General features: G+C 40.0%; 3 protein-coding genes, 1 long non-coding RNA gene and 1 pseudogene across 13 annotated transcripts in view; 2 read left to right on the forward strand and 3 right to left on the reverse strand.

The window, feature by feature from the left end:
- Nucleotides 1–8445: 8445 nt before the first annotated feature.
- On the reverse strand, nucleotides 8446–71674 carry hspa12a (heat shock protein family A (Hsp70) member 12A). 5 transcript variants are annotated; one of them, XM_086179985.1, is made up of 13 exons: nucleotides 71311–71674; nucleotides 39932–40008; nucleotides 38425–38549; nucleotides 35709–35895; nucleotides 35225–35329; nucleotides 34459–34575; nucleotides 26398–26569; nucleotides 26213–26227; nucleotides 20217–20303; nucleotides 18824–18928; nucleotides 18489–18747; nucleotides 14651–14754; nucleotides 8446–14102 (listed from the first exon to the last, which is right to left on the reverse strand). In XM_086179985.1, the coding sequence occupies exons 1-13, from the start codon at nucleotides 71351–71353 to the stop codon at nucleotides 13471–13473; spliced, it is 2028 nt and encodes a 675-aa protein (XP_086036111.1). In that variant the 5' UTR covers nucleotides 71354–71674; the 3' UTR covers nucleotides 8446–13470. The 5 variants fall into 5 exon arrangements, with proteins under 5 accessions (XP_086036111.1, XP_086036110.1, XP_086036113.1 ...); XM_086179984.1 differs by having other exon boundaries at nucleotides 38425–38552; XM_086179987.1 differs by lacking the exon at nucleotides 26213–26227.
- Nucleotides 71675–73056: 1382 nt separating this feature from the next.
- Nucleotides 73057–76779, reverse strand: LOC147247698 (uncharacterized). The gene is made up of 3 exons (XR_015109337.1): nucleotides 76551–76779; nucleotides 75209–75367; nucleotides 73057–73200 (listed from the first exon to the last, which is right to left on the reverse strand). It is a non-coding gene; the product is annotated as an uncharacterized LOC147247698 (long non-coding RNA).
- Nucleotides 76780–95829: 19050 nt separating this feature from the next.
- On the forward strand, nucleotides 95830–98762 carry LOC147247699 (uncharacterized; annotated as a pseudogene).
- A 7856-nt stretch (nucleotides 98763–106618) lies between these two features.
- Nucleotides 106619–136248, forward strand: eno4 (enolase 4). Of its 4 annotated transcripts, none has more exons than XM_086180838.1 (13): nucleotides 106619–106829; nucleotides 109112–109240; nucleotides 111738–111922; nucleotides 121921–122051; nucleotides 122478–122647; nucleotides 122741–122869; nucleotides 123003–123071; nucleotides 123639–123803; nucleotides 124014–124139; nucleotides 129453–129627; nucleotides 130605–130666; nucleotides 135065–135182; nucleotides 135686–136248. In XM_086180838.1, exons 1-13 carry the CDS (start codon nucleotides 106653–106655, stop codon nucleotides 135763–135765), a joined length of 1716 nt encoding a protein of 571 aa, XP_086036964.1. In that variant the 5' UTR covers nucleotides 106619–106652; the 3' UTR covers nucleotides 135766–136248. The 4 variants fall into 4 exon arrangements, with proteins under 4 accessions (XP_086036964.1, XP_086036963.1, XP_086036966.1 ...); XM_086180837.1 differs by having other exon boundaries at nucleotides 121918–122051; nucleotides 135686–136246; XM_086180840.1 differs by having other exon boundaries at nucleotides 121918–122051; nucleotides 123648–123803; nucleotides 135686–136246.
- Nucleotides 136249–137724: 1476 nt separating this feature from the next.
- Nucleotides 137725–144179, reverse strand: part of shtn1 (shootin 1) — a 40614-nt gene continuing 34159 nt past the window's right edge. For all 3 annotated transcript variants that reach the window (XM_086181024.1, XM_086181025.1, XM_086181023.1), the window contains 2 exons: nucleotides 141829–141949; nucleotides 137725–140748 (listed from right to left, as the gene is read on the reverse strand). In XM_086181024.1, coding sequence (XP_086037150.1) covers nucleotides 140723–140748; nucleotides 141829–141949 — 147 coding nt within the window. In that variant the 3' untranslated portion in view covers nucleotides 137725–140722. The remainder of the gene's footprint in view (nucleotides 140749–141828; nucleotides 141950–144179) is intronic.

Here is a 144179-nt window from a genome sequence, read left to right on the forward strand (position 1 = left end):
AAATGTATACACACACACGACATATATACTTTATACCTACATACACACTAACACCACGTCTCTCCCATTAACTTCAGAATCAGAATCAGAATACTTCATTGTTCTCCATGGGAAAATTAAGTCAGTTGCAGTTGCTCCCAGTGTAGTACAACAGAATAGAAAAAGAACTTTGTTAAAAAATGTAAAAATAGGGAATAAGGAATGTGTTCAAGAATGTAAAATATGTAAAAATATACTATACTAAATGAAAAATAGGAAATAAATGCAAGTGAAATATGTACACTATGCAACAATGTATATCAACCATAGTAAACAATTATGCAGTATGTAAATAAATATGTAGAGTATGCATTATTTTAAAATAAGTACATTCAACAGAATAAATAGACTAATAATAGGAGATTTAGGATGGAGTAATGAAAGTCATGTTGCAGCCCCTAACACCCGGTACTGGGATTCAGGAGCTGACTTGTGGAATGTTGTTGCCTGTGTAATAAATATATGCAGAATGAATAATATACATTAGACCATAACATTGCACAGCCCAATTTCTCATGGAGATTACAGGGATTAAAAAAAAATAATAATAAGTGAGTAAGTCCAGGGGTCCAGTCTATTGACTCAAAACAAGTCGCTTAACAAGTGACAACCTCTTTGAAACTGTCAGAAAATATGATGTTTTTTTTTAATGTCCATCCATTCATCCTGTTCTGCTTATTCCTATTTAGGGTCACAGGGGGCTGGAGCCTATCCCAGCAGCTACAGGCAAACTCCACACAGAATGATCCCGTGCCCTAGTAAGGACTCAAACCTGGAACCTTCTTGCTGTGAGGCGACAGCACTAACCACTGCGCCACCGTGACACCTATTTTTTTTAACATTGAATTGTAATAAGGCAAAAAGCACACATGTAATCAGAGAGTCAAAATGAACAACATACCTCTTTGTATTAGAGGACAAACTAAAACTAAAAGAAAATCAAGATTTTGTATGGCAGAGGCTTAGTGTGAAGTGGCATGACCAGGGAGGCTCCAGAGAGTTTTAAGAGAAGCTTATGTGAATTGAGGTGAAAGAAGGTTAACGGTAATTATCAAAGGACATCATTTAGAACAACTCAAATGTATGTGATTTGGTAAGAGGTCAATGTGGTTAAGATATACGGTAGTTCCGGAGGACTGTTGCTCTTTTTCCAACTTTTAGACTCTAAGGGTTTGAAACTAAAAAATGACTCAGAACTCAGTTCAAGTATTTGATGGTTTTTGAAGTTTGGTAAAACAGCAATATTAGGCTACCTTGGTTAAAAAGCTGACTATCTACGGTTTCAAATGACCAAAAATAATGATCATATATATACACCAAGAAGCTAAACTATAAATAATGTAAGGAGAGTTAAGGGAAGTACTTCTTGTCAAGGCATGTGTCAGAGAGGCCCACAAACTTAGACAATGAAACCCTTAATCTATACTATGGGCAAATATTAACTACCGCTAGTTATTTGCTCATCACACACACACACACACACACACACACACACACACACACACACACACACACACACACAAAACATTAAAGCAGGCAAGAAGTATACTGCCGTTTATAACACACAGTCTTGTAAATCATGCTGATTGTCACAGGAAAAAACCTAAACATTTGTTTTTGTGCACATAAAAATCTAAGAATTAAAATTTTGTCTATTGGACTGACTAATGATAATAGAGTGATTTCTTTTATTCCACTGATTGACACTGGGATAAACATCTTTTCAGCACTTCATTCGCTTTACATTTATTGGCTGTATTAATCCTATTCCTAGAAATATTTTTTAAGTAAAAACGCCCACTTTGTAATGTCCCCTGAAATAAACAACTATCCATACATTCTTTCCAGCATCTTTGGTCAAGAATTCCAAAACCGAAAGGAATTTGCTGCAAGTGAGTATATTAATCGTTGCGATGGTGATTTGGCTACGTTCAATGAACGTTTATGACACCTTTAATTCACCTCATGCAAACACAGTTATCCCATGTTAAATCAGTGAGATGGTAGGAAATCAGGGTGTAAATCTTATAAGAGCAGGCTGGCAAACACAAGCTATGTTGATGAGTTTTTTTAATATGCTGATATTTAACATAGAAACCAATAATGACACCATCTGCAGTGGTCACATTTCTGACACCAGTGTACTTCACACATCTATCTGTTAACATTCTCTGTCTTTCTCTTTACCAAGCTAACTGTTCCTCCCTGCCAAACCCTGTCAGGACAAGGAGAGGGTAAATATTACCATTATTAATGTTGAAAGACATCAGGCTCCATTTATGCAAACACAAATCAACAGTAAATTACATGCTGAGATCACTGCTTTCTCCTGCTCATTTGGATACAGAATGTGTCACATATATCTATAATTCCAAAAGGCCTTTGCATGTACGTGTGTGTCTGCAAAGTACTCATTAATCTGTCCATGGCCTTTCGCTGGTTTATGAAGTCCTGATTGTGAGTCATTGTTTTGGCTTCATTTATTTGAACACACACCCCATAATCACGCTTGCCAGAAAAATACAAGCTGCCATTTTCATCATGGCACTAACAAAGTGCATTTGAAATCACTCCGACTTCTCCTGAGCTGAGCCATCAGTGTTCACACAATACCAATCAGAGGATTGACTACATTAATCATATTAATAAAATAGCAAAGTGAATGTGTGGGCTAAGAGGTGGGGGGAGAAAGTGTCTTGAAATCCTCTAAAGACATCTGTCTTTGTCTCAGAGTCTTGTTTCTCTTTTCATTATTGGCTCACTGAAAGTGAAGGCTAATGACAAAATAGCAGGCTAATTCCTGTAATTATGTGTGTTTGTCAGAGGAAATTTCCGAATGACAGCGCGTCTTTTTCTGATCTTAAAGCCAGTAGCTTTGAGGGTGGCATCGTTACTTACAAAGCACTTATTGATGGGTCATTAGTGAGGTATACAGATGTATGTGGCAAGAGAAAAATAGCTCCCCTGGGGAATGCTTGCACAACAAACCTAACCCCTGGCAAGTAGCTACATTATATTGTCTTCAAAAAAACAATTCCAATTCAGAAGGGGGGGTAAAGAATGTGGAGGCCAGACAGATGCAGATGTCCAACAACTCCATATTTCACTATAAAAGGACCAGAGAGAAACTGACAAAGGATTTCAGCAGCACCTTTACCAAAGTTGTCACACGAAGAAAGGGTAAATCTATTTGACCCCCATAATAAAACTATTTGAATACCACAATATTTTTTGACCTTCATAATAAATTGATTCAGCTGTAATGTAAGACTGTACAAAGGAGCCTATCACAGTGAGCAGGAGGGAGGATGAATAGAAGCAGATGGTTCAGTCTGGGGGTCAGTAGAGTCTGTTTAAAACACATGCTGACCTTTTTGTGCTGAAGCTGGAGAGATATGCAGCATTTCCAGGGGACGAGTGCTGTGGCTTGCAGTGCCACAAAATATACTCACATTGTGATTCCCTAAAAAGTATATTTAGAGGGTAAATCTGAATATTATTCATTATTCAGATTATTATATTGTTACTACCTCAGTAATAAGCTATTACTTGTTCTAAGTGTTCTGAATGTTCTTGTGATGTTTTCAGCAGAAAATATTTTGGTCCCAGGTTTTTCTGAAAGGTAAAATTACATTCTCTAAAGATATATTCTAAAAATGTGCAGGTGATAACCTCATAAAATTGCTTAGCAATAACATTGTTAGACCATTATTATGAAGGATGAAGACTGAACTGTATAAGTACCTCCATATGTTTTGCACTATCACCAGGACTGTTCTGCCATGTTTGCACTGCAAATGCTATGTCACCTCAATCTGTTGATGGCACAGCCACCTTGAATCTGGTACTATAATGTGCCTGTGCACCTAGATGCACCGCAGCACCACTTAAAGCTGCTATCCACTCCCACATGTATCTACAGTGGGACTTGCACAAGCCTGTTTACAGTTGTACAGTCTATGTATATGTCTTATATGTATAAGTTTATGTCCTTATATCTTTGCAGAGTCTATGTACAGTTATGTCAGTATTAGTCCTATAGTAGGTATAGTAGTGTAAATATGTGTCTATGTATATTTTTCTATTTATATGTGCACATCCTAAGGAGCAGCGTTGCATCTCATTGTACCTGGTATAATGACAATAAAGGCATTCTATTCTATTATTATTTTGGGACATTTATTTTTTTCATTTAAGAGCAATAATAGAGTGAGACTTAGGGAGGGGATGAAATGCTGCAAGTGGTGCATCTGTGCTATGCAGTGATGGGAGCCAGTTTAACTGCTGATGATGTCATCATTCTGTAGCTATTATAACATTTTGCAATCACTTTCTACACAATGATACACAGCAAAAAGCTTGGCTTGCTTGTTTTTTATTCTTCATATCAGTTAGTTTTAGTGCAGCACTGGCTAATTTAGTCAACACCAGAATGAGTATGTATAGGTGAAAGTGTTAGTGTGTGTGCATGTTAAGTGTTCCAGCATACCTTTACACCTGAGCACTCAAGAAGGTTACACAAATATTCAATTCAAACAAACAAATTCTAATGAACTTACATTCTGTCTGTTGAAGCCTTAACAAGTGTGTCAAGCTCCCTGTTATGGTCCCATGATTTCATTGGTTAGCCATGTAGCTCTGAACCCTGCCACTAACTAGAAGAGAGTGTGTATGCACGAGGGCAGCTGAAGGACCACTTGGCGAGTTTGGGTCCCTCCAGATTGCCGTAGCAACGACTCTACTTCACAGCTATTTGAGGGAAATCGGCCACACCTATCCAACCTTTTCATCCTGTTTCTACAGTACCCTTCCCCTAATACAGACAGACACGCACACACACACACACACACACACACACACAAACATAGACAAACATACACACACTATCCAAGCTAAAACCAACCTTGCCCTGTGAGAGGTTGAGTGGCTCTCTACCTCCACTTCTCTAAGAATAATACACTCCCAGCATAAATGTATTCTGGTCACTGAATAAGTGCCTGTGTTTAGCTTCATATTCTACTGCATGAATCACTGGTGGAGGCTTTTGAGGGGGTATGGGGGAACTAAAAGAAAAAAAAAACCTGTATGTAATGTAAAATCTTCCCAGATGGAAGATGGGATGGAAGATGAACATACAAAGCAAAGCAGAGAACACAAGGTGAGATTTTTCCTAATTTAGTGGATTTGCAGTCAAGTTATACAACAACTGCTTCTGACACTATTATCCCATACTGATCCAATGGAGAAGTGGCTCTGTGAAAATGATGGCTACAACCAGCTGAAGGAAGGAGACTCAGAAGCCTACTAGTCAAAACATTGTCAGCAACAAGAGTGAAAGCATCAAATCTTTGAATGAACACCGATGAAATTATGTAGTGAACAAAGAAGTGTGAAATAACTCGAAACATCCATCCATCCATTCATTTTCTTCCACATAGCCTGTTAAGGGTGCAGGGGGGGGGGGCTGGAGCCTATCCCAGCGGCTTTCAGGTGAGAGGTGGGGTACACCCTGGACATCTGTCCATCGCAGGGCCAGCACATATAGACAGACAACCATTCACACACATGCCTCCGGTCAATTTAGTGTATTCATTTAGCTTAGTCCCTATTTGCATGTCTTTGGACTGTGGGAGGAAGCCTGAGGGCCCGGAGAGAACCCACGCAGGCACAGGGAGAACATGGAGACTCCACACAGAAAGACCCCGTGCCCGAGCCGGGACTCAAACCCCGAACCTCTTCGCTGTGAGGTGACAGTGCTAACTACTGCACCACCGGGCCGCCTAAGTGAAAACATGTTTCAGAGTTTAGAATCTTCAAAATAGCCGCCCACCCTGCATGCACTTGGTGTTCTCTCGATGAGCTTCATGAGGCTAATTCTAACCTGAAATGGTTTTCCAACAGTCTAGAAGGAGTTCCCAGAGATGCTTAGCACTTGTTGCCCCTTTTGCCTGATTGGGTTACTCGTACTTTCAGTACTACTTTTAGGCCAGGTCTTCTATGGCAGCACTTCATCACTCTCCTTCTGGGTCAAATAGCCCTCATACAACCTGGAGGTGTGTTTTGGGTCATTGTCCTGCTGAAAAAGAAATGAAGCTCCAACTCAATACAAACCAGATACCGTGTCACTGCAGGATGCTGTGTTAGCCATGCTGGTTCAGTGTGCTGTCAGTTTTGAATAAATCCCCAACAGTGTCACCAGTAAAGCGACCCCACACCATCACACCTCCTCCTCCATGCTTCACAGTGGGAACCATGCATGTAGAGGTCATCTGTTCACCTTTTCTGCATCGTATAAAGACACGGAAGGATGGAACCAAAGATCTCAAATTTGGACTCATCAGACCAAAGCACAGATTTCCACTGGTCTAATGTCCATTCCTGGTGTTTCTTGGCTCAAACAAATCTCTTCTGCTTGTTTTTTTTCCCTTAGTAATTGTTTCTTGGCAGCTATTTGACCATTAAGGTCTCCTCTGAACGGTTGATGTACAGATGCTATAGAACTCTGTGTGGCATTTATCTGGGCTCTTATCTGAGGTGCTGTTAACTTGTAATTTCTAAGGTTGGTGACTCAGATGAACTTATCCTCAGCAGCAGAGGAGACTCTTGGTCTTCTTTCCTGGGTGATCCTCATGTGAGCCAGTTTCATCATAGCGCTTGATGGTTTTTGCAACTGCACTTGGGGACACATTCAAAGATTTTGCAATTTTCCAGACTGACTGACCTTCAGTTCTTTAATTAATGCTGGACTGTTGTTTCTCTTTACTTAGCTGAATGGTTCTTGCAATATTTAAATTTTAACAGTTGTCATATAGGGCTGTCAGCTCTGTACCAACCTGACTTCTGCACAACACAACCGATGGCCCAATCCTGATTAAGACGACAAGAAATGAAGACAAATGAACCCAGACAAGGCAAACCTGTTAAGTGAAAACCATTTCAGGTGACTATTATTATTATTGAGAGAAGTCCAAGGGTTTGCGTTGCTGTCAACAAAGCAAAGGGTGGCTACTTTGAGGAATCTAAAATATAAAATGTATTTATATTTATACACAGTTATTTAACAATTTTTTTCTTTACTACATAATTCCATACATTATCTTGCTTCATATATTTGATATCTTCAGTATGTATCTACAATGTAGAGTCCAAACTTTTGGCTGGTAGTGTATTTTATAGGTATATGCATACATACGTATATCTATAAATATGCACACACACACACACACACACACACACACATATATGTATATATATATATATACATATATATATATATATATATATATATATATATATATATATATATATATATATATATATATATACTTACATTAAAATTACTAAAATTTGTATCTATGTTGTCAGAGAGTTAAGTGATGCTGGATCTCATGTTTTCATGAAAATAGAACCCTGCTCAAACCAACAAATCTCTAGATCAGGGATTCCCTATTGGACAAAATAACTTAAAATGTGAATTCATTGGTCATTAAGATTGTACTTCTTGAGGTTGACAGTTTGAGAGAGCTACTGCATTGTCAGTGACACACTGGTTGCTTGAAATTAACTGATACTTCTTATGGAATTCTAGAAAACATTTGTTGTCTGACAAAAAACAAAGAGCTGGATCACTTAACTCTGTCTAAGCTACAGGTCTACTGTGCAAGAGATGTTTAGCATCATGTTTTGGTAACTAATATAGTAATTTTGTATCCAACCATTTTGCAGCACATTTAAAACTTTTTTTGCTGACCAGTCTTACATGAGAGAGATTACTTTCGTCACAGGTGTTGAAAATGTAAAAAATATGGTTCTTGTAGAGAGAGAAACATCTGAATCCAATCCTACCATCATCCATTTGATGGCAGTATTGTCTCACAAAGTCTCACCTGCTGTTGTTAAAAAATCATCACAGATTCCTTCATAGATGGACCAATAATGTTCACAAAAGTAAACTGCAGCTGGAGAAAAAAAAAACGTTGGTTAACGTTGGCAAAAATTTCTCTGATGGTTTCTGGGGACTATCATATGATGAGATACATCATGAGGGTTGAGACCAGAGGAATTAAAGTAGGTAAATTCAAGACTGAATTCTGTGACTCTTTTTGCAGTTCACATTCAGAAAATATTAACATATACTCGTCTGTGCTATAGACAGTATTGAGGACACTTTTTGTTTTTGTTTTTTTGGATAGTTTAAGCATCTTTAAGTAACAGTACACTTTCACTCCCTCTGGAAGTACAAATACATAACTAACGGGTTCACTGTTATCTAGAATAATTATAGTATTCCTAGGAAAGCAATAGCCAATTCCCCTTTTTAAAATTTAGCTCATTAAAACTGAAATATGCTGGATAATTGGATGCATGCAAGAAAAGAGGGCTTTATGTTGAAAAACAGCACACAAATGACTGTTTGAAATATACATTTTATTGGTGCAAGTCTGACAATGAAAACCTGGCATTGAGCAAAATACACGTTTTACAGTGTAAATATCGCCAGAGAACAAGACAATGAAGCAACCCATGATAAAAAAAACAACAAAATCCCTTTGCATAATTGATAAAGAACTAAAAGAACAATAGTGATGAATACATAGTGATTTATTCCAGAGGAGATCATATAACTACAAGTTAAATAATTTTAGCTGTAACATTGTTTGAATTATATTATAGATAGTGTTAAGCAAATACTTCTATATGATGCAAGCTGGCTAAGTTACATCCACTGAACCACTTCAGACTGAACAGTTGACAATTGCTTGGCACTGAAATGCCTCAAATGCAGCTCACACATAGAAATTAGAAAGCTTACGTCAGCTAAACATCTTTATTTTATTTGATCATGGCTTTAGGTAAAAGCTGCTACATACAGGTATTCTGTGCTTGACAATCGTCAGTGTAGCACAAAATAGAGTGAAATGATCATATCAAGGAAAGATCAGAAACACATCAAACCCTTCCACTTGACATGTAACCTGGGTGAGTACACACACGGAGGAAAAAGAAAAGGTTTTTAGGATAGTCATCAGTATAGTATGAGAAGTGCAATGGTAGTTATGAGCTGCCATCAGTTATTTTCTTATTTTATTTGTTCATGAACATCAACAACAGCCAGCTTAGGGAGCACCAGGCTTTGCACACAGGCCAGCCTGTCTCCAACACTCCAACAAGACACTAGCATGACCAGTGGTACACCTTAATCTATGTGACACATGCTAAACATGCATCGTAGTAAAGAGTACTCAAAGAGGACAGCCAAAGACAGAGTGCAACTTTGTACAGTGACACCAAAAAGCAAGAAAAGCCTGGATTTCACTGTTTGACCGAAGAATCAAAAAACATTTTGAAACCTGCCTGTAAGATCAAGATCCTGGGAATAATGCAGTGCAATATTTACAACTTTAACTCTATGTTATTGTTAATCAATGCTAATAACTCAGCTGACTAAAGTTTATTGTTATTTAATTTATGCCATGGAGATCTTTTAATATATGTCATACATGTCAGTGAGCTAGCTGATGAGGGGTCATTCCAATGTTCCCCAACACAGGGTTAAGATTAGAACCCATAAATAGGACCTCGGCGTTTGGAGAACACAAAATGATCACCTATGAAAACCAGACAATGTCTATCGGAATGTGGGATGTTTTTGAGTGCGCAAATAAATAAGCTTATGGTGAAATGATATGTACTTGCTTTGAGCATACATAGGTTAATTTGTCGGTTAATATAAGTCATACTCATTAGCAGATTGATTGATTGCAAAGTCAAACAATATCTTTTTTACACTCAAAAATTTATTATTTTCATGTTGCTATTTTCAAATAGCTTACCAACACAGCCTGTGCACATGTCTGAAAGCAGAAAAGAGTGGGGTAGGGGGTAAAGTCCGATAAACAATATATGGCTCATTAAATTCTGACTTTTTGCCACATGTTAGAAATTAATTGTTTCTGCTGCAACAGCAATAGCACATGGGGGGGGGTACTTTCTATACAATGTAATAAATACTATTTGAGTGGAACTGGCATAATTAGTTAATTGACAGCACTAAATTACATTTGTGTAGTAATTAAAGTTACAACTTCTGCTTCAGAGAACTTATCCAACATTTTTTTAACATTCCAATTAGAAAATACAAAAATCACTAAGAAGTATATGGTTGACACAATGCACTTTTCATCAAGCACAATACCTTTGAGTTCAAGGAAAGACTGCCTGCTGGGACTATTGCCTTAAAGAGTACTTCAGTCATATTAATTCATGGGGATGAATTGGCAGTTTGAAAAATACTAGGGCCTTGACCTCTGACCTACACCAAAATGTCATTGACCTTTGAAGGCACAAATTCTTGGGTTAAAATGGCAGAAATCAAACTAAGTTACATCATCCATTTTTATATTAAGGATTTAGACTTAAGAAAGATGTAAATCAAACTGAGGCCAGTGTGACCTGGAACTCAGGATGTGCTAATCATTTTAACTGGGTCCCTTTCTGCTGTGACATGATAACAAAACAAAAAAATCAAAACAAAACAAAACAAAAAAGTCCTCCAATGTCAGCAGGATATGATTCAGACATTTCAGAGGAACATGTTGAACATCTAGATGTTATGCATTGACTAGTGTGATGTTCACTGATATAAACCTTTATGTAAACTGATCACTGTACACTCCATACTGATGGGGATTTAATCTTGACATCACAGTGGATAAATTCTAGGCACTCTTTAGACTTAAATTTTATCAACTTGGAAATGTGGTTATTGCAGACCATATTTCAGTCTTTATCACAGACACGTGAATTCGTACTTTTTCCACACCTAAACTTCACTGCATATTACCTCAACCACTGTATAATTTCTGTTATTTCTTTCTTAAACATCACAGATCTTGAACTGGAGAAAAGGTGTTTTCAGAATTGGACTGGGCACATTCAGGTGCTGCTAGCACTTAAAAAACTCACAGCTGACAGATATGCTCATTGAAAAGCTTTTAGTAAGGACAGAGGTATTCAAGTTTCTTTTGTGATTGCAAAAACAATGTAACAAGACAGTAACAGATGCCACATCCAATCTCAATTTGAAAGAACACAGCAATCAAACCTGCCTAAGCCTTTCAAGCCATGGACGATGAGAAATCTTTGTGTGTGTGTGTGTGTGTGTGACGTGAAAGCACACGTGAAAGCACACATTCTGTACATCAAAGAAACCACACACACACACACACCAACACACTAGCGGCTCTAAAGCTGCTGACATGATGCTAAAAATCTGTACAATATTTAAATACTGTATTTACAGAAATAAACATTATTCGCAGTTTGTATCTACTGGCCTGCATCTTTGTGTAGAATCACACCTGGATTTAAAATAATCATGGGGGCAAGTAGTATGTTATCCACATCTACTAACTGGAAGCATAAGCAAATAAAGGCAACCATTATATGCATTTGAAGACCTGCTTTTCAGATTGAGCTCGCAGCATGTTTCACATTCTTGGATTTAAATTCATCAGTGAATCATTTTTAAGGAAGATACTGATGGTTTTGCATGATTTGGCTGGTTACTAAAAAATTACTTTCCATTCTCCAAAGCACATACTCATTTTTGACTGAACTTCCAGGGTGCTGTTCTGGCTAAGAATGCATGAGCTTTATGGTACCTATGAAAATGCTTACTGTGCATTAAAAAATAAACAAACAAAAATTACAAATAGAACAAAAAAAAAAAAAAAAAAAAAAAAACAGACTTTCTAGGTACCTATGCAGGTTACCTGGTGGACTGACTGGAGCTTAAATTTATGAGGTTGGTCCTTCAATCATCTTCATCATTATATTGGTGAAATGAGGTGAAACTTGTGGGAGATGCAATCCATCTGTTGGAATAAGATACATCTGCAGAAATTTGATGTCTTTTACGGAGGGCTAAAATGGCCCAAATCATAATAAATACATCAAATGATAAAGACCAACAATATAATACACCAATAATAATAATAAAAAATAATTAAGAAATAAATATTTATGTTAATTTGAAAATGAATACATTGACACCAAATTATAAGGTAACTTAAGCAATATTTAGCAACTGATTTTTTAAAAATTCTTTTCTTTTTATTTCATGTTCAATTGATTTTTTTTAATTATAATTTCCAAATTGAAGTATTCCCTTTTTTTATGTACAGCGTATTTTTTCAACATACTTTTTCATCTCTTGTATCACACCTGAAACAGAGAGCAGTCATTTTCTGGTCTAATCCAAGATTTCAGGGTAAATATGGCATAAATCAACAGTGCTTTAGTGTGAGTTTGAATGCTAATATCAGAAAATTAAGACACTCCCCCTTTTTTGGCATATAGATGCTGAATTACAGGAATGGTTAAAAACTAAATTTGAAATAAAGATTAAAAAAATCAGGAATAAAGTAAGACAGAAATAAAAGTAAATACAAAACAATACATGGAAATGACACAGGAAAATAAATGAATGCAGACAATAATTTGTCAAAACATGATAATGTGCATTTACTTTTATTTTTCTGTGAATTTTTCTGTGCATTCAAATTGACCTATAAGTCAAAATTAACAGCTAGCATAAATGAGCTGCATATAACTGTTTCACCTTGTTAGCCACATAACAATCTTGCCGAGATCAATGCTTTTCCATGTTTTCATGATGCTCCCTCCTTGTAAATGCACTCCAAGTCTAAAATAATGCAGTGTCATGGAAAATGTTTGTACACACAGTTAATAGTTAAAAGGCTGAATCATGCAAACCCAGCAGTATGGACTCACACCCGCAGTGAACACTTCAATTTCAGGGGAACATAAACAGTGTGAAGGCTCGGCCACAAAGAAAGTAAGAGATTGCCTTATAAGCATCATTAATTTTCAGTAACTTGTTGCAGTCTGACAGAACACATGTACAGGTGTGAAAAATCTATGTATAGCCACAATGTTTGAGTTGAAATACTTCATTGTATTATGTCTATTCCTTTCCTTTGAGACATACAGAGGTTTGATATGAAAACTGTTTGGGTTTACATTATAGCTAATAAGTGAGTAAGTAATAAGTCATCAACAGCTTCTATCTTTGTCAACCGATTCAACAAAGCTACAGCCCCAGCAGGGGAGTACAGGTTTTTAAAGAATTTGTGGACACTGTAACTCCACAGCAAATCAACTGAGGCAGGGTTTAGTAATGAAACTAGGGCACAGAGCATTTATCCAGACTCCCCTTTCCTTGCTTCACTGTGACGTGTTGACAGGAGATTCATTAACTTTAGTCATTTTCCAGTTAATATCCCTAGCTTATTGTGTGTGTGTGTATGTGTGTGTGTGTGTGTGTGTGTGTGTGTATATGCGCACATGTAAGCTGTATATTTCCATTGCTTCCTGCAATTCTGTAAAGTTTGCTCTGTGAGTACCTACTTAATGACTCAGGAAATCGATGCTAGCTTTGACAGTACGACCAGTGGAGACATCCACTGCCATGGCTCGAATCTCTGTGTCACCAAACTGCATGAGCGTCTGGATCTCACGGCGCGGTGCTGTGCTTTCTGTTCCGCTCACATCCAAGCGAAGTGTCCCACACTTCCTGACGCTGGGCTCGCTGATGAAACCCACGCTCTCTTTCTCAGAGCAGTAGACATGGATGACAATTACCTGCTGGGAGGGCTTGGCTGGAGTGTAGCTCCGTTTTACCATTTCACCCAGTGCTACTGACTGGTCAGCAGCAATAAAGGTGTCAAAGACATCAGTGCACCAGCGTGTGCCGTCCTTCACCAGCAGCTTCTCCTGTGGGTGTTTCCCCTCCACGAAGCGATTGAGGACACCTACACCATATGTAAGAGGTGAGCGGCGGACCTTGATGATACTGGGGTCCAGGCCAAACAGCACAGCACCTTTCAGAATAGTGAGGCCAACGTCATGGGGGATGATGATGCGGCTGCGGCCCTGGAGCATATTCTGTACAGCCTGCTGTAGCAGAGGGGACTCCGCAAAACCTCCAACTAAAAAGAGGAACTTAATGTCGCTCACCTCTGGTTTCTCAAAGAGTTCAGCTGAAGGACAAAAAAAACCAAATGAACAAAAACAAATCAAAGAACTGTTACAAGAAAATGCACCTATGTTATGGTCCACCTAGAGATCAGATTGTAATCATGTTTGTTTCCTGATGTCACTTTGCTGTATTCTTGTAGCTGTTTGATTGTTTTGAACCAACAATAGTTGAGTGAGGTGCTTGACCTACTCTACTTGTAAAGTGTCACGAGACAACTTTTGCTGTGATTCAGCTATATACAAATAAAATAGACTTGACTTGACAATGTATTATATAGGTCATGTATTATATTAACTTGAAAGATGTTGCCCTTAACATCAGTTTCAAATTGTCAATTTTTTTTTTAAAGAAGAAGGTGTGCTTGCACAACAAAATATAACAATCTTAGCAAACACCCCAAAATGACTGCTTTGGACTCTTTAAGGATGGATACAGGATAGACCAGACCCAACACAATGCAGCTTCAGCTGGCATGCCACAAACATAATCTCATATCTCATGCCCAATGTGCTTTAAGTTATTGAAGAAAGGATGTAGGAAGTAGCTTACTGAGGTGCTGAATGATGTGGTCTATTGTGGGCTTGAAAAGGGAATTCATAGCATCAGGACTCATCCTCAGCATCCCCTGAGATGACCATTTGACAAAGTCCACACTGGAGAGAGGAGCAGAGCTAAGTTATATGCAGTGTCAATTAAATCAAATTTTTTCATTCATAAAGACTGAGATCACAAATCACAATTTGCCTCAGGGGGCTTTACAGTCTGCACATAATTCAACATCATAGACCCTCACTCTGGTAATTTCAATACATTTTAACTGAGGTTATCTAAAATTATTATTATGATATGATTAAAATCACATCAATGAAAGCTAATTTCACAGACCCCAATTTACCAATTCACTACACTACAACAGTAAACATAATACATACTGTATTTTCTGTTATGAAACCAAGGGGTCTATGCATGCATACTGTCACATTTATTGAGCTGAACAAGCATATGCCACATTCAGTCCCTCTGTTAAATCATAAATCCTCAAAAGTGAACCAAATAACTTTCAGACACCTATATATCAGGTGTGAAGGAGAAGACCATTGGTATCAAAGATGATTGAAAAACTCCAACAGACAAAAGCTTTGACACCTTCCTCAGGTAATTCTCACAAGAAACATGGATATGCCATCTGGAAATAGGTTGGGAGACCTACATGGACCAGTCAGGTCACAATACATGCTGATGTCACTCACTGAGTCAAGATACAATTATGCAATTACTTTTTTTTCATTTACAATACACATACAGAAATATATAATAACTTATGAACAATGTTAAAAGCACATACATAATAAGGCACAAGGACAATCAGTCAAAATACAACTATCGTGTGCCTTATGCATAGCTTAAGGACTAAAAAACGACTTTGCATTAAATCAACAACAACGACAAACAACCACATCAAAAATAGGACATCTAGCTGAAGTTTGAAATAAAAAACCAGTAATCTAGAATCTGTCCCTAAAGTAAATACATCCATCCATTGTCTTCCGCTTATTGCTATTAAGGGTCGCGGGGGGCTGTAGCCTATCCCAGTGTCAACGGGCGAGAGGGGGGGTACACCATGGACAGGTCGCCAGTCCATCGCAGGGCAAACATACACAGACAAACAACCATTCACACTCACATTCATAGAGACATTCAATTTAGAGTATTCAATTAGCCTAGTCCCCAACTGCATATCTTTGGATGATGGGATGAAGCCAGAGAACCCACGCAGGCACCACAAAGAACATGCAAACTCCACACAGAAAGATCCCGTGCCCGAGCCGAGACTCGAACCTGGAACCTTCTTGCTGTGAGGCGACAGTTCTAACCACAGCACCACCGTGCAGCCTTAAAGTAAATACAGATATAGAAAAAAATACAAAATAGAAAAACAGACTATGAAGAGGACACAACCAGCAAGAGGCTTTATCAAACAGTTCCATTTTGGACAAATATCTAGCTTGCTTAATAGTTTCTTAGAGAAAACAAGTAAATTCCCAGAACATCATATTAAGAAGTAAATTTTTATTGTGTAGACTTATGTTGTGCAAAAACCTAAACAAGGAGGTCTCTCAGGTTTTTACCTTCTTTGTTTATTAATGGAGGCTGAGGTTTTATGAGTGACCTAACATTCTTTACTGTTTTTTCACTTGTAGCCAGGCCCGGAGGGAGTGGCCCCTTCAACGTTTCAAGGGCTTACTGACTGAATCTATGAGTGAGTGACTCTACCCTGTTGAAACATGAATGTATGAGTGAAGTAGCAGAGCAATTCACACTCTGGAGCTGAATTTGGCACTAGCAAGCTGGATACTGATGTGCTGATGAATTAAGCCCTGCCCCTGCCCACTTAACAGGAATAAAGATCAGAAAAATTGTCTTATTTAATAAAAAAGATGTAGGCATAAAATCCTCAGTTGTCTCACTCATATAATTTTATAAAATGGCTTCTGGCAAGACCTAAATTAAGTGGGGTGAGGTGAAAACTGCTTTCCACAAAAAGGGAGTTTTTTTTAGTTTCCTTACAACATGAGCTTGATATGGTGCCGTTGTTTTTTGTGACAAACACATCCAGAAATGAACCTCATCACAGTAATTAATTGTGAATTCAGGTTGCTAGTCAAGCTATTCATACAGAAAACAAAATTCATGCAACTTTGAACTCAATGAGTGACATAACCATTTACATTTACCTGATTGGTTCATGTAGGGCAACCAACCTATTTCAAGATGGTCTCTCTGTGCCTTGTAAAAATCAACTGAGGACAGCATCACACCTGAAACTTTTTGAGACAAATATCTGCAAGTACAGAGACTCACCTTAAATAATTAATCTTGAAAGAACCCTGTATATCCACCTGTTGTAATCCCATATGTGTGATTCATGAAACTTATGTCCATATGTGAGAGAGTGTGTGTATGTAAAGTGTGTGGTGGTGTTCATGTTGGCCCCTCCTAATACATTTAACACAAAGAGATGGACTAAAGAGATAAGAGAGAAGAAATGAGTCCCTCCCTGTGAGGGAAATGCATTTTTGTAATAACCAGGAGTGGTAAAAGGCTCAGTAAAAATGGAGGAGGAAGATTGATTAAAAAGCAAATGACATTACAGTCATAAATTACAGAACTTGTGTTGAGCATTGAACCTTCGCAGCTGACCTGGACTCTGTGAAACTTTTGTTATATCCAAACTACTAACCTTAACCCTGGGCTTTCAGTGTCACAAAAGTGGTTCACTTTTCAGAAGGGTACATTGCCATGGTAATTTGTGCTGGTGCTTGTGCTCTGGAGAAGGTTATGCATTAAAGCAATGCCTACTGACAGATCAGTCCTCCTGGAAAATTACATCATCATTCCTGGAAAACACTGTTAACCTCACTGAATGAATATGTTGAACTTGCCATTTAGTTTAGAAGTCAGGAAGTGGTTTGAATACCACCACAGTGTAAAGACTGGCCACACTGGCTCTCTCTATCTAGAAAAAAAAAGAACTACCTAAACTGTAAAATTCACTCATCAGAAGTATTTCATTTCATTCATTGATTCATCATCAATACAATTAAAATATAACTTGGTAATATTTCCTGATTGCATTTTTTTATACTAAAATTGACTAGGCTCAAAACCGAACCCACTGGCATTCACTTGACATACATCTTCTTGTCTCAGTCTTAGAAAAATCAAGATAAAGACAAATAAAAGATCCAGCAATTACTCTTTTGTTTACATTACAGGTATGACAAAAATGTACGATGATCCACGATGCTTCATGGGCTTCCCAAAGTCTCTATTGTAACAGAAAAAAATCTTTATATCAAAGTAGAGTAGGGATGCACAATATGAAGTATTTTCAGCTGATACTAATAATAACCTGTTTATTATGGCTGATAAATTATAATATCACATTTTGTACAGTATAATAAATTCCACATACATACTTATGTTCAAGCACTGGCTGCGAGAGTTTTGTACTTCAATATGTATTTGTTGCGAGCAAGACCTTTCTGGTGTCTTATGCAAGTTGCTGTGTCAAAAATCTTAAGACTTTTTTTTCTCTTCACAGAAGGTTGCAGAACCTATTGTGCAAATGGCTATTGTGTTGTCTTGATCAGGAAGAAAGAAAAAAATCTGCAGCTGTCCTATCATGTCAGGCTCTGTGGACAAGATGTAGTCCAGGTCTAGTTCTTGAACCAACAGTGGCTTTGGCTTCACACTGTTCTACACCTAAACCATCTCCTCAAAGGAGACTGTTTGGGCTGGTTCTAGTGAACAGCAGAATGTTGAAAATATGAAAATAGAATAGACTCAGGTCATGGTTAATATCAAGATTTCTGAATGTACTTACTTGCTTTTGCGCAAGGCGTGTTCAACACTGTGGCCCCTATACTTCTTATAATAGTCGATGAAGGAGAAAGGTAGGTTAATATTAAGGGGGTTGGTCCTATCAGGGGCTGCTGCTCTCTTCCGTGACTCAAAAGCAATCATGAGGTCCACCCAAGCAGCTGGTCTCTTTATTTTGAACTGGTCAATGAAATCCTGGCCAAAGATCTTACAAAGCAGCTTCTCAAATTCATAGTCAATCCCCAGAGAACCGTAGGGACCACCTAGAAAAAGAGTGGATTGTAAATTTGTATGAAACATGGAGAAATGCTAAAGTGGAGACAAAAATTGTTACATTACCAGAAGCCTTGTAGAGCTCCTTAAGATGTCCCTCCGGAAGACGGATCTGATGTACAGTCAAGTCCACGGTTCCTCCACCACAGTCTACCACTACATAACGGTCACCTGTGCAAAGGTTTCATAAAAATGGCACATGGTTTTCAGTGAGCTTAGGAACATGGTAGCTACAGAAATATATCACACAACAGCATCCTTCCCATGACAATTCTACTGTTTCTAGGGCCATTATCAAGGGAGGTTAGCAGTGACACTTGGCTTCTTCAGCCAAGCCATAAAGTGTACTGCTGACCCAAATTTTCAATGGCTGTAGTATCAATGCTAGGCAAATAAATGTGACTCTGTATTGACACAATGATAGAGGAGACCAGAGTTGGATTTAGGATTGACTTCAATGAAAAATATATAGTAGAGGCTAAATGTAAGTTTAGGTTTCACTTCACCAGTGTCACATTTACAACAGGGGACAGTGACTCTACTAAAGACACTCAAAAAGAACCAATTAATTAAATTATTCCTTTAAATAAATTAACATCTTGACAAAGTGATTTTAAGTTTCCAGTCATTAATATAGGAAAAATTTGTCACTAAAACTGGCCACACAGGTCATATAGGTTTGATGCATTGTTTTGAGACATCTGTATAAGGCATTGCTGCTGCCACTCATTTGAAAAGAATAGAAATGTGTACTTTAGAGATAATTTAATTGCATTTGTTGGTATATGGTCCCAAACATTGAAAGTTAGACAATCCCACAGAAGGTTTAGAGGTCTATGAATTGAAAAACAATGACATAGGGGTAATTTATATCTTAGTAAGATTCACTGTAATCAGGCTGATTAATAGAAAATAACTCCTTGCTCTGCAGAAAAAAACTCAAGTGAGATGCCTTCAAAATTCCGCCAGAAGAGTTGGTTTTGAGGACAGTGTTGATGTTACCCCCTACTCAGAAATCTGTGTGACCACTATAGAGAAAAGATGGATGACTGAAACCCAGCAAAAACATACATATATACAAACACACACATGGAGTTTTGGGATCCATTTTGACAATATTTTTGAGAATTCACTGACCCCATTAATCGGCTCATTGGGATACCTTGACAAGCACAATGTAAATACAAACTAGTATTATTATTATTGCATAATGATGTCTTCACAGTGCTGTATATAGGCATTTTTTATACAAAGTGTAACCAGGATGACGTGTCCTAATGATATGAAGACATGGCTTTGCTTTCCATAGTAATGGTCCTGCTGGTGCACTGAAAGATGACCATCTCTGCCTCTACTCCACTCTAATTTGACAAACTGGCAGCCAAGGAAACAGCAAGAGCAGTTACTCTAGAGAAAAATGAAAGAAAGTGTGAAAGGTGGGTAAAAGAAGAGACTCTACCTTCTTCCAGCTCCGACCAAAGCTCCCCTATGACATTTTCCACCAAAAAGGTGCGACTCTGCCGGTTGCGCCGAACATGCTCCTTAGCTGGTTGTTAACAGAGAGAGAATGTTTTGTTGAGTGTGATAAAGCGCGAAGTGCTGCTCTGTGAAGCGGAGAGGCTCATAATAGTGTGTAAGCAAGCAGCAAGTAGAGATGCACATCTATCCACACTGTGAGCAATGTCATCATGGCTGATTCAAGTGCAGCTGAATTTTAATCCATTATAAATAAAAGCTTTCAGTCCTTCCAGGGAAATGCAGAGGGTTTTTTTTTTGTGATTGAAAATCCTTGATTATGCACGGTTTTTTTTTTTAATGCAATGGAATAGGCAGCATATTTATGCAAATTTATGCGATGAAATTGCGTGAATTTGCAAAAACTGCGAGAACTTGCAAAAACTGCGGTTTGATGAACGAGAGAAAAAAAATGATTCCCCAACCCTCTGTTCTCAATTGGCTACAACTTTAATGTAAAGAGTCATTTCTACTGACGTCGAATGATAAGCAGGCATACGTCACAAAAATTGCTGTCAAAAATGAAGTTCTCGTTTTGTTTTATTTCAGACCTAAATAAGCACACGGCTCAAACTTACAAGGCGTTGATGAGTCAAACAAGCTCATTTTTGTAGGCAAATGAGACTGATTTGTGGACTTCATCATGTCTTCTTCGCGGGGTTTGCAGCTTTCCAATGACGTCTCTTCACAACGTTACCAAGGCAACAGGAGGAAATGGGTGTGCTTGTGTGAATTTAACGCAATATTTTTCAACTATATGCAAAGATGTATGATTTTTTGCAACGAAAATGCAAGGATTATGAAATCATGCAGTCCCGCATATTTCACGTAGAAATCAGCAATTTATGCGGGGAAAGAGCACATCTTTGAAAAAATGTGGACCCCGCATAAATGTGCAGACTTTGGGTGATTATGCGTTGATTTATGCAATCGCATAATCGCGTTTTTCTGGAGGGATGGTGCTTTATCTGTTTAACACATCAACACACATATCTGTGGAGAGTGACCACCATTATGAAGATTTATCAAAAGGAAAATCTCTACCAATCATGATGCTCACAGTGTGAATTTACAAAATATATTCAGCATTAGTGTGCAAAGTCCAGGGTCAAATTAAATGTAGTGGTTTTGAATTTGTTCAGTTAAACTTCATCAACTCTACCCACATTGTGTCTTTAACATACAATCTGTTTACCACAGACTCCTGCAGTCTTCTGTGTACCAGGACACAATAATAGTTGAACAAATCAGGTGCAAGATTTGAATAAACGTGTACTTACTAAATGATAGAAATGTTCTACTATTTGACCAAATTTTATATTTAATATTTAGTTTCAATATTCCACCCTAAATCAATTAATTGTTGGGGCACAGATAATACTGATATTTTTCTTTTTTTAATAGAAGGTACCTGTAACATTAAGTGTTTGATAGAGAACATCACTAAATTACAAGATGTGTGATCTGACTACTTCTGAACTACTGAGACCTGATACAGTATGCTTTTTAAAATTTGTGGAGGTCTGAACTCTTTGAAGCACATTTACTAAAAAGAGACATACTGTAAACAAATATGTACATATCATGACTACCACTTCTAATATTAATTGATCTGTTGGTGGTGAGATAATTTGCAGCTTGAAAGTTAAGGAAAAGTTAGCATTGCCAGTGTGAAAATTATGTTTGCAGATATAATTTAATATTTGCCTTAATAGCCTCTTTAAACTGAATTGCAAAAAAAAAAGTGTGCTGAAGAAAGGAATGATGTCATTATATTTTCAATGTAAGTGCAATGCCTAATACTGAATATGTTGAATCCCTCCATCTGTTCAGTTTCAAAATGTTGCGTTTGGACTAACTCAATTTGGCTCAGGTCGGGTTGGTTTGGCCCTGTTTCCACTGGCCCCAGCACGGTACTAACCGTTACCATTTTGGTCCCTGCTCCACTGGGGGTCGAAGCGAGCCGAGTGGGAACTAAAATGTGTCATAAACACATGGCGGGGCACTGATTGGGTAACTTACCCACTTACGTTGTCTACTTCATATCATCTTAGCCTCGGCAGGCTACTGGTCGATTGCTTGGTAAAGTCTTTTACTACTTGTCTTGCGTGTTCTGTTTCGCCGCTTGAAGCAACAGGCATAACGCTGCCTCCATGTCTGCATTGTTGTTGTTGTTGTTGTTGTTGTTGTTGTGTCGCACAACAATCATGCAGGGGAACTCTTGACTGGTGGGTCCACCCATGCTGACATGGTGCCCAGTGCTAGTGGACATGTACCCATTCCAAACCATACTGACCCGACCCCACCTGACCCGGAGTGAGACCGAGGAAACACCTCCTTATAAAGATGCAAAAAAAGAAAAAACAAAGTGGAGTACTTCATTGCGACATACAATTCCTCAATATTCTGAATCATCTTTGAAATTTGAGGTATACACACTAACTAGTAACTCTGCCGAATAAATGGAAGAACTATTCAGTTAATTTGAATACAACATGTTCTAATGTTATTTCAGGTGTTAAGGTGAGGACAGTGTTATAATAGATTTGAAAATGGATGAAAATAGGTTGGTCATGGTGAATTCACTATATTTTGTTAGAAATACAAGAGCTGCATGGCTTGGAGGTGGGTGGAGTGGCCATCTAGCAACCGAAGGGTCACTGGTTCGATCCTCATTTCCCCCTGTGACCATGTCAAAACTGAGCCCCTAATATTGCTCCTGATAGCCCTGCAACAGCCTGGCGACCCCATCCCTTGCCCAATGTCAGCTGGGATAGGCTCTAGCCCCCCCCATGATCCTAAAGGAATAAGCGGTTTGAAAAATGGATGGATGGACAGACATCTGTACTAGTTCCCTTAAAAATATAACTGCAAATTTAAAACTACCATTTAATCAGACAATGAAAACACTGATATAATAATAAAAATCTTCACATTATCATTAATAATTTGTCCCTTGTTTGATTAAAATGGTGGGTGGTTTTGAACCAGACAGAGCTACAGAATAATGCCTGTAATCAAATTTTTGCATAATTTTAAAACATGTACTCAGTCTGTGAACGCACATGTAATATATTCACATAGAAATGCTATTCCAAGGTACTGCCTTTAAGGGCTTCCAAAAATGGAAACAGTTTTTTTCCCCAAGGAAGCAATACAGAGAATGAACAGATGAAATTATTTAGGAGAGTTTGTGTTTGTTCTACATGACTGGCTAGTACAGGGAAAGAGAAAGCTGAACAAAAACTGAAATAAACAAAAAAAAATGCATGCAAGTGAATGGAATATCGTGTGCAGGAAACTCATTTCACTACAAAAGATAGGGGGAAAAACTGTGAAAAATGACAAGTTGTGTGGGTATCTGCTGTTGCTGCTTCACTTGCTAGCAATCTTTGCTTTTTTCCTGTGATTTATGTTCTTACATTTCCAAAATATAAATATATTTTGTGTTTAAGAATCACATTGTTAGTGGCTGGAATTATAATAATTGTCCATAATTTAACAAATGGCAGCTTGTGCCTTGCCAATATAATGATTACCAAATATTAAAAGAAATGTAGTTTCAGAAGATTGATATTAAACACTGTTTTTGGTGCCAGAACCCATCCTAAAAAACATAGTTAGCCTATCTTGGCATGAAGATGGAATCACAGAGACAGAGAGCTAAAAATAGAATATATTTTAAAAGAAATATATATTTTAAATATATATATATATATATATTTGATGGTGGGTTATTCACTGAAAGCATTGTATCCAACTGCCCAATACTTAAATCCAGTTTATCTGTTAAGAGGCTAAACAAGTGAACCCAAGTTCAAAACACAGGGGCAGACAAAAGGCAGAGGTCTGACCCCCAGTGAAGTAATTCAAGAGCTTAGTCTTTACTCTAATTTTAAAAATTTAATTAAATTACTGTCAATGAAGCCTCCATCCACTCCAGTCTCGATGAATGCAGTTACGGGTGTAGACTGGGGGCGCCACTTGAGGGCAACATTGAGTTGTAGTCGAGAGAAATGTCCTAGTTGCTTGGCTTGTTAATATCCTTCCTACAACTAACGAGCCTTTGACAAGTGACAAGCTTGGCTGCAATATAACAGGACTTAAAAATTTTTGTGGCACGTTTTCTCCTCCCAAGTTAGAAAGGTCTGCCTTGTGAATCTCAGAACACCAAGAGCCAGACCCCAGTGGCTGCTGGAGTTACTACAGAAGGTGGTTGGGAAGCCCCTCTCCCTCAGGGCTATGAAGTGCTCCAGGTGCAAGGGTTCCTCTCAGGGGACTACTTCATCCATAATAATTTCATTCAGCACTTTCTTGTCCACTCCTTGAAGAACCTAATAATTACAGAAGCCTTTAACTGCCAATGTCTGAAATAATACTTCAAATTATGTCATATCCTGGGTTCCTCCCTTGCTGAAGGAGAGGAGAGAACTTCCAGCATTTTTACCTTCATCAGCTTGATTCGATTTATCTTTTGAATAAATTGTAAGAGAGGAGTAGGCAGATTGCTTGAACGACACATCAGGCCTTACGTCATGACGTATCCTCTCATTAATCTAATTAGATAACAGATTTGCAAGCAATATGCGGCATATGTCAGAGTCTGTTGCTTAAAATATCAGGAAGCACTGGACTGAATAGCACCACAGGAACCCTGGCTTCCACCACAGTACTCTGGTACACAGGAACAAAAGGCTCAAAGTGACTACTACGGGCTGAGCTAAAAACTGTTGGTGGAGGTAGGACTTGCTGGTTCAAATATCTTTGCGGTTGTTCATAATGGGCAATTTAGGAGACTGATGGCGTTATGTCTTGACTCAACAAGATGCACTGCATCTGCTGGGTTCATTTCTTTCGAGGCACATCATACTTTGGGCTAAACTAGCTAACCTAAGTGCAGCAGGTCTGAGGGTTTTCCAGGAATGGTGAGAGTTGAATGCTGGATTAACAGAAGGCAAACCAGTGGTTCCAAGGGCTGAGGACTCAAAGGTTAAGGCTGGATTTCTAGGAATTCTAGCCCACGCTGAATGCCCATAGGAAACAGGAGAGGAGAGCTAGAGTCTAGGAAGCCAGGGTGCAGACCCTGACTAGAGAGCAGGAAGCCCCAATTTGTTAATGAGCACTGTTATTGCTTATTACAGGAAAACTTTGCAGACTCACAGTGGGAAACAAGATTCGGGGTAGGTTCACAGTCATTGAATCCAACTGTTGTTAAAAAAAAGAGTATATACAGAGTAGGACTCCCCTTATCACAACAAACGTGACATTTCTGGTTCTGAAATTGTTTGAATAAATTAATTGAAACATGGTAATAAGTGAACTTAGTAAGTGTTGGTATATTGGTGGTTGGAACATTGCCATGCTCGCTACTTCTCCCTACTTCATGTATTCATACTAAAGAAGGTTAATTTTTGCATTACATCACATTGATGTATTAATCTTCCCATCTTTGTCTCTTCAAGACAAAAATATGCAATTTGTCTTTCTGCTAACATCTATTACTTATTGTAATAATAATAATTATTTTCCCTCTTGTGGAATTTTTGAAGCAAACGGGATTATTCAAACCATTTTATTAGATAAACAACTGCATGTTCTTAGCTGTATGTCATGTTGTTGGTGGCTGTGGTTCTGGCAGAGTAAAAGGTAATCAAACTGATTTCATTTCTCCCTTTTGAAACTCAATAAAGTTAAAAACATCCATGATAGCTGGAAGTTCATCAACTTGAGTCCACCAATAACATTAATCGTGAATAATTTGTTAATGAACTTGAAAATGTTTTTTTTTCATAGTACAGAATCATGAATACAAGTGCTTACTTAGGAAAAAAGCAGAAGCAAAATGTGACATGAGAAATAAAGAAAAGAAAAGAAAAGAAAAAAGGCATAGCACAGTTCAAACCCTCAGGCATTTTGTGTTTGAATTTAAGAAATGTTTACCATGACCCGGAGAAACTATGAAAGAAGCAATATTCAACAGGAGGAAAAAAAACAACACGCCATTAGACATTTTTAAGGACAAATGCAGACAACCATTGAAAACCCAGATTAATTTACTCATCAATGGAGTATAAATTTAGTGAAATGTGGAGCAATCCTTCTCCTTTGAAATCTTTGGGACTTACCTTGAGTCATTCCACTCCCTACATTTTCTGTAGGGCTAAAGCCATTCTGGTTGGTTTGGCTGCTCAGGTCCACCATCTGGTGGAGGCGGAGTTTACGGCAGTAGATTGATGCTGCCTCAGGTTCTAAGGCAATGATCAGCTGCTCTGGGTTTTCACGGGACACCAAACCAGACTAAACAGGGACAAAATAATGAGAGGGGAATACATTTCAAATTTACATTTCCCTCTTACGGGTTAGTCATATATATTACATTTTTAAATTGACCTCAATTCTGCAGCTATGAGGTTACTATAGCAGTAATAGTATTTGTATACATATTAATTGATATGCAATTGTGTAAAAAATATCTCTAAAATCTTCATAGAAAATCTGCCTTCAGATTTGCAGGTCCATTAAAACATAGAACCTTAATGGTAATGTTTTGATATGACATGTTTTGATGCTAGATGGTCACATCTGAACAGAACCTCAATAAGACTTGTGACTTCTGTCTGGTCTGCATGTTGCTATATGTGTCAACTATACTGGGATATGAAGGACAGATTGGACCCTCAGTAACCACATATTTCATGAAAGGTAGCCAGCAATTGAGTTGAGTAAAACGTTTTCAAGGTATAGGTTTTCTCCAAATTATCCAAAGTTACAGTTGGATCCTTCTAGGCAGGGGTGCTCTAAATTGTTTCCCTTGGCAAGGCTGCATTTAAACAAATTATTGAAACAGGACACAAATGTTGTGTTGTTAAAATTCATGTCTCTGCACCTCTGTTTCTGTGCTCCTCATTTTTCCCGAGTGCAAAACTACTGTCCTGCCACCTGATCAAATTATGATAACATTATTATTAGGAACATTTTATCTCACAAAAAGAAAACAACATTCAGAGTGATTAACAGTAAATGTTTTGAGACTATTTTCTTAAGTAGGCCCTATTATATTTTAATTTATTTAAAAAAACATAACCTTATGGCTGGCCAAATAGTGCCAGATATTTAATACTGCCCATGAGAAATGCAACTGAATTCCTTCTTTACTCAATTATTAGAAGTTGAGAAATGCTGTTCATTTTCCACTGTGCTAACTGATGAAATCCTAAACCTGTCCTTCAGATATACTTTGTGTAACATTGCATATTTTTTTAATTACATAATTTTTACAGAAGAATTATACGGTTTTCCAGAAGTGCGATGGTGCTGCTCAAAAGTCACTTTTGGAGGCCACTGTCCCCAGACACCGTCAGCACCTTGCAACTACCTCTTGAGTCCGAAAAGTGGCGTACATAGTGGCACTCAGTCATGAGCTTGTGAGTATCCCCACATCAGCCTAACACCTCACACCTTTGCTAACTCCAGTGTAGAATATTGTCCAACCTCTGCCCAGGAGTATAGTTCCAGAGCCAAGACTTTGTGTGGAGGTAAGTCTCACCAGATCTAACCAATAGCATTCAACCTCCACCACCAGCTCTGGCTCCCTCACCCCAAGAGAGGTGACATTCTGGGTACCCAGGGACAGCTCCTCCAGCCCGGCTGAGGTCTGTTGAACCCCCTTGCCTTCGCCGCCTTGGCAGTGCACCCAACCCCAGCAATTCTCCCTGTTGATGGTTGTTCTGCGGGGAAAGGTAGCTTCCAGAGAGCTTTTTTGGGCTGTGCCCAGCCAGGCTAAGTTGACAAGCCCTCTGTCTGGTTTTGGGTCCAGAAGGGGGCCCTGGGCTTTCCCTAGGCAGGGTCTTGAGTCTTTCTCCCTGTTTTCCCTTTCAATTTTCAATCATTCTTAGTCTTGCCTCTCACCAGTTGGCAAAGCGAAACCTTACTAGGGGCACAAAGCTTTATGATTGACACAAAGATTTATGAGAACATCACAAGCATTTTGAGACACGGCACACTTTTATGTGTAATGATGGCGTTGTCAGTGCGATGACTTACGAGAGAGAAAAACACAGGCACACAGCCCTCACAGCAGGAGCTCAGACCTGCGTCTGCTGGAAGCTTGAATGCGCCCAAATGCAGAGCAAACGCGGGTACAAAAATCCGCTTTGACACGTGTGCTTCAGTGTGAAAGGTGTACTGGATGCCTCCCTAGGGAGGTGTCCCAGGCATGTCCAGCTGGGAGAAGGCTGCAGGACATGGTCAATGCTGGTCATTGTGGCCAGGGAAAGGGAAGTTTGGGGTTCACTGCTGAAGCTGCGAGCCCTGCAACCTGATTTCAGAGAAGCAGCTGAAGATGTATGGATGGATGGATGGATGGATGGTGTTTAGCCTTAATGTCCCAGTGTCTTAGATGGCTCAAAAAAAGAGCAAATGGATGACAGATTGTCAAAGAGAGGGCTCTGGGTTATGTCATGGGCCCTGGAGAACCTATGATAATGTGATCAGGAGAGGGGGAAAGATGTTGTGGGATACCACGCCCTGCCCTCCATGCACAAGATTTCTGTCAATGGTCAGTCATAGACGCCCTGCTTCCCTTCTGTTCACTTTCTCTTTACCTCGGTGTTTTTAATCACCTCCTCCCTTTCAGCTACTCCATCCATGCCTGCCTCGAGGCACACTGCAGATATCAGCTATGAACTCTCCTCTTCCTTCCTCTGCTTCATCTATATTCCCCCTTCCTCACTGGCTCCTCCTTTATCACACACCAGGGATGGGATTAGGAAAAAAGGGTGACATCATTGCAAGACACCAGTCAAAGTGAAAGTTGAATTAGACAAGCTCTTGATCATGAAATAGGTCCCAAATGCAACTGTACTTCTAAAACACACACACACACACACAAACACACACGCACACACACACACACACACACACACACACACACACAAATGGTAAACATACCAATGTGCGACTGATTTGCTTCCCAAAATGCTTATCTATTCCTTCAAAATTATCTCTAATCAAACCATAGCCAATTAAAAGTTCATACGAAGCAATCATAGATGATAACAGATGAGCAGTAAAATGTCTGTATAAGGGTAGACAGGCTAGTCTCCCTTGCCATTTATTTCTGAGTTAATAAATGCTGCACTCAGATATCGGCCACACAATGCAGCAGCTAAGTGAAAGAAAGAGAAGAGCAAAAAATGTGAAGGGAGCTGGATGTGGCAACTGAAAGTCTGTCTTTCAAAATAGAAAAAGAAAATGATTTGTGCATTATTTTATGGATATAAAAATGCTAAATATCAGTGATATTTATATTGCTATGAACAAATGATTTTAATCATTTTGTCAGGGGACCACTGGGTACCCCACCCATAATATCCGGCCCTCTTTCTATTCTTTTTCTTCCCTCAGCCTCTTGCCTCATTACAGACAGCCACACCCAGGTGACCTCATACACTAATGACATGGAAAGACAAGTTCAAAATGCTCTACCAGTGAAACTGGCAAGGATAAATATAACAAGCAGCACATGGCAAAGCAGAGAAAGGCATCATTATTTCTGATGGCTATGCACTAGCTTTATGTACATGAGGATAAACATGCACTGTATGTACTGTGTGTCAAAATAATCAAACAAAGCGTCAAACTACTGTCTTCTGACTGCATTTGACCTCAAATCTAGATCAATGTATGTTGTCCTGTGTGTATTGTGTGTGAGATGCTCTCTAACTTAAGATCACACATTGCAAGCATTTCCATTGTTATGCAGTATGCAACATATACTGTAAGTACCAATAAGTCTGGTTATACTGTAGACAGTTGTACAGGATTTTCCAACCATCTACAGTGTAACCAGACTGACAGTTCAGCCACAGAGAGTGTGTTGCCTGAAGATCTGGCGAATGAACCTGAACTGGAAGCTTCACCTTCAAGTAAATTATCCCAGGACTTGAAGCAAACCTCTTAAATGGCTGAGGCAGTGGTCTAGGGCGGGTACACAGATAAATGAAATAAAGTATTTATTTAGGAAATCAGTGTCCCACCACACTACTGACTGAAGAACAGGTCTCCATTCATTAGCATGTTTCAGTTTTATCACCTCAGGCTCAACAGTTTGTAGGTCACTGCATATGTGTGTGGCTGTAATGTATGATTGGGAGTCTTGGTTATTTTGCTGAACAGCAGCAGCCCTGAGTATCCCTAATTATTTAGCTACAGATACATTTTACCATGAACGGATAACCATGGAAAAATGTTGATCGCATGGCAGTGTTTCCCATAGAGGTACCTACATGTTACTTGGGTAGGTACATTGAGACCCACCCAAGAAGATAAAATCTGAATTCCACTTGTTTTGTAAAATGTAATTTTAAAGCACAAAGACCAACAACCTTCCAACTGCATCCCCCTCATCATGCACACACACATGCACCAGGCAGCATGGATCAGCTCTGGAAATTTGGCCGATTTGATGCACCTACACTGTCAGACAGAGTACAGAGCGGCTGTTTTTAAGTCAAATTTTTGCCTTTAATTAAAAGCACCACAGTTAGTAGTTTCTGCATTGAATGCCTAAGATAACTTATTGCTGTGTTTAATGTTAATGCTATCTTAAAAGTTAGGGCTTATGAAAAAATAGAAAAAAATCCATTCCAGTCGACCCTGAGTTGAAAAATTGGATGACAGAGGATGTTAATTAATTCTGGAATGAGACATATAGTAAAAAAAAAAACAACCTGTGCCCGTAAAAATGAATATGAAACTGACAGCAAGTTCTGTGTAACTTAGTTGGCCTGATTAACGTTACTAGTACTGTTGTTTAGTGTAGCTAGCTTGGTGACTTTGTAGCTAGACCTGGCAACTATCCAGACCCCTTGGTGACTTAAACCGTCAAACTTGACAAGTGACAAAACAAATGATATTTTTTGGTCTTTACGAGAATATCTGTGTTGACATTTGCAACAAAGTGACATGGAAGCACATTACTTCAATTACCAGCTCCTGTCCTTAACAAGAAAAGGGGCTGTCACTAGCCTGTCCCCTGTCTCAAACCATTCTGATGGATGGTCTCACTGCATCACAGCCCAGCCACCCCAACTTCAGACAGGGCAGAGGAGACCCACAACACTCTGAACTCATGAAGTTATTTTGAAAAGTGAGACTGTCACACCGCGGTGAGGTGGTGGTTATTTGTCTTGTCACTTCCTGTCTTATTGGGAAATATTGACTCTCCTCTCGTTTCAGGTCACTTGCCCTTCCTCCTGTGCCAGTCTGATTGTCTGCTCCACCCTGATTGTTTCCACCTGTGTCCCCTTACCTTGTGTTTAAATAGTCTTTGTCTCCCCTTGTCTGCTACCAGTGTGTTTCGTTCTCGTACGTTCACCCAAGCCAGAGATTCAAAGCCCTTGCCACAGCCTTGATCAAGTTACGCAGCCGTTCCTTCTTGTTTTCTGTTTGCATCCCTCTGAGAGAGTTTTTGGTTGTAAGTTTTATACCTTAGTCCAGGGTTAGTAGTTTTGTTTACAGCCCTTTTTCTTTCCTCTGCTTGGAGTGATTTTTCATTGGTTAACTTTCATAGTCCTAGGCCTCCAGTTTTAAGGAGTGCTTTTGAGTTTCCTTTGTTCTGTCTTTTTTCCTCCACAGTTGGAGTGATTTTCATTTATTGATAATATTTGATAGCTTTTGTGTTTTCCTCCTTGATTGGAGTGATTTTCATTTTGTATCCGTTTCATAGCTCTGAGTAGATTAGATTAATTTTCAAAGCCCTTTGATTTCTCTGCTCAGAGCATCATACAATAAAATCTCTTGCTGTGAACCCTGCGTCTGTGTCCTGTATCTGAGCCTGGTCCTGTAAGAGATATTTCAGTTGTGAAATTCAAAGCAGCTGTTTGTTCAATTCTGCTTTGTGTCTCTAGTTCTTTTTATTCTCAACTCCTTTCACCAAATTGAAACCATCAAATAAAACAATCAACAGAAAAAAGTAAATTTGTAGGTCCAAACATATTTAGGTTATTTTTTATTCACTTTTTGTCTCTCTCCTGCTTTGTTGATTCTTTCTATTATATTGAATTATTTTTACATGCAAATTACATGTTAAGCAATTTAACTGATCTCATCATTTGGGGACTACTAGGACAGCCAGTGCTGCACGGTGGTGCAGTGGTTAGCACTGGCTGTCCTAGTAGTCACCCGGCTCGGGCGCGGGATCTTTCTGTGTGGAGTTTGCATGTTCTCCCCGTGCCTGCGTGGGTTCTCTCCAGGTACTCCGGCTTCCTCCCACAGTCCAAAGACATGCAGTTTGGGGACTAGGCTGATTGGATTCTCTAAATTAACCGTAGGTATGAATGTGAGTGTGAATGGTTGTTCGTCTTTGTGTGTTGGCCCTGCGATGGACTGGCGACCAGTCCAGGGTGAACCCCGCCTCTCGCCTGTAAATGCTGGGATAGGCTCCAGCCCCCCCGCGACCCTTACTAGCAAGGAATAAGCAGAAGATGACGATGGAGGACAGCCAGTAGCTACATTCCTTACTCTTAAATATTATATCGTAGTCAACTGGACTGTTTCAATCCGCTTCAAGACATTTTGCCTTTTATCAAAAAGGCTTTTTTAGTTCTGCTTTCCTTACTGAGGAGATGGCAACACTGTTGTTTTCAGCTAGCTCATAAGTGACAAGCCAACATTTACGACAGTACAGTGAGCTAAAAATACGGTAAAGTACATAGCTCCAAATATGTGCCCAATGGAAGGCCCACCACTTAAAAATTGAATTGTAGTTATTGATACTCCTAGTAATTTCTTCATTGTCTCTCCATCGCATTTTGCCCAGTGACATGTTGACAAGTTTGGCTAGTCTAACACAAGAGCTAGCTGGTGAGCTAAAAATTGTAATAATTTTTTGCTCACCAACATAATAGATATTCTCATTCAGTAATAATGATCTCTGACTCACATTTCTGTCAAGAGTTAATGTGAAGTGCATGGCTAATTTGCATGACATGCAAATGACTCATTTGCATAAAAACAACCTAATGTTAGCAATTTGCATCATGTGCAAATTTAATAGCCTTTAAACCTTAACCTAAAATTTAGTCAACGCTGTTAGTTTAATCTGCATGTGAAGAAATAAACATACACACTTTTGTAGTATTAATGGAAAAACTGGACAAACATTACCATATTTCAACATATTTTCCTTATTTTTGCAATGAAGCTAATTGAGATCCATATAGGCAGGCCTTTGGAAAAAAAAATTCAAAATAAAGATTAATTGCTCAGACAGGAACTGCCAACTTTGTGAAAATCATTCAGCCATGAATGTTTGTTTCACCATCGCCTCCACTAACCACTGCCCCACACCACATGTAAATTCTCAAAAAGTACCATTTTTGTGGAAAAAATGGATCACTATATTTCCTCTTTTATGCTGTTTGTGCTAACACTAATATCACTGGATTACAGCAGCTGAATTCACAAAGCTGTTCTCAGGTTCATTTGTTTCTGTTTTAAGACAGTAGAAGAGACCTATGGACTTAATACAACTTGGTTCATTGAAGCTACATGTCAGCTAGCACTTGTTATCTTATACTGCCACTTGTTTCTTATGCTACCATTCACATCTGCAGACACTTTTGTCTCAGTAACCACACCGTTGCCTTGAAAAAAAATCATCACATCCACAGCTTTGCCTTGTATTCAACTGCCTTCACAAATAAAATTATCACTCAAGACAAACTATCCCATTGATGGAGTAGGCAAAGGCAGCAAAGCGGGAGAATGAATGAATTGGAGGAAAAACTCAAGTAAATTGACCTTTTTGGTTGCCAATGTTTGTTAAACACTGTGTTTTATACAATACACATCATTGTAATATCTTTTTCCTTACAGGAAAAAAAACCTTCTCGATATACTCTATTTGTAAAGTGTCATGAGATAATTTTTGCTGTGATATGGGGCTATATTAATAAAATAGACTAGACTTCACTGGTCATATTTATTAGTTAGTTGACTCTTTAAGTAGCTGGAAAGGGATTTGGTTGGCTTTGTGATGTGTGATGAAAAAAGTAATACCACGTCAAAACACAAGGGGAGATGGAGAGGGGGGAAATTTGGAAACTGTAGCCACTTGAGTCATTTGGTTGCTGCTCACATTGAGACAGGTGTGTAGTAAAACACCTGATGAGTTGTCAGTTCACCTTATACGCGGCTTCCCTCATGAACTGTTTAGCAGGCATTTTCCAGATGGCAGGAACAGTGATGACCCATCTCACATCATTGTTGTCAAACTCGCCACCCGTCTGATCACTCAGCTCCTGTCAAGATAAAAAGCCAAAAACACCATGTATTATTAAGTCAGTGTTGGACTGAGAGTTTCCCAATACACAGTTTTATACTCCTGTCTCACTGCACACACCATTATTTTCTGGACAAACCAAATAATATCAGGCAAAAAAATTGCTAAACACTACACAAACAACAGTAGAGGCTGCCTCAGCCCACAGTCAACACTCGCGATTCCCCACACACATTTGCACATTCACAAACACACAAAGAAATTGGAATTCCACACACTACAAAAGCCAACTGACTGTTGGGTGTACACGAGGAATTGTATTTCTTTCTTTTTTTTTCTGGTGTATCATCATGTTGGACACCTCAACCCGTAACCACGCCACAAAGAAGTGAACAGCTTTGTCATAACAGAACTGGAGTGTAGCATCTTGGACCATATGCTCTTCGGAAATGGCCAGAGTACTGGTATTGACAAACAGATACTAATCTCCTGTGTTTTGTGGGAAAAAAAATCAAATGAACCTTCCAGGCCATAACCTTTCTAATGATGGGATGTCACTCAATTTTTTATTTTTTTTTAGTTCAGATCATTATTGCAATGAATATGGAAATGTACAGGTTTCCAAATTTGAGTAGCACAACCGTCGATATATGAGACAGGTATGTTACCTTCAGCGCTTGCTCCTTGAAGAAAGCCAGTGCATACGCAAAAATATCCAAAGCTTTCACTCGCTTCCCATTGGCTGCCTGGAGGTCTGTGTCAATGGACAGATTCTAATTGCAGGGGGGAATATACGGAAATCAGAGTTGAGTATATATATATATTATTCTGTAAACTGTCATCTATAAGTCATTTATTAAACATTAGGTAATTATAAATAAAACATTAATATATCATCATGAATTATTTGTTATGCCATGTCAACATATCATCATCTCAAGATAATTATGCATTAATACTGTAAATGCATTACTGAATCATTTGAAAGTGGATAAACTCTAAACACTTAATCAAACATGATTCAGAACCCCAACAAAGGTTTAAGCTGATATCAAGAGTCATTGGCAGAAATATTTCCCATAAAGGTAAAGAAATTGATCATATAAGCAGTGTGCTGCATTATCAGTGCTGTGAGTGTGGATTCATCCTTACTGCAGTGGTGTGGAGCTTCATTTTGAATTTCTCCAGGTAGAGCCACTGTTTGGACTCGCTGGGGTCAAGGTCATGATAGAAATCACGTGCAGCATAGCCAAAACTATGGAACTTCCTGTCTGGAGTCAGCAAGATTGTGGTTGGAGTCTTCTGGTTGGACACACCGGGGTCTCCGCCTTCCCAACGTCTGGGGGAGACAGGGGATCAATACATGTTTAAAAATTAACCATTAATCTGTAGTGCTCTGAGTGCTGAGAGATAATTTTAAAACTTTCAGTTTGAACATCACTCCTATGCAACTTCCCATAAATTGAATATAAATCAGTTAGAGAGAGCTAAGACGGGGATAGAGGAATTTCAGTCCATATTAGCTTGCTTTTTACAACATTCAAAGATAGTTTATAAATTAATTAGCCATTACATTCCCTGAGAGAAGACCAGCCTCAGCTTTGAGGCTAAGAAAGCTGTCATAGGTTCTCCAGATGAATGGAGGTCAGCTATTATTAGAGTCCTTTCCTTAGAAAAAGTGCATGGTAGGATTATGGAGGCTATTTCACAAAGACTGCCTGATTTGAAGAGGAAGAATAGAGACCTGGACACAGTCAACTGTTACAAACTAATTTCCATTAGAATGTTAATTCTTGGAAGAAGAAAGACTTTAAAAATTTTAATGAGATATTATATTTTTTTAAGTAAATGTGACTGTAGCTGGGCAACACAGTGGTGCAGTTATTTACACTGTCGCCACACAGTAAGAAGGTTCCGTGTGGAGTTTGCATGTTCTCCCTGTGCCTACATGGGTTCTCTCTGGGTACCCTGGCTTCCTCCCACAGTCCAAAGACATGCAAATGGGGACTAGGCTAATTGGATACTCTAAATTGACCGTAGGTATGAATGTGAGTGTGAATGGTTGTTCGTCTCTGTATGTTGGCCCTGCGATGGACTGGCGACCTGTCCAGGGAGTACCCCGCCTCTCGCCCGTAGATGCTGGGATAGGCTCCAACAGGAGCTTCAGGTTGGAAATTGGCATTCTCCACAAGTGGATTTAGTATTGAGACTAGTACTATTCTTATGTATAAATCCTTCAAAAAGTTTGTTATGTTACTGTTATCCCCTCCAGGACTTGATCCCGCTATCTGTCCTTTAAGCACTGAGGGCAATAAAGGCAAAGATTATTTTGCTCTGCTGTTTTTGCTGAGAATATGTTGCAAAAACCCTGGATTTTTGAGAGTTGATATCTTTGGATGTTGCAGGAAAAAATATGGTTGACTGATTCTTTTGTCTCTTTTCATCTCCGAGGTTGAAGACAAGCATATGATGAATATTTTGATATTTTCTAATTCTGTAATTTACTGTTTCACTTTCATGTAAAGGCTTAGTTCCTGGATAACACAAGTTAAACACAAAGAAATAAAAAACATTCTGAGCCTTTTTGCCCTTGAGTTTCATTTGGTAGATTAACCTTTCCTGAATATATGAGACCAATTTAGTAAATTCAATATATACAGTATAAGCAAGTTAACACTTTACTCTATGCACAATAAAACAGAACAGCATTTATCCAGCTTTTTTACATAACATTAATAATCTACTGCTTGGTTTGACTTAGAAGAATCTGAAGACATGTACCCCTTTCCCACTTTAGATGCTGATTTTTCAAGCCTGGGTAAATTTGCTCAAAAAGCTGAGTGATCCTGTTCCCATTGTGAGTAGACAAGAAGTTGCCATTCTGTTTTTGTTCTTTCCAGAGACATTTGAGGGCAAATAAGACAAATCAGATAATTATGGAAGGACTACTCTGTTGTCTCGTCATAATTCACACACACAATGCATACGTGTTATGGGCATGGGAAAGGTACAAATAGGGCATGAATGAATACCATCCATCCATCCATCCATTTTCTACCAGTTATCCCGTTAAAGGAGCCTATCCCAGCTGCCTTTGGACAAGAAGCGGGGTACACCCTCAACAGGCCGGTTACTGAATACCTAATATTATAAATCTTCAGTCTCACCCCAAAAGAAATACAGAGAAGATTTTTCATTATTTTTTTGTTGAGTTGAATTGAAAATATTGTTAATTTTAAAACATCGTCCTAAACTAAGAATCCTCAAGGAATTAATTGATAAAATTAATTTAATCATAGCGGTGTCGTATTAGGTAAAATAGCAGAATCCAAGACATCACAGATGATAGAGGCTATTTGGACTAAACATCTGAGATGGAGATAAATATTGAATTTTTTTTATGTTAATTAATCCAAAAATGCGAGTTAACAATTCAAAAGTTCAGAAAATGAAAGTTTTTCTCCACGAGTAAAGTTATCTCGATCACTGCACTCATAATGTTTCCTTTTAGCCACATTTCCTCCTTGTTCTATGGCAACACTTCTCCTGACTCCATTACGATACATCCATTAATCCATCCATCCCTTGCTTGTCCCCCTATCCTGTTAAGAGTTACACTACTATTATCACAGGTGAAGTATTGATAAATGACAAAGTGTGTTGATTAAGGCTTTTGTTAGTAGAAAAGTCGATCAATCTGTGAACTCCGTATTTGCAAATGACAAATTTAAAGGTATTTTTTTAATCGAATTAATTCTGTAATTTGTTCTGCATGCATATATAAGAAAACAGTCTCTTAAAACAGGTAGACCACTTCTGGCAAAGTCATCTCATCCCCACACTTTTGATTTTTTGATGGCTGTCTTACCTCATAGTGTGAATGCACTCTGGCTCCTTGGTAAACGCGTAAGCGTAACCGCTAGATGTGGTGCCAAAGTCAATGGCCACCACCACCATGAAGGCCATTCCTGATGGGACCTGGTCTGTGTCATTCTGCTGCACAGAGATAATATAGAAAATGGATTAGATTAGGACATGTGATGACACACGATGGTACTGTTTCTAAGAGTTCCACACATACAAAAAAACTGAGTTGGGTATAATCATATTAAAAACGACCATCAAAAGTACCAGGCTGGATCCACATGAACATCATAAAAAATTTCATAACACTAAAAAGGTATTAATCATGATATACAGTAACAATGCATCACAATACCAGGATAATATCAATAAAAGTCTGTACATCCACATATTTGGTAATGTTTTTAGGCCTGTTTTTTTCAAAATTTTACTGAGAAAGGTAGTTTCACTCGCTTGTGTGTGTGTGTGTGTGTGTGTGTGTCCAGACACAGTAAGAAGTGTTTTAGCATGAGACCAAGCCATTTAGACAAATAAACACAATTCAACTTCTATTTATAACCATAATACAGGTTTATGTAATTGATAGCTTTTTTGTAATTGTTGTTTTTCTCCAAGGCTGAGATGGATTATTAGTAAATATTCATTTTCAGTGAATGTTCAAACACCAGGATAAGACTACCCTTCAATGGGAATACATTTACCAGAATTTTGTGTAACTTTTGTGTGAAATATTTGATAAAATGTAAAAAAAAAAAAAAAGAGAAAAAAAAGTGTTCGAGCCAGTTGATAAACATGCAGTATTCAGTAAGTATTTGGTTGGTTGTGAATATATTGATAATATGTTGTTGCTTTTTAAATCTCTGCTCCACATGTTATGTTTTCACCTGTGTGTCAGTTTGTTTGTTGCTGTTTTTTATTTTCATCATACTTGGTCAGGGGATGTTGAACCATTTTCATTTTGGGACCAATCCATTTTACATTGCAAAAAAAAAAAAAAATCACACTGGCCTTGGCAGAGCTCAACACTCTCTAAAAACCCTTCTAGTTCTTTTTCCAATTTAACAGAACACTGTGGTTGGACGTCACTCATCATCTTGTACCCCATCAAATAAAGAACGAATTTTTGTCCTTTTACAGCTTGAGAAATCACCTCTTATCTACAATGGACCCATTTTTGTGACATTTCCTTGTCTCTTTGTAGATCAAGTCCTTTCCTCTGTGGGTTTTTTTTTTTTTTGTGATGCTGTGAGTCTTTCCTATCTCATAGTTATGTGCAATGTTTATTCAACAGTAGCACCCCTATGGAGATCTGAGCATCACTTCTTAGGGTTAATTGATTCAAACATTTGCCTTCTGAAGTACAGTTCCAGGTGCAATGCAAAGCAGCTCTTGTGATAATGTCCAGATCTTAAAAAAAGAAGACCATTGTGCAGATGGTTGATGAGACAAGTCATGAGATTAAACTGCACACAGTAATGGCTCATCATTAATCACAAAAAAAAAAGAATTACCTGAATGTGTGAGGGAGAAAGCGGGGTGATTCCAGGGTCTCCCATGCTCTTTGCCGGAGAAGGATTAGCCATTGCATCTATTGAATAAGACAGAAATAGCCTGTTTAAGTCAATAATATTGTGGAAATTTTATTTCTTGCCATCTGCATAAATGTTCATAGAAGTATTATTCGGCTTTGTGTAAACAAACTAAGTGTAATAATGGCAAGGTAATTTTGTCGTTTCATGGTGGAATCTGCATAGAAGTTGCTAGATTCAGGTCCCAATAACACTCACAGAATCTTCTTTTTTCCTAATAAGTTATTAATTCCATTATTTCAGTTTTTACTTATACTGTGCAATGTACTTATTTTTACATCACTGAAAATTGTCTCTTATTATTTTTTGGTTTTGTCCCTCAAACAAGCCCATCAGATTTATAAAACAAAACCAGACTGGTTGCATTATTATGGGACAGTTCTGTTATCCAGCATCATCCTTACAACAGACACAAAGAAATCTGAAACAATGACAATTTGTGTTTGAGTGTGCATGTGAAACTATTATAAACATGATTTTTTGTGCCCCACCAAGTAAAAAAACAAAAACTTCCACACAGACTTTTTCCATGACATTTTTTTCTTCCACAAATATCAGAGCCAGGAGCAACTTCCAAATTTGTCACTCGTTGACCTGGTTCTATAATCAGATTTTCAATTAGATTGGAGAAACTTGTGAAAAAGTGAAAACAAACTGCACGTAACATCATTTTGCACAGTAAACATGAAACATTTAACTTTATTAACAAAAAAATACACATTTTTCATGACTTGACATTTTTCCAGCATATGTATGATTTTTATAAAATCTCTGTCATGTTATTGTGACATATCCCTACATAAAATCTAATTTTAATGATATTTCATATGTTTAAACTGCAGAGCTAATTCTCATTTGTGATAAAATGGATAGCTTGTGTGACATTTTAGCTATTCAATTTATTTTTGCTGTTACACTTTAAATGATATACTCATCTAATTTGAAAATGGCAGTAAATGCTTATGCATTCATGTTGTTTATCTCGACCCACTTCATGAAATATTGGCCATAATTACTATCAATTTGTATGAATAATTCATTTCCCCTGGACAGTATGGTGATCATCTGTCCTGTCAAGTAATAACAGCAGGTTTGAGTTTTGCTGCTACATGTTTGAAGAAGAATGTTATACTCTGCTAGAGTCTGCATTCTTCCATGATGGACTTAAGGCTGCTTCATCTTGCGCTTAAAATTGCGGTTGCAAGAATGGAAAGTAACACTTACAAACGCAACATTTTTAAGCTGCAGATGAAAGGTAATTGTTGAAGTATCCATTGGAAAAATAATTGTGATGGATGGTTGTCCACACATAGCTAACATTTTACCATCTATTTTACTAAGGGGACCATCATGGTCTTAGATAGACAGGCTATGATCTTATTATTGATTGCAATTGTAAATATAGGCAAAGTCTAGTTACATGCAGTCTTTTTCTTGAGAGAATCTACTCGACTCTACCTTTAAGTGGCAACGATGGAGAAACAGGGTTAAACTGAGAATTATTCAGGCTTAATTACATTTTAAATGGGGCTAAATTCTGAATGCCCAGGCCAGGAGATGCCTATGGGAAGAAATACATTGAACAGTCCTGGTAACAGAGGAGAGGAAACTAATCTCAGGGGCTATTTTGAGGTTATGGTTAGTTTGTGACTCCTACTCAAATTTACATGCAAAACTAACTGCCAAATTGCTCTATGGGTTCTTCTATTTTGTTGAACTTGAACATGAACTCTTAAAAAATATCTGTAAATGTCCAGGGACTAAAATAGTGTCCCCTTTTCTGGTTCTCTCCTAATGGCAGACATCATATACTCCATTCAAACAGCAGAAAAGTCTGTTGCAAGTGTCTTAAAAATGACATGACATTTCAATTGAATTGAGGTTCATCTCCATACTTTCTACCATCACTTTCATTAGTCTGGCTTAATAGCCTTCACAGAAAGTGTTCTTTGAAAGCACACAATAATAATACTCCCTTGACGTATTGTAAGCATCTGGTTGAATTGTCTCACGGCAGGACATCACGTTATCCTTCCTATTTTTTCCACTTCACTCACCCTTTTCTCTTGTCCACCCCTACGGAGTGGATGAGTGGTCTGAAGACCCATAATACACTTTGCCAGGCAATTAGGGTGCCGAATTACAGACCACCTGTGGCTAGATTCCATCTAGCCACCAGCCAGCATATTTCTCAGCAGCCCACTCTCAAAACCACCTTTACAACCTTTAGCTTTTATTCCCAACAAAGGCCATAAAAAAATCAAATCATGATTCAATAAAGGACAGTTATTAGTTTTGTACTCACTTAAAGGTTGTAAAAACAATGTGTATATACATTTGCAAGACATAGGATATGAAAAAAAAACAAACATGGGGTACATTTTACACATTTGGTAGAGATCCATCGATTTGGACAGGGAATCGAACTGGATGGTTTTCAGTGTGCCCAGCTTGACCGATGATTGGTTAACATCACATCGTTCTGTTTCCTAACCAGTCACTTGCCACTGTGTGTTGCTTCACTGGGAATAGCTGCAAGTCCATTTTTGACAAATGGCATGCCAATTGACACAGAGCAGATCAGGCTTGACAAACCATCTTGACAAAAATGGCAAAATATGTCTGATCAATTTTCAAAATACAACAGCATATGCAGGCTCCCAATCACACACGATATATACATTACTCTGCGTGCACATCCATCCATCCAACCATCTATTTTCTACCACTTATCATGTTAAGGGTTGCGGGAAGGCTGGAGCCTATCACAGCAAAATTTGGGCAAGAGGCGGGGTTCACCCTCGACGGGTTGCCAGTCCATCACAGGGCCAACACATATAGACAGACAACCATTCACCCTCACAGCCCCGCCTAAGGTCAATTTAGAGAAACCAATTAGCCTCGTCTCCACTTGCATGTCTTTGGACTGTGGGAGGAAGCCGGAGAACCCAGTGAGAACCCATGCAGGCACAAGGAGAACATGCAAACTCCACACAGAAAGATGCCATGCCCCAGCCAGGGCTCACACCCGGAAACTTCTTGCTGCGAGGCGACAGTTCTAACCACTGCACCACCGTGCCACCCTGCATACACATGATAAAAACAAATAAATTAAGTGACAATTACCAAATCAGAAGAATCTGAGTATTAGCAAAGTTGGAAAGCCAGCTGGAAATTGCAGCTGTGTAAAGGACTGACCTGATTGGCGTCACAGCCGGAATGTAGTGCAACCATGCCTGGTGGTAATTTGGGATCAAGCTTGCAATTTGAAAAACATGTAAGGGGAGCCACAACATAAACGTCCCATAAAACAAACTTAATTTACAGAAGAGTATTAGGGTCATCCATAGGAAAAAAAATAGAGAAGGTAGATTGTTTCATCATGTACTTTGAGAAAAAAGTTGAAATGTCAAGGGAAAAAAATGACATCCACTGTCGAGAGTAAAGTAAAAATACAATGTCAGCAATAAAGTCGATATACATTTTCAAGAAAAGAATTCAACATACAATGTCTTAAATGAATGTCTAATAATAATTCTTTTTCAAGTATGTATGGTTTATCCTTCAGAACAGTCACAGTTTTTGGCACAGTCTCATTAAAGTCCTAATACTGCTAACTACAGTGTGTTTGTTAGCTAAAACAGAAAGTATTTCTTTGTTATTAAAGCCAAATATGAAGAAAGTTTCACCAGTTCATCTAATTGCCTGCACGGCACTTTTAGAAGCAGTCACATGTGCTGGTTGTTATAGTCTCAAGGCTGACTTTACTATCAACATTATATTTCAACTGTTTCTTGACATTGTACTTCTACTTTACATTTCAACTTTTTTCTTGATGTGCATGATGAAAAAAATCGACTTCCTCTCATTTTTTTCTCCTCATGGGTGGCCCTAATACTCTTCCATACTAATCAGACACTAAACAACAAAGGGAAAGCGGCTAAGGCCAATAGGCAAAGCTCAAAGCCAAGCTGAAGCCTGCTTCCGCTCCTGTCCTTTATTTGCTGCTGCATTCAAGTGCTTTAGTTTGATAAGTAAAAGATATGTCAGACACAACAACTAATTTTCAGAAGAATTTTATTTGTACCTCTTTCAAGTAGGAGAACATATATTTATAGTTGTTTAGAAAAAAAACGATTGTGTAACCCAGTGCATTAAGGTTTAACTCTAAGATTAACACTTCTTTAATTATGAGAATTTAATTTCCATATGAGAAAAGTTGATATTAATGTGTCTATATTATGTCAAGTATAGCTGTAAGACAGATAATTGGTAACAGCAAAAATCAGAAATTGGTATCGGCAAAGAAAAATGCAATCAGTGCATCTCTAAAATTTGGTGTATTCTAAATTACAGCCTGAGCTAAAGCAAGTACAGATTATGCTTGGGTCCTGATTGACTTCCAGTCAGACCAACACAGTTAAACTAGTGAATAACTTCATGGAACAACTTGAGACATAGAGATAGAGAGAGAGAGAGAGAGAGAGAGAGAGAGAGAGAGAGAGAGAGAATATGGAGTTAGCAATAATGTTGTAGGTAAGAAGATGGCAGTGCCATGTGTTTGCAAAGTTTAGGTCATTTGTCAGTTATTAAATGTTACAAATTATTTTCTACCAGCGGGTGGTAAAAAAGATAACTTATTGATGATTACAGTGCAAGTGGTTATGCCTGAAAGGGATCACTTAAGCCTCTTCCCACATGGCAGACTGGCCTTTATGGTGTATCAATGACTATTTAATGACAAACTGCTCCTCAGAGTTTTTGGCTATGCTTTTCTCTCATCTTGTTATTCGTAGCTGGGCTGCAAAATTGTTTGTCATTGAACATAACAATGTCACATCTAACGGGCAAAACAGCTCAATCTCCTACTAAAATGAACAAGATGAAGCCAGAAGAGACCTCCATCACAGAGTGACAGATTCCATCCCCCATTGTGGATTAAAAAAGCAATTTTATTGGAATTCTGGTCTTGGCTTGGCTTTGAGCATGTCCTATTAATTGGGCTACTCATTTGTGAGGGCCTGTGCAATTACAGAGCAAAAGCCCTCTTGAATTTTCCATCCATCCATCCATCCATCCATCCATTGTCTTCCGCTTATTCCTACACACATTAAGGGTCGCGGGGGGGCTGGAGCCTATCCCAGCATCAACGGGCGAGTGGCGGGGTACACCCTGAACAGGTCGCCAGTCCATCGCAGGGCCAACATACAGAGACGAACAACCATTTACACTCACATTCATACCTACGGTCAATTTAGAGAATCCAATCAGCCTAGTCCCCAAATTGCATGTCTTTGGACAGTGGGAGGAAGCTGGAGTACCTGGAGAGAACACACGCAGGCACGGGGAGAACATGCAAACTCCACACAGAAAGATCCCACGCCCGAACGGGACTCGAACCCGGAACCTTCTTGCTGTGAGGCCACAGTGCTATACAAAATACCAAGTTTTATCTATATTCACGAAAAGTGAAATGCAAGCCAAGATCTGCAAAAATGTACACTTCTGCACACAAATCAACAGGAAGCCTGCCATTTTGACTTGAAATTTGCATGTCATATGTCAATTTATAGCTGCACGGTGGTGCAGTGGTAAGCACTGACCACTCAAGGCACACATATTTACCTCACATATCACATTCTCAAATAGCATGCTGATGCTAATTCTGGGACTGCAGAATGTATGTCATATATAACAAACATTATCTGAAAGACACCAAAACTACAATTATATTCTTCACCGCCTGCTCTCTCGTGCCACCTCATGGTTGCAGGGAGAGACTCTTTTTGTCGCAAACTAAACTTGTTCACCTGCTCCTTTTTGCAAAATCTAAATGTTTTACAACTGATTAACCAAGCATTTTTAACTGTGTACAGCTTTTTTGCTCATTTTTTGACATTTGGCAATCATGTCAGATAGTTCTCTGCTGTATTTGTAACAAAACAAACATGTAAAATATAATGATTTTAAGCAATATTTCAATTTTATGATAAAACTTGGTCAGAAAAGAATAGGGATGCCCATGTTAATCAGCCAACCATTAAGTGTTTAGAATTTTTACGAGTTAATCATATCAGATAACAGTCAACGGCTGTGGCATGGTAAAGGAAAAACAGCCAATAAATAAAAAACTACTGAACCCCTCAACAAGCTGATGAGGTGGACGCCTGAATGGGAGAGAACACCCTGACATCAGGTACTAATGCAACTGACTGGTGACAACCTCCTCAGCCTTGCAGGTAATCAGAAGAATAAAACTTTATTGTCATTGCATAACACAATGAAATTTTGTAAGCGCAATCCTCTAGCTGCTGAGGATTAAAAATAGAATATAAAATAAATATAACTTAAGAGTGTAAACATATCAAGAGTGCAAAGAGTACAATAGTTAAAAAGTCCAACAACAGTTAAAAAGTCCAGCAACAGTTAAAGAGTCCAACGACAGTTAAAAGTCCAGCAATATAAAAGCGTGTGCAAAAACTCTGTGTTTATGTGTGTGTGTGTGTGTGTGTGTGGGGGGGGGGGGGGGGGCATAGTGTAGATAGAGTTCTAGGTGAAGGTAGAGATCAAGGGGGTATCGGTATAGGAGGGGGGAAAGAGTTCAGGAGTGACACAGCTCTGTGGTAGAAGCTGTTTTTCAGTTTTGTGCATGCCCTTAGTGATCAGTATCATCTGCCTTAGGGCAGGAGGGTGAAGAGGCAGTGTGCAAGGTGTGCGCTGTCACTGATGATGCCCTTAGCCCTCTTCAAGCACCTTAGGAAGTGAAGGCTTTGAAGTCCTTTCTTGACCGTCACTGTGATGTTGATAGTCCAGGTCAGGTCCTGGCTGATGTTGACACCAGGGTACTTGATGCACTGCACAACCTCCACCGTCGATGATGATGGGATGATGGGGCTTCTGTCACCTCCTGTAGTCTAGGATCAGCTCTTATGTCTTTGCTGCATTGAGGATCAGGTTGTTTCCTACCTCAGCCCCATAGGCAGCTTTGTCATTTGCCATGATCCTGCCTACCATGACAGTGTCTTCTGCAGGCTTTGATATGGTGTTGGCCTGGTGGGTAGGTTTGCAGTCGAGGGTGTAGAATAAGGAAGGGGAGAAGAGGAATGGGCTCAACAAACAGCCCTGTGGTGCACCATGTTCAGGGTGACGCTAGAGGATACCTGTCTCCCCATGCACACTGTCTGTGGTCAGCCAGTGAGGAAGTCCAGGACCCAGCTGCTCAGTTGTGGGTTGATGCCCAGGTGGTCCAGCTTGATGGCCAGTTTAATGGTAATAAGGTTAAAGGCTGAGCTATAGTCTGTGAATAGCATCCACACATAACTGTCATGCTGGTCGCGGTGTGTACAGGCAGTGTGGAGGGTTAGTGACACTGCATCCTCAGTTGACCTGTTTGCTCGATAGGCAAATTGGTGGTTGTCTGAGGAGGGGTGGATGCAGCTCTTTAAGATTCCCAGCACCATCCACTCACAGCACTTCATCACCACTGGTGTCAGAGCTACTGGTCAATAGTAACTGAGGGACTTGACGTCTGTTTTTGTTTTGTTTTTTGCACAGGGATGATTGTAGCTGACTTGAGGCATATGGGTACAGAGGCCTGCAGCAGGGAGATGTTAAACAGGTCTGTGAGTACTGCTGTCACTCCCCTGCACAGTGCTTCAGAACCTGTCCTGGTAGTCCATTGGGTTCAGTGGCCTTGTTGGGGTTGATGTGCTGTAGAGTCCATCTCACTTCGTGGGGTCTCAGAGTCAGCATGGATGTTGAGGGTCTCTGCTGTGCCCACATGTTGTCACTGCTGTCAGTGCAGTTGAACCTTTCGATGAAGTGGTTCAGGTCGTCAGCGAAGGATGGGATTTGCGCATGTGTGCACCAGCTGCTGTTCTAGCCAGTGATGGTTTTGATGCCCTGACATATTTGTTGTTAGTCTGAGCAGTTAAAATTCTCCTCGATGTGCTTGTTGTAGCTGTACTTAGATTCCCTGATGCCTCTCCTGAGTCTGGACCTTGCTGTTCTGTAGGCCTCTGTGTTCCCTGAGAGGAAAGCAGCATCCCGGTACTTCAGTAGACCACTCACTGCACTGTTCATCCATGGCTTATGGTTGGGAGTGTAAATATTATCCTCTGCATGGTGACACTGTTCATACAACACTAAAGACCAATGAAAGCAATCACTGCATTCCTAGGACATTGTAATATTGTGCACCTGGTTTTCTCTGCAATGACGCAACAGCTTGAGTACAAAAATAAAAAGACACCATCCACCCATCCATTTTCTTCCGCTGATCCTGTTAAGGGTCGTGGGGGGCATGGAGCCTATCCCAGCGGCTTTCGGGTGAGAGGCGGGTACACCCTGGACAGGTCGGCAGTCTATCGCATATATAGACAGACAACCATTCACACTCACAGTCATACCTACGGACAATTTAAAGTATCCAATTAGCCTAGTCCCCATTTGCATGTCTTTGGACTGTGGGAGGAAGCCAGACTACTAGGAGAGAACACATGCAGGCAGAACATGCAAACTCCACACAGAAAGATCCAGTGCCAGAGCCAGGACTCGAACCCGGAACCGATAATAGGACACATCAAATGCTATTTCTGGGCAAAAAAAAATTGAGTGAATGTAATAATTTGCCATCTGTTTGCAGCATGATACTATGATGTGCATAACTTCTGCCATTTTTGTCATCTTGGCCACAAATCTAAGCTGTCTGTGTTCAAGCCCATCCTTCAGTTGATGCTGAGTCTGAAAAACAGACTGACACAAAAGATATAAAACAGTAGCCACTGAAGCATCATGCCAACAATGCCTCCATGCTACTTGTATACTATTTGTTTAGCTTGTTTCTTGTGTATTTGTAATGTTGCATGTGATCCAAAAATCCCCAAAACATACAGGCCACTCATGTGCTCACACTTCGGTTGTCATTTTATCCTATTTTGATTTTTGCTGTGATTATTTAATGTTTATATAATAGATCCTGTGTTCTTTTATTCATCAGAACACATTAAAATAACTACATTGCTGACACTAGCAGAGAAACTGCAGCAGTTTATTTTGCTTAATTTGCAAGGAAAAACAACTGTTTCTATCGATGGCACTAGTTTCACTATTATAGGAACAATGACTGTTAATGAATACTGTTAATACTAATAATGTATTTTCTGTGACATCCCAACCACTATATAATTACTTTTATATATAACAGTAAAAGTAACATAGATGTCAGATTGCAAGGTCTTGAAGGGTTGCAGCACATGGTGGAGAAACGTGTAACACATAACAGGAAATTTTTGGTTCCCTTGACAAGCCTGTTAAACTTGTATTGACACTGGGACTGACTGCAGCTGAAAAGGATGTTAAGTCCCTTCTTATTTTCTCTCTTCTTAGTAGGAGTAGTTACTTCCTTTTGGTCTCACATTCCATGTACTCTCCAAATGTGAGTCGCCTCCTAGTTCAGACCCGGCATCAACATGCATCTTAGCTGATACAATGTTCAGTGGCAGTTCTAGGTATTGAGGTTCAATTGAGAATCCCCCAAAATATGAAATATTTGGAGCCATTTTTGCCCTCTTTCATTGATTAGAGCACAGGTATGCGACCTGGGCTTAACCAAAAGACAGCCATCTTACCGATATCCTGTACGAGCAGTACAGTACATACTCTGTGCCAACAGTAAACAGCCCTGTGGTATTACTGTATGTCATATTCCACATCAATTCTTACATGTGTTTTCAGGAGCAAATGCAGATCAGAGATCAGATAGACTCATCGAGGATTCTTGCTGTTGAATAAGCTTTTAATGTGGACTCCCTGATACATTATCCATTTTCTTCCACTTATCCTGTTGAGGGTTGCGAGGAGGCTGGAGCCCATCCCAGCGGCTATCGGGCGAGAGGCGGGGTACACCCTGGACAGGTCTCCAGTCCATCGCAGGGCCAACATATATAAACAGACAACCATTCACACTCACAGTCATACCCACAGTCAATTTTGAGTATCAATCAGCCTAGTCACCATTTGCATGTCTTTGGACTGTTGGAGGGAGCCAGAGTACCCAGAGTGAACCCACGCAGGCATAGGGAGTACATGCAGACTCCACACAGAAAGATCCTGAAAAGAAAGAACCCAGAACCTTCTTGCTGTGAGACGACAGTGCTTGCCACTGCACCACAGTGCCGCCCCTCCCTGATACATTAATTGATTTGTAAATCCAAAAAGTTAGTGGATAATTTGGGGGGGCATAAGTTAAATCTGGACAACTTGGCTCCAATTGCAATTTGCCCAAGCAAACAACCAAATGCAATATTTCTAATTTCCTCAACATACAGCAATGATTCACTGGCCCTATGCATAGTTGGTGTTGAGATCTGACACTCCCGATCAAATCACAAGAGGTCATAGAAAACGGAGATAGAGACGTATGTTAAAGCAAAGTAGTAACACACTTCGCAGTGCTGTCAACTTGTACTGACATCAAATCAGGAAAAATGTTACCAACAAGTGGGCACAGGGCCCCTGTAGCGAGAAGCTGCAGCAGCTTTGTCAGTTGCTATGGTGACAGAGATGGATTGGCATCCAACATCTGCTCTTTTGCAACAAAAATCAAACAATTCGGGTCTGTTACCAATAATAGTTCTAATCATTTTTTATTGCATTTTTCCTTGGCAGAAAAACTTTAAGTGTTTGAGCTTCTTAATTTTACCATTTCTGCTCCATTTTTTTTCTCCAATTTGATTAATTGATTGCAATCTTAATTTAGAAACTTCAAGAGAATTAATAAAATTTTAAAGGAAAAGAAAGAGAAAAAATAAAAAAGCAAAAACGCAGAATTTACAGAAATGAGAGACATTTTAATTTCATATAAAATATACAACCATTACATTAATAACAATTTAAGTACAAATGGAGTAGGAAGAAGCTGAGGTTATCTTGTCCTACCCCCAATTTCATATTACTTTAACTTAAGATCAATGAACAAATACAGTACAAAAGTAGGTAAATTTCCATTCAAGAAAACAAAAACAAACATGCAAAAAAAGGCTTTCACCATCATTAACTATTGTGACTACACACCTCCTCTCCTGCTTGATATTTTTTACTTTTTTTGATGTTTACTTCCCAACTATTCCACTAACCACCTCTCAATTTGAAACACACTTACTTTTAATATTTGTTCTAGCAAACTGTAGTTTCATATTCAGTGCTCCCCTAAAGTTATAACCCCCTCTCAGTCTGTAAATTCTTTTTGTATGTTACCTGGGAGTAAATTATTTCTTGTTTTATATATTATTTATGCGGTTTTGAATCCCACCAATCTCTAAACTTGAATATATGTGACATTAAAAATAATTTGTTGGTATGTTACAAGTATCCTGTGTTGTTTATTATCCTCATAGCTTTTTTTTTTAAGTGTACATAATGGTTGTAGGTTGGTTTTGTAGGTATTGCCCCATACTTCAACACAATAATTCAAATAAGGAGACGCAAGTGAGTAATAAAGCGTATGCAATGTATTGTAATTCAAAATGTTCCTGACGCTTCCTGGCGCTCCAAAGCTCCATGCTGCTTTTGCAGTTACATATTTTATATGGGGTTTCCAGCAGATCTTATAGTCTAAAGTCACACCCAGAAATTTATTTTCATACACTCGTTTGTTCAAAGTTAATGATAATTTATTTAAATCAACCATATTTTAAATTACCCATTTCAGTTGTGATTCCCTTTCGAAGCTGCAGCAAGTTTTCCCCACAACAAAGAACATTTGTGTCATCCACAAATGACACATATTTTAATAATTTTGACACCTTGCATGGATCGTTTCAATATCAAACAAACAGTTTGGGACCAAACACTGACCCCTGTGGGACCCCACAGACAATGCTTACCAGTAATTTTATTGACTTGAATTCATCCTTCGGTACAGACTGCTTCCTACCTCTTAAAAAGCTCAGTCCATTTCAACAGTCCCTCTGATGCCATAATTTTCCAGTTTTTGTAGTAATATATGATGATTGATGGTTTCAAAGGCTTTTTTAAAACAATAAACATTCCTATTGTATGTTTCTTGTGATCAAGAGCAGTTGTGATTTCTTCTATAGACTCCATTAATGCCACGGATGTAGATCTATTAGATCTGAAACCATATTGACCTTCTATAAGCAAGTTGTGTTTCTCAATAAAATGATCCACCCTACTGACAAATAGCTTCTATAATATTTTAGAAAATTCAGAAAGTAGTTGTATCAGCCTGTAGTTAGTAAATTGATGACAATCTCCTGCTTTGTGTAATTGGATGACTTTCGCAGTTTTCATTTTTGACTGATGCTTTGTATAATTGGATGACTTTTGCAATTTTCATTTTTGATTAAAAAACACCAGTTTTAAGAGGCAAGTTGCAAATATAAGTGAATTGTTTTACAATTGTGTCTATGACATCTTTAATTAAACCATGTCAATACATTACAATCTGTAGAAATCTTACCCTTGCAGTTTAGACAATGTCCATAATTTCCTTTTCATTTGTTGCACTCAGAAACATGGAGCTAGAATTATTGTCAAAGAAATTCCCAACTCCCAAGAAACTGGCAGATCTTTTTTTTTTGTGGATGTTTGGCTGCTCCTTTTAGGTGCTCCCATCAAGAAAATGTTACAGACACTGCTAAGACACTGTTAGTAATTATATTTGTAGTTGCACTGATAATAGTAAATAACAGTTACTGCAGTGTACCTTGGCCTTTTAAGTTATTAACATTACCATTATGGTGATTCTCAAATGCATACCGCTTTCAGGGAAAATATGGAAGTTTTTTTAACTGTGGCTCTTGCAAAGATGTTTTTATTTAGTAAGTAGCTCCTGACTCAAGTACAACTGCTCTTAAATAACAATTGTTCTTGAGACTGTGCATTCTTGCTTCCTTCTTAACACAATTCAGTTTTTGATTCTATGATTCAAAGAATCTTGGAAGGTGTGGTGGGCTTTAAACTGCGAAAGTTGGCAATCAACTCAAAAAATAATTCAAGGTGACCAGTTTTGCTCCTGTGCTTTAGTTCATTGAACAGTGTGTCTTTCAAAAACTTAAAATGGAACATTATCATAAGCTGGTCAATAAACTTACAAAGGATCCTGATATACAATAGCAGCTTGATTCAGTGGATAGTGGTGGCTAAGACTGTGATGGAACATAGAGACAGATACAAAGCACGGCACCGACTATTGCCCACAATAGCAGAAGAGGAGCCTCATTAAATTCACTGCAGAAAACTGAGGCACAAACACACACAAAATGAAGCATCAAAGAGACAAAGAGACATTCAGAAGGGCTGCTGCAAAATGAGTTTGGGCAGAGAATGTGCTGTTTCTCCTTCCCATCTGAGGTCCCATTCATTCATGCCATGCAGAGAGGGAAAGAGAGAAAGACTACACCCCCAGTCTCCCCTTGGCCGACTGCAGCCACTTGGCCATCAGCCCAGACACACAGTGCAGGGAAACAGACTGATAACAGCTGCAGCCACTACACAGGTTGGAGTTTCTCTAGAAAATTTTAACCACGTTTTTAGAAAAACTAAAAAAGAAAATGCACTTTTATGTGCTTTTCCATCTGCTCATGGTAAATTAATAAAATTGGTTCGGATTGGTCCTGTCTGTCCTCCTCAGAGTCAGTTATACTGTAGTGTTGTCACGTTCACTCATTCATTCAAAAAGAACAAATCTTTTGGGTGAACAAACTGAACTGAATCATTTGCTGAAACCATTCTTCATTTCTCAGTCCAGCGGATTTCCCCCATGTAAGTGAATGATGCACTGTTAAGGCAGATATGACAGAGAAAAAAATGTATTATCAAAATATAGATATTTTCTATCAACATATAAATATACAACCAAACAATATACAAAAATATCAGAAATTACACAATTAACCCATCAGTAAAGTATTTCAATAAACTTATGTAAAATCACATTACTCACTCTGTAAGACCTTGCTGGTGCTCCATCATTGCAAGTTTGTAACAAAGGTGGGTAATGTCAGTGGAAACACGACCAATTTCTCCTTGATATCCTGTGTGTGAGTTCACTCAAGTATATATTATTCGTTTTTGTATGCTGGTCTTACATGAACACATATGTTGTTCAGTTGGTGTACAACTCCACCTTCCCCTTTCTACCCTCAATTTGTGAGAGGACAACTGAAACCGAACCTGGGTTGATAACTTGGTATATCTTATTGAGACTTTGAATAGTAATTCATCAATCATCTGCATCCAGTTACTCTTAATATGGTCTTGTTTCTCCGTTATAGCGGACAGAATAAAGGTCAAGACTTAGTTCTCCTTCCCTGTTAGTTCAAAGACATACCACAAGGGCTCATCAAGCATAACTTGGAGCTACATTATCTTATCTCTTTCATTACGGCTTTCTCTGAAGATAGTCCTGCCTGTAGTTAGGTGTGGTGGATTTTTCTCCAGTCATGTAGAGTCTAAATATCTAAAAATTAAGGGTAAACCCACAAAGTAGCTGATAACAAAGCAACTTTGACCAACTTCACATTCACAAAATGGGGTATGGCAGTTAGTAGATAAGAAAATAATCAGTTTGTTTAAGTGCTTTGTCTTCTCTTTTACATGAAGGGAAAGTAAATCTTTGGCATTTCCATTCACAGTGAAGATGGTTTCAAGATGTTGTCAAGATGTGTCACTTTGACAATGCCTTACTGTAAATGAATGAGAATGAGTAGGTTGCTTTGCTTTTCTTCCTCAGAACCCCAAATACCCCCCAAAATTGTTTTATCATTTTAAGCATCATGTTTAAGCATCACATATTCATCTCAGTATTCTTTCATAATAATATTATAATATAATATTTCAGTTTCTCAGTCTGCCTTAATCTCAGTGTTGCCATGAAAACAGTGTCACTAGAACATGGAGCCATTTGATGATCTCCACATTGTTGTTTATTCTTTCTGATAAACATGTAAACAAACATCACAAAGTGGAAGCAGGATGTGGAGGAATTTTGCCTCACTCTTAAGGACTGTTTTACAGGGGTAGAGCCCAGAATACTTGTTGACATGCTTTACATTAACATCAAAGCCAAGATCATCGAGACTCAACAACCCAAGCTTTTTAAGATTTCAAACTGTTTCTCTCTTGGGACTCTGTCATAGGCTTTTGGAGAAAAAGCAATGTGCAGCTTAACTTTCTCTCTGACCCATATCCCATTTTGAGACTAGGCACTACAATAAGTTCAACAATACTGTAAATTGGCTTAAACCAAGCAATGAATCTATTATGAAGCAAAAAAAATCATAAGACTTTACACTGTTACTACACTACACTGTTTATCACACATATCCTCCAGTAATTATCACAACCTTTTTTGAAAAACATGGTCAATCTAGGAGGGGCCCATCTCAGAAGGTAGCCAATCACAAAGATGGCATTCATAACTGTACACAGTAATGTCAGTCATTCGCCTCAAATTTACAAAACTGACATTTAAAAAAAATACAAAATTGTTTGTGTAATACACTTTTCAAAATGACATTTTACTAAATAAATTAATAATAGCATAACAAAAATAAAGCCAATTCTGCAACGTTTGTGAGTACTGTCCAAAATAATCATCGCTTTTTTTCATTACATACTTTCATGGGCTGACATTGTGATTGCAACTGAGACTAGATTAATTATGCAGTACTAGTCTTCAATTAACCTAATTTACATGTTTTCATCTGTGGGAGGAAGCTGGAGTACCCACAGCAAATCCATGCAAGCATGAGGCCACTGACAGGGGAATGGTTCAATGTCTGTTTGATAACCTTAATTTAAACCGTTCCGAGTGTTTTCACCAACAATCTGTTCCAAACCCATAAATCATGTTTGCAGGGTTAACTGAAAAAAAGAAAATTCAGTTTTCTTGCAAACAGTGATTACTTCTCAGCTGCTCCATCCTCTCCTCTCTGCCTCCACTCTCTTTCAGCATTTTCATAAACGAGTGATAACACTTGTGAAAACGACATGTGAGGTCCAATACCCACCCAGTAGTGTTTTGTCACCTGCACATGAGCCAATATAATCAATGTATCTTGTTCCTGTTTGTGTCATCTTTTTAGTCTTTATACTGGGTGAGAGAATTAATTTTCAACCTGCTGTTTTATCACCACTGCAGCCCTGGCTGGGACTTGCAGATGCAGAGACAGTTCTGCATAGGTCTTTTGCTTCTGTTGTGCACTGTAAAAAGCCCCATCAATGACACAATGATTCAGTTCAAAACTTGTGAGAACATGGACAGATTCGATCAACAGAGGAAACATTCAGATCACCATTCATTTTGATCACCACTATACATCAAAAACACATCCGCGTGGTATAAAAAAGGATAGGGGGAACAACATGCCAACTCCCCAGCCGGTCGCCGTTTGAATTCACAACCTTCTTGCTGTGAGGCAAGGCCTTTCAACACCTATGTCACCAATGAGTCCACTCTGTTAAGCTACTGTAAATATATGGAACAAACTTCAAACAGAATGATGCCACTCTGCATGTAAAGTAGCCATGTTCTTAGACTAATTACAGTGAAATAACTGTCAGCTCCTGCTGTAACACATTTACATTTACCTTCACCCTGGGTTGTGGCGGGCAGCGGCAGCGGGCAGTAATTCCCTATTATTCCTGATGGTAGCTCCAAGTACCGTACTTAGGAAAATTCCTGGCCAAATGTTATGGTAATTTCTCCAAGTACTGTACTTGGAGCGTCCAGTCCATGCCGCGGTGCAGTGTAAAAAGAGCATCACACGATATTTTCAGTCATTTGTACTCACCCTCAAGATGGAGAGCAGAAGAAGGAATGCTTATGATGCAGCTTTCAAGTTAAAGGCAATCAATATGGCGGTTAAAGATGGAAATAGAGCTGCAGCACGTAAGTTTGGCATAAACAAATCGATGGTGAGACGCTGGAGGCGGCAACATGACGAACTGACCCAATGCAAAAAGACGACAAAAGCTTTCAGTGGTCATAATAGCAGATGGCCTGAACTTGAAAACGCTCTGGAAGACTGGGCCAACACGCAGAGAACAGGCGGCCGAGGTGTTTCCGCCGTGCACCGTGGCTTATTTACCGGTGTGGCTTATACGTGTACAAAGTTGATTTTTTCCCTAAAATAAGCATCTGCGGCTTATATAACGGTGCGCTCTATCGTCCGGAATTTACGGGTAATCTATTTTCAGTCACCCAAGTTTTATGACCAAAAATGCCAGTTTAGGTTACACTCCCCAATGTCACACTCCACTTGTGCTAATATAACTATATTTTGGCATATATAAACTTGCTCTTCAATTGTTTTTTCACTGTCACGAACGTGGGAAATGTAATGCAGTGTACCAGATTTTCACATTGTCCTAGTATTTGCCTTCTGCAATGGAAATATACTCATATAGATATGCAGTAAAAGTAACGACTCCTTTCAAAACTAAAGTGGTCACTATATACAAGATCAGTGGTTCTCAAACTTTTTTCAGTGATGTACTCCCTTTGAAATATTTTTTAGTCAAGTGCCCCCTGACACGAGCAAAACATTTTTGGTAGAAAATAAAGAGGTACAGTGCTGTGCCATCAGTGTCAGATTTATTAAAGTTAAACAACTTACATCAATGATTTGCTAGTGTTGGCTAATTTCTCCCCGCAAATAAAACACATTGCCTTGGGTGCCTACTTTCGGTACTTTGTCAACTCTGGTTTTGCCTTCTTTTTCACTTGTTTCTATGTATTTTCAGCAGCATCACTGCTGAGCTTTAGCCAACGTTACAGCGTGTCGTCATGGCAACGGCAGGTTATTAATGAGTGATGCTGGATCAGTGGGTCAAACTAACTTGGTTAGGGGAGAGTACTTTTTTAAGGATATTAAAATTGAATACTGAATATAAAATTTAGTGTATTAACATACATTTGTATTTTATCAAACTTTTTATAATATAATTATTTCTCAAGACTTAATCATTATTTGGATTACTGCTTTTTTTTTTTTTAAACCATATATATTTTTGTAAAGCTTCACGTACTCCCAGGGGTACGCATACCCCCATTTAAGAATCAGTGTACTAGATATTAATAAAAAGCCAAATACACGTAGTTTTACAATTTAAGTCAGTGGTTTTTCCCTCATTTGATGTCTCTGCTGCCAAGCTATCCAACATAAATAAAACAAAAACAATATCCTTTAAGTTTGTTTAAATTCATAAATAAAGGAATTATTTACTTGATAATCGTTTTGTTGATTATTCATTAGCATGTCTAGTAACACATAATGTCTACAATTGCAGGTAGAGAATATCATAGCATAACTGAACTTGACTCATTCTTTACCTATTCTCACATCATCCATTTATTCATTCAGCCACATAGCTTAGTGACATTCTTAAGAATGTAATAGCATAATTAAGTTGACCCTTTCTTTACCTATTTCAGCATCATTTATTGATTCATTCAGCCACATAGCTTAGTGACATTCTGAGGAAATCATGACTGTGCAATGTTTGGGGCCACTCAATTGGAACTCAAACTAGACTCAACCTTTATGATTCCATCCATCCAGCCATTTTCTTCCGCTTGTTCCTATGAAGGGTCGCGGGGGGGCTGGAGTCTATCCCAGCGGCTATGGGCGAGAGATACAGGGTACAACCTGGACAGGTCGCCAGTCCATCGCAGGGTCAACACATATAGACAAACAACCATTCGCACTCACATTCACACCTACGGTCAATTTAGAGAGTAATATTGGCCTAGTCCCCAATTGCATGTCTTGGGACGGTGGAAAGAAGTACCCAGAGAGAACCCACACAGGCACAGGGAGAACATACAAACTCCACCCAGAAAGATCCCGTGCCCAAGTCGGGACTCGAACCTGGAACCTTCTTGCTGTGAGGCCACAGTGCTAACCACTGCACCACCGTGCAGCCCCCATTATGACTCCACTCCATTGTCTGTGCGACTCAGACTCAAAGACTGGGGACTTAAGACTGTAACTGGCTTTCCTCAGACTTGACTTGGAATCTTTTTTTTGTGACTTGGTGTTTGGCTCGAACAAAAGTGACTCAAAACTGACTCAAGATTTGGTGACTTAACCACAACACTGCTCCATACGCATTAAAATACCAAGTAAAAACCAATCAGAGAAGGGAGTAAGGCCTGAGTGTGTCATCTAGGGATAAACATCAAGTAGATTCATGCCCATCTCCTCCTGGGTCAGAAAAAAAGACCACCATATGTTGTCTGGCTTGCTAGGAAATGATAAATAGTGGGGGGGAAAAAAAACATTTTGGAAACACTCAATTGGGAATTCAAAATTCTCCTACTAACATACAAAGTCCTCAAGAATCAAGCACCTTTACATCTGGCTCCCAGGATGCAGGCTTACTTGTGGTTCCTAGAGTCTCTAAAAGTGCAATAAGAGCCATAGTCTTCATTTATCAGGCTCCTCTACAGCGGAACTGTCTCCTAGTTTTGGATGTACACACCCTCTCTACATTAAAGAGTACACTTGAGACCTTTTTTTGATAAAGTTTATAGTTAGGGCTGGTTTTGGCTAGCCCTTATATATTCTGTTATTGGCTTGGACTACCGGGGGTCTCCCATGATACACTGGGCTTCTCTTGCCTCCTCTCTGTCCTCCTGTACTCTCGATACTAACTTGACCTCCTCTCCAGAGCCTTTATGCTTCATCATTTACAAGATCCTTGACTGGTGCTGCTGCTAGAAGAGGCTAAATACCCAAAGTTGCCCCCCTTGGTATCAGTTTTAGTATTAATTTTAACAGTATTCTTATTAGTGTTCTCAATACTGTACAAGCATTTACAACAGCATTATGCTTGTATTGTATCAGCTCCCATATAATTGCTTATATTATGCTGACAATGATTGCTTGAGTAACCCCAAGATGTTATTATTGGTAGCTAGTTGTTGTTGTAATTGTTTGCTGTATCCCAGTCCCTGTCTTTCTCTCTGTCTGGCCTGTTAACGGCACCATCTGACTATCATTCTCTTCCTTCTTTCTCTCTGTCCCTTTCTTTCCTTCTCTATGTCTGTCCTTGTCACTGCCCCACCCTCCTGCTCTCTTTCCCCCCAACCAGTCAAAACAGATGGCTGTTCCCAATGCACCCATGTCTAGTTGGCTTTCCTGCCTGTTAAAAGGTAGGTTTTCGTCACCACTGTTGCAGCATGTGCTTGCCCATGGAGAATTGCTGGGTGTAAATTCATTGAAGGAGTGCAGTGCTAGACCTACTCTACTTGTAAAGTGTCATGAAATAACTTTTGTTGTGATCTGGCACTATACAAATAAAACTGACTTGACACTGCTACAGAGTAACAGGTTTTATGCATCTATTTATTGTAATTACTTCCCTTTTCAGACCACCTCCAATTTTATATTCAACCAGGATCACTTTCTTCAAATAAAAAAAATTTATTAACATTGCAGAAAGTATCATTTTTGCTCTATTATGGAACCTCCCTGGCACTCCATGAGGATACATAGAAAGCTAAAGGCAGGGAGAGCAGCTGCAGCAAGCCCACCATAGGGTCAAGAGCAGAATCAGCAACTATAACAACAGAAGTAACACTGACCAAGACAGATAAATAATGTAATGGAGGATTGCAAGGCAGCATGGTGAGGAAGTCAGAAATGTAAACAGACTGAAACAGTTTAAATGAGGTGTTTTTAGTGTGTTTCTTCAACAGAGTGCATTCAAAGGGAAATCAGCTGATTGTCATCTTAAAGCAAATGGCCATTATCATCAAGCCTGGATCTGCTCGACGTTCCTGCCTGTTAAAAGGATGGTTTTTGTGACTGCTGTGTAATTCTCTCATGGAGAATTGTTGGATGAAAATTAATTGAAGAAGTGTGGTGCTCAACCTATTCCACTTATAAAATGTCATGTGATAAATTTGTTGATATTTGGTGCTTTACAAATAAAATTTATTTTAAACAACAGGGATGTGAACAACATATGATAAATTTCTTATTACGACAGAGGGAATTAGGCATTAACAGACTATTAATGTAGAGCACTGGACAGAATCATCTGTAAGACAGAGAGAGCAGGGTAGTTTCCTGGAGAGGGCAGAGTGATTAGGCACTATGAGGAAATACCTTTAAACTCTTAGTGAAACAATGGCTTTCCTTCCTGCCTGTCTGTAAAGCAAAAAATACTCTTACTGCTGAGGACAATTCTCTTAATCCAGGCTAGACCAAAATAGATCACAATAGTGTTGACATCCATATAGGAATGACCTATTCTAAAGTATTTTCTGACAACAATACACATCAAGATTAACTACTACGGTTGGGCAATCCACTCTATTTTCTGATTGTCCAATCATGTCTAGTGGAGACCTCTGATTTATGATACAACCATGCGGAGGGTGGGAGGAGTTACATCACTGATTGGCAGCATGCACAGCAGACAGAGAAGTTGAGTTAGTGGCAAAGAAATGCACCACGATTCAAATAAAAAGATATGCGAATAAAAGACATACACTACATTAAACAAAGGTGGTCTTGTACTAACTATCAATCCCAGACTTTTTGACACTAACAGTGCTCACATGGTCATTGTTAAAGTTTTCTCAGATGCATTGATACATTTCTCTATTCATCCTTAAAGTTGCAACAGACAACATGTCTCCCTGTCAGTAAATGTCACATTCAATCTTACTGCTTCAAAGTTTTCAGGTGTTTTAAGTTTCTCTGCCATGTTGGCTTCTAACTGGCTGCTTTCTTGACTGTTTCTGGAAGATACAACTGGAAGATTATATATATATATATATATATATATATATATATATATATATATATATATATATATATTTATTTATTTATTTAAAGCTGTATCAGGAAAACAGTATTGCAAAATATAGCCATATTGATATATTTTCCCTACCATACAAAATACTGACATCTTTTCAGAGAAAACAAAAGCAGACTGACACAATTCTTATCCTCGTCATGTGCTTTGTCTAAGATGAGTATATTTCTTTGTCTTCCTGAAAGTTTATCAGACCAGTCATGTGTAGTGGACAAATGCAGTTGTAAAACACAGTAGACATGTTTATGGATGGAAAGCAGTCTTATTAAATGAGGGGAGTCCAGAATATTTTTCACTGTAAGGTAAACACCATGTTAATTTACATACTTCACATGCCACAACAACATATGAAACCAATTACCATCCAACTTAAGATAGGGCCTACTGCTAGTGAGTTTTTGAAGCTTGTAGTATGCATTTGATCAGGGTCAACTAAAGGCAAGTACACTGTCTGCTGCCAGAATATTTAGAAGTGTCACAATCCAGACTTCCTTACAATGTTTTCCTTTTCCAGATGAATCCTGTTTCCTCCCTCCTACTAGCAGATGGCACCTCCCCCATCCTGTCCTACCACTGGTCCACAGATCCCCTCCTTTTCCCTCTTTCTCATGGCTGATGTCAAAAGCTCTTTCTCAAAACTGGAGTATTACATCACTGATGTATCAAACTGTCAGCATAAAGGTACACAGAGAAAGAACCAGAAAAGAGATCATCCTGCCTGTCATCTAGAAGCAGAGGTAGCAACAGCGCTTAATCGATTTCTGTAAATGATAAAGGCTCAAAGGTAGACTAACTCATTCCAAACAATGGCCACAGTTGAGGCTATGTTGTGTTGTTGTTGTACAGTGCTGCTTAAGTTCATTCACAAGTTGGGGTAGCATTACACCAGTGTTGTTTGGATCTAAAAAATAAAAAAAAGAACAACAACAAAAAAAACCAAATGTCATAGTCTATAAAAAAATTGGTTTGGACAATGACAGGTGTTCATATTAAATGTGACAAAAGTTTCAAACAGGGATTTGAGGCCATTTTATAAGGTAAGCAAACAGATTGTGTGTAGTTGATGGGATAGATGGCGAAAATAATACACTGCTGTGATATCTCGCCAACTGTATAAACATACACAGAGGCAGAGTGGGTTAACAGAACATTGCACTTCTTATCCACCAGCTGAGAATCAGCATCTTGGTAAAAAGACATCATTGGAACAGGGCAATAGTTCAATCAAAACACTGGCAATGTTGATTTTACAGGTAAATGTAAATGTCTGTAATACACAGAGCATGATGTGTCTCCACTAAACATACATTGTTTGGTTCTCTGTAATTAGAGCAAGAGTCCAAATAACTTGGCCTTTTTATGGCACAACTGCAGAATCTCTGTGTGAAAGTAGCCACCATTTGCTAAATTAGAGTTGTGTGACAGCAACGTTAAGAAGTTACCTTTAACTTTGTCTGTGATGTGATCCATCATTTAAAAGGTCAATAAAACTGACTACTCTGCAGAGCAGTTGTCATTCACCTGATGCTGATTAAAAATAAGCAGTGATTTCATTCACAGGAGAGCAGCTTGGAAATAAAGGTTGAGTTTATGGACTGCATTTAAAAGTTTCAATGAGGCTCTTAAGTCTGATAACAGAAATGCATCAAAGACAGCAAATACAACATATGGAGATATTGTGATATAGTACTGCATTCACAAATGTTAACAGACAACAAACAGTGACCAGGCTTACTGCTTTGCAGAACAGTCTACTGTGGCTGCAGTTGGAGACCCTTTCTCCCAATTATCAGTCATTTGAAATATCCATATGGCTGATATGATAGTTTAGGTACTGTCATTAACATTTATTTAAGTGGATTTCTTCAGATAAAGGTTGTCTGTCGTGCCTCTTACCCAATGAGAGCTGTGTAGTTCTGTTGTTCCTAAAGAAGGTGATGGTTTATGACTTAATGTTGCTAAAACCTCTCAACTAAAACACTTGGGAGACACAGGTCTCTTCATGGTCAGGGTGTTAAATCTCCCAACCCCCTCAACACCCACGAAATCCCTGTCTGACGCTGCCCCTCCCCCACACAATTCACATACAGATGTCAACAACAGGGTAAAGAACTTTACTGTGCACTTCTATGTAAATGAAGTACCTTCAGTTGTCTGGAAGCTTCAGGTCAGCAGCTGACCATGATCAGACTTAGTGAGATGGTTTCAACAGAGAAAGTCAGGTCTGGTACAAAGATTCATTGTTATTTTAGCTCTTGTGTACAGTGATATACACACTTCTTAGCAGATACAGTGGTTCTTATTCCTATGTTTTCCAGTAAAAATCATTTGTATTTACATTTTTTTATTCAGTTGGCTTTCAGGAGAGATGGTAACAAGCAGCAACAATGACAACTAGCTGAATAATCATTATTATGGTCTTCATGTTTGCTGACAAGATAAATACACAGACAGGGAAATAATAGTAGCACTGCTGTTAAGCATTCAATGTATTTATCAAAATCTGCATTCACAGAGAAATTCAGAGCTGGCACAAAGTTGTTGCATAGGCTGGACCCTGGCCCAAATCTGCTGTAGCCACAGCCAGTTAGCCTAGCCTCTTTTACATAGCACTTTCCAGATGGGAATATTAACATTCTGTTACACTTAGTACAAAATACAATAGGACAGACTGGGATAACACATTGCTGTGCCTCTGATCTACCAATGGAGGTAGTAACAGCACTGAATTAACATCTGAGTAAAATTAAATGCCAGAACAGTTACTTTTGCTGATTGAGTTAATCTTTCTGCCTGGTGGCTGTTTCACTGGTGAATAATTTCAAATTTTTGTCAGCCAAGTTAATTGTGGTTGGTCTAATGCAGTGGTCAGACACACAGAGGTATAATCGTTGGCACACTGATGATAAGCAGTATCCTTTCAGCAGGATTCATTCGGTGTAATGTGGGGCATCGTGTTTTGTTTGATTGACAGTGCACCCTTCCACCTGTCATTAAAATGGCACAGAAAACAGCAAGGTTAAAAGATGCGGTGGTATTTAGCATAGCAGTACTGGCAAAATACTGTGACTCAATTGCAAGAGACGAGCTGTGCTGCTTAAACCCACACACAAAAAAAGGGCAAGACGTAGCCAAGGTGTTTATGGAATATTTTGAGGAGCGAGAAATTTACATCGGGAACATTTTTGCAATGACAACAGAGGGCGCTCCTGAAATGGTCAGGAGACAAAAGGGAGCTATCAGATTGATTGAAGAAAAAGTTGGCCACCCCATCAGAAACTTCACTGTATAATATACCAAGAAAACTCTGTACAAAGATATCAGAGTCAGAATGAGGGTATGATCAGAGCGGCAAAGGTCATTAACTTCATAGTAAAGGGATCTGTTCTGGCACACCAACATTTCCAGTCCCTGCTTGAGGAGATGGACTGCACATACAAAAATCTCCCTCTCCAGTGCACAGTTAGGTGACTGGGTTGTGGAAATGTTTTGAAGCGATTGACTAGCTGCTTTGATGCTATGAAGCCCTTTCTGGCTGACAAGGTAACCATACATACCTTGAGGATGAGAGGTGGGTTGTGAAACATGTTTTCCACTGACATTAAGGGACACCTGAACAAGCTGAATCTCTGACAGCAATGTGCTGGACAAACTGTTTTGGACCTGCTTGACACCTGGAAAATTTTGTCTTCAAGATAGCTATATTCTCTGCCAATGGTGCTACCTATACTTTTCACTACTTCAGACACTTATGAGGGCTGTCCTCTAAGCACAACATCAGCACAGCCATAATATGTGCATACATGCACCAGCTCGAACAGGGAAAAGAACTTTACGGTGCATATTTATGTAAATGAAGTACGTTCAATTGTCTGGAAGATTCTAGCTTGTGCATACATGCACGAGCTAGAATCTGAGTTTGAAAAGCTGTTTGGAGACTTTCGGAGGTATGGACCTATGCTCTCCTTCTTGATCAAGTCTGAAAGCTTTGATGGACATGAACTGGATTAATTTCTGATTGGCTGGTTAGATACACACAACCTGGAAATGCAGCTGATTGAGCTGAAGAGTTTGACACTGTGGATGACTAAGTTTGCAAAGACTGCAGTGCCAAATCACAGAGCTTGTATCTTCAACTGCTGGACATCTGCACCAAACAACTGAAGCACTGCACTGGCTTTATTTTTATATGACAAACGCACTCAGCCCCTCCCACAGTCATTTAACAACAAACCACTCTGGGGCATATTTGCAACCTGGAACTAACTACCACCCCCAGACAATGGAGGTCAGAAAAAGCAAAGAAGGGACAGGGATCACAGCAGCCCTTTTTAGACACAGAATGTGCCAAATTTGCAGCCTGGTAAAGGTGGGAATTTGCTGTCTTGTCTGTGTGAAATGGAGGCAGAATATTCCCCTTTCCAGAAAAGCCACCATTTGTGTGGACATAAACATGTGACGTGACATGCAGCACAAAGTTGCGCATTAACAGCGACGTACAACATATACACTGGGAGAATATTTAGCCCCGTGACAGTCTGGCAAACTTCATAGTGTTCTCCGTTCAACCTCCCTCTGCTGCTGCTGCTGCTGCTGTCGTGGTCACAGACCTGGTGACACTTTTTTCGTGAGTTTTCAACTTGCTGGTGAGCTCCTCCATGACCTTTTCATACAACAAGTCATCCTTCACAGTCCCATGAGGTGGTTATCTACGGTCGTCTCGCCAGTGATGGTTAACAGCTCCCTGATCTCAGCAGTTCCCCAGGTGCACGTCTTGCTGAAGTGACGATGCGTCAAAAGAGTATTTAGCCTTGTGACAGTCTGTAAGTTTCAAAACACTAGTTCGCTGCTCTGGCCGCCAGCAGCGTTGGTGTTGTCATTCTCAGAGGTGTTTGATGCAGGAGAACCGGCGAACGTCATGTTTACGAGTCTGTGTCATCATCGACACCTCCGTCCGCCTCACACTGAGCCAGCACATTAACAGCTTGGATTCACATAGCAATAGCAGTGGAGGCGGCACTAAGTGTACACTAGGAGGAGGAATATTGCCTGGCCAGATTTGACCCCAATTTGCTACACTGCGTCTGAAACCTTGGACTGAGCCACAAAAAAGACGAGTAAATTAGCAGCTTGGTGGCCAGTGCTAAAGCACCTACTGACTGGTAGGCATCTATTTATTAGTAGTAGGCCTTCACTCAGTTTTAGTGTGGACATTTAGCTGTTTGTGCTTGTCTTCAAACTGTTGATGTGGCTATTTCATGAGGAGGGTAACATTCTTATGTAGAACTTTTTTTAAAGTCTCTGTTTTGACATTTCCTCCTAGTGTAATATATTTTTTTAAATACGTTACTGAAAGCAGTGTTTTGAAATGGGATCTTAACATAATTTTTAAGCCCATGCTGTTAAAAAAATCTATTAAAATGTTGTTTATGTGGCCTGTAGGGGTACAATAAAATTATAGGTCTCCTGAATCATAATCAAACTTGATGTTGATTATGGTACACTCAAGCAAAAAAATTATACTGGCACTCTATGTCAAAAGCCCTTATCACACTGTCACAAAAGCTGTGTTGTTGCCCCCCAAATTCCCGGGGTGCCTCGTGTTCACACTGACTGACACGGGCTGTGGGGGATAAATATTAAACTGAAAGGTACTACACACCAAGGTGCCAATGTGTTAATCACTAGAAAACTACAGAGAAGAAAACAAAGTACATAATCTGGCTCTGTATCAAGTTAATTTTTTATTGTGATAATGTTTCAACTTCCTGCCTTCTTTCAGATCAACAATTTCCATAGGATACACATTCTGGTATTTTTGGCCACACCCCACAGGGTAGATAAGTAAGGGCGTGTTTCCACTGGCTCCACACCTTCTCATTTCATGTTTTTCCTTTATTTTCATGACCATTTACATCATGGATTCTCACTGAAGGCATAAAAACTATGAATGAACACATATGGAATTATGTAGTTAACAAAAAATGTGAAATAATTCAAAAAATGTTTTATATTTTAGATTCTTCAAAATAGCCACCCTTTGCTTTGATTACTGCCTCTTTGCTACATATTCCATATATCTTGCTTCATGTATTTGATGTCTTCAGTATATATCTACAACTGATATTTCCAACCAGTCGATCGAGGTCTACTGGTCGACTGCAGACTGACCTCAAGTCGATCGTGAGTGATCGTGTGTGAAAGAATGAACGTCTTTTGTGTGTGTGTGTAATAAAGTTTTATTAAATGCGAGTCCTTGCCTGCGTACCCTATCACACCATGGATAACACATCCACACAAAAGTTTTTTTTAAAAAGTAGGTCACGTTTATGTTACCTACATAACCTTAGTGTGTGTTGGGGTCAAATCCGTGACAGGAAGTTGAAAGCTGTCAACAGTAGCTCACATGCTAACATGGCTAAGGTGAAACAAGGCAAAACCTACCACTTTCACATTGAATGGGAGGAAGAATTTTTTTTAAAATTCTCACCAAAAGCCAGTTTGCCTGATCTGCAATGCAACGATGGCTTTGGCAAAGAAAGGGAATCTGGAGTGCCATTTCCCGAACACATGAGCTATGAGAGCGAATTCCCCTGCAAAAACTCCTCTTCGCAGCACTGTTTTGCTCTGCCTGTGGAAAAACATGAGTTTGAGCATCAGCAGAAGGAGCTGACAAGAAGAACCATATCACAGCCAAGTTGTACCTGAGTGTGGTGGGCACACAGGGGGATGCCAGTCACTTTACCTAAAGCCGGTGGTGCTCGTGAAGGAGGGGCATCGGCCGGCCCCGCAACTGAGGAGATTGACTAAACCAGAGGTTTACTGGTCTTGCATGAGTTTCTGCTCTGATGTTGTTGCGAATAGTGACTGCTTTTGAAATATCACTGAGTTTTAAATCACTATATTCAGAAACATGAACTACCTCTGTTTTGTGATTTTTTTCATAAGTTCTGAATGCCAGTCTTGGCAGCATTTTCACTTTGGCTTTTTTTAGTAGGCACCTTTTCCAGGTGTCTAAGTTGTTTTCAATTAAACCGTTTAATGCCTGCTTTACCACAGCGTATTTTCCTTTCTAAGTTGGTTTATGGGGCTGAAGTGGTTGCTATTTCTTGATACTTTGCACAATAAGACTAAATACAATTTTTTCTAATGTTTGACCCAATGCTCATCTTTTCATCATCAGATAGAGTTCTGAGGTTAATTACTGTAGGCCAGACATAACATGTATGGGTTTGCGATCTTGAAACTGGACTGGTAGATCTCGGGAGGCTGGCTACTTGAAAAGCAGATCTTGAGTCGCAAAAAGGTTGGGCACCCCTGATCTACAATGTAAAAAGCAGGTCTGTGAAGGAGTTGTAGCTTCAATAACACACGTGAGTTTAAATCCTAACATGACTGTAGATCCCGAAGAAGGTCAGAGGGCTGAAACATGATTACAATGAAAACTTTAATGTATGTGGAGCCAGAGTACACAAAACATTATTTTCTACAAAAAGATTTACACCCACTATTCTTTTTTATGTAATTTCCTGGATATGATGATTCATGTAGCTAAAGATGAGACACTGTGCTTCCTATTAATTTCTATTGAGAGTTGCACATGTAAACTTATCAGCCAGCCAGGAGAGGAAAAAACCCACAACGAAAAAAATCATAGAGGCATTAGTAAAACTAGACTTAAGGCAATTGTAAAAATAAATAAATAAATAAAAATAGTCTGTCCAAGACACTGAAATCAGTCAAAGCTACTCTGCTCTATATGATTTAGTACAAATTACAAATGTGGTCCAAATCAAAACATCAGATTTCAGGGCCTGTTGAGTTGCAGCTGTGAATGTTGTCATTTCACAGGATTGTGCAACATCCTGTATCAAGCTAATGCAGACTGGTTTGACTGTTGGGGAGCAAGGACCAAACAGTGGGGCGCCTGGAGTGAGATTCTGCATTCAAGTTGTGCAAGAATAATTACAACAAATCAAAAAATGGATGGTCTTTTCATCATTTACTGATTGAGAAAGGTTGGTTTCTGGGACTTCTTTATCCACACAAAGTTCGATAGTTGCCTTGACAACGACTGCAAACTGAAACTCTAGGCAGAAGGCAGCAGCATTCAGACCTGCTGGCTTTCCCATCTGACTGGAATAATTCACAAGTGACTTACAAGTTTCAATGACCTCATGCAGATTTTTTTAAGCTCGTAAGTTAAAAAGCACATCAATAATTGTCTGGTATTTAGCTCTCTTCCCGCAGCAGTAGGGTGCAGTCTCTTAAGAAATATATCAATTACATTATATAACACTGGAGTATTGCCAACCCCTAGAGAGCATGGTCACATACAGTATATTTAATAAAGACAAAAACAATCCAACAAAACTCCTTAATATTCAACAGTGACCGGGATGGTAAAAAGACACGATTAAAAGTATAAGAAGCAGCTAAATTGATCAGGACAAAGTAAATTGAACAGGAAGTATTTTAATCTTCATGCAATTAAGTGCATTTCACGATGATTACTGTGATCCTTCGCTGTAGATTACCATGTGTATATTGACGGAAATAACAGGCCCACTTTGAAGAATGTGAACATCACGAAAATAGACGTGACTTTTTGTACTCAGTGTGTGCCGAATTAAACTCGATCGACATCTGAAAACAGCTACTATATTGGGACGTAGCTATAAATGGCTTTCTTTCAGATAAGCGAGCAACCACTAAATGGTAAAAAATTTCAATGGAGTCCGTTTATATTTTGGTAGATACACTACGACAGAATGTGACATTAAAGAAAACTTTTATCAATCAGGTCGACATAGGGCCGTTGCAGTCGTTGAAAGGGTGAACGTCTGTCTACCAGTAATTTAAAATGGGATTCGGGCTTAACGAGACGCCCGTAGCAGTGCGGCCTGGGCGGGGGCAGAACACTGCGTTACCTGAGGACATGATGCAGACTTTTTTGCTGCAGTCACAACTCCGATGGGAAGGGCCATGTGAACGCATTCTTAACCGTTATGAAGGACCAAATGTGCTATATCGGCTCTCCGAGGCTATAAAAACAACCGACAAAAGCCTCGCTGTTAAAAACCTTAACAGTAACGATGATAACTTTTAATCTGGCCATGCTTATCCGCGGAGTGATGATGTGCAGGCTAGTAGGCGAGGTCCCGTTCACTGCGGTTACCATTGGTAGATACAGGGCAGTGCCTACCAGCCCACACAACCTCACTGCACTGCAGCGGAGGTGCGGACTCCCGTTCAAATGTTAATATTATGGCCACCGAACATTTGTGTCAGTCAACACGATTTTTTGTTCCGCAAACTTCAGAAAACCACCGAATGGAACGTGAATGTCGTACCGAAGCACAAATTGTGAAAGTGCGCGCGCAGAAATTGCTATCTGTAATAACCACCACTCAAAACTGTTGAAAATAGCGAACTGGCCTACGTACCTGTTATGATATTCTCAGTCGCTGTCTCTTTCGCAGTCATCATATCCCGCAGTTTCACCTCCTCCCGAGCCTTCTGTCCGATACAGCTACACCAAGCAATCTTCCTGCTTTACTGGGAATAGGGGGCCAAAGAAGAAAATAATAGCAACACTCTGCCCGCTGGGTACAGTGCACTCTACAACTTCGCTTCGCTGTGTCCGGTTTAATGGAAAAGACAGTGGGAGCACATGGAGAAAATGAGGGTACGGAGGTTTCTGAAGGAGGGGGGCGGCAGTGAGCGTCAGCAGTTTAGAGGATGTTGGACATCAGACCACTGCAGCCCCCTGACCGCCCCTCCCATCACATTCGTCGCTGTCCTGGCCTGGGATACTGCTGCTCTGTCTGCTGCATCTCTGCGCAGGACAGCCATGGAGATGCTGTGTCCACTTTTAGACAAAGATTAGCGTCTAGACTTAATGTATATATTATTGGTTTTAATGGAGAGCAAACTTTGAACACGAAAAGGGAAATCTAAGAATGTAAGAATGCAGCGTTTTTATGAACTGATTATTTTTCTTTCTGTTATCAACAGCCTCATTTACATGATTAATCAATGATTGATGTGGATGGATTGGATGTGGTTGTTTCCATTCATGTCAGAATTAATAGTTCTAGAGAACAGTAAACCTGGCTAGAATGACAGTCTAGTAATAGGTTGTAGTCAAGGGCAGATGGGTTCACTGATGATGTCTTGGAGAACTATGGGTCATCTGTACATCCCAGTTGGACCATGTATGTGTTGTTGTTGTTTTTTAAACCAGTTTATAAGTAACATTGGTTCAGTTTACACCTTGCATTGCAATATTTTTTAATTAGATTGTAGTCGTATAGCACTCCAGTCTGTCAAACCACCTTCTGAAGTTGTCAAGGACAAATTCTGAACAACAGTGTAAATGAAAATGCTCCTGCAGTTGGCATACCGCAAATTTAGTGATCAGAAACTACTCGAAGTAGTACTATTCGTTATTGAGGTGCTGGGGGGGGGGGGGGGTCATGCTTACCAGTAGTGATGAGAAGCGAAAGCTAATGGTACATACGTATGAGGGGACTAGGTTAATCAGATACTCTAAACTGACCATAGGTGTGGCTGTGAGAGTGAATGGTTGATTGTCTATATGTGTTGGCCCTGCGATGGACTGGGTTTACCCTGCCTCTAGCCTGAAGGCAGCTGGGATAGGCTCCAGCCCCCCATCCCTTAACAGGATAAGCGGTAAGCCACACCTACAGTCATTTTAGAGTATCCAATTAACCTAGTCCCCCTCTTGTATGTCTTTGGACTGTGGAAGGAAGTCGGAGTACCTGGAGAAAACCTACACAGGCACGGGGAAAACATGCAAACTCCACAAAGAAAGATCCCATGGTCAAGCTGGGGCTGGAACCTGGAACCTTCTTGCTGTGAGGCAACAGTGCTAGCTACTGCACCACTGTGCCACCCTTGCTACATTTATGTGCGCACTAATATTCCACAATTATTCTGAAAATTACGAGCTCGTAGTCAAGGGCAGACATGGAATATGTCGATATTAGGACGGATTTTAGTGGCAATCTTTGGACGTGTGTACAGTTTATTCAGAATATGTATCTAGAATCAGGATTTTTAGAATATCAATTCTTCCAAACAGAGCCCATGTCAGGCTGCAACTGAACAGACCCAAAGGCAGACTCAAGATGTCAAATGGAATATTTTTATTCAAGTTTTGACTGGGACTGGGAATGGACAACGAGGAAGAAGTGGCAGAGCTGATGTAAAGGGCAATGAGATGGCTGAGGGCAAGCAAGGTGGGCTTGCTGGAGAACAGGCAGATGAGCAGGCAGGCACATTACTGGCAGGAGGTGGTTGCAGCAATGATCCTGAGCACAAACAAGCAGGTTAGCACAAAGTGCAAGACAAACTTGCAGATATAGGCGGCCTGACATTAACTAGCACTATAGCTGATACAACGATCTGGCAAAGAGTGAATGAATAGCCGGTAGATATACTGCTTGAATTGATTAGTGGATGGGTTGCAGGTGAGTCAGGTTGGCAGCTGGTGATTAGGAGGATGGCCACTTCCAGACAGAGAGGACAAACAAGACACACAAGACACGAAAGGGGAGGGGAAAACAGAGGGAAGAACAAGGGAATGAGGAGGCACCACTGGACTATGACAGCCAAAGCAGAGAAATACTTATATCTACTTGATAGTAATTTAACCCAAGACTGAATGGTATTTAAAGCTGTTCTCTTTGCAAAAATTCAAAAACAAAATGGAAGTAGGAGGTGATTTAAGGGTTAGGGTTTGAGTTTTTTGATCAGTGCAAAAACATGGCTTTTGACAAATTTCCTTGCACCATTCTGAAGCACAATTGCTCCTTCCCCACTCTCCCTTTGGCTGGTATTTGGTCAGGACCCAGAACCTTCTTGCTGTGAGGTGACAGTGCAAACCACTGCACCATGGTGTTACCTCAATTATTGATATGTTCAGTGATATGTACAGTTCAACAAACAAATATTTGTCGAACTGTAGAACTGCAATTGGAGTGCTGTTTTACTGAACATCAGCATAGCTCTGATATAGCTGAACATAATCACAACTATGCTGAAATTCAGTTCCCCCATTTCATTGCAATAATATGTCTCCCATGACATTCCCCAGAATTTGGCAGTACATTAGTCAAGAAGAAATCAGTTCTCTTTTTAGGCACCAGGCTCACAGTCTTACTCACAGAATGAGGTAGTCATAAAATTGCAGCTCTGCCAGAGCAAGTCATCTAATAATAATAATAATAATAATACATTTTATTTATAAGGCGCCTTTCAAGGCACTCAAGGTCGCCGTACAACAGTTTAAAAAAACAATAAAACATGCACAATTTAAAAGAAGAACAACAGAAGTCTCTAGCAGAGCACAGAAAAGGGCATTCAGCCATACGCCTGTCTACTAAGGTGAGTTTTGAGAAGTTTTTACTGGCATCTACTGGCCATGACATTGTGAACATTTTGTTGACATTTTCAACATTAAATTTAAAAGTGGCTCCCAGGTGTTCACGGAACAATTACCTCTTTTTAGAGATTTGTCCACCTCAGATTGTACCCACTACCAAACTTTATATGTATCTTGAGTGTGAATTTTACCTGTTTGAATGTTCTCTTCCCGATTTCACTTCTCACCCAAATCACCATTAAAATGAATATATACCCCGAGTTAATTATGGAACTCAAATTTGTGATTATTTATCAACCCAAGACAATTGATGGAAACCAAGCAATTGAGTTTTTACAGTGGGGGCGAGCGGTGTCCATGATCTTAACTTACTTATGGAAAAGAAGGATAACATTCCTTCAAGTGTCTTTGTACAAAACTTTTACTTACAGCACTCAACTATTTTTCTTTTGTTTGCGGTTACATTCAGCATATAGGCCAGGGGAGGTTATTGGCAAATTTCTCTTTCTTCACACCAACTTAAAAAAAATTGGTCACTTGATCATTACATACAACAGGTTGAATTTCTAAGCTCTGTTGTACATTTCACAACAGCCTTACAAGACATGCCTTTTGACTGTTGTACATTTTGCAACAGCCTTACAAGACATGCCTTTTGAATGGCACCAAGTCTGGTTTAATATTTAGCAGCTTCCAGAATCTTGAACATGAGCAAAGTCATTACAATTTAATACATAGAATGTTCTCAACTCCCAGAAAGCTTTGTATAATAAAACATCTATGGGTTTTAACATGCCAACATGCACCATTTGAACCATATAGGCAATAGGGTCTTATTTACATTGGTTTGGGTAGTGTTTTCCAGTTGCCAGATTTTGGCAAAAAAATTTACAATTTCTCTGTATAAGTGTATCTGTGTATCATTCTTCACTCACCTTTTTTCCATCTTTGCTGGGCTGAAAGTACCCCCTGTGCAGAGCAAATGGAGAGTGACACAGGATCACAATCATTGAGGTGATATGGGAATGAGATGGGAACGATGCCTGTAGCAGAAGGCCGTCCCCATTTGGCCTGCATCTGCTCTATGTTCCTGCCTGTTAAAAGAAAGGTTTTCGTCACCACTGTTGCATGATGTACTTTCTCATGGAGAATTGTTGGGTGCAAATTCACTGTGAGAGTGGTACTGAACCAATTCCACTTGTAAAGTCAAGTCAATTTTATTTGTCAAGCTCCAGATCACAACAAAATCTCATGACACTTAACAAGTAGAGTAGGGCTCGTACCACTCTCCTTCAGTGGTTTTAAGGCTATCATGCCAGACTATATGTGACTCCTCCAGTTTGGAGGAGCGCCATATTCTCTCCAGTTTCTGAGGTTTTTGTTTTAGCTGGTTTCAGAATTGTACCAAGGTGCTTATTTCCTTGGATTCATAGTTTTCTTTTTAGCGGGGCAATAGAGTCCAAAGTTGTTCTGTGCGGTGCCTGTTGCACAATTGATAAAATGATCATTTTGGGAGGGACTAAGGCTGACAACAGTGTCCTCTCTTATAATGGGACATGACACTAAATTTGGCAAAAATAGAATCACTTCCTTAAATCTAGCTATGGCCTGATCAGAGAAACATCTAGAAAGTACAGTTTTCCTTAGTGGAGTGTAGTCAATAAGTACAAATTCGACAGTGATTAATAGATGGAGACATAAAAGCATATTCTGAGGAAACTATGAACTATGTTCAGCTTCAGTTCCATGTGTTAGGATGAGGCTGAGGGTTTGGTTGTGACAGTGAATGTACACACTGATGGAAACCGATAGATCATTTTTTGAAAATTCTTTTATATCTCTTTTAGACTCAAACTAGGCAACTGGACTCAACCTCTTGTAAGTGAAGACATTTTGCCTCTCATCCAAGAAGCTTCTTCAGTTCTAAAATTCTGGTGGGGAGTATCAGGTATATAACCACCCAAGGGGGTGTTGGCAAAAAACAAGTGGTCGTCAGGCCAGAACAATAGGCTCAGTAGGTGGTGATGTGAGTCGTTGGCCTCAGTTTCGTGTCGTTACCCCTCCTAGCCCTCTTAGGAGGGTCGTTCAGGTCACCTGAATGAAGGCGTGAAACTGGCTGCACCTCCTGGGGAGGGATCTAAGGATGGCATTGTAGGTGGGTGATAAGTGGTGTCTGAGGTCCCCTCCTCTGTTCAAAGATGGACGTTCTAGTTTGACATGAATGGCTTCTTTCACCCGTCTTTCAAACCATATGTCCTCCCTGGCTAGAACACGTACCTTGTGGTGTTCAAAGTGCTCCTTCTCCTTGAGGTTGAGGTGGACTGCTGAGGCCTGGCCTGTGGTTGTGACCCTCCTTTGTTGCGCCATGCGTTTGTGCAGTTGTTGTTTTGTCTCCCCTATGTACAGGTCAGAACAAATCTTGTTACACTGGACTGCATAAACAACATTACTCTGTTTATGCCTTGGAACCTTGTCTTTAGGATGGACAAGTTTTTGCCTCAGGGTGTTGCTGGGCTTAAAGTGCATGGGAATCTGATGTGTGTTAAAGATCCTTCTGAGTTTCTTTGAAACTCCTGCCACATATGAGATGACGATGCTCCTCTTCTTCTGGGCTTCATCTTTCTTATCCTCCCTGGGCAGTTCTTGGCAGTTTTAATGAAAGCCCAGTTCGGATAACCTCAATTTTGGAGAGCTGAGTGGACAACCCAGTCTCATGTCAAGTCTCCAGTCTCCACAGTGCAAAACGTATCAGTTCTACGATAAAGGCCTAAAAATCGTGAAATGTGTACGTTTTTTTTCCCTATTCTTTTCTCTTGGAACGCTGGTAGGTCATGTGTCTCTTTCGTGCGGGCCTCTCAAAATAAAAACATAGCAGCCACTCCTGTCATTTTCGGAGGATAGTGCCTTATTCCAAGATAGTCTTGATTTAAAAAAGCATTTTTAGGACATTTCTGGCGAGAAATATACTTTTTATTTTCATAAGATTTGCTCAGTTCTTGTATATAATCTTTGATTGGTTTGTTATTACGATGAATCTTTCACCTCTCGGAAGAGAGTCATTACAGTGTCACGTTTTCTGCAGTGATTATGGTTAAAACACAGCAGATCCATCGCAGATCCATCGGGAGCAATCAGGGATTCAGTATCTTGCTCAAGGATACTTCGACATGGTCACTGGGAGAAGTGAGGATTGAATCAGTTACCCATCGGTTGCTAGCCGGCCACTCTACCTCTGAGCCGTATTAGTGTATTAGTGTCTTTTAAATAATTTGTTAATTTTAAGATTATTTTTGGTATTATTTTTAAATGATACATTTACCATGAATATTTAATTTACAGTACACAAATGGCCTTGTTTCAATTTCTTATACAGTAGAGAGTGTATCAGTTTTGAATCAAATGGCAACTTCAGGTGAAGGGCCAGACAAAGAACGGTTCAACAGACCCCTCATGGAAGTAACGCCAAAGAATTTGTGTACCCAGCCCAGAGGGGCACCGGGACCCTGCCCTGGAGCCAGACCCGGGTTAGGGGCTCGATGGAGAGCGCCTGATGGCCGGGCCTTGTTTCATGGGGCCTGGCCAGGCCTAGCCCGAAAAGGAGACATGAGTTCTTCCTCCCATGGACCCACCACCCACAGGAGGAACGGGAAGGGATCGTTGCATTGTGGCTTGGGCAGCAGTCCAAGGCGGGGGCCTTGGCTGTCTGATCCCCAGGCATAGAAGCTGGCTTTTGGGACATTGAATGTCACCTCTCTGGTGGGGAAGGAGCCGGAGCTGGTGGAAGAGGTTGAGCGTTACCGGCTAGATATTGTCGGCTTCACCTCGACACATGGCTCTGGGTCCAGAACCCAAGTCCTTGAGAGGGGTTGGACTCTCTCTTTCGCTGGAGTTGTTCCGGGTGAGAGGCAGAGGGCTGGGGTGGGCTTTTTGATTGGCCCTAGACTCTCTGCCTGTACGTTGGGGTTTACCCTGGTGGGCGAAAGTGTTGCTTGCCTGCGCCTTCAGGTTGGGAAACGGGTCCTGACTGTGGTCTGCGCTTATGCGCCGAACGCCAGTTCAGAGTACCCACCCGTTTTGGAGTCCTTGGGAAGGGTACTGGATGGTGTCCCGACTGGGGATTCCATTGTCCTACTGGGAGACTTCAACTCACATGTGCAATAACAGCATGACCTGGAAGGACGTGATTGGGAGGAATGGCAGGCCCGACCTGAACCCGAGTGGTGAGCAATTATTGGACTTCTGTGCAAGTCGCGGTTTGTTTTGGTTTTGCCCACTCCAGGTCGGGGGGGAGGTCCTACCTCAGGTGGAGGAGTTTAAGTATCTCAGGGTCTTGTTCACGACTGAGGGTAGGATGGGGCTGGAGATTGACAGGTGGATTGGGGCGGCATCTGCAGTGATGTGGGTGCTAAACCAGTCCATTGTAGTGAAGAGGGAGCTTCGCCAAAAGACGAGGCTCTCTGTCAATCTACGTTCCAACCCTCATCTATGGTCATGAGCTTTGGGTAATGACCAAAAGAACAAGATCGTGAATACAAGTGGAGGAAATGAGTTTCCTCCACAGGGTGGCTGGGCTCTCCCTTTGAGATAGGGTGAGAAGCTCAGTCATTCGGGAAGGGCTCAGAGTAGAGCAGCTGCTCCTCCAAGTCGAGAGGAGTCAGTTGAGGTGTTTCAGGCATCTGGTCCAGGCCTCCTGGATGCCTCCCTCGGGAGGTGTTCTAGGCATGCCCAACCGGCAAGAGGCCCCAAGGCTGACCCAGGACACGCTGGGGGGATTATATCCCCCAGAAGAGCTGGTGGAAGTGGCTGGGGAGAGGACTGTCTGGGCTTCCTTGCTGAGGCTGCTGCCCCCGCGACCCGGACCAACTGGATAATGCGGAGGATGATGATGATGATGACGAATTACTTGCAAAAACCACATAACTAATCGCATTAGTTGGCTGAAGTTTAAAAGACCATCTGTCTTGTAGCAAGTCTTTCTTCCTTGTAAACTCTCCACTCTAAGCTAATGATTGCATCTCCCTCTCGCGCTCCTCTGTCCTGCTCATTGTGCCACGTTTAGTTACCCCTCTGCCTCCTTTAGTGATACTGATAAGAGTGTTAAATGTAGTTTGTTTGTAGCGTTGGAGGCGAGACTTAGCGAGGTTGAATTGGACCAGCGGCGGCGCCACACCGATGGAACCAAACAATTATACGCTAGAACTAGCCAGCCCCTGTTAGCTGGTGCGGACCGCCTTAGCTTAGCTCCTAGCTTAGTCCTGACTAGTGCTCTCCAGGGCGGCTGGGTGACTGTCCGAAAGAAGCATCTATAGTGCTAAGCAGAAGCCTGCTGTCAGTGACCACCCACTGCTTCATGTTTCTAATAGGTTCTCCCCACTCTGCGACACATCCGCTGAGAAAACAACTCTGGTAATTGGAAGTTCCAGTCCGAGAAATGTGAAATTAGCGACACAGCCGACTACAGTCAAATTTATTCCAGGGGCCAGAGCAGGCAACATTGAGTAAAACTGCTGGCTAAAAGTAAACGTAAATATGATAAAACTGTTACTTCTTTCAGATCCATTCACATCAAGAAACACAAAAGATGGTAATGAGCTTGATTTGTTTATTATAATACAAATTGGCAGTATGGCTCTGTTCAGAGGAGTCCCCTGATAATTTTTCATGAGCACCATGAAACAGGGGACCAGCAGCGTGAGGGAAGGTTCTCCCAGTTTAAGACTGGAAGAGCAAACATACCCCCGTGAACAGAGCAGCAACATGACATGGAACGAACTATGCCATGTATACACGACAAGGTGGAGCTGGGGAGGTGGAGGGTAGCAAGTTGCAAGCAGGAGCAACTGTATAGCAAATAGCAGCAGATGCAGATAGCAGATAGCAGCAGCAGCAGATAGTAGTAGATAGCAGCAGATAGCAGCGATGACAGCGGGCAGAGCAGCAGTCAGAAGCTAGCAGAGCGGGAGTTGAGGCCGGGTGACATTTAAGTAGAGAGGGGCCAATCAGAAGCAAGGGATTTGATCAGCTGATGCTGAGCAGCTGTGGATCAGCTGATTGATCAGTTTGATTGATAGACGGGAAGCCAATCGCGCTTGACGACCACGGCCTGACAGAACTAACGCTAACGCTCGATTCTTGTCGGCGGTAATGACATCCAATGACATTTACAAAGATTACTTCGGACTCTGGAGTGTTCTCTAGATCCCTGCATAGTCAGACCAGTGATGACATGTTTCATCACATGTTCAACCACTGGCTGTTGAGGTGGTGTCCAGCAAACCAAGTGGGCTTCATAGATAATTGGAAAATTTTCTGGGGTGACCTGGACAGATTGGGAGACACGGCATTCATCCCACGTTGGACAGAGCTGCTCTCATTTCTAGAAATATGGCCAAGTTTATAATGGAACCAAAACCCTTACAACCCAGAGTTCAGACCAGGAATCAGAGCTGCCATCTTACACACTTCTCTGCATGTCCACTTCCTCTCTGCAGTTACTCACCCAAAACTCCATAGAGACTGTGTCTGTCCCCTGATCATGTCAGTTTATTCACTCCGATTCTACTTGTAGAGGAGTCTATCAGAAAAACCTAAACAAAATTAAAACAACCACTGAATTATCTCTAAAGAATATAAATATTAGATGTGGATGATTAAATATCAGATCTCTGGTGCCAAAAACTGAATTAATGAATGAATTCATATCTGACAATTGTATTGACCTGCTGTATCTCACTGAAACCTGGCTGCATGATGATGAGTATGTTAGTCTAAATGAGTCCACTCCTCCAGTTACATTAACACTCATATTCCTCGAGGACCTGGCAGAGGAGGTGGATTTGTTGCCATTTTTGACAGAAGTTTCGAAGTAAATCCCAAACCCCAAATAAGTTTCAATTAATTTGAAAGTCTTATTCTCAGTTTGTCTCATCCAGCCTGGAAATCACTTCAACTGCTTTTTATTTATTGTTGTGTACCGCCCACCTGGTCTTTACTCTGAATTCTTATCTGAATTCTCAGAATTTATATCAAGTTTAGTTCTCAAAACAGATAAAGTCATTATTGTAGGTGTCTTCAATATTCATGTGGATGTTGATGACGACAGTCTGGATACTGCATTTATATCTCTTCTAGACTCAATTGGTTTCCATCAGTCTGTTCATGAACCCACTCACTGCCACAACCACACCCTCGACCTCCTAACATATGGAATTGAAGCTGAACTTCTAGTTGTTTTCTCCTCCTGGAACTGTCACCTTATCGTGGTGGAGGAGTTTGAGTTCCCTAATGACCCAGGAGCTATGCTGTTAAGGGCATTTTGCCCCAGGAAGGGTCACCCAAGGCATACTGGTCCTAGGCAAAGGGCTAGGACCACGCCCGGAGGGGTACTGTGGCCCCGCCCTGGAACCAGGCCCGGGGTAGAGCCCATTGGGAAGCACCTAGTGGTCTGGCCTTAGCCCATGGGGTCCGGCTGGGCCCTGTCCACAATGGTGACATGGACTTGTCCCCCTGTGGACCCATAACCCACAGGAGGAACCGGAAGGGTCCGGTGCATTGTGGTTTGGGTATTCAGACCAAGGCGGGGGCCTTGGCTGTCTGATCCCCAGACATGGAAGCTAGCTTTTGGGTCATGGAATGTCATCTCTCTGGTAGGGAAGGATCTTGTGGAAGAGCTTGAGCGTTATCGGCTCGATATAGTTGGCCAACACAACCAGGAGAAGAGATTAATTTAGAGATTTGACAATTAATGCATCCGAAGAAAGGACTTTCGGCCTTTGAGACCTAACACCCCTTTCTGAAGCCTGCATTAGGAGTGACCACGCTCTTAAACAAAGGGTCGTAAAAAGGGGATCATCTCTGGCCACTGAACCCCCCAAAACTCGCGCCCCGCTTGACTGGAAGTTCACATGCCACGCCGCCATTGGCTGAGAGCCAGTATCTCCCCACAGGAAGTGACATCACTGGCCTGACCAACTAAAGGTATCGGACCAGGAAAGGCTCGCTCTCTTTGCACCTTGGCCTGGCAGTGCACTGGACGGCGAGAACTCCGCGGGTGGACACCCCCCCCCCCCCCGTCCACTTATCCAGACAAGACACCAATGAGCCACGCTACCCGCATGAACTGGATCACTGGTGAACGAAGGCTCGGCCAAGGTTGTTCACCCCTCCACCAGTCGACTTTAGCAGATCCGTGCAGGCTGCCCGCCGCTGTTTCTGCTAACCTCCGACCCGAGCCGGATGCATGAACCGGACCAGCGGAGATTGAATACCTTACCGACCAAGTAAGGATTCCCCTAACTAGGCATTTTCTGGGCAGAGAAATAGCTTAGTTGTGTTTATATAGTGTCTATGAATGCACTGTTTTGTGACGGAAGTCCTGTGAACAGCAGACACCATTATACGGCATTACGCCGTATCTACTAATGTTGACATTTCAAGAAGGTGCTACATGTTTATTGATTCTGCACAATCCTGCACAAGTGTATTAACATACATTTTTGGGTCTACTTCTGTCTTTTCCTCCCCCTCTCTCTCTCTCTCTCTCTCTTTCGCTAAGCCGTTCGGCTTACTAACTGACCGCTCCACGCTTTATACCTCCACGGTGCTAACTAGCGGCTAGCTAGCCTCAGCTGTTAGCCTCCGCTGCCGGCGCTAACTGGTTGCTAGGCAATGGACCATGTTCTCTTCTGCCATTGTCATGACAGCTGTTGGCAGGGCTGGTCGCGGTGGTAATCTGCTGTCAGGCTGAAGAAGGAGGCCTACAGGGCATGGCTAGTCTGTGGGTCTCCAGAGGCAGCAGACTGGTACAGGCAGGCCAAGTGGTGTGCAGCCACGGCGGTCGCTAATGTGAAAACTTGGGTGTGGGAGGAGTTTGGTGAGGCCATGGAGAATGACTATTGGTCAGCTCTGAAAAGATTCTGGCAAACCGTCTGCTGCCTCGGGGGGGGGGGGGGGGGGGTAGGGGGCAACTTGCCCACACTGTTTACAGTCTTGTCATCTCACGCATTGACTACTGCAACTCTCTTCTGGCAGGCCTCCCTGCATGCTCATTCAAGCCTCTGCAGATGATCCAGAATGCAGCAGCACGTCTGGTCTTCAACCAGCCCAAAAGGGCACATGTCACCCCGCTGCTGGTTTCTCTTCACTGGCTTCCAGTGGCAGCCAGGATCAAATTCAAGGCAATTCTCTTGGCTTACAAAACAATCACAAGAATGGCTCCAGCCAACCTGGAATCCCTGATCCAGGTCTACTCTCCTTCACGCCCACTACGCTCTGCATGCGAAAGACGCCTGTTGCTTCCAGCCCAGCGCTGCTCCAAATCTCTAGCCAGACTCTTCTCCTCTGTTGTTCCCAAATGGTGGAACGAACTACCCAACTCTGTGCGTTCTGCTGAGTCCCTCTCTACTTTTAAGAGACGATTGAAGACTCAATTGTTCAGAGAGCACCTAGGCACTTAACCTGACTCTTCTCCTCTTTGGGGTAGAATAAGTCAGAGGGTCCAAGACCCAGCACTTACTGATTATGTAGCACTAACTGTGTTGTGTGATGTTGTATGTCTGTTATATAAAAAAATAAATAAATAGGGTGGGGGGGGCAACACTTCCTCTGCCAGTAGATGGCAGTACCTGTGACCAAATCACAACTGAAGCACTTTTGCGCTTCCTATGGACTTTTCCTTAATTAGGTCAAAATTCTTGCTTGTGTTGTACGTCGCTTTGGACAAAAGCGTCTGCTAAATGAAATTGTAGAATTGTAGAAACCGTCTGCTGCCTCAGGGGGGGTAGGGGGCAACTTGCCCACACTGTTTACAGTGGGGACCAGAGGCTGCTGATACTGTACTTTGAGGAACTCCTCAATTCCACAAACATGTATTCCATGGAGGAAACAGAGTTGGGGGAGTACTTGTGTGTGTTTGTGTGGTTCACCCAATCTCCGGGGCAGAAGTCACTGAGGCAGTGAAGCAACTCTGCGGTGGCAGAGCTCCAGGGGTGGATGAGATCCACCCTGGGTATCTCAAGGCTCTGGATGTTGTAGGGCTGTCTTGGTTGACACGTCTCTGCAACATTGTGTGGACATCTGGGGCAGTACCTGTGGAGAGGTAGACCTGGGTGGTGCTCCGCATCTTTAGGAAAGAGGGCCAGAGGGTGTGTTCCAACTGTCAGGGGATCACACTCCTCAGCCTCCCTGGAAAGGTCTATGCCGGGGGTACTAGAGAGGGGGGTCGTGGTGATAACCCTAACCCTAACCCTAACCTAGTTACATGGAACCCAGCCGGAGTTATTCTTTAATGAATAAATACAGTGGTTGATGAGTGTAGAGGAGGGGAGAAGCTGAAGCCAAGCTGGGGAGGCTTTTTCCCCCCACATTTCTTTTGATGTTCAAAATCATGAAAAACCAAACCCCACTGTTTAAAAGTTTATGGAAATTCCTCAGGACAAGTCAAAATGAGGCTTAGTAATATGTGTGGCCTCCTTGTGCCTGTGTGACCTCCCTACAATGCCTGGGCATTCTCCTGATGAAACAAAAAAATTATTTCCTGATGGATCCCCTACCAGAACTGGATGTAAGCATCCATCAGCTCCTGGACAGTCTGGGGTGCATTGTGGCTTTGGTGTATGGATGGATATGTCCCAGATGTGTCCAATTGGTTTCAGGTCTGGGGAATGCGCAGGCCCGTCCATAGCATAAATGCCTTCATCATGCAGCAACTGCCAACAAACTTCAGCCACACAAGGCCTGGCATTGCCATGCATTAGAAGGAACCCAGGGCCCACTGCACCAGCATATGGTGTCACAGTAGGTCTGAGAATCTCATCCTGGTACCTAACAACAGTCAAGGTACCTCTGGCAAGCACAAGGGGAGCTGTATGGCCTTCCAAGGAAATGCCTCCCCAAAACATTACTGGCTCACAGCCAAACTGCTCACGCTGGATGATGTTGCTGGCAGTGAAGTGGTCTCCATGGCGTCTCTAGACTCTGTCACATCTGTCACATGTGCTCAGTGTGAACCTGCTCTCTGAGGAAAACAGGGCGCCAATGGCAAATTTGCCAATCATGATGTTTGGTGGTCAGAGGCATTTCCTGAGCCTCATTTTGACTTGTCCTGAGGAATTTCCACTGAAATTGGATCAGCCTGTATTCTGAGTTTCCACTTTCATTTTGAGCAGGATTTCAAATCCAGAACTGAACACTCCCGGGTTGATAATTTCATTTTACATAAAACATTCTTTTGTTATTTTACTCTCAACACATTCCCCTTTTTGATTAATAAAGATTTTCAACCAGAACATTTCCTTAAATGACATCTAGGATGTATTATGTTAGTGTTCCCTTTATTCTTTGAGCAGTGTAAGTTGTTTTGCAGGGTTTCCCCCAGTGCATCATAAACAAGGCGGGCCACCTGTCAGGAAAAGCTGGTGTGCAACAGTTTGGGTGGGCTTCATTGTAGCGTCCCCTGCGCTGAGCCGCTGCTGCTTGCTTGAAGAACAATCACTACACCCCCCCCCCACCCCCACCCCATTGCCAGGCTATGCCTAATTTCTGGGGGAAACCTTGTTTTGATAAATGTTTGCTCCTCAATCAAAAAACTCATTTTATTCAACTCTTGAAAAATTTGCTTTTTTCAGACGCCATTCAGAAGTCACACCCCGGCGCGACTGAGGCTGCTATTGTGTCCAGGATCGCGGTATATTTGCGGTCAGCACTGGACAGAAAAGGTGGGAGTGGGCGCAGGCCTGCAGCTGTGATTGATTGATTGAAATTGATTTGTGTTTTGAAAACGTTTTTATAAACAAAATTGTATAAAATAGAAAATAAAATGTTTTGATCATACATGTATGCTTGATCATTGAGAGATATTATCAGGTGGAAACTGTTGTAGAAAAAGAAAATGTAGCACTGCCACTCCCATGCATGCAATACTGCAAAACTGCAAGGATCTCAAGCATTACTTTATTGCTTTGTACTGGAATCACAAGATCTTCATCTTTTAATCCTGATAGAGATCCTTTAGTGAGACAAAGTCTAGAGTAAGGCAATTCTACTTGTAATACTAGACTGACATTCAAATGATGTCAAAATAACATCATATTGTATTGCTGAAAGTTTCAAGAATCACATTGAAACATCAAAATAACATCAATATCATGATTTGGCTTAAGGACAAAAGAATCTTAACATCAAAGCAATATCAAAATCACATCAATTTGATCATTATTTGGCAGAAATTTGACAATAATCAAATTGATGTCAAAGTTTGACATCATGTTGATTTTCATTTTTGACCAAATCATGATTTCATTTTGATATCAATGTTTGACATCATCTTGATGTCGCATTGACATCCGACAGGTGGTGTTGAGCTTAGCTTTTGCTGCTTTACCCATGGGCTGTCACTCACACTCATCCAAAAGTGAAAAACTGAGCAGTTGTTGATCAAAATATTCTTTTTAATTTCCTTTTTTTAATCTTCATCATACGGCAGTTAGCAGTCCACTCCCATGTTTTGGCCCAGTTACTTTCACATGCGATGGCTGAGCATGCATGAAGGGTTCCCCATACAACCCTTTCAAATGGACTCAACAGATGCAGATTTCACACTCAAAAAATTATAGTGACTTTGGGCCAGGCATGCTCAGATCTGTTCTAGAGTGTGACAACCCACTTGGACAATAAAGTTAGAAAAAGGGGTAAAGGTTGAAAAAACAAAAACAAAACAAGCTCCCCTTTAATACCTGAGCTGAATACAGGTTAACTCACTTGTTGGCAAGCTTATATAACGCTGGGATATTTATGTTGAATTAATCACTTCCTGAATTAAAAACTCATATGAGTGTTGGCCTGCTAATCAACATGCTAGCTGTTTAGTTTACCTTTTAGTATAAGCCTTTGCAGTGTGAGCATAGCTGAATTAGCTCCATGACAATGCTTCGTGGACTAGTTAAGCCCTGTTCAGACGACACGACTTTTTTTGTCAGCGACATGCCCTGCTGCTGACACCACCCGATGCTCAATCGGGCTGCTGTTCACACTACAAGATTTGTCGGCAGACGGGAGTGTTTGGACTACACGATTTTCACGGTCAGTAGGCGTGGCCGACTGCCCAGCTGGCCAGGAAATTCTTGAACGCAGCGCACGCCCCTTTCATAGTACACATGGACACGGAGCAGAACGCAGCCCTCCAGGTCTTTTGTGTGCTACTTTGTAGCGAAAAAAACAAAAAAAGAGGAAGAGAGTGTGGGCGAAGGAATGGATTGGCAAACGCGGACAGCGTAAAGGCAGGGCTGCTCACGCCAATGCTCGACCAAGCCTTCCAGATCCTCCTGTGTCCACAGACATCACAAACCCTTTGCAGAATCCATGCCTCTCGTCATTTTTGTTGTTGTTGTTGTTAGCTATGCATGGCTCTCCCGCTGCCGGTGCTCTTTTCGTCTGGGTTCGCGGTATCTCCCATGTCTGCTTTCATTGCCTGCAGCTCCGTTTACGTCACTGCTACAAGTCCTAGATATCTAGCAGTGCTCGATATCCACTTTTCCAGTCCATTGTCTTTGAGCTGTTCACACCTCATTATTTTTGTCGCGGCGGTCATTCGTGTCTCACCCCGATTTGGGGGAGGGAAGTCTCAGACGTCGCCGACGCCTAAAATAGTGTAGTGTGAACTGGGCTTTAGAGGGAAAATTGTAGCCTAATTAAAGAGTTGCCACACTTTCATTATAAGCAAGTTTTTATTTGCAACTCTTATTTAACAAAGTAGATGCACTTATGTTTCATTGTAATAAAGTAATGTTAGACATATTGTCAACAACCTGTGCTACATTGCCTCAGAGTTTGTTGTGACAAAAACAAACCTAAACTGACACCAGTTGTAACAATCAGTAAATAAAGAATTATTCATACTGCCCGAAATCACAAAACAATCTGAGGTGGCTGGAAAACCTATGCAGGTAATGACAGGATTACAGATTTTGAAAATTTCTTGCAAAATTGTTTATGTATTCATGGTGGTAAAATTATGAAGGTATATTTGGTGCATAACTCCTGAGCAGTTGTGACAGTGAATTTGTATCTGTAGAAAAAGTCACAAATGTAGAATTTTTTTGTCTTACAAATACAAATCAACAGTTACACTTTCTCAAAGTTTTTTGTGGGACACAAAAAATGTATACAGGTGTACAACTCCTTCTCTGTGACTTTAACTTTACTGATACACATTTGTGACTCTTTTTCTACAGACACAAATTCACTGTAACGATGATCAGGAGTTATGCACCACATATAGCTTCATATAAAATGACCATTTGGGGTTCATATATTGCCAGGCTATAAACTTAATCCAAGTTTATAGCCGATCAATATTTGTTTTGGAATATTTTATGGAGGTAAATGTCGCTGTCTGTTGGTGTATTTAGTTCATAACAGTCTGCTTTTGAGGAGATGGAGAAATACTGTTAGTGATCCACCAGAGCTCCAACCGCTGCCTGCATTGCCCCCCACCCCACCCCCTTTTATCCCCTACTATTACACCAGCCCGCGCTCCCCTTCCATGTACCGGTCTGCCATCCAGTCCCCCATCAAGCTGGCTTGCTCTCCCTGCCTCCCCTTCCAGAAGCTTCCTTCTTCAACTATTATTAACATTTCCATGTTTCCCACATTTTGTATTGTAAACTGTTTTCTTGTCTGTAACAACATCTACTGCACGTCTGTCCGTCCTGGGTGAGGGAGCCCTCCTCTGTTGCTCACCCAGAGGTTTCTCAGATTTTTCCCTGTTAAAAGGGTTTTCTATGGAGTTTTTCCTCAGTCGATGTGAGGGTCTAAGGGCAGAGGATGTTGTTATGATGCCATGTGAAGCCCTTTGAGACAAACTGTTTGTGAAAACAGGCTCTACAAATAAAATTGCCTTGCCTTGCCTTGCCTTGTCTAATTGATGAATTTGTTGACAGAGGGAACTGTAGTAATAATAATAATAATAAGATTAGATAGCAAAAGTTGGAACTTTTAATATTATAATATTTATTTAATTATTTCAGGTTGAATATATTTTTTGACTACAGCCAAAATACTGTATCTGCAGTAGGCCTACATTTTCTACTGCTAATAAATGTCAAGGTAAATGCCATTTTGTACCTATGATATACTTGGGATGGAGAGAAGTTGGGGCCCCAATTTGGTCAGGAGTGGCCCTGAGAGAGCGAGAAAAGCAAAAAGCACAACCAACACCAATGATGAATGTACCCCGCCTCTCGCCCAAAAGCCGCTGGGATAGGCTCCCAGATAGCCAGATTAAATTACATAACAGTAATATTAAGAATGCTAAAAGCTAAATTATAATCATATTTAGAATAACAGTAACACACTGACTCCATGATTCTAACTAGCCTGCCATTTCCACGTTACTTTATAAACTAATGTTATTAAGAAAGCAACCAATGCACGATCCATGCTACATAGTGAAGTTACAGCTCGCGAGGGCTGCTAAGGAGGTGATTATTTTTCAACTGCGCTGCAAAACACCTGGTTAAAAGTAGCCAACTAACTAATTTACATTGTATGTTTGTAGGTGTAATTGATAGTTCAGCAAGCATGCTAAGGTTAGCCATCTAACTATAACAGTTCATAATAGCTAGGTTGCATGGATAATTTGTAAAGATAGCTGAAACAGTATTTTGCAAACAGCAAGTCAGCCAATTTTACAACCATATTAGCCACAGGAGTACAGGTGTATTAGCTGACTTAATCAACAAATCACAATTTGAAGTCATTCCACAGGAAGCTAATTTGACAGACCCCTGAAAAAGAAATAACAAATACCATCCATCCATCCAACCATCCTGTTAAGGGTCACAGGGGGGCTGGAGCCTATCCCAGCGGGCGAGAAACGGGGTACACCCTGGACAGGTCGCCAGTCCAGGGTGAACACACAGAGACAGACAACCATTCACACTCACATTCATATCTACGGTCAGTTTAGAGTATCCAATTAACCTAGTCCCCAATTGCAAATCTTTGGAAGGTGGGAAGAAGCCAGAGTACCCAGAGAGAACCCACACAAGCATGGGGAGAACATGCACACAGAAAGAGCCTGTGCCCGAGCCAGGACTCGAACCTGGAACCCTCTTGCTGTGAGGCGACAGTGCTAACCACTGCACCACCGTGCCACCCCAACAAATACCACAATTTGGAATTATTTACACATGAAACTATTTCACATGCTTTGTTGCCATGCTAATACCTGTGCTACAACAAGAAAGTCACATCCATGTCACTTTGGAGCCCCAAAACAGAGCAGGCCTTCCTCCACAATTGGAATGGACTACTGATATTTTCCCTACTTTAACCCAACATCAGTCTTTCCTGTTTGACCAGATGGGCTTTGGTGTATATTACTGTCGTTTTCTTGAGCTTACTTTGAGTTCACTTCCTGTCAGTGACTTGTCGGTTCTGTGCTTCAGTGCATGGCGTTTTTTTTGGTACTGAGCATCAATTTTGGATAAAGGACATTGAATCAAGAGTGGATACCCTGGACTGACCCTTCCCAATTGATAATTATGAATGTGGATAATGGCCAAAATGGGTGCAGAGTTGCGGGTGTTGAACAACGGTTCTGCTAAAAGCTGATTCGGCTTGGTAGCTAAGACTAGGTGACAGCTGACATCGGGCATATGGTCATATGGTAAATAAAAATATAATTAGTGTGTGAGTGTCGAGCAATCTCAATAGGGTCTTCGCCTGAAGTACCTTCTGGCTCAGGCCCTAATTATCTGCTGTGTCTACAGGACACCAGGTTCCAATATTGAACTCATCAATCCATCGTGGATGGAAGAAATGCTTTCCAAAATAACTCACAAAACAATTTCTATCTGTGGTGACTTCAGTATTGATCGATATGTTGGCCCTGTGATGGACTGGCGACCTGTCCAGGGTGTACCCTGCCCGAAAGCTGCTGGGATAGGCTCCAGCCCCCCACGACCCATAAAAGGATAAGCGGAAGAAAATGGATAGATAGATGGATGGACAAAAACAACATGTATCACATGATTTTAATCTAAAAGATTTTTTTTTAAAAAAAACTGAAAAAAAGAAAAGAAAAACATATTGAAAAAAGGTGAAAGTACACAGTGCAGTGGAGTTAAAAAAAATTGAAGTTTCAAAATAAACCATTTGGAAACAGCAGAACTTTTGGAAAATTGACTTTTTTCTTATTTTTTTAACTTGTGACTGCATCCCCATCAGCATGCACCCTGTCAGGCGGAGCAGAGCAGCATTGTCCACATCAATCCTGTCAACAATATTTCTATTTAAGTTTATCCAAGACTTATTCATCTCTCAAATGTTCTCAACAAAGTGTCTGACCTCTCCATGTACTGGAGCAGCTCATCCTCTCATGTTTTCCTTTGCAGAGCAGAAAGAATTAGTCCAGACCTTCATTGTGTAGTCATGGTAGCAACTGCTAATTTCCATGTACTCTCCTTGTAAGTCTCCTTATAATGCACTTCTAGCATGTAATAAATGTCGGTAGATCAAAAAACTAAATTTATATTAGGTTGTTGGATTTACTACTGCAGTGAAATACATGCACATAAGAGCATTCACATCCATCAAATAAAATTAGCAAGTAAGATTGCACTGCACAATGACCAGTTCAATGTTGCATTTGTTATGACAGTTCCCTGTTAAGTCAAATCAAATCAAACTTTATTTATATTGCAATTTTCATACAATAAAATTGCAACACAAAGTGGTTCACAAAAATAAAAGCAAGCAACAGCAAATACAATATAAAACAATACAATAAATGTTAAGAACCCACCCCTCCCAACCCACATGACCACATCACATACATGAATGCACGCACCCCCCCCCCCCACACACACACACACACATCCACACACACATGCACACAACCACGCACTGACTGTCAGTAGAAACATGTCAGGGCACTGAAAATCCTAGAGAGGAAAGACCACCTATGGGAGCCATCCACACCGGGAGGTGCCACAGCTCACAACCACAGGGAGCGCCGCCACCGAGACCCCCTGGACCCGGACAGACCGGGTACACTCCACATATAATGCAGAGCCCCCCAGCTCTCCGGGCCTGGACGATCCCAAGGACGATGCCCCCGCGGGCGGACCAGAAACACCTCCCAGTGTGGAGGGCCCCCACGAGGAAACACTGGAGCTAAAAACTAAAAGACTAAAAGATAGTAGAATATGAAAGAACAGGAATTAAAATAATATTAAAATATCAGAATTACATAAAAAAATATATATATATATATAAAAAATCTAAAAGTTTAAGAGCTAATGAAAAAGTAGAATAAAATAATTTAAAGATAAAAACAACAATAAAATATTGTGATAAAATTAAAGGATAAAAGAGGCAAAACAATTAAATCAGTTAAAAGCTAAACTAAAAAGGTGAGTCTTGAGCCTCCTTTTAAAAACATCAACAGTGTCTGCGGTCCTGATGTTCTCTGGCAGGCTGTTCCATAACTTTGGGCCATAATGGCTGAAAGCAGCCTCCCCGTGGGTTTTTGTTCTAACTCTAGGAATGACTAAAAGGCCGGTGCCAGATGACCTCAGGGTCCACGAAGGTTGATATGATAAAAGCAGTTCAGATAAATAAGATGGGCCAAGACCATTAAGACACTTAAAAACTACTAAAAGAACCTTAAAATCGATCCTGAAGCACATGGGGAGCCAATGCAGCGATTTTAAAACTGGTGTAATGTGCTCCCGCCCTCTGCACACATGCTGCAGAATTCTGGAGTAATTATAGATTATAGATGGTTGTTTTGGGACGACCAGAGAGCAGGGCATTACAATAATCTAAAAAACTGGAAATAAAAGCATGCATCAGCACCTCTATGTTAGCCTGAGAGAGGAAGGGCCGGACTCTGGCTTTATTCTTAAGATGATAAAAAACCTATCTTAGTTATGTTCTTGATATGTGGAATGAAACTCAGCTCAGAGTCAAAATTGACGCCCAGGTTCTTTACAGATTGTGAAGGTTTAAATCTTGTAGTTTTGGTAAAAGTTTCTCTCTCTTGCCTTCAGGACCAATGATTAAAACTTCAGTTTTGTCCTGGTTGAGCTGTAGGAAGTTCTCTGCCATCCATGACCTAATATCTAAAATACAGTTAAAAAGGGTATCAATAGGCCCTGTGTCATCAGGAGACACAGCGATGTACAGCTGCGTATCATCAGCGTAACTATGGAAGCTGATGCCGTGTCTCCTGATGAGATCCCCAAGGGGAAGCATGTATAGATTAAAAAGTATTGGACCTAAAATTGACCCTTGGGGCACCCCACACTTAATTTCATGTGTTCTGGAGGAACAGGTATCCATACTTACAAAGAAAGAACAATCTGACAGATAAGAACTGAACCAGTTAAAAACAGTACCAGAGAGGCCCACCAGGTGTCTGAGTCTGTTTAATAAAATCTGGTGATCTACTGTATCGAAGGCAGGGCTCAGATCCAGTAGTACCGGGACTGTGAGTTTTTGTTTATCAGCGTTACACCTGATATCATTTAAAATCTTTAAAAGAGCTGTCTCTGTACTGTGGTTCGTCCTAAAACCAGACTTCTCTAAAATATTATTACTATTTAAGAAATAATTCACTTCAAGTTCAAGTTCAAGTTTTTTATTTGTCACATGCCTAAATGTACAGGTACAGTGGCAGTGAAATGAAAAGTGACTTCTGTGCTAGCGAAACTGAATATAAATATAACACAAGTATGTAAGAAAAAAATAATAATAAAGTTTAAGAAAATGCTATATGGTAAAGAGAAAATAAAAATAGAATTAGATAAATAAATACTCCAATAAAAAGACTCCTATGTGCAAGTAAACAGTTAACTGAGGCTATGTACAACATATGTAAACAGGTACTTGGTTAAAAACCAGTTTTTCTAAAATTGTACTTAAAAATTGGGTACAGGTCGGTAATTATTAAAAGCATCAAGATCCAAATTGCTCTTCTTCAGAAGGGGCTTCACCACCGGCGTTTTCAAGGCAGTGGGGAAGATACCCGTCTGAAGAGAGCATCCTTAATATCTGTTCCTTTAAAAAATTCATAAAATGTTTTTAAAAGTGATGTGGGAATTGGATCTAAAAGGCAGGTTGTTGGGTTAACTTGGGAGAAAACTCGACCAAGTGTCCTTGCATCGACCAGGGCAAAACTCTCCAGTGTTTCCTCGGGTAAAAGCAACTGTTCAGATGTGTTAAAAATCACATTATGATGAGTTAAAAGACTGGATCTAATATCATCGATTTTACTTCAGAAGTGGTCTGGAAAGTCCTCACAGAGGGCATCTGTGGGGGTCTTAAGAGATTTTTTAAAAATTGGAGTTTGTTAAAAGATTGATGGTGTAAAAAAGGAATTTGGAATTGTTTTTATGGTCTGCGATGAGTTTAGAAAAATGGGATGTTCTGTTTTGACTGTGTTATTGTAATTTTTGAGTTCTTCCTGCAGTATTTCAAAATGAACCGTTAGTTTGGTTTTTCTCTATTTTTGTTCTGCACTCCTGTATTTTCTCTTTATGTTTCTGATTTCATCATTATTTCTCCATGGCGGTAAAGGTTTTGTTTTAATGGTTTTTATTAAAGGTGGAGCCACTGAGTCCAGTGCTGTTTTTAATGCACTGTTAAAATTGTCCACAATAAAATCACAAGGTGCAGGTAAAATTGCATCAGGAGTGCTCTGTAAAATCTCAATAAAATTTGCAGCCACTTCGGGGGTTAGGTAGCGTTTCCTCACCGTTCTCACCGGGGCCTCCCGGTGGTTAAAACTGGTGATGTTAAAATACACACAGTAGTGGTCAGACACAGCCAGGTCGACAACAGAGGACACACCAGTGGATAGGCCAAAAGTTATGACCAAATCCAGGGTGTGTCCTCTGTTGTGAGTTGGCTGTGTGACGTAGTGTTTAAAATCCATACAGCTTAAGACATTTAAAAATTCTCTGGACACTGAGTCCAAGACTTTGTCCGTGTAGGTAGTGTGTATGATAGTAATTCTGAAAATTCACTGATAAAGGAGTTAGAGTGATGGGGTGCTCTATAAACTGTGCTCCAAAGAATAGGAGGGCTGCTAAAAACAAATGCATGATACTCAAATGATGTGTAACTGTTAAAAGAAACCTTGGAGCCGGGGGGGGGGGGGGGATGAGAGCCCCAACCAGACAGACCCAATGGTATCGACCCATGCTAACGGAATATCGACCACGATGCAAGATGCATCTGCGGAAAAGTGTGCAAGAACCCGCGGGGCCTAAGAATACATCAGGCCAGGATGAAGTGCTGGGAGCAGGAGAGCGTACTGCAACGCACAGGATTTGATCCTGGTGAGACGCAGGAGAAGCCCGGCCAGGAATCACCCCACAGAGCCCAGCCCCTCCAAGCAGTAGAGCCCCCTAATCCCTGCAGTACTTTTCAATGGAAGCGGATCAAGTGGCCTCCAGCTAACAGCCAGGCAGTGTGGTCACAGTTTGACACCGACGTGAGCCAGATCCTTGAAACCATAACCAAGGGGGAGGTGGACGGGTGTCTGAATACAATGATGGCAATCATAGTCAGCTATGCGGCTGAGAGGTTAGTCTCATTGAGAGCAGGAACACCAAGTCCAACTACACAATGAACCGTAGAGCCACTCAGATTCACAAACTGCGTCAAGAACTTCGAAGCCTCAGGAAACAGTACAAGGTGGCTTGCGAAGAAGAAAAGCAACCACTTGCTGAGCTCCATAACATCTTGAGGAAGAAGCTCATGATGCTGCGCCGGGCAGAGTGGCACCGAAGGTGAGGGAAGGAAAGAGCGAGGAAGCGCGCTGCTTTCATCTCCAACCCTTTCACCTTCACCAAGAAGCTACTGGGAGACAAGCGTAGCGGCAGTCTCCTGTGCTCAACTGAGGAGGTAAACTCATTTCTGCACAACACCCTGAGTGGCCCAGAGAGAGACCAGGAGCTTGGGCCTCAGAGGGCCCTCATAAGCCCACAACCTCCAAGAGTGGACTTTGTATTGAGGGATCCCAGCTGGACAGAGGTTCGGGAGGTGGTGAAGGGAGCCAGAACAGCTTCAGCCCCAGGCCCCAGTGGTGTTCCATACACAGTGTACAAGCGCTGCCCGCAACTCCTTCGTCATCTTAGGAAAATCCTCAGGGTGATCTGGCGCAGAGGAAAAGTTGCAGGCCAATGGAGATGCGCTGAGGGCGTGTGGATCCCCAAGGAAGAGAACTCCAAGAACATTAGTCAGTTCAGAATCATCTCGCTGCAAAGTGTCGAAGGCAAGATATTTTTCAGCATCTTGTCACGACGACTAACGGGGTTCCTTCTGAAGAACAGCTACATTGACACCTCTGTTCAGAAGGGCGGGATCCCTGGAGTGCCTGGCTGCTTGGAACACACTGGAGTGGTCACACAACTCATCAGGGAGGCCCGTGAAGGAAAAGGAGACCTCACCGTACTTTGGCTGGAACTCGCCAAGGCGTATGGCTGCATACCTCACAAGCTTGTTGAGCTCACCCTCCAACAACATCATGTTCCCAGCAAAGTCATTGACCTTCTCCTGGATTATTACAATAATTTCAGGCTAAGAGTTAGTGCTGGGTCAAACACATTGGACTGGCATTGGCTTGAGAAAGGTATAATAACAGGCTGCACCATCTCAGTGATCCTTTTCGCCCTCGCCATGAATTTGATTGTCAAGTCAGCAGAGGTTGAGTGCAAGGGTCCCTTGACAAAATCAGGAGTACGCCAACCCCAAATAAGAGCTTTTATGGACGACCTGACTGTCACCACCACATCCGTCCCGGGCAGTAGGTGGATTCTCCAAGGCCTAGAGAAGTTCATCACCTGGGCAAGGATGAGCTTTAAACCAGTAAAATCAAGGTCTCTAGTGGTCAAGAGGGGAAAAGTGGTGGATAAGTTCCACTTCTCACTGTCTGGAGCCACCATTCCATCCATCACAGAGCAGCCAGTTCAGAGCCTCGGGAAGATATTCAACTGCAGCCTTAAAGATTCTGCCTCTGTCCAGAAGACCAGTAAAGAGCTTGAGGCATGGCTTACCCGAGTGGACAAATCAGGGTTGCCAGGGAGGTTCAAGGCCTGGATTTACCAGCATTCCATCTTGCCCCAGATCCTGTGGCCCCTGCTGGTGTACACAGTTCCCATAACAACAGTCGAGGCCATGGAGAGAAAGATCAGCAGCTTCCTGCGTAGATGGCTTGGTCTACCACACAGTTTGAGCAGCTCCGCTCTGTATGGCACCAGCAACATCCTGCAGCTCCCAATTAGCGGCCTCGCTGAAGAGTTCGTGGTGACCAGAACACGGAAGACACTGCAGTACAGGGAATCCAGAGATCCAAAGGTGGCTTCGGCTGGTATCCAGGTGCGAACAGGCAGGAAATGGAGCGCAAGACAAAGCTCTGGAGTTGGCTGAGTCATGACTGAGGCAGAAGGTGATGGTGGGGTCCGTAGCCACAGGGCACATGGGCATTGGCTACTTCCTGGCAACCAGGGTTGAAAACACCAAAGGCAAAGAGCGGCGACATCTCGTTCAGGAGGAAGTGCGGACAGGCGTGGAGGAAGTGCGAGCCAGCAGGATGGTGGGATTGGGACAGCAAGGTGCATGGACTAAATGGGAGAATGTTCTGCAAAGGAAGATCACCTGGTCCAACATCTGGAAAACAGACTTCCATCGCATCAGGTTCTTAGTCCAGGCTGTCTATGATGTCCTACCAAGTTCAGCTAACCTCCATGTCTGGGGTAAAACCAAAACACCATACTGTCCCCGGTGTTCAGGATGGGGATCCCTGGAACACCTCCTCAGCAGCTGCCCGAAAGCCCTTGGAGACGGGCGCTATTGCTGGTGCCACGACCAAGTGCTCAGGGCAGTTGCTAATAGCCTAGCCACTGCCATCAACACCATCAAAGGCCACCACAAGCCAAAAACCATCATGTTCCACAGAGCTGGAGAGAAGCCCAACACTCAACCACGGGCAAAGTCTGGCCTCCTCACCTCCGCCACTGACTGGCAACTGGATGTGGACCTTGGCAAACAGCTAAAGTTCCCAGGCAAGATTACATCAACACAACTCCGACCAGACATGATCATCCTGTCAGATTCCACCAAGCAGTTGATCATAATGGAGCTCACAGTGCCCTGGGAAGAGCGCATGGACGAGGCCAACGAGAGAAAGTGTGCCAAGCACCAGGAGCTGGTGGAAGAATGCACGAGGCAGGGCTGGAGAACTTGTTGTGAGCCTCTGGAGGTGGGCTGCCGAGGATTTGCAGTGTGTTCACTCAGCAGTGTTCATGCTGCTGGGCCTCACCAGGGAGGCAAAGAGGAAGGCTATCAGATCCGCTACAGAAGCCGCAGAGAAAGCCACAAGGTAGCGATGGATCAAGAGGGCAGATCTGTGGGGAAATGCTGCTGGGACACAGGCTGGGGTCTGATCAACCCCGGTCGGGTCGCCTGGACGAGGGTGTTTGATGTTGAAAGACCCTCAACACCCAATGACCCCAGGTTACATCACTGATGATGTGTCCCAGCGCATCTGCAAGATGTATCTTTCACCTGCTCATATTGGTTAAGCTTTAAGTATTGTTAGCCAAGTGGCTTGCAATGTGAATTTGTGACATTCAATAACTACTTCGCATACATAGTGACGGATTAGACATTTGCTGAGCTGGCAACAAAAAGGAGAGCAATTTGACACTACCAGGATTAGTGGACCTTTGAAGTAGCATCTCAACCATCATGACCTCCAACGTAGGGGTTGGTGAATTCAGTGTTCCTGTCAACTTGCAGGCAGGCCTGTAGCCAAAAATTAAGTCCAGCACATTGACATGCAGATTCAGCCATGGTCAATTTTAGCTGCTCTGCCCAAGGTCCTTTTTTTAAATCACAAACAAAAATTAACCCATTACCTGTGGCTAACAAGCATTTATTTCTATAACATTCTGGGGGTATACTCAGTGTGTTAAATTAAATTAGTGACATTAAACATCTCCATGTGGAAACGAGGTGCTAGGGGCCAGTGTATAGAAGCCAGTTAGCGCTCGGGCCTATAAAGAGGAACCAGTTTTACCTGTTCAGCATGAAAGCTAAACAGTTTTTGACAACAAATGCTGAGGCAGCTTTTAATGTAAATCTGTATGTAATTGTGTCTCTAAAAATATTTCTGAGTGTGCAGATTGACAGAAATGAACTGTGTTCAACTGCAAAATTTATCCATGAAATGGCTACAATTCATCATTAAACTCAGTCAAAGTGGTGTCAAGTGGATCATCTGCAGTGTAGTATTTCAAAAGCTGAATGTGTTGGCTTCAATTCTACAGGGGCCGTCAGACTGTATCCAGACCAGCCTATAACTCTGCATCAGCCATCTAAAAGGGACAAAGTAAAAAGTGCAAGTTCATCCACACAAAAATTTGGCTTTTCTTTCCACCATGATAATCAGTATCTTATGCCATCTTGTGGTCACACAGCTTTCATCACTGCTGCCAATCATCACAGTACAGATACTGATGGGAATAGATGTCCCTGTATGTGAAATTTGTTGAGCATTAGAGCATATAAAGAGCCATGATATATAAAAAAGTATTTCTGATTGTGTATGTTATGCACTTGTACTTTGATAAGTCATGTGTTTTTAATTATTCTCTGACATTGTATATGACTCTGTGAAGTTCTTTTAATTCAAATGTAAGAGCGTGTTTTTAAATAATTCAATTTCCTTAATGTTTAGCTAAATCTTAACTCCCCTCCACACATGTAGTAAGGCATGTCGAAAGAAAAAAAATACATAAGTCCATTTACTCCCTCTCTCTCATTAATATTGCTAGAGTATATCCATCCATCCATCCTTTTTCTATCGCTTATCCTGTTAAGTGTAGTGGGGGGTGGAGCCTATCACAGCAGCCTTCCGGCGAGAGGCGGTGTACAACCTGGACAGGCAGCCAGTGCAAGAGTATATGTATATACAAATATTTTTCATCTCATAAATTTAACTTGGAGACACAAGACATCTTCTCAATCACAATAAATCCAATCAATGATTATGATAACAACTTTTGTCAAACTGCACATTGCAAATTAATCTCAAACACTTCTCTGTAGCAACAGGAATGCATTTTTAATTCTGAGGCGGGAATGGTCCTGATGGTTCCAATAACATATTCTTTGATATATTGTCAGTTTTTGCCAAGGTATCAGTGGATTTCTTGACAAGTTTGCCAATAAGTAAGTAAAATATATTTACATGGCACCTTTCATAGATAAAGTCACAGGTAAATTGATTTACTTGCCATACAACAACACAGGGCAGAAATGAACAAAAACGTGCAAAATCACAGAAATAGGCAGCAAATCAAGTCTTCAGACCAGATGTGGTGAAACCCTGAGAAGAAATTAGCCGGATGCCTGTTTAAATAAAGATTTTTTTAAACTCCTTAAAACATTCACACAATTGTAGATTGTTTATTGCCCTTTGCTTGTTTTCTGTTGCTGAAAGTGTATAGAGAAGGTGTAATTGATGCGATTAAGCTTGACTTTTTGCCATTGAAACAAGTTCAGTCTGCCATTAATTGAACAAAATAATAATAATAATAATAATAATATCAGCCTACTTATATCCTGATAGTGCTGTGGACATGTTTACAATGGAGAAATTGACTGAAGCTGCAGTACTCATTTTGTATCACTAGAGGGAATTATAAGTATAGAAAATGGAGGAAGATTATAGACTTCCATCATGGCTGTATCACGGCTTAGACAAAGAGATCCAATCAGTTAGTTGTCTGGTGCGCTATTTCAGATAAAATCAAGCAGAAATAATGAAATTCTATACATTCAATATAACTGCAATCTGCATAGATACTCTCTATGATCTTTCTATTTTAGAATATGTTTCATGGAGCAATTTTGGATACTGCATTCAACTACTTTAAAACATAATGAAAATCCAATCAAACTGAACATTTTAGCCTTTCATACCACAAAGTTAACATTATTTTATGCAAGTTAACTGCAAATCATTCTCCAGACAGTTTACTAACCAGTAACTATTTAATCACCAACTACTCTATTATAAGAGTGTAATTTGAGCTCATGAGTAATTGCATTTACATGATAAATCAAATTTGACGCTTTAGTTCGAATACAGTGCTAGAATATACTGTATGTATGTTAGTTTTGCTGTGTTTTATAATTCACTTTTATGTTTTTTTCTGTAAAATTGGTCTGGTCATATAAAACATATAATTATGTACTCATGTGGAATCCTATTTCCCATTTTCACTCAGCAGTAGTAACCCATTTTATAAAAAAGCTATATAACAATATTTCTAAATAAAATCAAAAAGGATGTGGAATATTTCATCTCAGACAAAAAAACAGTCTTTAGAATCAAATGTGCTTCAACATATGAAAGAAATTGCAGTGTGTTTCACCTGATGATGACTGAGGACTGCAGTTGGAGTTATCATGTGTTAAATAAGAACATTTTTTTGAAAACCGTATGCATGAGACTTAATGAGTTCTGACCATCTTGATTAAGTCATTCTCCTTAGCATGCTGGGAAAGGGTTCACCAATAGGTCGGCCACTTCTTAGGCTTAAACAAAGAGCTGTGCATGACTCAAAATACTGCTGAGGTACCTGAACATCTGTGCTGATTATCTGATCTGCCCTCTGCTCGCTCTGCACCTTCCAAGGAACAGCTGCAGCACAGGCCTCCTCTCCAGGCAGATGTCAAAACAAGGCCCTCATCAAATACATAGATTTGACCTAATCTTTTAGGCTTTGTATAGATAAGAACTAGTGCAATTTATTATCTTTGTGTCTTACTCCTGCTGTATGTTTTAGATTTAGACTTACAATTTCATCTTCTTTTTTTTAAAAAAAAGGTTCTTAATCACGTTGGATTTTGTTGCAATTTAAGTATTCAAGAACCAAAACATGAACAAACACTGACATAGTTAAAATAGAACTCTTGAGCCTTCAGAGATAAAAAGCAAATAATAAAGGTTCGATGTAAGGTTCCAGATATAATATCCTACTTTAAATTTAGAATGCAATGCAGATAAACAGATGCAGATTTGACATTAAGTACTGAGTTATATACAGTGATTTACAGCAGAATTATCAAAACTTTTTTTATTTCAAATAGTCGGATGTAAACCATTTAGGCATACATTGTTTTTCAGGTTTTTGTGGTCCTTTGATTGCCCTTTATTTTTAAACTCACCAGTGATGATTTGGTTTTGGTGTCTGTGGCCTTTATTGCAAATAAATCTGTTAACTTAAAATTGTATGTCTTGAACCCCCCCTCCCCACACACACACACACACACACACACACACACACACACACACACACACACACACACACACACACTAACACACATCCATACACCCAAGTAAGTATTCAGTGACACTCGGCAGTTTCCAGCGACACCTCAGCTCCTTGTGTTCCTCGTCAGAAGTGATTCTTCTCCAGATACCAGTTTGAAACCTGGCTTAAATAAAGCCCACCAATGCTCCCATTGAAAGCACACCTGGTCAAGTTTGAAAACATGACTAGGGGATTTTAATTAGATGCAATTAGAGATGGCGATCAAGCGGAGCGCTTGATGCAACCCCCCTGCTTTTTAAACTGGAGAAAAAAGATGCGCTAATTAGGCCGGGAACTACTTTTATTCATATGACCTGTGGAGACCCCATGCAAGCTGTTTAACGTCACTGCTTTCACAATTCAAGCAGGAATTCATTTGAATGTGCTATGCATGTTGACATAAACAGACACCCTTACATTCAATGTAGTGGGATGAGTTGTCTCTTAGGCTTTAATGGCCTGTGTGAATGGGCAAACAGCAACAGGTGACCAGCAGACAAGGAGGTGACCTCTATGCAGCTGCTTTTCTTTAAACACTAGTTCATATGCAACTCTTAGAGATGAATATGTAGTTAACAAGTCAAATTGGTCACATTTGTCTGACTCAATCTTCTCATTACATATTCCTTTACCAATTATTTTGTCTTGTTATTGTAAAAACAATCAGTAGTTGGGCTGATGCTCTTTTATTTATATTGTATGATTTTTTGTAATTAATTATTTATTAAAATTAGGAGCAAAACTTCCAAAATTTCTTCACTCTTTAACTTTCATGTTGTTTCTGAGAAGACCAGATTGTCCCATTGAAGACCTCAAGAACCCTTTCAAAAAAAAAATGTGGACACAATGGGAACCAGTGTTTAATACACAACATTCACTGTTCCTCTTACGTCTGTGAAAAATTAGCTATAGACACTTTTCATATACCACCCAATTACTTATGCCATTTATGTCACTTAGACCAAACTGGTCAGCTGCATGAATAATTTTCTTGGCAGCTGTTGAAGTTAAATTTTTTTTAATGCTCATGGGCAACCTGCTGGTGTAGCATACAAAAAAAAAACAAAAATGAAAGTAAAAGGAATGGATTGATTGCCCTATTATAGCTTAGCATGTGAGAATAGAGTGTCCAGGAGGAGTCTGGGGCTCTGCTTTATTGGCTGAGAGCTGAACCATTTTAAGATTCAGCTTAAATTGTGCCCCCTTTTTGCCAGGCATGCAAGGGTTTATTCTCTTTTTATGATTGCATAGGCTTTGGTTCAAACTGTTCCAGTTCTGACATTCCTGCTCTTAAAGGTAAAGTCGGTATCCTTTCATAGGAATAGCTGCTCTCCATTTATCACTTTTTTTTATTTGCAATTTTTGTATTTTTTTTTGATTGTTTTGGTGTAAGTGGGTTCAGGTAAAAAGAAAGAAAAGAGAATCTTAAGGTGATCTGCTTGATTTAGCCATCAAACATCTAACCATGTAGCAAAGGGATGGGATTCCCTTCTGCATCCAGGTGGCGGTGGCTGTGACCTCCTCAGTGTGACCTAACATCACCAAAAGGTAATTAAAAATGTTCCCATATTAATATTGTCTGTATGTTTAAAGGATATAATGACATATGCAAATGCTCAGTATGAAACAGAGAAAGAACCAAAGTTAATATTTTATGTCAACTCGTATCATTATTATTTTAATCATGCTCAGCATGTTTGTGGAATGCTCAGCATGTTTGTGGATTGATTTCATTGTTATTTATCCATGTTGCTGAGCCAGTCGCAACAGGTGATTGATGCAATATGTCTTTGCATAAAGAATTACCGAGCAAGCATAAGCCTAAAAAAACAACCCTAATAATCAATGCATCATGTACTTCATCCAAAAATATTCTAAATGTGGCTTTATTCAGGCTGATTTAAGAGAAAAGTGGATAAGAAGCTATGGCTATGATCCATGAGGATGAGGAGAGCCTTTCAGTAATGCTTGTTTCCCTGCATTCCAGATTTGAGCCTTGTGAACACACTTGCTTGCCATGTCCCTGCCTGCTTGACTGCTTGTCCTGCTTGACCGCCTGAGTAACCTCGAGCTGACCTATGCATGGAGCGGCTGGAGGAGCCCCCTGGGCCCTGGGGCTATGTATGAAATACGGTCGCAAAACATGCTAGAGGGGAAAAATCATTTGGCTGATTATGAAGACATAACAGGGTATATTATATATGAAATTACAGTGATGCCTTGATCACCTTTTTAGAAAGTAAATGCCATATTTATTTTTTCTTTTACACTATATATATGCTGTCTGTGGTTAGTAATTGGTGTTAGCGTGTGACCGTGTCCATTATCCATTGTCCATCGCCCCTTCAGGGTGTGTAATGGTTGTGTCCCCAGGGTGATTAAGGTCACATACAGTTAAAGGGTTATTTTCAAAAAATATATTATTATTATTTTTTTATGATTATTATTAATGGGGAGATACAGAAAGAGAGAGAGAGACAAAGAGAGAGATTCTTTCTAACATTTTTCTTTTTTTTTTCCTTAGACATATTTTGTGATTGATCTTTTGGCTTTACACTGCAAAGTTTGGAATTCTATTTGCACTGTATGGCCTTGTCATTATGGATGGTTAGACTGAATGTGAGTCTGATTTTCAGCCCAATAATAACTTTACTCTCAGTGCAGTGTGATGCGTTGGGGTTAAGGCCTTCAACTAATGCTCATTCTCAATCTCTCTATGGCTCTCTCTCTCTCCCTCTCTCTCTTTGTGCATGTGTGTGCATTTGAGTGCGCCTTTGTGTTTGTAGCTGCAATTGACAATGTGTTACACTGAAGAATTTCTACGATATTACATGGACTGACATTTATTTTGTTTCAAAGATATTACTTGTGTTTATTTTTAGATAGATTTTCCTCTATTAGCTGAATTTGTTACAATATTTAAAGATGCTTTCTGTCTTTAAATATTTAATTTTTAGTTTCATGGCAAGAGTGTGTTACGTTTACACAAACACAGAAAATGAAACTAGAAAAGGAGTGTATGGAAACAACCAATGACTCATACCCCTTTCCATTTCTGATACCGATAAATGACCTATGTTAAACCTTTTGCAAATATTGCACAGATGAAGGAGAATACACCTTTATCTGTTTTCACCTTATTTTTGTAGTTTTTGTATTATTAATAAGATAAGCCTTTATTAGTCTCACAATGGAGAAATTTGCAATAGTTGTAGGCTATTTGTAATTTACCTTTGTCTCTGTCTTGAATATCGAAGCCTTGAGAATTTTGTCATTTTTGTCTTTGTTGTTTGTAAAAATGTGTTAAGTTTTACTGAGCATGAATACATTTACTGTAGATGTCTAAATCTTCTTTATTGGAAGTCAATAAGCTGTATTCCTGTCTTAGTGTTTTGAAATGTTTAAAAATATTCATTGCATGTACTATTACTTTACATATCCATATGGAGGGAACTGCAGAAAAGGATTAGAGCAAACAACCACAAATAAACCACCTGGCAAGTACTAACACCAAGAATTAACAGACAGTGCAATAAAACATTGCAGCCAAAGAACAAAGAAAAATGGAAACTGACAGAAGTTTTGAAACTGCGTTACTGGGACTAGAAACAGCTGCATGTATCAGTAAAATTCGTCCATAATAGAGTCCTTGAAAACAAACTGGAATGAAAGTGCGTGTTATAAATCGAAACGAATGCCATCAGGCAAAAAACAGAACTCTAAACTAAAGACAAAGACCAGCCTACCTAAAGACGTTTTGTGACGTCATAAAATACATGGCCCTCAAATTCCAATAAAATTGGAATAAAATGACAGTCGCCCATAATGTCATCAGAGGATTTCACGGCGAACAACCATCACAACATACGCCGTCTCCTGGTAAACGGGGAAAAGCCGCGCACAAGGTTTCTCTAATCTCCTGAGCGCCTGCGGTCACTTGAATGTACCATTTCCATGGTAACAGAAAAGCGCCTAAACGGTGACGGACATGACAAAATATACAATGGCTTACTTTATCAACCGTCTCTCCAAAGAGGACCAAGTCTTCCACGAAACAAAAACTGCAGCTGCTGAATTTTACCGGGTGAACAGAGTCCCGGAGGAGATAGAGAGGGCTCTGAGCGAGCTGTTCTTCCATAAACCCGCGGACATTTACGGTTATCTGGTACCTTTACTTCCCTATTCTGTTAGCTAGACAGATCAACTGGCGATTCGCCATTGTTATCGAGTTTTTCTAGTCTTAATATCAAGGGTTAGAACTTTATTCATTTATATTTATATTCGATGGGAATAATGGGTATTTAGGGGAGAATAGGGTACAATGATCCAATTTCTACAGCTGGTGATTTTATCGGAAAATAAAAGTGCTTGTGGTTTATAGTTACGACCTATACACCTCAGGTTTCTGTGTAAATATTGAAATTAAAACATATTATAAAATTATGTAAGTTTTAGAGCAATTACCAATCCAAGAAGTGGCCTGATGGCACAACTAGCACCAAGGTGGGGGTAAATTGAACACAGGGTTAGGGTAAACCAGGCACTTAATGGGTAATCTGCCACTTTTAGATACTGATGTAAAAGTGGCAAAAATCAAAGAAGTTAAAAAAAAACACATTGAAAATAATCTTCATCTCTACTGGTGTCAGTTTAAAAAGGCAAACCCTCACATTTTTAAGTTAAATCATATGTTCATATCCACTTGTTAAGCATGCTAACTTAACATTTTTTCCACCAAAATTTAATTCGTAAGCTTTGTGTTTCAACTACAGTAAGTTTATATGTTTAAATGGATTTTTGAACACAACATATGAATTTTTGCAGAAGCAGTACTTTTATACATACTCTGTGGCCTTCCTGCTCTATTCAACGATTGAAGTTTTCCTATAGTAAAAGCTGGTCCAATGATAATTACAGAAATGAAAAGCAACGAAGTTAGACACTGTAAAAGTTAAAGCTTATCTTAAAGTCGCTACTTGTGTTAATCTACATATGAAATACAAACTGAGAGCATAAAAAAAACATAGAAGGCACGGGCCATCTTAAAGTAAAATTAGAAACCCAGTCCATGTAAAGTTTTGATATAATAAGCTTGGTCTTCGTGTATAATTTCTTCTTTGTTTCAGCTTGTTGCTCATCAGTGTGGTAAGTATTCAACTTTACAGAATGCTATTCAATGGATGTAACATTAAGAGTCAGCTAGTATCTTGTTGCAGTCTATTGTGTGTCATCATACAAAGATTAATAATGAGATATTCAAGCTGTCTTGTTGTTCTTAGTTTAAAGTACTGGCATGACTGGCAAGATGGAGGCACTAAGAAAGACTTTCTGGGTGAAAAAGGCACAAAAAAAAATGGTTGTGAATGGTTCAATAAAATGTCCAACATGAGACAGGAGAGCATACACCAGTATGGTGAGTTGCTCATACTGTAAGCCTGAAAATACTGGAGGGTGGGTAGTCAGGCACTTATAGCCATTATGCAAAATATTCAATACACTTTTTGTAATGTGTCTGTGAGTCAGGCACAGCCCTCCTGCCAGCTTGATTAAAATCTTAACATATGTTGGTATAAGTAAGACATAGTTTAGAGTCAGCTAACATTTACTAATACACAGTATTTCTGTACTGTGATGTGCAAGTTCAAGGGGAAACGGAATTTTAGAAATTTAGATTTTTTAAAAAATCCATTTTTGATACTTAAGCCAAAACAACTTTAAAAACAAGACAAAGGCAACATATAGAACATTCCTGAGGTCCAAAATATCATGTCCTTCAAAACATATGAAAAAATCCTCACTGTGTTTACTTTCACAAGTATTTTAAGATATTGAATATTTTTCAGATGTTGGTTTTTAATAGGATTTCAAAATCCACAATTTGAATTAACTTTGAATTTTGAGGTCACAGTTCAGTTTAATTTTTTTTTTAAAATTTAATTTGCGGATATAATTTGTTAGATTACTGTTTAGGACATGCCAGTGTAAACAATATGCCAGCTTGACATATTAGCCAACGTACTTTGCCATCTATAATCTTAATGTAAAATCAAATTATTTTCTCATCTTGATAAAAGTTTCATGTAGAATCCAAATCATGATCCCCCTAGTTTGTGGCATATTTAGGCTCTTTTGGCTCGTGCCAACATATTAACAATAACAGTAAGTACAGAGAAATGTCTTTTGTTGTGCAACATGTACAACAAAAGACATTTCTCTATACTTAGAGTGTATAAGTATTGAGGCTGAATGCCCTTCAATAGGTTTAGTCTTAAACCTCTCTATGCAAAGGATTTAAATAAAATTGGTGTTTCTAAACTGATAATAATCCAGGGCATGAGTTGTGAAATCAGCATATAATGACAACTCTTCAACTCAGAGACAGAATCAAAGAACTTCTTGAAAAAAACTGACCTTTTTTTAAGAAAAAAAAATCCTCTTTCTTTTTAGGTAAACTATTTTACAAATCTCTCAACACCACCAAGGATCAGCAGACTTCATGGAAGAGAGGTCTATGATACAAGAGGACAACTCTCCATTGAGGCTGAAGTCTTCTGCATTGTTTGCAATAAGGAAAAGGTAAACCTCACAACCTTACATGTTGCATCATGCATAATCTTTAACTAAATAGCCAGGCTTGTGGCTGATGATCGCTCATCTTGGAGGTTGTTGTTATTTAGCATAGTGTATGCATTCAATGCATGCATGCATGCAATGACGGAACAGATAAAGGTTTAACAAAGATGTGATTCATTATTGATTTACGAATAGATTGAAAGGACAGTGAGGGGCCTCTTCTATCATGTGGGAGTCTCTGATGTGAAAAGGCAGCTGGAGGCAAGAAGTGAGCAAAGACGGTCACAATCTGAAAACAGATTATGACCTGTGACCCTTCCCATTTCATTTCTTACCGTATCACAAAAACTGAAAAGATGAGATGTGACACCATGTCCCAAGGTCATGGTGAGGTCGTTTAGGGCACACACCTTGGGCTTTTTGACATTCATGAATCAAAGCATTTTCTCAAGAGAATTACAAATAATTACTTGATAGCTTGAAAGTCGTCATCAGAAGGATCTTCTCTTTTAGTCGAATACAGATTATAATTACTGAATGATTAATTTTTTTATAACAGTCTAAGAAAACAAAATAAAAGAGTAAAGAAAACACAAGATAATGTATAATGTTTTATTTTTTGAAGCGCTAGTTTAGATATAATAAGATAGGTGAGAATTAAGACAAATTCATTAAATGAATCGATCTTTTTTACAACAATGCGTCAAGGTAAGATTTCAGAGCAATTCTCAAATGATCAAATGATTGATGACATTTGCATGTACAAAAGTAACAGGTAAAGCCATGTTGGGCAGTCATTGAAAATACATCCTTTTTTAAATTGTTTTATTCTGAAAGCATCATCATCATCACTATAATCATCATTATAATCATATAATCTTTGAAGACAGACCTTGACTATCCAACCACTGTTAATATGCCCCTTGAAAATATTTAACGGCACGGTGGTGCACTGGTTAGCACTGTAGCCTCACAGCAAGAAGGTTCTGGGTCCCTGCGTGGGTTGTCTCTGGGTACTCCGGCCTCCTCCCACAGTCCAAAGACATGCAAGTGGGGACTAGGTTAATTGGATACTCTAAATTGACCGTAGGTGGGGCTGTGAGAATAAATAGTTGTCTTTCTATATGTGTTGGCCTTGCGATGGGCTGGTGACCCTTCCAGGGTGATCCCCGGCTTTCGCCTGAGGGCAGCTGGGATAGGCTCCAGCCCCCCCGCAACCCTTCACAGGATAAGCAGTAGAAAATGGATAGATAAAGTTTAAATATTTTTTAAGATGAAAAAGTCATCATTCAGATTCTCAGTATCCAAACAGCTCCTGTTTCTAAATCTACTGTGAAATTTTTGATCATGCCATAATTTATTTTTAAGTGTTTTGTATTTTGATACATGATTTAATTATTTTTGGAAGACTAGAAAGCACTCAGAGGTGAAGGTTTGGCCTCTGGCACTGCAGTGGTCTCATTAAAGCTGCAAACAGCAATGAGTGGACCCATCCCCATACATGTCAAACTGTGTGTTTGTTCCATGGAGAGAGAGGGAGATGAAACATGATAATATTTAAATTCAGCAAGAAGGACTAGACTAATGTTGCACTGTGGCGTTTATACCAGTTCATGCATCCACTAGGTGGTGCTAGAGAACACACAGTTGCTTTTTTCATACAAATCAACTGATGTGCATCAGGCTGACTTCCTGTAACCAATTGGTAGCACTTTTACTTTGACTTAAAGGCCTGGGCCTGGCATCAAATGTTTGAAGTTTGGAATCTGAACTACCAGGTGTTTTGTATTCTGTGATGAAATATTGAAATTGACCACATTGCCACAGCAACACAGTTAAATGAAAATTCACAGTCTTAGTTTTAACCAAGGTTAAAGGTTTCTGACAAAATTTGAAATTGATCTGGTCGACTTAGTGGGAGGAATACAGTAGTGTTGAAAAACAACAACCATGTAACAACCTTTCCCTGTTGTCACCAGGTATTGCTATGACTAATCCTCCCCATGATTTAATTGTTTCTTCCTTGGCACTTGCTACTCTCCTTCACCAAGACTACTGAGAATCTTCCTCGATTTTTGAATAATACAGAAAACATGAGCTCTTTGCTTAATGTAACAAAAGTTGCTGGTTTCACAGATTAAATTCTGTATTTGCTGCCTCCTTGATATGTCTGAAAGGGATTTTACTGGGGCTCTTGAGGGGAAGAGGAGGCTTTTATCTTCAGAAAGAAATGTCAAGGAAGTTTCATAACTAGCTCAATTTACACAGTAAAACAAATAAAGTGGTATTATGTCAGAACAAGTTATCATCTTACAGCAAATGCAATCATTTGATAGGAATGAATGGTATGGAAATATATGACATCTGTACAATGGAAGACAATTGGACTATCCATTTTGAGGATAGAGAAGGTACAATGAAATTTACACGACTACCATAGTAATTCTGCTGCAAATAGCTTGTAATTTCCTGAAGAATTTCTTCCTCTCTTGGTATTTAGTTATTGTCTTCAGCTACCATCTCCAGCCACTTTGGACACAAGGGGACTTTACTGGACTGGAAGGCAGACGGTATGGAGCGGGCTGGCCATGTGATGACTGCTATCCAGTGGGTAAATGAACCACTGAATGAAATGCTTAAGGACCAAAACCCCTGTGACCAATCAACGCTTGATCATATACTCAGGTAGTCTGTTTCTGTAGAGGGTGTCATCTGGGGAGGGCTAATGAAATGAAAGATGTGATTACTGAAACTGACATTTTTAGTAATAGTTAACATTTTATATTAGTTAACAAGGGTTTGTAAAAGGATTTTTCATGAGGCAGAAAAGTTTGGGTGTATTTTTCTTTCAAGAGGTACTGAAAAGAAAATGGGTGGTTTGGTGGTGCAGTGGTCAGCACTGTCGCCTCACAGCAAGAAGGTTCCGGGTTCGAGCCCAGGCTCGAGCATGGGGTCTTTCTGTGTGGAGTTTGCATGTTCTCCCTGTGCCTGCGTGGGTTCTCTCTGGGTACTCTGGCTTCCTCCCACAGTCCAAAGTCATGCAAGAGGGGACTAGGTTAATTGGATACCCTTATGGCGACCCATCCTCTCACCTGAAGGCAGCTGGGATAGACTCCAGCCCCCCTGTGACCCTTAGCCTAACAGGATAAGTGGTAGAAAATGGATGGATGGATGGATGGATGGATGAAAAGAAAATTGGATATGGACTGTAAAACATCAGATCTGTCATCAAAAACTATATTAGTGCATGAATTAATATCTGACAATTGCATTTACTTGCTCTGTCTTACAGAAACCTAGCTCTGTAATGATCATCTTAGTCATCATGTTGTGTTATAATAGAGGACCATGTTGTCAACCTTTGTCCCTCCCAAACTGATCATTTTATTGATATGCAACAGACACCTTATAAACAATTTTGGACTCTGCTTCCCCATTAATTGTGGCACAATTCTGAAACTTGACAGCTTAATCAAAAAACTCAAAAACTGGAGAGGATATGGTGCAGTGACTTAATGAAGATTTTAATGATAAATTCTACTCATTAGAGATAAAATTCATTTCCTTCTGCCATCAGCTGAACCCATGTTAACTCAGAAACCTTAAAGACAGCTGTAGGTCCAGACATATACCTGGACAGCTTTTCCTCCATTGACATTCACAAATTTCATCCTCTAAACCATCAACCTGTCTTCTAGACCCCATCCTTACTAAGCTGCTGAAAGACACTTTAGTGCCTCTCTCTTTGGCATGATCAGTGTATCATTGTTATCTGGTTACGCTTCACAGTCTTTTAAAGTAGGGGTAATTAAACCCCTTCTCAAAAAAACAACAACAACTTTGGATCCAGAAGTTTTGGGCAACTATCAACCAATATTGATCATCCTTTTATCTCCAAAATTCTTGAGAAAACAGTTGCTAAACAGCTTTGTGACTTCTTTTACAGCAATAGCTTATTGGATTTTCAGTCAGCTTTCAGGCTTTATCATAGCACAGAAAGAGCACATACCAGCACATACTGACATCAGATAAGGGACTTGTCTCTGTGCTGGTCTTGTTAGATCTAAGTGTAACTTTAGCTACCATTGACCACCACAATATGCAGCTGTGCTTATCAATGCATCCGCATGAAACTAATCAGCTGACTAAACTGGAGGTCTGTCTAAAGGAAATAAAAACATCAATGACCAATAATTTCCTTTTTATTAAACTCTGACAAAACTGAAGTAATTGTGCTGGGCCCAAAACACCTTAGGAACACCTTATCTAATAATAAGTACCCTGGATGGCATTACCCTGGCCCCCAGCACTACCGTAAGGAACCTGGGAGTTATCTTTGATCAGGATCTGTCTTTAACTCCCATGTGTAGCAAATCCCAGGACAGTCTTCTTTCATCTACGTAATGTAGCTAAGATCAGACACATCCTGTCTCAAAAAGATGCAGAAAAACTTGTCCATGCTTTTTTTCACCTACAGTCTGGATTACTGCAATTCCCTCCTATCAGGCTCCACCAATAAGTCCATAAAGACTCTCTAGCTGGTCCAAAAAGCATAGCTTGTATATTAACAAGAACTAGTTGAAGAGACCATACCTCTCCTGTACTGACTCATTTGCACTGGCTCCGTGTCAAATTCAGAATAGAATTCAAAATTCTACTTCTGATTTACAGAGCCCCCAACAATCAACTCAATATTTCTGTAGCGCCAAATCACAACAAAAGTTATCTCATGATAAAGTACATTTACTAGTAGAGCAGGTCTAGTACCACACTCCTTCAATGAATTCACACCTAACAAGTCTCCATGAGCAAGCACATCAGGCAACAGCTGTGTTGAAAACCTTCCTTTTAACAGGCAGAAATGTTGAGCAGATCCAGGCTCAGTGGGGACGGCCTTCTGCCTTGACTGATTTGGGGTAAAGAGAGCAGGAGAGCGGGGCAGAGACAAAGACAGATAATGGAGGACAACAGATATACAGAGGGAAAGAGAGGGACAGAGAAGAAGAAGGAGAGAAAGGGAAGAACCTGATAGACAGATGGGGACGTGAGCAGGTGGGGCTGGGTAATAAGGGACTATGAGCTCTGTCAAATATGAAGGTGCCTGATTGTTGAGGACTTTGTATGTTAGAAGGAGAATTTTGATTTCCATTCTGAATTTGACGGGGAGCCGATGCAGAGAAGGCAGTACAGGAGAGACATAGTCTCTTCTACTAGTTCTCGTCAACAGCGGGCAGCTGTGGGCAGCAGCATTTTGGACCAGCTGGAGAGTTTTTAGGGACTTACTAGTTCAGCCTGATAGGAGGGAATTCCAGTAATCCAGCCTGGAAGTGGCAAAAGCATGGACTAGTTTTTCTGCATCTTTTAAACACAGGATGTGCCTGATCTTAGCGTTGTGATGTAAATGAAAAGGACAGATCCTGATCGAAGAGAACACCTAGGTTCCATACAGTCGTGCTGGGGGCCAAGGTAATACCTTCCAGGGTACCTATCTCATTAGATAGGGTGTCTCGACGGTGTTTTGGGCTCAGCACAATAACTTCAGTTTTTTCAGAGTATAATAAAAAGAAATTATGGGTCATCCATGTTTTTATCTCCTTTAGATAGGCCTCCAGTTTAGTCAGCTGATTTGTTTCATGTGGATGCATTGATAAGTACAGCTGCGTATTGTCTGCATAGCAATGAAAATTCATCAAGTATTTCCTAATAATGTGACCTAGAGGAAGCAGGTATAGTGTGAAGATGACTGGTCCAAGCACAGACCCTTGTGGAACATCATAACTGACTGCAGTGGTTTTAGAGGGGTTATCATTAGTCAGTAAGAATTGAGATCGATCTGGTAAATATGATCTAAACCAATGTTCCCTCTAAGCTGCGCGCTTGCGCAATTGTGTTTGCGCAATCACGTTTGCGCAATCGCTTACATTCTCAGTGCACAAGAAAATCTATTCAGTGAATAGACTCAGTGAGTGAAAGCTGTCCAGCCAATGATACGATAAGGTTCACTTACGATACGCAGCTAATCATTGCATTGACGGTGCTTGTGTATGTGACCTGCCCATACTTGCTGTGGCACCGTGCAGGTTAGCTTGCTAAGAACAGTGCGGCATAGATAAGAGACGGCAAGGTAGCCCAGCGGTTGAGTGTTAAACCCTCGAAAATATTAAAAGTAAATGAATAGAAATTGCTGCTATAATTAGATTCTTTTAATAAGCCATGTATTTTGCTATGTTCCCAGGTGTTGAACAGGTGTGATACTGGTGTGTGACCACAGCGTGCACAACTGATGTTGCTTACAATGATCCTCAGTGTGCTCAGGGAGCTTGTGTGTATGCCAAGACACATGAAAAATTGGAGGGAACATGGACCTAAACCAATTTAGTCAAGTTCCTTTAATGCCAATGACATGTTCCAGTCTCTGCAGAAGGATATGGTGGTTAATGGTATCAAAAGCTTCAATGAGATCTAATAAGACCAGCACAGAGACGAGTCCCTCATCTGATTCTAGTAGGAGGTCACTGGTAACTTTTACTCGTGCTGTTTCTGTGCTATGATGAACCCTGGAACCCGACTGAAAATACTCAATAGGCTGTTGCTGTGGAGAAAGTCACAGTGCTGTTTAGCAACTACTTTCTCCAGAATTTTAGAGAGAAAGGGGTGATTTGATATTGGTCTGTAGTTGGCCAAAACTTCTGGATCCAGGGTTGTTTTTTTGAGAAGGGGTTTAATTACTGCTACTTTTTTTCTTTCTAGAAGACAGGTGGAGGGTTTAGAGGAGGAAATTATTGTACTCAGCTCATGAAGTTAGCCTTCCTTGGGAGAAAAACTATCAAAATGTATGTCTGGTCCGACAGCTACCTCTAAGGCTTCTGAGGTTATAGGTGCCGTGGTGTCAGCAGATGGCAGGACGAGATGAATATTCTCTTTAATAAGTAGAATTTTGTCATTAAAGAAGCCCATGAAATCATTGCTACCCAGGGAAACAGGAATACTTGGTTCAATAGAGTCTCTGTCAGTCTGACTACAGTACTGAAGAGGAACCTGGGGTTGTTCTTGTGTTCCTTGATTAGTGGTGAGTAGTACGCTGCTTTAGCTATACGAAGGGCTTTCTTATAGGTCTTAAGGATATCAATCAGGCACCTTTATATCTGACAGAGCTCATAGTTCCCAACTATCCAGCAAGAACCCTTAGCTCTCAGGATGCAGGGTTACTTGTGGTCCCTAGAGTCTCTAAAAGTTGAATGAGTGCCAGAGCCTTCGGCTATCAGGCTACTTTGCTGTGGAACCATCTCGCAGTTTCAGTCCGGGATGCAGATAAACCTTGATAAACCTTATAGTAAGGGCTGGTTTAGGCTAGCACTTAGATATGCTGCTATTGGCTTGGACTGCTGGGGGATCTCCCATGATGCATTGGGCTTCTCTTGGTGAAACTATGCATGCAGTTTTCAAATACAACAGTCAATGGTCCAGTTATGTCTCTCATAGTTCATTAAGATAACTTCTAGGTTTGTCACAATACCAGAAATTTAGTAGTCAATACCAATACCACTTAAATTCCATGATACTCGACACCACTCGATACCAAAAATAAAAAAAAAACAATAAATCCCCTGTAGTTTAACCTATTACAACCGCGTGCACGTGCACACGCGCGCGCACACGCACACACACACACACACACACACACACACACACACACAATCCTAACCCTAAAAAAAGTTACAACTCAGAATATTGGCTAAACAGAAATGTCAGCCCTCTCAAACCAGTGTTGTTTTTGGCAGGCATTTTAGATTTAGTTTTAGTCTTAGTCTTTTGGACTCAATGCTTCTTAGTTTTAGTCACATTTTAGTCATTTCTATCCTTGATAGTTTTAGTCTTGTTTTAGTTGACCAAAACTCAAATAGGTTTTAGTCAAATATCAAAGATACCTATAAATAAAAGATATGTGTATGTACTTAATAGGCCAATACAGGCATGAGAATGAAGCACACTGAAACTGATCTAACCTTCAAAGGTGAGTTTTTTCCCCTGTTTTTCTTTCTCTACCTTTTACTTTTATTATTTTGTTGCAGATGCAGACAACACACTGGCACACAATATGAGTATTGTATCACAATAAAATATGATTAACCTTTTCCACTCATAGCATATTTTCAGGAAAAAATGCCTAAAAAGACATACCCATAGTAAATGTGTAATTACTACACTTTACTAAAGGTTATATGCATGTTCTTGGTGTCCTTGGACATCTAGGGACTTCAGAGAATATGTTCCAAGTGTCAGAAGTGTTGTATCTGTCATTAAGCCTGAGTAAATTGGAATAAACCAGAGGGAAAATTACATTTTTTTACTCTTGCCAAAATATTTTATTTTTTTGACAGAGGAAAACACTATGCCAGCAATGATTTCATGCACCCAGACACCACTGATTAGCTTCATCCACTCCTGGACCACAAATTTACCAAAGTTGATAGAATTTGGGCTAACAGTGAAGCCTACATCAAGGATTTTGTAAGGATACACCCTGGCGAGAACTCAGTTTTCAAATTGTGCCAAATTGTGCCAAAGAGATTATTTTCTACCTCTGATGAAATCTGGCTCCAAATTACAATAAATTTTAATTTTAGTTGTCTACTACTAACTATTGGATCTTTTGGCTTTTGTTCAGCGGTCTGCCTTCATCTGTGGGGCGCTGTGTGTAAAAGACGGCGAGAGCGCATAGTTTGCGCAGGTTTTACGCTCCAAGTTTTACGCTCCAAGTTTTATGCTCCAAGTTTTACGTAGCTGGGATTTGTAGTTCTTGGAATTGTAGGTGTCGATCGATTCAGTAGCTTCTCCCCTTTCCAAAGACTACAAACACTGCCGTGAAGAAGAAGTCTACGCAACACTATTCAACTTTGATTCCGCTGTGGTCGCAAAATTTAAATGTCCAGATTTCATACCAAAACAGATTAGAATCACCATGAAAAGGTAACGTTTGCACTAAAATAGACACCCGACCCTGTTTTGTGAGCATTAGAGTCCAAACATTGATCGAGAATTGAAAGTAAACATTGCCGTCAAATTTCGGTACATTTTCACAGCGCCCAATTACGTCCAGCGTTTTTCAGCCTGGTGGCGGGCCGATCGGGCCATAAGGGTTGACAAAAAAATTAAAGCACACTTGACTTCCATATGAATGACTATATGTCCCTACATGTTGGCTTTCGCAGCTATTATTGGTTAAAGCATCCACGTGTGTTGCTTAGGATAGGGAACAGCAACAGGTCTGAAGACTACAGTGTTTCCCAGTCCCACAAACATGGGTCAAAGCATTTCACTTGCCGCCCGTCCACAAATGGACAGGGGTTTTATTCATAACATGCTAAATTAATAGAAGGGCTGGTTTAAACGAGCCAACATTAGCAGGGCCCCTAGCAGCCCCATTCATTCTAGCTTTAGCATGTAGCACGAGGAAGCGGTCTCTGCACCACGGGGGAGGTGTAACCACCACAAAACTTGAGGCTTAATACAAAACAGAAAATGCATCACAGGGCGAGCCTCACATTGACTAAAGCTATGCTTTAATCATCCCTCTTTTTACGACGCCATGGTGTGTGTCTCGTCCGCTGCAGACAGGCCCAGACTTGTCTCTGGGTGTTCATGTGTGTGCGTGCGCGAGAGAGGTTTTTATTGCGTGGGTACTGATGATAGGACCAACAGCTACAGCTGGCTCCATGCTGATGTTTGAGCTCTTGATTGACATTGCACGCATGTTATACTTGGCGGAAAACCCCCCGCATGTGTTTAAACTTTGATCGTCCACCCACTAACAATTTAGTCTCGTCTCGTTCTCGTCAGACGAAAATGTATACAATTTCGTCACATTTTAGTCCTTACAGGGCTATGGTGACGTTCGTCTTAGTCTCATTTTCGTCATAGAAAAAAAGGGTCTGACGTCGTCATTTTCGTTTTCGTCCAGCATGATGAAAACAACACTGTCTCAAACAAAGAATAACGTTTGATAACATGCATTATTTCGGGGTGGTTTAACGGTACGTTAGGCGATTCAGTTAATGAGCTGCCAGACAAAGTCACGTAACTATTATGCGGGACAGACAAGGCTGGACATAATGTTCATGTTACTTTGCCAGGCAGCTCATTTACGATGGGCTCATCTCATCATTGTAACGTTATTAGATATGAGCAACAATGATAACACGTGAATTCAAATGCGCTCACCTTGAATTCTTTGTACAAATCTGGATGTTTGTCTTTTAAATGCTTTGCCAAGTTTGATGTGTTGCTCCCCCTCGCCGTGGTATGGTGACGGCATTTTTTGCATATCGTTTTTTGCAGATCAATCAGTAATCCCTCCTCATCAGCCTCGAATCCAAAGTATTTCCATTTGTGACTTTTGGCGTTTTTCTTCTCAATTAATTTTGGGGCAGCTGTCGCTGTAGTTGATGACCCAGATGCGTGATCAGCACCGTGGGAGCAGCCAAAAAACAATGCTAAAGAAGCAGCCAGATCTGGCTCCTCGGTACCACCGGTACATTGGGTATTCTAGAAAAGTCAGTACCGTCACATCTTAGTACAGACTTTGTACCGAAGTATTGGTTCTTGTGACAAGCCTTATAACTACATACCGTTGAATCATAACAACTGTATTTTAAAATAATGTACCAGAATTGATGGGATTGTATATATATACATGCAAAAATGAAGAAATAGTCGTAATTTGATTTAGCAAAGGAAAAGTGATAGTCAACACAGAGATTGACAGAATAAGGGCGGGACGATGGTGCAGTGGTCAGCACTGTCGCCTTACAGCAGGAAGGTTCAGGGTTTGAGTCCCAACTCGGGCACAGGATCTTTCTGTGTGGAGTTTGCATGTTCTCCTTGTGCCTGCGTGGGTTCTCTCCGGGTACTCTGGCTTCCTCCTACAGTCCAAAGACATGCAAATGGCGACTAAGCTGATTGGATACTCTAAACTGACTGAGTGTGATTGGTTGTCTGTCTGTACATGTGTTGGTCCTGTGATGGACTGGCGACCTGTCCAGGGTGAACCCCGCCTCTCACCCAAAAGCCGCTGGGGTAGCCAGCCCCCCGTGACCCTTAACAGGATAAGCTGAAAAAAATGGATGGATGGATGGATGGATGGGTGGTGATTGGCAAAATAAAAAACAAGGTCAGAAGTGCCCCATTTGAGCATTGAGATACAATGAGGTCACAGGAGCTAGCCGGGAACAGGGTCATGCAGAGGTTAATGCTTTGCACTTATTTGCCTTTTGTCACAGCTTGTCATATCATCATGATGCACTAAGCTTCTTTATTGGTTTCTTTTGCATAATACCTCCTGACCCAATTGAACAGCTTAATGAGGTACTATGCTTTGTGTGTGTGTGTGTGTGCGTGTGTGCGTGTGCATGTGTGTCTGTCTGTGTCTGCGTCTTTGTGTGTGTCTGTGTGGGTGGGGGGCATGTTCAGATTGCAAGTGCAAGTGTTTCTAATAATGAGTTCAAATTTGGAGGTAAAAAATGTAAATATTTTGCACCTTTTGCACAACTCTTCTTCAGTACACCAGATTTTGTTTACCAAATATTATTTGCTATCTGTCAGGAGCCCACGAGATGAAATTTCATTTCATTTTTGAATCAGTACATTATGTGACCAAAAAAAAAAAATTGGTCTACACCTCACTGCACTCAAGACGGAACTTTCAGGTGCAAAAATTTCCATTTGTCACATTTTACATTAGTTGTTTTTTTGGACATAACATATTTTATGAGTGGACTCTATTAAGCATAGCATGCTTTCGTGCTGGTGGGCTTTATTATACAAGCATTTTTATATACATAGATTATATATAAATTTTCATTAACCTTGTATTTCATTCTACTCTATTCACCCATCCATCCATTTTTGATACCACTAATTTTTTAAGTGTCGTGGGGGCTTGGGGGGCTGGAGCCTATCCCAGCTGACATTAGGCGAGAGGCGGGGTACAACCTGGACAGATTGCAAGTCTGACGAAGGGCTCATTCTACTTATACGTAACAATTATATGTAATTGTTCTGATAATGAGTATTGTTTGTAATAATGTGTATTGATTGTATTTTGAAAAGTATTGTTATGATGTACGGAATCAGACAGAATATATTGTGTTCAGAGCTCTTCTTTTTGCTTCTGTTGCATGAACTTTTATACAGGGATGGGCCTGTAATGAAGGGCACATTTGGGCACAAGAGTACAGGATATCTTCATCCAGCACACACAGAATGAATGGTTAATCAAATGAAGATTTCTTTGTCCTGATGTGAAGAATATGCTGTGTTTAGACACGGTTTTACCTTGACAGCTGTGAGGTCAAATGCTCAGATATTTGAGAGATAACGAAAATTAATTATATTATCATTTCATTATCCTTATGTGTATGAATGAAAGGAAAATGGACAATCGAATCATGGTTATTGTTGAGAATAACGCCTATATTGTATTTTCAATGTTATGTAAAAATTTACGTCAAAAGGCAGACTAGCACAAAAATGAATGTTAGTATTTGAAGAAGTGATATTTCTTATATTTATTGTAAATAGATAATGGATCAAACATGGAACCTTAGGATGCCCCTCATTTATTACAAGTGATTAGTTCACTTAGTTATCAAAACATGATATTATGTTATGTGATTACGCAGCAGTTTCTTCATGGCCCACTATCTGGAGGTGAAAGGCAGTAAGAAAGAGGAGAATTGTTCACCCACAGAGCCTGTGGATGTGCTTCCACCTTCACCACCTGAACAGACTAAAGGCAGAAGGAGTGCTTCTAAAGGTAGGAGAACAGTAGGGCCTAATTTATGTCAGAACTTATTTTGTTGAAAAATCCAACAGCAGCCAGCAAATGCTGAACTGTGAGTAAATGTTTTTGTGGTTAACATAAAGAGATCAATTGTTCTGTAATAGAAAAAAAAGAAGAATTTTAATAGGGATGCAAGATAATATTGGCACATCATTGATATCAGCAGATATTGATTATTTTTAATTATCAGTAATACGGTAATAAACCTTTGAAGGAACACTATCATATGTTGCTTCATTGGCCAATCAAATAAAAAAAAAAAACAGTTTACCATATAGAATTATAGCAAAAGAGAAGATATAAGATAGACCGATTGCTACTGTGATACTCTTTCCCGCTGTACAACCAACAACAAAGATGTAAGTTGCATGGTATTGTACTTCCTTCCTTTCCTTACAGGTAAAAAGAACAGTACTGTAGAGAAGCCATTATATTCACCAGAGCCTACACAGGCAGTGCTGCCTGGAAGCTTGGCCATCGGCTCAGTGTCTCTTGCTCTGGTCAAATCTGGGGCACAAATACAGGGTATTCCTCTCTACAAGTACATAGGAGCGCTAAAGAATCCTATGGTCAGACCACATACTGTACATGCATTATTTGTATTCACTCAAAGGCTACATAGGTGCAAAATAAGAAAATATGTTTTGTACATGTTTTATCAGGTCAAAAGCAAGTTTCACATTCCCACCTCCTTGACAACTTTGCTGACCTGTGGGAGAACTTCTCCAGGAAAACTCAATTTACTGGAGGAAGTCATCCTGATACCCAAAGCAGGACAGCGAGTCAAACAAGTACTCCAATTAACAATTGCTCTTGTAGTTCTTAACATGTGTTGTTGCTCCGATGTGGTGTATTATCAATAAGGCATTCTATATTCAGTTTTTACAGTTATGAGTCACTCTGAACTATAAACTTCTTCAACAGATCATCACAACTACCCTTGAATTAGAAAAGGAGATGCTGAAAATAATGAACACTTCAACAAAAGCTGGGGTGAGGGATATTGCCATTTAATCACAGAATAGAAACTGAGTTCTGACAATTCTATGAGCTCTTAGACATAGCATTTATAGATTTTACTGAGCATTCCTAAAAGGTACAAACAAAAAAAGAGACTTACATTTTATTTTCATCATTAATCTTCAAATTAAGTCAGTTATGAAGGCATCAAGGTATGTGAAGATTATTATTAAAGCAATCAATACTACTACTATGTAACCTTTATCTTCGTTCACCATGTGTATTGTATACACAGAGTTATCTCCTGTATTGTTCAATGACCCTTAACACTTACAATCAGAGGATGAACAGTGAAAAGGGTGAGTGGAACATACTCATCTTCTTTAACCTTGCTATCCCAACCATCTCATTCAAACCTCTGAATAAACACTCATCCACTGTCATTCCCATGCAGCCTCTGCTAAGCTCCTTTCAGCAGATGTATCAAAAGATGAGAGATGTAAAGAACACTGTATGTTAATGTATTAATCACAGATAGATGTCTAAAAGCACTATACATACAAATGTTGTTGACGAGGTCAACTGTGTTTTAACTCTGAGGTCATCCAGGCCATTTTAAGTGACAGTGGAGTGCTGGCTGTGGGATTTGAGCGACCTGAGCAGCCTCTGGACATGATCACTGAAGCCTGCCATAACCTTGAACTGGAGCTGGGAACACAGATACATCTGGCATTAAACTGTGCCGCCCCTGAGTTATGGGACTATGTAAGTTGATGAAAGGTAGACTGGTACTTTATGTGGTGCGACTTCCTGAAGTCCTTAAAGTAATAAAACATTATACCTATTGTAAATTGAAATTCTGTTTTAAATGCACACAGCTCAAGAGGTGAATTCAATTTGAAAATACAGTTTCAGCACATTTGATGCACAAAACAAGTAGGAAAGAGAACTGAATTTGTCCTCTCTCACTCTCAGTCTAAAGGAAAGTATGAAATTGCAGCAGGATTGTTAAAGTCTCCAGAGGAATTGGTGAACATGTATCAAAGCCTTCTCAGCAAATACCCAGCAGTGGTGGCTTTAATTGATCCACTGAGGAGAGAGGTATGTTTACAACACAATTCTTTCAAGATCTTCAAATTCATGAATATACAAAACTTTGAAACAACAACAATTTAAGGTTGACAAATTTTTAGTGTACATAATTGAAAACAAGTCGCTAAAATGACCACCGATGAAATACCTAAACAAATACACTAGGGGTGTAATGATTCGTTTTAACAACGATTCGATTCGAATCACGATTCATGGTTGTCGATTCGATTTAGGGATGATTTTAATTCATTTAGAACGATACCATTCAATTGGATTCAGTGTCTTGAAATTGATTCAGTAACTTTTTGCCAAAACTTAAACTATTGTGACTTTGAAATAAATACCGGGATAATGGACAGTTAAGTTTCATAGATCTCTTCTGTTTGTTGTAAGGGAATCAGGTTTAAAAGAATGGATATAAACAAGAAAACAATTAATGCCAAATATATACCTTTTATTTGAATAAACAGTTCTTTGCAAGTTGTAACATTACAGCACAACAATAAAGTGCATCAAAGTTCTTTTCAGGTTAAATGAGCAGTGGTTGAACCTGCTACTTCTCTCAATATTAACAAACAAAAAATAGTGCTCTAATATTTCTTTAAATTTACTGTTGTTTTAAACATATAACAGTACAAAAAAAGTGCACCAAAGTTATTTTCAGATTAGACAAGTGAAGAATGAGTGAATGATAAGTGGTTGAACCTGCTACTTCCCTCATTTTTAATAAAAACACAGTAGTGTTCTAATATTTAACAAAAGGTCAAGTGTAACCGCTCTTCAATGACTACAGGTTTTGTTTTCAAAAATATCAACTGAACTGGCATTACCTTGCTCTGCTGCAGCAGCGGTAACGCTGGAGGAGTCGCCTGGATGTGTCCTGTTCGGCCGGCCGGTGCGAATATGTCGTTCGGAAGGCCAATTTGCCGAGCACAGATCGATGCAGTGTAATCGTAGGAATAGAAATTGATTCATCGCTCTATAGATGAATCGTTACACCCCTAAAATACACAGATATTGGTGTATATTATTCATCAACACGTAATCCAACTGTCACATACAAGTATGGGCTCAACGAAGCATGCTTTGTCTTGTTGTCCTGTCAATTACTCTTCAGTTTCTGAAATGTAAAACAGAGAAGTGTCCTGCAGAAAATATTTTTTTCCTTTAAGGGCAAATGTATTTTTTTTTTATTGTTAACAAATTTCATGGTAAGACCAAAGCCAACAATACCTTATACTGTTTCAGTAAATCACAGCTTCACTAGTCTGTTTGTCAATTGGTTCTTAATTCTCAATAAAAAAAGAGACTCAGTTTTCCCTGGCAGGTGTTCATGTAGGTTTTATTAGATGTTACTTAAACACCCATATCAGCGCACTTGTAACAGCAGATTAATCACTAGTGAGTAGGGACAAAATTACTTCAGTTATCCTCTGCCTCAATTAAATTAAAAACACACTCAACAGCATACTTGAAATATTCAATGTGTTGCCTTCCCACCTATGATCTGGTTCATCGATTAACTTTTCTAGGGTATAACACAAAGTGGTGGCAATAAGCAACATAAATTCAAGTTTTTTGACTAATCTAGTAGTTTATTAATCTGTTCGTATTTTGCCACAACTAAATCGGAAGGACATTCCCAACCCACGTTGCCTTATACTCAGTACCGTTTAAAATCAATTGGACATTTAATCATGCATTGCTCTTTCTTTGCTACTTTTAACACGACATACAACGAATTTGACAAAATCACAGTTCGGAGAGCATACCTTGTCAGATAGCTATCTATCCATCCATTTTCTTCCACTTATCCTGTTAAGGGCCACGGAGCCTATCCCAGCAGCTTTCGGGCAAGAGGAGGGGTAAACCCTGGACAGGTCGCCAGTCCATCGTAGGGCCAACATACAGAGACAAACAACCATTCACACTCACATTCATACCTACAGCCAATTTAGAGTGTCCAATTAGCCTAGTCCCCAAATTGCATGTCTTTGGAAGCTGGGTTACCCAGAGAGAACCCACGTAGGCACAGGGAGAACATGCAAACTCCACACAGAAAGATCCCGCACCCGAGCTGGGACTCGAACCCAGAACCTTCTTGCTGTGAGGCCACAGTGCAAACCACTGCACCACCGTGCAGCCCCTACAACAGCTCCTTACGAAGCAAATACTCACACATTTTGGTTAAGCAAACAAATGCTTCTACATAGCAGAATTCAGTAACATGGTAAGAGGTATTTATTTTTACAGAAGTTAACTCATGTACTTTGTTAGGCATAGAATGCAAATATAAACCCTACCAGGTGAAATTGTAACAGATTTTACTGTCCAAAGACGTGTAAAGACTTAAATTTAAAAGTTTTTAAATTTTTTTTTTTATAAATAGCAATTGATACAGGTTAAAAAAAATCACATAACAAAACAAAGGCAAAAGAATCTAATCCATCCATTTTGTTCCGCTTATCCTGTTAAGGATCTAATCGACAAAATCAGTTCATTAACAAACAATACACAGTTATCCTTAGACAACCTCAATTAAAGTTATTGCTGTCCCAGTTAGATGACATGTACACAAAGGCAAATGGAGCTTATATTTGATCAAAAGCTAGATGAATTGAAAAGGGTGAAAAAAATTCAGTATATTTCTTTAGACTTGAAAAACAACAAAGACTAAGAGACAAATAAATAAGCTTATGAAAATGATATTACATTGGAAGATCAGAAATTGGTCCAGGATGAAATATCATTTATTCTAACTTGTATAAATCAAAATTTAATAAATCAGACTGAAATTTTTTCTTGAAAGCATGAATGAAGACATTAAAAAACTGGAAGTAGAAGACAAACAATACTAAAATAGGGATTAACTACAGCAGAAATTGAAAACGCATTAAACAAATGTAAAATGGTAAATCACTGGGGATTGACAGTTTAATATCTAAATTCTTTAAATATTTTTGGGCAGATATTAAAAAGTTATTGTGAAGCTTTTTTGGAAACTATTGAGAACGGATGCTTGTCCCCTACTATAAAAACAGGTTTCATATCCCTGTTCCCAAAATAATGAAAAAAAAACAACCAGACTTGTTGAATCTAGACAACTACAAGCCTACAACAAGGCTCGGACACAGGCGCAGGGTTCTGGTGTTTCAGTAAAAGTTTTAATGAAGGTTTCCAGGCAACTTCAAGTCCAAGGAGCAGAATATAGGCTATGAACCCATCTTATAGGATCATCCCACTTTTGTATGAGAAGAGGTGAGGCTATGAAAAAAAAAAATCACTCCACTAAAAGAAGGAATAAACAATAGGCTATTGGTTAATCAATAAATGAAAATCACTCCAGCTAGGGAGGAAACAAGTATTCAAAATAAAAAGCAATAAAAACAAAAAAAAACCCTCCTAAATAACAGGAGGCACTAAGTTATTTGAAGGTAAGGAAATAAAAGATCACTCCTTGCGGAGGAAGCAAAAAGGTATGAAAACGTTAACTAAAGACTGGTCTGAGATAGAAAAACTTCAAACAAAAAATCTCTCACTTAGGGGAAGGAAAACACAAAACACCAGTCAGGGCTGTGGCAAGGTGCTGGGGTGACCACAGGGGATTGAAACACACTGGCACAAGACAAAGGGAGACGCAGACAATATATAGACACAAGGTAATGGGGAACAGAGGGAAACACTTGGCAATCAAACCAAGACACATGAGGAAGGGCAAGTGACCTGAAATGAGAGGAGAGTTAAATTTCAAATTAAAACAGGAAATGTCAAGACAAAACATGGAGACAGGACAAAAACCCAACTTGACTCCAACGCAATGTGACAAATACTTGGAAAATTTGGAGAGGAATATCAATCAGGTTTTATAAAGGAAAGATATATTCACAAACATATTCGGCTGATTCTGGATATGATTGATTACCAATCATTTATTCAATCAGATAGTCTAGTGCTATTCATAGATTTTTTTTTCAAAGCATTCAACACTGTGTAATGTGATTTTATGTTTGCAGTGCTCAAAAAACCTGGATTTGGAGAAGGGTTCTGCAAGGTCATTAAAATGTTTTATAATGATATTTACAGTTATATCTCCATCAACCTTGGAATGACACCAAAAATTAAGATCTTATGCGGAATTGGACAAGGTCGTCCTATCTCACCAAAATTATTTAGTTTCTGTACACAAATTCTAGCATATCTAATTGTAAATTACCCTCACAAGAATTACCAGTTTTGATTATGATTATCAACTAAGTTATGCAGATGACACAGTAATCTTTCGAAAGGATGAATCAATAATTGAAAAAGCCCTGGATATAATATCAATCTTTTTTAGAGCTCCAGGTCTGTGCCTAAACTTGAAAAAATGTGAAATGCTATCTCTTCATCTATGTGCTGAGACAAAGATAAACTACATTCCTGTTAAAACTGAATTAAAATACCTAGGTTAAATTATGTCGAAAGATAGAAATAAGAGAGAACAACTGAACATAGAAGGGAAAATAGAAAGTATGAAAAGGTCTCTCAACCATTTGCTTATGAGATCTCTCTATTCTTAGCAGAATCTTATTGAAAAAAGCAGAAGGCATATCAAAACCACTATATCCTTGTCAATCATTTATGTTCCTCCTCAAATGATTAAAAAGGTGAATTTCTTCATTTTTATTTCATATGGAGAAATAAGACTCACTAACTTAAAAAAAAATCTTTAATGGTTAAAGACTGTAAAAATGGTGGATTGAAAGTTGCTGATTTTGATTCCATGATTGGTGTATAAAGTTGAACTGGATAAAAGCTTATTTGGTTCAACCTGATTCTGTACGGTTCCACATAACAAAGTGTCTTTTTCAAAATGTTTGAGGACTAGAATTTTTGTTGAGCTGTGACTTTGAAATAACTAAATTGCCAATCAAGTTGTCTGATGTTCATAAACAAATACTGCTCTACTGGAAAATGACGTTTACTCACAACTTCACACTGCACAGCTCCACCTTGTGGATAAATAGAATCATCACTATTAACAGAAAGACTTTATTTAAACAAGATTGGTATTATAAAAAAAAGTTCTATATGTTACCAAAAGTTTAGTTAAACATTTTCTTATAGAGAATTTAATCAAATCTGTAGAGCTATTCCACTCCCCTTAAAATACATAGTAAAAAATATGCTTACGATACAATATTTATCCTGCTGCTGAAACTTTAAGGAAAAGGTTTTCTGTCATACAGAACATATAACAACATGTAAATTGGAGGGATTACATAATATACTGCAGGGATTTATGCTCTTTGCTCATCTGTGTGTGTTTGTAAACTCTGTTAGGACACAGATCAGTGGCAGAAGCTGAGTAATGTGATTGGAGATTCGTGCTTGCTGGTCTCTGACATCACCTATATTCCAAAGACTTCACCCCTTCCTGGGGTCAGAGGACACGTGCTAAAACACAGCAATGAGACAACCATCAGCGACTTGATCCGCATCATATCAGAGCAACAAGGTAACAGATACATGCACTGTTGAGGACAAAATATGCTGTGATAAGACCATACAAAAAAAGGTATTGTATTTTACTATTGTTTTAGTCTTTCCTTTTAATTTCAACCAGAAACATCATTAACAAGATGAGGTATCAGAAAACTGTGGTATGCTGACAGGAAGATCCAAGTGCAGGAGTTGGCAGGCATGCAAGGACAGAAGAACTGACATTCATTTTCATAAACTCAAATAAAGCATGCTGTGTTGTAATTTAGATGAGCACTGGTGGTTTGATACAGACTACGGTTCAGATTGGTGCCATCTATTGGATTAACATGAGAATCTGAACTCCAGAACCATAAACATCAGAGAAGGAAGGGATTCTGTCCAGCTCACGTCACATCTTCCGCTTGTTTGTGTGGGTGCATACGAGCTGTGAAGAAGACATCCTCAACATTTGAGCTGCTGTAGCCAGTATAACCACTTTTCTGACTGGTGGGAGAGGATAGTGATGTGGAACATTTGGATGACACACCCATGTTTACATGATAAAACTTGATTTTATTTGCCAAAAGACTGTGAATTGTACTACCCAGAATAGACACACTCTGGCGCATAGCCTCCCAGTTGGATAAAAGTTTTTTGGTGACAATTTGGTACCTAGCAATAAGTTTGGGATATAATGTATTTCTGTCCTAGTTTTGTGTGGTTGACAAAGAAATTGCATTTACAGTGATGTTCATCAATGCACCCTTGATCATTCTCATAGGTGGTTTGGCTGCTTGGATCACAGTCCATCCTCAGTGTGTCTTGGGTGCATTAACACCAGCAGTTTTGATTATTGGCCAGTTAAAAGGTCACCTATCCAACCTAATTATTCAGCAACTCTGTGTGTGTGTGTGTGTGTGTGTGTGTGTGTGTGTGTGTGTGTGTGTGTGTGTGTGTGTGTGTGTGTGTGTGTGTGTATGTGTGTGTTTGTGTGTGTGTGTTCTCTCACAGGTGCATTATTCATGGGAACAGCATGCAATGAGTCCAGCAGTGATGACTCTCTGTCAGATGTGGTAAGTGTCATTCCTTGTCTTTCATTCTGTGTTTGCAACTTGATGTTACTTTTCTGCTTGGAAAGCACTACAGAATCTTTTCTATGCACTAGTCCTCAGTCATGAAATAGTTTTAAACACAAAGTTGTTCTTTATGCATTTAAAAAGCAAATCTTTTTTTTTAGAGTATTTTATTTTCAGCATTTTTCAAAATATGCATGACAAAAACAAACACAGAAGTCCAAACCCCTCCCCAACCCACCCACCAACAAATTGAGAGAGAGAGAAAAAAAAGGGGAAAAAGTCGAGAGGCAAGGTCGACAAGAGTTTGTAAATCTACATCTGTTCATCATAGAGGCTGACAATGTGTCCATATACGCCAAATAAGGATGCCACATCTCTGTAAAAGTATTATAGGCTTTCCTGAGTGATATGTAATTTTTTCAAATGGAACACAGCTATCAATTTCTGAAACCCATCTTCTGATAGAGGGTTGGGAGTCAGATTGTCACGTGATGGCGATGCACTTTCTGGAGACACACAAGGCCAATGAGAGAAACTTCTTTTGAGCTTTTCTTAATTGTGCATCAGTATTTGTAGTATCTCCTAATAAACAGGTTTGAGGATCTAATGGAAGATGCACTCCTAGAAGTTTTGTCATGATGTCAGAAAAATCATGCCAGAATGTGTTAAGTTTTGTGCATAACCAAGTGCAGTGTAGGAATGAGCCCTCTTCTATACTACATCTAAAACGCAAGCTGGATATCTCAGGTTTATAATTGTGCAATTTCAGGGGCGTAAGATATAATTGATGGAGAAAGTTGTAATATGTCAGCCTGTACCTGGAGTTAATAGTGGCAATTAGACTTTTTGGACATAGTTCAGACCAGAGCTCTGTACCCATTGTCACACCCAAGTCGGACTCCCATCTCTCCCTTGATTTATGTAAACCTGGTTTTGGAGCATCATCCATCAAGAGAGAGTACACTTTTGAGATAAGATGAGTTGCATTACCCTCATGAAGCAGTCCCTCCAGAACACTGAGCCTGGGTAAAGTCATTTCAGATCCCAAAACAGATTTAAGAAATGATCTTAACTGTAAACAACAAAAAAAGTTTCTGCTGGAGATCATACTTCCTCCTTAGGTCCTCAAAAGACATCAGGGATCCCTCCTCATGGCAGTCCTCCAAATGACGAATCTCTTTCTGGTGCCACATTTCCAGGGTCTTTTTATCCGCTGACTGCCAAGTGTTATCCACTGACAAATGAGTCCATTCTGTTTCAATGGCATTTTGGGTGAAAATATATTTTTTAGTCCAATACTTTTCCGGACTTCATGGCACATTTTGATAATATGAATGAGGACAGGGTGATCAGTTCTTCTGGAGATAGTTGTAGATTGGATATTTATAGATAAAGTCTGCAGGAATATTTTCTTAAAGAATATACATTCCAATTAAAACCCAAGGTGGGACATTTCCCTTTTCAAAAAGAAAAGAAACAAGTTGCATTTGGGCAGCCAAATAATGCTTTTCAAGGTTAGGCAATCCCCCCAGTTTATAGTCCCATGGAAGTTTTTCTATTCAAACCCTTGGAGTCTTACCATTCCATATTAATTGTCGAATATGTTTATTAAGGTTTTTAAAAAAAAAGATGGGTGGCACTGAAATCGGTAAAGACTGAAAGAGGTACTGCAGCCTTGGTAATATATTCATTTTAATGCAATTTATTCGGCCAATCAAAGTAATAGGTAAATGTATCCATTTCTGTAAATTGTCTATTATTCAATCAACTAGTGGTAAGTAATTTAGTTTGGACACATTTTTAAGATTGTTATCTACCATAATTCTGAGGTATTTTACCCCACTTGGAGACCATTTAAACGGGACTCTTTGCTGATGTTCAACATAGTCAAAGTTTGACAGTGGCAGAATTTCACTTTTGTCGCAATTTACTTTATATCTAGAAACAGATCTGAATGTATGCAAAACAGTTTTTAACTTAGCAAGGGAATCAAATAGGTTTCCTAAGTACAGAATTATTTCATCTGCCATAAGGTTAATTTTATGTGTCGTCTGGTCCACTTTCACACCCTTTATTAGAAAGCAAATCTTGATGGCTATTTGTAACTCCTTTCTCTTATCCTCTATTGTGTACCTCTTGTAACTGTCAATCACCCAGGCTTGTACATTTTCAGTATTACTTTGGGTACATATTTCAGAAGCGAGGAGTTAAAAGAGCCATAATGCTTTGCTTCTGTTGGACTCAATTGAGGTCTAAGTTGTCCTAAGGTGTGTAAGAACAAATTTGTTGGGAAAAAAATTTCATGAATGAGTCCCATTGTGTTTGTTTAATATTCTTCTTATAGTTCTTATTCGGAGATCACAAAATTCAGATTTGTTTCTGCTAACTCTCTCTTCGAAGAGGAGCAAAAGCTCAAGTAAGTCCTAGATGAATTACCCTGAGAATAATGCAAGAAATGCTGGTGTTACTTTGCATTGGTCAAAGCAGTGCTTTGCTGAGTTTTCAAAGGCTTGGATGGTTCAGGCCTGTCTTTGGCATCAAGTGTGTCTACTCTGTGCCTCATAAAGGATTTGGAGGCAATAACAAAGAAAAACTTAAGCTAGGTGATAGAAATATGAACAATTGAGAGGTTCCAACTAACTTAAGGTGCATAGTTTTGCCCTGAAACCAACACAGGCAGGAAATGCACAACACAGAAAGGCTTCAGCTGCTCAAAGCCTCCTGCTGTGATGTGACAGCACTCAGGACTGAACCACTACACCTCTGCAAAACCATTATTACAAAATGTCAAAGAAATACAAATGAAACATGGACAACCGATAAACTGAATGTTCACTGAAGAGCCAAATAAGTATAGACTGTAGATAACAGAAGTGTATTGGCTACATTGGCTTAGGAGAGCTGAAATACAGGATAAACAGTTTCATGTCAGGCAACATAGATAATCACTGAACAGGTTCAGTGACCTATTTTTTATAAATACCAGGGGAAATTTTTCAATGTAACCTCTTTAATTGGCCTTTATTAAAGAAGGCATACAGGTAATAAGTTTGATCTGAACTCTGAAAACACAAGCAGCAGGGACAGCCATAGATATTTGTAAGCAGTGGTTGCAAAGGCCACCAAGCCCCCAGATTTGTTGTTTACAGTGCAAAACAAGCTAGACCACTTTGTTATTTGAGGAAAAATGGAGGCACAATATGTCCTTTGATGTGCCAATTCTTGATTAAGTCTTTACTGGGATTCAGTATTTTTCCACTGTCATGACTTTTGCAACCCCTGCTGCTATACTACTGCAGTGTTTGCTTGACAGAGTAGTTTTTCTCATTGTCTCGTCCACACCTGGTTATTTTGTTAGTTTATTAATGTTCGACATTTTCCGAATATGCATGAGAGAGATTGATGGTCAAGGAAACAACGTATGGCATAAATAACCAATGGTCTAAATTTATTTCACATCAGAGGGGATTGTAGGGCTGCAGTTTGGACTTATGGGGTCTTACTAGAGTCAGTAGTTAGGATAGAGCAGCAAATTTCCCATTCAGAGTGTCACAACGGACAAACAGGTATCAAAGTATGCGCTGGTTTGTAGAGTGACCAAGTGAGAATGAATTATTGCAGCTAAGTCCATTTATTTTAAAAAATATATTAGTTGAATCTATGTAAAAATGTATAAATTAGAAATTTTGGTGACCCTATGACAATGGAGCAGATTTCTCACTCTGAAAATGTTGTTTATAAGAAATGTGAATGGCTAGTTATATTTTAAATGTAGTTATTAAAATCTATTTATTCAGGAGAGTGTCATGGAAAGCCATGCTCTATTATTCATGAGTGCTTGATCTCATTCACATTAACAACTGGAGGTTAGCTGATCTGACCTTGATACACTCCCCCTACACACACACACACTGTATACATACAATAATTGCAAGATTTAAGTATTACTTTTGGTTGCTCATTTTAAATTTAAATACATCAATAAAATAAATCTATATAGTACTTGCAAGTTCCAAATATTATGCATTTTTAACAAGTTTTTTCTATTTTAATATTTTCTTACTTGACATATTATACCATGAGTCCTCGTGTGACGTACCATCAAAAAAAAAATATATATATATATTTTTAGCTATCTTCATTTTCACTTGACAGACACATTGCCATCACACTCTCCAACCCATGTGTCAGCCCTTGCAACCGTGATTGGACATTTCTTCCTCTTTTCCTCCTATCTGCATTTACTTCTGTCCAGAGGCTAAGTCGTCCGACCCTACCCGGAGACACAGTGTCCTTGTATCTGTACCTCTCCCCTTGGTGGCATCATACATCTTTTGTTTGCAGCAGCAGCAGCAGATTCTGTTAATGTATGCTGTTCCTCTCCTCCTCTTTCAGGCTGTGGGTCTGGGCCTGGACTATATCAAACTGGGAGGTCTGTGTGGTGCTGAGAGGATGACTAAATACAACCGTCTCATTGCTATTGAGGAAGAACTGGTCCAACAGGGAATCTTTGGTATGTTTTTTTTTTTTTTTTTTTTTTCTATAGGGTGGGGGGGATAGAGACAGGACAGAGAAAAAGGATGCCAGACAAAGCCAGCCAGAGAAGGGTAGTAATGCCTGAGTTTGAGAACATGTCTCTCTCTTTCTCTTTTTTTTATGTGAAAGGAAACTGTGAGGAATCATACGTGTGTGTGTGTGTGTGTGTGTCTGTGTAAGAATAAAAACCCTTACCTTGGATCTGTTAATTGGCTGCCTAATTACATGCAGGGACAAATACTTTCCCATCCGTCAATTTTCAAAAGGAGGCAGGGACCACTTGAGGGCTAATGGAGGAGGGGATCAGTTCTCAGCATCAAAAGTTTATGTAAAATGTTTATCTGTATTATATTTATGTGTTGATCCTATCAGCTCAAGTATTCATGAAAGACTGGGTGTGCTGCAGCAGTAGTTTTCTGAGCCATCTGTGGTCCAGCTTTTGTCCATTCACCTTATGCCATTATTTTGTCTTATCCACAGTCTCCAAGGAGAAACACCCTCCCCCAATGTTCCCTGAAAAACCCCTGGAGCCATCCAGTATGCAGACTGACATGGCCTGAACAGAAGATTCTTCACATCTTTAGTTTGAAAAATTGAAAAAGTGTGACAGTGCCTCATGACTAGCTCACAGGTCTGGATTTCATGAGTGGGGCTGATCATACAGTGAATGATTTAGTGGAATAAATCAATATGAAGCTATACAAATTATTCATGTTATTCAGAGGTTATTTGAGTATACAAGACCTTCAAGAAATCAGTTTTTATAAACCTCAAACATAAGTTGTATGAAGAAGCCATATTATCAGGTTCTTTGCAACAAAGTTCGGCTTTCATGCCACCATCAATTATCTTGACACATAGGGACACTCATTAGCCATAACTCAGCTGCTGCAAGCACTGCACAGAATAACATGAGCCTTCAACAGAAAAAGAGACTCACTGGAGTCAGGAAGCTTTTCACCACTGTTGCATAGGTGATTTTGGGGGGAATAATCTTCAAACATTCTTAGGTCTACGTATTTGTGAAGTGTCATGAGAAAACCTTTGTCATGATTTAACACCATACAAATAAAACTGAATGGACTTAAATGTGTCCACAGATATTAAAATGATGTTAACATGAAGAAAGTACTTTGCTTAGACAAATTCTAAAATTTGTCACAAAATGACAAATATCACCTTTTCAGACTCATTTTGTTGAGCAAGGCTTAAAAAACAGACAAAATTTGCTCATTTTTTTGTTTAATATTTTCATACAACAAAATTGTGTCTTTAGACCTTTTCACAAGTTAAGCATGAAAGGTATAATCCACATTCATTCATGATCCAATGACTAGTATTTAACAGCTACAGCTGCAGACTGCAGTGATGGAACTATGATACCCGTACCTTTTTCCTGCTTGATTCGGTGACACACGTTACCTGTGCCTGCACTCTGTGAAATAAATCACCTGCCTTTTGTAAAATCAAAAACAATGTAGCTACTCTACTACCAGCTTCCAATTCCCCCTGGCAGAGTGTAAAACATTGTTAAACAGATATTATTGCACAATGACGCTAACAATGCATACTAACTAGCTGGCTAGCTGCCATGGAGGCAGAGTGAGTGCCACCACACCACCACCACTATACAAATTATGAAAACCCACAATTACTGACTGATTTGTCTAAAGGTGGCAACAACAGAACTTGATGTTCTTGCACTTGTCTGTTTTTTGTTTAGCAGTGTTTGTTCTTGATGTGCCAGCCACATCACGAACTTTCCCATTACAAACACTATTAATCACCACTTCTTTATGGAACTCATTTGCTCAAAACGTAGGACCAGTTTTGTAAATTATGCAAGTGTCATTTCTCACACGTGGTCATATAGACTTTGATGGGATCATGGAACACCCATATCCTTGCTACCTGCATACTTTCTGTTTTTCAAAATAAGAGAAAAGGCACTTCAAGACTCAGCGGTATCAAGCACAATCCCTTGATCAGGTTGGGAACTAACCATTTAAATGTGGAAAAAATGACTGAAGCCTGGAATGTCAGTGGTAAGATCATATGGATCATATCATTTTGTTTCAGAGACTGAAATAAAAAAAACAAAACATCTACTAGCAAACTGAACAGCCTGTGGCAGGGAGAAGTGTCAAACATTAATAGAACTGGACTGGACATAAGAAACTGAGAGAAAATTGCCAAATAAGACGCACCTGTGTCAGCATTGTTGGACAAAGCCTGCCCCCCGTCTGTGCATAGTGAGTTAGGAATAGGCCCTTTCATAACTAGTCAACATCCCTCTCACCTCCTCAGTTCCAGGGAGAAATCAGTCTTTTGGTGTGTAAAAACAGGATTGAGGCACAGTGTACCAATTGCCAAACCAGAAATACAGAAAAAAGATTTATGTACAGCATGAAGTGGAAGAACTTTACAAGTGCTTTGTATAACAGCCACATCAATGAGCCTGTCAAGTGAGTTATACCTTATTCACATATCTTTAAAGATAAAAAGACAAGAGACTGAATGTGTCTGAAGTGGCTCTATAGTCCAAATTACTACACTCAACATGAAAGACTAAAAATGAAATAAGATTATGATGATAGAATTGTAAGGGGCATGATGGGGAGCTAAGTCCACCCACTTTAGAACACCAGTATCAATAAATTGATCATGTACAGTACATTACATGACTCATAACAACCCCCAATTTTCAGAATATTGCAAAGTAATCAATTTCCTCCATTTTGTAACTAACTCACAAATGGTCCCATGCTAATTCTTGCTATTTGTTGAAATAGTTTCCATGCGTTCCACTTTCTCAGTCTTGCTTGAGTTGTGCGGATGTGAGGACAACCTCTAATCAATGAAATGTGCAGGCACCAACTGAGGCCGGACACACTACAGTATCTCAGAGCGCCGGCCCCAAGCCACTGAAGCTCCCCTGACAGGCAATTACTGTGTTTGGGAAAATAAATGAAATGACTAACACAACAGGTCAAATTAAGTGTTACCCAGACACTCTAAAAGGACCTCCCTAATTGCTGGTCCCTGAAGGGACAAAATACAGGAACAAAAAAACATATTGTATCGTTCGATGACGAGGAAAAGATGGAGGAGGCTGCTGCTGCGGAGGAGGAGAGGTTGAGGAAAGAAAAGGACACAGTAAGCTTTGTGTAATTACATGCTTCGCCTCGATAAACTGTGTGTATGTACTGTCAATCAACATCAGTAAATCCGACAGCTGGAGCAGATGGTGAGGGAAGGAATTGAGCTGGTCATTGACTTTGTTTCGGCGTGGAGAAGGAAGAGGAAGAAAACAATTTTAACGCACACCACCAACGCTGAGAAAGAACGACGTGTTGGCATACATGTAAGTTGTGCCAGGATGACCTGACAGAGAACATCGGAAAAACGGGATTTCTTTCTTAGTTTTGCTCCAACTCAGACAAGTTGATCACTCATGGACATTTGGTCCTCCACATCCTCGACCCTCCTTGTGACATGAGAAAATAGAGAAAGTCAGATATGCTTTTGGCAGAACCAATTTGTTTATAGAATCCTTTTACAGATGATTTCCTCTTTCTACAAGGGCCTTTGTTCCGACTAACTCCGCTGCTAATAAAATCTGAGCGACTTGCTCTGAAACTTTTGGTTCAGCAGAGTTTGGACTGAATGAAAGTGTGGAAGGTAAGAGTGGATTCTCTGATGATGAATCTGTTTAGAGAAGGAGCTTTAAGCCACAATGACATTTCCTCCACACTGTTAGGGGGGATTGGGAGCTGGAAATTGTACCTCAGCGCTAAATGAAGCCTAAAGCCTTAATTAACAAGAGCACACAATAGGTGACGGATGTTGCACACAGTTCACAGCTCTCATGTTTCAATCCCTCAGTCAAAGAAAGTGTCTGGGAAATCTGGGCAGGTGTTGAGAGAAAACAAAAGGACACGAGAGCAAACCACCATTGTGATTAAATAACCAGCACAGCCATGTAATTTTCAAAGGGCACGGGCTGATCCTCTGCTCTGTGCCTGACTACCACCTAGCTTTGACGCAGGCTTAAACACCAAATCCACTGTAGCACTGTTACAAAACAAAAACAAAACAAGACAAGTAGTGAAGTTTTTTTTGCATCTCTGGACTCATCGAAATGCTTTATGTATGCAGCTTTAATGAAGCTTGTGGATCTCCTACAAGCATGTCAAATTCTTCATATTTGCACTCGACAAGTCACAATGCACTTTACTTCATGAACTTTTACCCAACATCCTACCTTTATCCACACCATACAAATGGATCAATGAATTGATGTATGTTGTATTTACTGTTGTATTTCTTATGTGTTTTTACTAGTGCCTTCCTTTTTCCTTTATGATCCTTACAGCTCTCTACCTGCCAAGGGTCTACAGATGTAAATTTGAATTTCTGCTAACTCTGACATAGTTACAAATGTATTTATACTGATGTTCATGAATATGTGCTGTCCTATCAAAATAAAGACTGTGAATAATGAGCCTCCAACTGCATCTGCTCCTCCTGTAAAAGGGACAGGACAACTAACAGTAAGGACATCCCATTACAAATGAACAACTTTGATGTTTTATGTCCAATTTAGAGCAACCTTCTTCATTATGAGAGTAAAGCCACTGATTAAAAGGCTTTGTTACACATTAAATCACACAACCCACGGCCCAGCCCTCAAAGAATGACCACTGTACCAATGTTGACAAATACTGCCATGTTCAAAAAGGGATTACTAAAATGCCCCTCAGTCATTTCAGTGAGACTGCAGTGGCACAGTCATAGTGCCAATACATGGGTCTCCTGGAGAAAAAACAAGCAAAACATGGGTGCACTCACTTTATTGTGAATAAAGCTGTTCTTTATATTGTAAGTATGCAAACTGTTTGGTGGATGCAGTGGAGAAGAGGGAGTGCAGGGCCCTTATAAGAGGGCTATAGAAAGAGGGGAGCGGCGGAAACCAAATGGCCTGTAATTGCTAACTGGGAGGTTACAAGGTTAATACTGATCTAGACACAACAATTCAGAGACACACTATTTTGCTTTGGCAACATTCTCAAGGCTGTAAAATCTGCTCTGCTGTTCCTCATTGTGCACAATAAATTACCTTCACCATTAGAAAAACCATTGAATGGACCCAGATACAGATCTGGGTCCATTCAACGGTGAAATGAAAGATCTGAATCTTTCATCTTTCATCGAAATTAAATGGGATGTACGTAAATCACTTATTTTTATTGTCTATAGTACCTACTCTACAGCGTCTGGCTTGACCGAACCAGGATACCTGCTAGACTTTTTTTCCCCCTCATTTTTCAGAAGTGGGTATCAGCCTTTGGATTTTTTTTTTCATGTAATGCTTGAAGATAATTATTGGGAAAAAAACAGAACAAAAACAAACAACAACAAAAAGAGCAAGGGATGGTGCGTTGTATGACCACCCACACCCAGTTTTTGTTGAAGGAGAGTGATGTCAGAGTCGATATCATCAACTTGGTGGTCCAGTCATACATCAGGGAAAGGAGAAACACCTGCACAAACAATCAATGGTATTATGATGATGATGATGATGATGATGATACAACAAGACAGTTAACAGTCATAAATTTGGAACAGTTTCTGTTACAAATCGTCACCCTAGTAAAATAATGGCCTAAATCATAATTTCAAGTTTTTGAGAGAACACAAAAATCGTGACCAAATACAGTGCATATGATATTTATCAATTCTTAATCATTTCAAACAGTGGATGGCTGTTGACATACATAGAATGTTGTGTGTCAATTATGTAACATTAAAGAATAAAATGACTTAGGCCAATTTTCGAACATTCTAGTGTGACTTAGGCAACTTTAAACCTGGCTTAAACTGCCCTTTCGTTGGATAGTACAAACTCAAAACTGAGTTACCCTGAGTTAAATTAAACAAATGTCAGGTAAATCAAATTGGTCAAGAGGTATTCCTTTTCCTCACTTCTCCAGGGCTTCTTTGCTGGGTTTGTTTCATCTATCCCAGTTTTATTCAGTTTATTCACTGAATCTTCATTCTCGGTCATCTTGATTTGCCTAACTGTGACAAACTGTCAAAGAAGTGATGACACTCTACGGGCATCACATTTCATGGACTGATTCTGTTGCTTCTTGAAGCAGCCGCCATCATGAAAGCTTGTTAAATTGCCCAAGTCTGACATTTTATCCTGAAGAATCAAAAATGTTGACTTTGGCAAAAAAAATAAAATGGCCAAAGTCACCCTCTTGACATAGGCCATTGTCCTATAGGGCTTAAAGAGAATGATCTTTTCAACTAAGGACTTAGGCGATTTTACCAGAGATTGCCAGCATTATCAAGAAATGATCTAGGCCAAAAACTCATTTTCATGAAAAAGTGACTTAGGCCATTATTTTAATTTAAATGCTGAATTGCATATTCTGCAGTGAAATTCTTCTTTGGGCAACAAATAACCCTGCAATGAGATCATTACACTTAAGCAAATGCCAAACACCCTAACAGTTAAACCTGTTGAATGAATAAATGAGCATAAACTAGAAGAGCTAACATCTCTTAACAGAAAAGGCCTGATAGCAACAGCACAAGGTACTGATCAAACTTACTGGAACTGGGTTGGGACTCCAGCACATCCCGGCGCCTTAGCAGTATCCTCTGCAGCTCTTCATCTTGGGTTGTTGAAAAAGATGGTATCTTTGGCTGGGGAGAGGATCTCTTAAAATTCCCCTGCACAAGTTGCACAAAACAAACATACAGACAGGTGAAATGGTGAAGAGCTACAGAATTAACATGATAATCTTCAAATACAAAATGAGTAATCTTCAGTGACTCTAGATGCTTTGCTGCTTGTGCTCCAATATGTGTTCATTTAACATGCTGACCTATACCTTTTATGTGTAGTATGAAAATATTATCTTTAAATCTTTAAATGTAACATTTGAAGAACCCAAGAGAACTAGGGGTAGGTCCCACACTCTAATTGTTTTGTGGCAAAACAAGACAAGGCTGAACCATGTTGGTCAGTGTTTGAAAATGTGGTGAGGCCAATTAATTAACAGTGATCAGTGTGTCCATTATGTGAATTCCTGGGTATTAAATGCTCGTCTGAAATTTTCTGTGGTGTTCCCAGCAATATTTGTTGTAACATTCAATCATCATTGTGCCACACATAACTATTATATGTGCCTGCCCCAATTTAATCTTATTCACAGCACTGTTAAATGAGATGGTGCCCTGCTAAACCTCACTATTGCTGCTATGAAAACAGCTGCATCCCGATGTTCTGGTGAGTTCCACTATCCTTTTGAGAAGTGCAGCACCTCACAGGAAGTAGAAAGCTTTGTTTTCATTGAAGGCAAAGTCCTGATTATAAACAAACCAGTTTTGATCAGTGAGAGTAAAAGCACATCGGCCCAACTATGCAAATTTCCTTAATTCTTAGTGTTCCAGAATACAAAGAAAAGGGATAGTTCTTAGCAGGCCAAAAACACTTTTTTATTCATTGTTTGGTCAGTTTCAGCCCAACAGTGTGAGAAAGGGGGATGCGACTGTCAGCAGGTAAAAACAGACCTTTACTGAAGCAAGGCATCAACATTTATTCCATTTTATTACCTCTGGACATTCATCAAATTGATTTTTATTCACCTACACTTTGGACTGTTGTAATTCCACGCTGTGCAATAGGATTTGGAGGGTTAATAGCACACCACTTGATCAGCACTGACACTTCACATTCATTTTCTGACTTTGAAAAATTATATTCTTCCAGGCTTATGATATGGAATTAAAGAACACAAACAGGCTGAAAAAACAGATTAACAAAGAACACTGTAGCGTTAGTGCTCACAAATATTAGAAGATTAATCAAGTGTGCATGTTAATTTAAGCCCAATCTATCAAGGAAATGTTACCATTATATCTCAAACATTTTAAACTATAAGCATCCATATTCTCTAGACTTAACATATTTTAAAAAGGTTGTATCAGTCACTTCCTTTGTGTGTGCTCCTGAAGAGTGCTGAAGTTGTCCACAGAGAAGTGTAGCCAGAAATCGGCATAAACGTCTACTTAAACATCCGCTTGGTAGAACAAGAGCTTTGCCTCACTAGTACCATGTGCCTTGCTGTTACGCTGGTCATGGTGGTACATTACTACACTCGACAACTGGCCTGTGGTGCAGCTATGATGACTCAGCAAGCTCATGCTTCGTTAAATTCCAATAGGAATAGGAAGGACTTCAACTGATCAGCATCTTTGAGCCAGTATGCATTATGTTTACCAGAGAGTAACTATTTATTGACAAAAGTTACACATGTTAGACTATGCAGAAAATCCTCTTACACTCAGTAGAGACTAGTATCTGTGTGGATTAGGGTTATAAAAATGCTATATATATGTCCATGCAGTAACAAGCCCCCTGAAAGAGCTGTTTTCTCCTTCAAAATGCAGTAGTCTGCTGCTTAGTCAGTTCCAACTGGTCATTTAGTAATGATTAACTGTTTCTCTCACATTTAGTTCTTTGGGACGCTAATATCTGTCTGTTAGAGCTACAGTGGCTCAGAAGGACGAACAGTCATTTAACCTGAAGGTTCTATGTCTGGGGGCTGCACGGTGGTGCAGTGGTTAGCACTGTGGCCTCACAGCACGAAGGTTCCGGGTTTGAGTCCCGGCTCGGGCGCGGGATCTCTCTGTGTGGAGTTTGCATGTTCTCCCTGTGTCTGCGTGGGTTCTCTCTGGGTACTCCGGCTTCCTCCCACTGTCCAAAGACATGCAATTTGGGGACTAGGCTGATTGATACTCTAAATTGACCATAGGTATGAATGTGAGTGTGAATGGTTGTTTGTCTCTGTACGTTGGCCCTGCAATGGACTAGCGACCTGTCCAGGGTGAACCCCGCTGGGATAGGCTCCAGCCCCCCCGCGACCCTTACTAATAAGGAATAAGCAGAAGACGATGA

Source organism: Aulostomus chinensis, chromosome 16, assembly GCF_037954235.1.
Source record: "Aulostomus chinensis isolate RoL2024-O1b breed Wild chromosome 16, RoL_Achi_v1.0, whole genome shotgun sequence".
Lineage (NCBI taxonomy): Eukaryota > Metazoa > Chordata > Actinopteri > Syngnathiformes > Aulostomidae > Aulostomus > Aulostomus chinensis.

Bases quoted from the DNA above. Each gene is read 5' to 3' on its own strand.
- hspa12a (XM_086179984.1), bottom strand. From the start codon at position 71,353: ATGATGACTGCGAAAGAGACAGCGACTGAGAATATCATAACAG. The intron at 38,553-39,931 runs GTAATTCTTTTT...ATCTCTGTGCAG, and splicing joins TTTCTCCCTCACACATTCAG to CAGAATGACACAGACCAGGT. The intron at 26,570-34,458 runs GTGAACTGACAA...GTCCCTGTTTAG, and splicing joins TGAGGGAAGCCGCGTATAAG to TCTGGTTTGGTGTCCCGTGA.
- eno4 (XM_086180837.1), top strand. From the start codon at position 106,653: ATGACAAAATATACAATGGCTTACTTTATCAACCGTCTCTCCAAAGAG. The intron at 111,923-121,917 runs GTAGTCTGTTTC...GTGATTACGCAG, and splicing joins ACGCTTGATCATATACTCAG to CAGTTTCTTCATGGCCCACT. The intron at 129,628-130,604 runs GTAACAGATACA...GTTCTCTCACAG, and splicing joins CATCATATCAGAGCAACAAG to GTGCATTATTCATGGGAACA.